We start from the raw sequence: 144,179 nt of genomic DNA, 5'->3' as shown, positions 1-144,179 counted from the left end.
TCAAAATTCATTCAGGTCACATTTTAATACAAACTTCCCTAATTTTTCAGTTTCAAACCACGCTGTGAATCAAAACAGTTATCCTTCAAAATTCTCACTCCTTTGAATTTTGCCATTGAGTTTTCCAAACAAACCAAAATAAAATAAAATAAATGCATACACATTAGGCAAAATAACATCCAAAGGTGCATTATATTAGGAACATTGCTTGCAAAAATGTGTACATCAGGCAGAAATGTATACAAAATCCAATATTAGGAGAAATGTACACTAAAATGTTTGTGAATTTTCATGTGAACTTTAAAAAATAATGAAATCAGATAGTGCAAGATGAACCAAACTTAATATTGGAAACCAAAAACAACAGATTCAACCATATCTAAGTGTGAATGTAACTGCACCAACTTATAAAGAAATAATTTCCTGAGAAGGTTCTCTGGCTACTTCCTAAATGTTTTCTAAACTTTTCCCAGGGGAGATCATTTATTTTCTTATATGTCCTTGTTTTCGAAAGCGGATCATACATATTTGTGTGAGTTGACCATTTCTGTCCAGGTGAGTCTAAGGGCCATTATATTTGTACCCAGTCTTTTAATGTCCAGAAAGGTTGCTTTGGCTGTGTCAGGATTTCTTGAATTATTTCAATGCTACTGCTGTTTTTACAAGTTTCACTCATAGAGAGATCACGAATTAAAATGCAGCTCAGACTGGGTATATCCCCAAATCAAAGGATGAAATCAAAGAAACTAGTGTATGACTAATTCCAATTGCCTAAATGTTTTGTGGTGTGTGTGGGGTGTGTGTGTGTTTAAATCACAAAGACTCATCAACAAATAAAGCCATTAAATTTCACACAGGAATAATCTCGACTTGGCTCCAGTAAGTAAAGACAACTCCATTTTTTTTTCTGGAAGGAAGCCCAGGAAATAACTACGAATTTATTCCAAGAAAAGGCCCTTTATGGGGTTTAAATTATTATTGTCCAACAATTGATAAGGAAAAGTACCAGATCTCCAGAAATAGTCACAAAAAAGCTTTCACCGTCATTTTTACAGATAACAAAATGAGCTTTCTATGGAGTTGCTTGTCATATTGCCAGTAAACTCAGCAATTACTTAGAAAGACATTCTAATGGTTTGATCAACAACCAACCTTCTGATCCACCAATTTATTTATTTATTTATTTATTACATTTATATTCCTCCTTTTTTCCCTCCTTAAAGAACCCAAGGCAGCATACATAATAATCCTCCTCTCCATTTTATCCTCACAGGAAACACCCTGTGAGGTACGTTGGGTTGAGAGTCTGTGACTGGCCCAAAGTCACTTGGTTGACTTCCATGGCAAACTGGGGACTAGAACTCGGATCTCCTGACTCCCAGTCCAACACTCTAGCTACTACACCAGAATTCATTTGTTTGCTTTCTACATTTATATCCCACCTTTCTTCCAAGGATCGCAAGGCAGTCTACATAAACCTTCTCCTCCTCTTTATTTTATCTCCACAACAACCCTGTGAGGTAGGTTAGGCTGAGAGTCAGTGCCCGGCCCAAAGTCACCCAGTGAACTTGATGGCAGAGTCAAGACTAGAAACTGTGGCCACAGCTAGACCTAAGGTTTATCCTGGGATCATCCAGGGTTCGCCCCTGCCTGAGCACTGGATCCCCTGTGTGTCACGTAGATAAACAGGTTTGACCCCTAGACGATCCAGGGATAAACCTCAGGTCTAGCTATGGCCTAAGTTTCTCCACTCCTGGTCCAACACCCTAACCACTACACCACACTGGCTCTGCTGAGCCAGTCAAGCTGCGTGCCGCATCGCACCTCTTTCCCAGAGCCCTGGTGCCCACTTCTCTCCCAGACACAGCGCATAACGCTGAAGCCAGTCAGAATCCCAGGTAGTTCCCTCAAAGCTCCGCATCAATGGAGGCAGCATCAATTGCAAGGCCTTGCGCTTGCCGTTTGTCATGGCGGCATGGGTCACTCGCCTTGACGCGGTGTGATTTGGCAGCGTTCCACGAATTGGTCTCTAGGGTCCAGTTAGCCTGCAATATCCCTTCCATGCAGTTAGTCTCAATTGCTGAGCACTGACATTTGGTAACAAGGACAAAGGGTCTGGTTACTTCACAATTATTATTTGCAAATGGATTCATTTTGCTCCTTAGAGGAAAATGGACTTCAACACATCGTAAAATGCCCACTTGGCACCACGTGCGGCACAAGCTATTTTCTTCCCTCAAAATCTGCTGCAGAAGTTCTTGTATTCATGCCATTTCAATGGACTTGAGGTTCTTCAGAACCATGCAGAAGAAAATTCAGACCTTCTGCATGCAAAGCAGATGCTCTTCCACTGTATTTGCCACCACTACCATGTCCACCACACTTCCCCCCTTGGGGAAGGTGGAGGCAATGGGGAGGCATCCCAGTCCTTGACATGCGTTTTCCAGCTAGGGTCTGGAACACAAGTCCCAGAACCTCGGAAGGAAAGCAAGGCTCAACCAGGGAGCAGCTTGAGAGTTCTGTAGCCAATAAATGCTTGAGGGGTGAGATCATGCCGCCACCACCCAACATCCAGAAATTCATCTGAAACCCTATCAGAGATGGGTAAAACGTTCCTTTCATTTCAGCTTTGATAAGAATTTACCCAAAATTTGTGGAGTTCTCCATATTCTGGACAAAAAGAATTTGAGATTTTTATTTTTATTTTTTTAAAAAAATGAGAGAAATTTTGACCTTAAACATCTGGGTTTAAATACCTGTGTCTTTGACCTTTTTAGGGTTCTTGTTTCTTTTTATCTGACATGTTCCTCATCTTTAACAGCACTATAGCAGCTGTGTCTGGTCCCCTCCACCTTGCTGTGTCATGGTTCAGCTGAGTCATGGACCTCTCCACCTTGCTGTGTCATGGTTCAGCTGTGTCGTGGTCCTCTCTGCCTTGCTGAGTCATGGTTCAGCTGTGTCATGGTCCTCTCCACCTTGCTGTGTCATGGTTCAGCTGTGTCGTGGTCCTCTCTGCCTTGCTATGTCATGGTTCAGCTGAGTCATGGTCCTCTCCCTCTTGTTTCAGCTGTGTCATGGTCCTCACCATATTGCTGTATCATGGACCAGCTGTGCCCATGGTCTCTCCACATTGAGAATAGCTGTACCTGTTGAATTTGGCTGGTACAGCTGGGCAAGAATTTTGTTTCAGTTCATTTTTGAGAAGAATTTCCCAAAATTCAGGAACTTCATATTGGGGAGAGAAAGGACTTGTTATTTTTATTTTAATTTTTAAAAAAGGAATGCGGGAGAAAACAGAATGGATGAATTTGCCCCTCTTAACCCATACATTGTGCCTCCGTTGATTCTTTTTTTCCCTTCTCACTCCTAGCCTTAATATAAATAACTACCAATAACATGGCTATTCTGCTGATGACATTTCGCCCTGCCCAATGATTTGTTACAAATGGGGCTGCTGTAATTGCCAATGTTCTCATTTCTTGGGGAAATGACTAGAGTAGAGCGTAATAATCATTAGCACAATTGCAGTGCTAATAATAATTAGAGGACTTGACCATGAATGCAGTTGTCATATCGGCAGCCTCTTCTAGCAACCATTCCACACAATCGACATTGATCCGGCCGTGCCTTGCACAAAGCACTCTACTCCAGGGCCTGTGTGCATTCTAGAGCAGTGTTTTAATCTGTACCTTCTTCCCTCCCCCCCCCCTTTTCTTTTCAAGGAAGTGTCAGCTAGTTGTCCATTGTTGCTAGACTCAGATTTTATTTAAAGTATCTTTCTTTGTAGGGTTGTTATGAATTAGCTGGGGGGGGGCAGCCTGTCCAGATAATCAGAGAAAAGTGTTTCCCATTAGACCTGTTCATTATGAATTTGAAGAGAACTATCAAACTTGCTCCTAATCACTTAAGTTCCCCCTCCCTGCCACCCCACAATTACCAAAATAGCTATAATATGAAAACTGCTGACTACATAAATGCCAAAAACGACAGACACATCATACAACAACCTCCCTCAACCTGGTGCCCTCCAGATGTGTGGGATCACTACTTCCATCATCCCCAGACAGCACGGCCAATATTCTTAAGAGGTCAGGAGCACACAAGCCCTAAAAGCCTGGTTCAGACCTAACAATGCAAACAAACCCTTAACTCTTCGTGCACAAGAGGAAGAGATGTAAAGCTTCCATTCTAGGTTCCCTTGAAATGGTAGTTTTCCCATTTTATCTTAAACCACGGTTAGCTAACAGGCCAGGTTATCAAACCAGGGTCCTGCTGTTTAAAACAAACCAGGAATTGAAGTTTTAAATCTGCAAAAGAGAGGAGGAACGTGTTTGTGACTGTACCAAAACCCAATAACCTAAAAGTTCAGGGGAGAACAACACATATTCCATGAGAGACATTTCTCCTGTGCAGTCTCCATCACCCTCAGATGCAGCCCCAATGGACCATGCAAAAAACATTTAGTGGCTATAGAGTGGGGGGGGGGTGCAAATCCATCCAGGTTCGGTCTGGAGGGTGTCCACTTCTTTGGCCTCAGCTGATTTGGCCCCAGAGCCCCTGGCCCAGTTTTCAGCTTTTGTCTAAATTTCCCCCTTTAAAAATGGCAAGATACATAAATTGTATAAGCCATTTATTTATTTATTTATTTATTTATTACATTTTTATACCACCCAATAGCCGAAGCGCTCTGGGCGGTTCACAAAAATTAAAACCATGAAGAGCGCAAAAACAACCAAAAATTTAAAAACACAAATACAAAATACAGTATAAAAAGCACAACCACACAGCAAAAATTGATATAGGTTAAAATATGGAATTAAAACAGCAAAGTTTAAATATAAGTTAAATTAAGTGTTAAAATACTGAGAAAATAAAAAGGTCTTCAGCTGGCAACGAAAGGAGTACGGTGTAGGCGCCAAGCAAACCTCTCTGCTTATCTTGGTCCCGAAATACAGTATATGGTCTGTGGCAATATCAGGAAAAACAACAACTCATGATTTGCTTCTAATCCAAGGAAAAACAGAAACGCTAGCCTTTTATGCTATATGGTGGAGATTCATTCAACATACATCACAACCGGACTTACAACAATATATGTCCACTTTCACTCTGAGCATTTGGACATTAGAACAATGTCCTCTCTCATCTCACACTATCACCCTGCTCGTGCTCTCCGCTCCTCTGATGCCATGCTTCTCGCCTGCCCCTCTACTTCCCTTACTCGGCTTCGTCCTTTTTCTTCTGCTGCCCCTTACGCCTGGAACGCTCTTCCAGAACACTTGAGAACTACAAACTCAATCACAGCTTTTAAAACTCAGCTAAAAACTTTTCTGTTCCCTATAGCTTTTAAATATTGAGTTTGTTCTGACTCTATACACCCCACCCGGTGCCTGTTTACACTTCCCTGTGCCTGTCTGCATTCTCTTTCCCTCCTTATTGTTTACTACAACTTTATTAGATTGTAAGCCTATGCGGCAGGGTCTTGCTATTTACTGCGTAATCTGTACAGCACCATGTACATTGATGGTGCTATATAAATAAATAAATAATAATAATAATAATAATAATAATAATAATAATAATAATAACAACAACAACAATAAATGAAGATCACACACATCACACTTATTAAATAGTTTATTTGTTATCTGTTTATTTCTTTTTTCCTTCTTTTGTCTTGTTCCCCCCCCCCAAAAAAATGTATTAACTAAATCTTCTGTAACAGCTGTTTAAACCCCAATTGTTAGGGGACTGTCACATTTTCTGTTATACCTAAAATAAATAACAAAATATATATAAAATAAAACCTTGGGGCAATTACGGCCACAATTAGCGGCAAACTGCAGTTTGGGAAAGGAAAGGAACCTCTCGTGCAAGCACTTGAGTCATTGCTGACTCCTAGAGGGAGTTTAAAAAGAAGCGTAAAAGAAAAGGTGTTACTATACTTGTAGTAACTTTTAAACCATCCTTCCCCAACCAGGGGCCCACTAGATGAGTTGGGCTGGTTGTGGAGGATGATGTGTAATAATCCAGCCTATTTAGAGGGCTCCATGTTGCCCTAGACAGGCTAGCACCAGGTTATCTGAAGGACTTCCTCTGCTTTTCGGAAACTACCTGGGCCCTAAGATGGTCTTCAGAGACTACCTGCTCTCTCTAGCCATCACATTTGTGGTACCAGGGTCAGGGCCTTTTCAGCTGTGGCACCACAGTTGTGGATCTCTTTCCCCAGGGGGTATCTGTCCAGCCCCTCTCTCACCATCTTTACGTGAGTTTTTTCCCCTCAAGGCCTTTTATGACTAAGTCCTTTTGTCTTTACAATTCAATTATTATATATTACGGTCGCAGACCAGCAAAATCAATATGAAACCTACAAGGGATGAATAAAAACTGACATAAAAACAAAATACAGCTTTGTGAAGTTCCTTGTCTCAGGAGGATTGCAACGTTATTTTTTAAAAATTTGCGTTGAGTTCATAAGAAACTTAGAGACCCTTTCAGTAATATGGGGGGAAAGGAAAGGAACCTCTAGTGCAAACGCTTGGGTCATTGCTGACTCCTAGACGGGCGCCTGCTTTCGCTGACGTTTTCTTGGCAGACTTTGTAGCGGGGTGGTTTGACCTTGCCTTCCCCAGTCGCAGTTACCTTTCCCCCAGCTAGCTGGGTCCTCATTTTACCGACCTCGGAAGGATGGAAGGCTCAGTCGACCTGAGCCGGCTGCCTGAGACCAGCTTCCGCTGGGATCGAACTCAGGCCGTGGGGAGAGTTTTGGCTGCAGTAACTGCCGCTTACCACTCTGCGCCACACGAGGCTAGTTGCAGCTTAGTGATGCAGCTTAGTGATGCGTAAATTGCAGATTTAGGAAGCTGGGTTCTTAAGAATCTGACCTCATTTGAATCTATTGAGTAGCATCCGTACCACAGAAGGCTAAGGGAGACAAATGTAGATTGATGGCAAGTTAAATTCAGCCCTTTTCATGCTCCTGAGCACTATGCAACAGTTTGCCCCCGACTTTTGGTGGCAAACTGGTAATTTCATTTTTAACATGTTCCCCCTTCCCAGTACAGCCCACAGAGGGGTGCAAATGGCACCCAGACCACCCACAATTGCTCACCTCTGCTATAGTTTATTGCCACCTTCCCCAAGATAGTACCCTCCAGTTGTTTTGGACTACCACTCTTATCATTCCTGATCATTGACCCTGCTGGCTGGGGCTGATAGAAATTGTAGTCCAAAACATCTGGAGGGCAGCAGGGTTAGGGAAAGCTGGTTTGTTCTTACATCCAAAGTGGGCCAATTTGACAGTAGGGTGACCCTATGGAAAGGAGGACAGGGTTCCTGTATCTTTAACAGTTGCATAGAAAAGGGATTTTCAGCAGGTGTCATTTGCATGCATGTCACACCTGGTGAAATTCCCTCTTCATCACAACAGTTAAAGCTGCAGGAGCTATACTGCAACTATACTGTGACCAGTTTTAAAAGAGGGCAGGGAACCTGCAGCTTTAACTGTTGTGATGAAGAGGGAATTTCACCAGGTGTGACATGCATGCAAATGACACCTGCTGAAATTCCCTTTTCAATACAACTGTTAAAGGTACAGGAGCCCCCTGTCCTCCTTTTCATATGGTCAGCCTAGATTTGACTCATATCAAACCATTTTAGCTCAGTGTTATGTGGTTTCCGTACATTTTTCCCCTGCTGGAAAAGAAAAACCCAATGCAGTGCTATGACTTGGAGATGCATCACGATGACAGAGTGTGAGCGCCACACACTTCACTGATGCCTCTAACTGTCTAAGGTCATGACTTTTTAACCCAGCCGCAGCTGAACGCTTTCCTAATGAATGTTGCACAGACTCACCAGTTAATTAAATTTCCCTTTGGGCTGAAACTTTGTTTTTGCAAATTCCTTACAAGCAAAGGCCTGGGGATTATGAACGGTTACAAGTTAAAAATTTCTCAACTGATGCTAACTTTTCAGAAAGGTCAGTTTTAAATTTGCATGATTCAATCATGTTTCCTCCAGAGGGACATGGATTTTCCACTTTAATGAGAACACAATTAAAAGCAGTTCGGACTCCCCCGATCCTTAACAAAAAAGAAAGAAAGAGAGCAAAAGACACCATGATCTACATCGCTTGGGCATTTTAATAAATTTATTTGCCTTATTTACAGTTGGGCATGTTTACTCAGAAGAAAGGCTCATTAGTTCAATGGCTCTTCCTCTCTAGTGAAGTGGGTTTAGAATTGCTGCTTTACTCAGTTATTTATGTATTCATTTATTTAGTTGAATTTTCATATTGCATTTGTTTACAATCCCGCTTAGCCTTCTAACATTTCAGAGACAACAAATAGGGATACTCGTATTTTTATTACTGTTTGAGTATTTTGTATTTTATCATTTAATTGATACATAAACTGCTTTGCAAACGGGTTAGAGAGGGATATATAGATATAGTTATCGGGCCTGTTCAGAAGACACCTTAAACCCTCCTGGTTTAGGCTTTTGGTTCAGCAGCAGGGTTTAAGGTGTCTTGTGTGATGAGTTTTGCTAAACCCAGCTCACTCACTAACCACAATCAGACTGTTTGCAGCAGGGTTAACGATTCTAACTATGGTTTAAAGTGTTGTGTCTGGCAGCATGGCTTGTAGGTAGCTGGTATTAACATTTAAAGCCCTAAACGGCTTGGGGCCAAGTTATCTGAAGGAACGCCTCCTCCCATATGTACCTGCCTGGACCCTAAGGTCATCCTCAGGGGTCCTTCTCCACGAGCCCCTGCCAAAGGAAGTGAGGCAGGTGGCTACCAGGAGGAGGGCCTTCTCTGCTGTGGCACCCCAGCTGTGGAATGAGCTCCCTAAGGAGGTTCTCTTGGCACCTACATTACATGCTTTTAGACGCCAGGTGAAGACCTTTTTAATTCTCCCAGCATTTTAACAGTCTATAAATAAATTTTAACTTGGTGTTTTAAATTTGTAATTTTGCATTGCTGCTGTTTTTATCTGGTTGAGCTTTTATATTGTATTTTATAGTATGGTTTTATACTGTTGTTTTATACTTTGAATGTTTTTAATTTTTGTGAACCGCCCAGAGAGCTCCGGCTATTGGGCGGTATAGAAATGTAATAAATAAATAAATAAATAGTGCTAACCCCAGAGAACCACAGTTTCGCTAACCGCTGAGCCTGAAGTGTTGTCTGAACAGGCCCATAGATCCCCTGAGAGGGGATTTAATACCAGGCTGCCTGTGCCATGCTGGGGTCTCCAACGCAGTGCCTTGTGGGAACTAATCCACCCACATTCTCTTCACACCCAACACTCACCCTGCCCCTCTTGCGTTTTATTCAATTTCTTCACCATGGGTTCAATTATTGTTGAACTGGAAGGCTGCCCTGCTGCAAACAAAGCACTGCCCTCCCGGACTATCTCCATCTGGGTTCAAAAGAACTGTCTTTGCATTTTGGAGCTCAGGCTGCTGTTTCTGCCTTTTACTTAGGGTCTTGAACAACTTTGATTTTATTCTCCTCACTTTGCCTTTGGGGAATGGGTATTTTGTGTCCTGCCATGGCAACCATTTTATGAACAAGCAACACCTCCATGTCAGCCATTTTGCGAGAGCGCTCGTGATACTCTTTCAAAATTCCTAATGTGCCCATTGATCCCAAAGGGCTGGGACCCCCTCCCCCTGCTTTAGCCACTGCAGCACACTGTCTCTCTGTATCACACTCTGTTCTGCCCTGGCTCCACTTCTGGCACATCAGGTTATCCCATCCCATGGCTTGCCCAAAGGTCTACTCCATCCCAGACCTCCCAGAGGACTAGTATCTTTGACATCAGAAGTTAGTATTAACCTTGCAGAGTGGCAATTTTTTTCATTCGCTGTATTTAGGGCTCCTGTTAAAGAAGAGGAAGATATAAGCGGCTTCTTCAAATGCTCAAGACAGCTGACCATCAGCAATAGAATTTCACTGAGCCGTAGGGGCATGATGATAAAGAACTCTTTCATTTCTTCTGTTAAACTAGAGAAATCTTTAAAGAATGAAGTTGCATGTTAATGAAACCCAGGCATCCTTAACTTCTTAATGATTTAAAAATGGATTCCTGCAGATTTACCTTATCCAGCAGAAAGAGGGGAAAGGAATCCCACTCTGCCTTTGCAAGGAACTTAAATGATGCAGAAGATGAGAAAATTATGTCTATAATGGGGCAGTGTCGACAGAAATGGCCTGTAGAAGCCGAACCAAGGCAGGAATAGTCAATCAAAAGCATGGCACTGTCCATGTGGTCTGATGCATTCTTTTAATATAGCTCCTGTGGTCAGCCGCACAGTCAGTGGGAAAGAAAATTACCAGCCAGCAAGTTTGATGGTTAGCCTTTATTATTATTATTATTATTATTATTATTTATTTATTTATTTATTTATTTATTTATTTATATAGCACCATCAATGTACATTTGGCAAACATGCATGTCCCACCGCAGAAAAAAGTTTGGGAATTGTTTGTTTGATTGATTGATTTTTTAAAAACCTTTTCTTTTCTTTTCCTTTTTTTTAAATGCAGAAAATATATCAGCCAGCTAATTCCTGCCATCCAGCGATTTGATTACAAATAGTTTTATGAATTTCTCTCGTCCTCCTTCCCCATCCCCCATAAGCTATTAAAGTATTGCATTTTCATTCAAGTTAAAAATCAAATTGGGAATGCAAACTCATTAAACATTTTTAAATACCTCGGCGCCAGGCGCCAGGGACTTCTGCTATATCGGTGGCTGGAATGCAAATGCAGCCGCCATGAAACCGAGAAGGGAAGTTGCTCCAGCGATGTTGACGAAGGCCTTGTCGGCATGCAACAACTGCTGCGGCTCTTCATTTCCGCCGACATGAACAGCGATTAATTGCGACGCACTCCCACCTGGATAATCATTGTCAACCCATTGCATAGTACTCTTGCAAATGGGGTGGAGGAAGATAGAGCCGCACTGGTGTTCCAGTCCTCTGCGTTGGCCATAGGATATAAGTGATCTCTCTCTCTCTCTCTCTCTCGATATAGATATAGATATAGATATATGCCATGTAGGTGCAGTGGAGGCTGGTGACTCCAATGTCAATGAGGAGGTGAATTTGCACCGGGTTTCAGTTACAGGCAATCAGAACTCTAAACGAGCTGTCCAAGGTGTGGAAAGTGCAGACAAGGAGGAGTCAAAATGTGAAGGTGCTAGGAAATCTGAAGTCTTCTCACAAGAGGTCCAGTGGAGGGAGGACTAGGCAGGCAGAGATCATAGGATCACAGAATAGTAGAGCTGGAAGGGTCTTATAAGGCCATCTAGTCCAACCCCCTGCTGAATACAGGAATCCACATTAAGGTATGCTGTCCAGCTGCATCTTGAATGCCTCTGGTGTGGGAGAGCCCACGACCTCCCTAAGTCATTGGTTCCATTGCCTTACTGCTCTAACAGTCAGGAGGTTTTTCCTGATGTCCAGCTGGAATCTGGCTTCCTTTATCTTGAGCCCGTTATTCCGTGTCCTGCACTCTGGGAGGATCGAGAAGAGATCCTGGCACAATGGCCAACCAGCCATCAACCAGGGACTAACAAGGCAGGACATGGTGCAACATCACCCTCCCACCCATGTTCCTCAGCAACTGGTGCACACAGGCTTACTGCCTCGAATACTGGAGATAGCAGAGGGAGATCATAGAATCATAGAATCATAGAATAGCAGAGTTGGAAGGGGCCTACAAGGCCATCGAGTCCAACCCCCTGCTCAATGCAGGAATCCACCCTAAAGCATCCCTGACAGATGGTTGTCCAGCTGCCTCTTGAATGCCTCTAGTGTGGGAGAGCCCACAACCTCCCTAGGTAGCTGATTCCACTGTCGCACTGCTCTAACAGTCAGGAAGTTTTTCCTGATGTCCAGCCGGAATCTGGCTTCCTTTAACTTGAGCCCGTTATTCCGTGTCCTGCACTCTGGGAGGATCGAGAAGAGATCCTGGCCCTCCTCTGTGTGACAACCTTTCAAGTCTTTGAAGAGTGCTATCATGTCTCCCCTCAGTCTTCGCCTTTCAAGGCTAAACATGCCCACTTCTTTCAGTCTCTCGTCATACAGCTTTGTTTCCAGACTGCTGATCATCCTGGTTGCCCTCCTCTGAACCCCCTCCAGCTTGTCTGCATCCTATTTTGAAGTGTGGTGCCCAGAACTAGATGCAGTACTCAAAATGAGTGCCAAATAGAAGGGAACCAGTACCCCGCACAATTTGGAAGCTATACGTCTATTAATGCAGCCCAAAATAGCATTTGCTTTTTTTGCAGCCATATCACACTGTTGGCTCATACTCAGCTTGTGATCTACAACAATTCCAAGATCCTTCTCACTTGTAGTATTGCTGAGCCGAGTATCCCCCATCTTGTAATTGCACATTTGGTTTCTTTTTCCTAGACGTAGAACTTGGCATTTATCCCTATTAAATTTCATTGTTCCAGCAGCCTTCCCTGTGGGCACCTGGGGGTTATAACCTGAAGCTTATAACCTGAAGGGTTCAGCTACAATTAAAAATAAATAAATCTCTATATCATACCTACAAAACAGCATGGAAGCCATTCCATTTTTCTTAACCATTATATCGTGATGTCATAAGAATGCACGAAATGGATGTTGGGGAAATGTTACACTAATCCGTTACCTTTCATTCTCCATTATTTTGAAAGGTGGAATTAAAACCAAGTCAGCACATATAGATGGGCTCCATACTCATCCTCTTCTCACCCATGCTGTGCAAATCTAAGCATGCACCTGTCTAAATCATTTATATATTTTTCCAAATCATGCACAGAGCAAACACTGACGCAGCAGGACTCGGTGCATAATTATTTATTCCAGCAGGAGATTTTGCATGCATGAATAGTCTTTACATTAGTTAGCCCCTAATCCCAACCTTTTTTTCCCTCTCCTTATTTTATCCAAAGCTTATTCAGTTGCGTATTCAGTGCTGTATTTTTAAAATTCTAGAATTTGCTAACAAAAGCACATCAGAAACGTACACATTTTTTAAACATTCACATGTCCCCAAATACTTTAAGGGTGTAATCTAATGCTTGTTGAGACAGGAAAAAAAGTCCTACAAGTCCTGTTTTTAAATGGATACTGTTGTTTTTATACTGTTGTTTTTATGTTTTTAAATTTTGTATACTTTTAATGTTTACTGTTTAAAACTTTTGTAAACTGCCCAGAGAGCTTTGGCTATGGGGTGGTATATAAATGTAACAAATAAATAAATAAATAAATAAATATTGTTTCTGTCTAAACCCCCAATAGGATTGCACCTAAAATAGGTGGAATTCTATCTTATGCACACATTTCTCAATTGCCTACTGGAAAGTCATCCTTACCCAGCCGAAGGACTTCTAGAGCATGTGAAGGAAGTTCCGCCTCACTGTGAAGGAAGTTCCGCCTTGCTGTTCTCTCCCATCAATGGGCAACTCATTGGTGTTACAAGCACCCCTGTACTGATTCTGGGTTGCCAGTTGTCTGGCTTGCAGCTAGCTTATTGCTGGCCTGCAACTTGTGTTCAGTCTGCCTGCCTATCTCTGAGGTATCTGCCTGTCCCATTCCAACCTTTCTGAATCAGGCAAGGGAGCTGTCCAGCAGCAGCAGCAGCAATCAGGGAGCCTAGCGCTGAACAGGAGAGGCCCTGCCCAGAAGGCGGAGAACCTTAGACCCAGGGCCTACGGAGATGGTCACATCACCAGCTTCCAGGCAGCGAACAGAGTTTTAAGTTAGGGGTGCACAACCCTTGGTCTGGGACAGGGAAGGTGCATGTCTACTCACCAGGAAGCCTCACTGAGTTCAATGGGATTCCATGGGACTTACTCCCCATTCAGTGTGTATAGACTTGCTATGCAATTGGCTAAAAAGCTCATATGAGTGAGCAAGTAAGCTTGCCTAACTGTTAAAGTGGCAACTCACAGTGTTTTATTTATTTGTTGATATTATCTAAAATGTATGCCCTGGCTTCCAATGCTAATCAGACTTCCCAGGGTGGCTTAGTAAAGAATAAAAATACAATGTAGGGGGGAGGGAACTAAAACAGGAATAAAACTACATCACAACAAAGAACAATATTCAGTCTCCAATATATATATTGAAAAGAAAACACTCACAGCAGTCTCTCACCACCACAACTGCTGGATTTCCTTCCCCAGAGATCCTCATAGATATCACAGGTTCCCTGCTGTCACTCACAGTGAGGAGAGAGCAGACTACGTAGATCAGGATCTCTAGGAAAAGTAGTTTTTATTAACTATGAAGACCCAGACCCAAACTAGTATCTCCTCCAACCCTACAGTCTGTCATGGTTTTGTTCTACCGAAATCCCGAAAAGGACACACCCTAAGGAGGCGCTTGGTGAAGCCAAAAAAATCCCGCGTCTCGCAAAACTCACACAAAACGTTGGCATAGGTTCAGACGTGATGCGAAAATGTGGATTTTGGGCCTACACAAGGCCCCACCGAAGGCTATGTCATTTTCATTAGTGCTGTGCTGAAAATTTTGACCATTCCATTTTTGGCATTTGGTGTGTGTGGGGGGGGGGGATGAAAACCCAGGCAAAACAGGCCAAGAGAGGTGAGAAGCTCTAGATTTTCCCATCCTATAGATATGTCAACTCAGAAGAAGTACATCCCACCCAGTTCAACTTCCTCCTAGATTGCGATTCTTTTATTATTTCTTTTTTATTATCATTTAAGAGTTTTTTAACCTGCCCCCACAAGGTGGCTTACAATATGACAGCACTCCAAAACAAAACGAATGATCACCAGTAACGCATCCAGTTTGTAAATTTAGGGCACGGTCCTATTGGGATGGCTGTAAGGCTCTGAGCTCAGAGGCTGGCAGACATCTTGCATAGAGCAGGAAGAGCGTCAGAGTCAATCTTCACCTCCGTGCTCCTCCTACTCGGCACTCTTAGGGCCTTGCTAGACCTGCTGGGATAAGCCGGCAGGGAGGCGGGGCAACGGTGCACTCACGTTAGCGCGCGCCTCCCGGGCTTCCAGACGCGGGACGCGCAGGGACATCGGGATCCCTGCAGCGTCCACCATTTTTTTTTTAAAAGTTTAAAGGGGCCACGTGCGGCCCGAAGACTCCGGAGAAGGTAAGCCGTTTTTTTTAGTTAACCCCCCCATCTGCTCCTGATCCCTTCCTGATCTTTCTCTCCCTCCGTGTCCCGTGTGTCGTCTCTCCTTCTCCCTCCGTGTGTGTTTGTGTTCTGTGTCGTCTCTCCTCCTTCTCCCTCCGTGTGTGTGTGTGTGTGTCCTGTGTCGTCTCTCCTCCTTCTCCCTCCCGGGATCTCCCCCAGCCGATGGGCACAGCGCTCAGCAATATGGCCAGTCCGTGGCTTTTTGCGGCTACTCGCGAGTAAGCGAGTAGCCGCAAAAAGCCACGGAAGTAGCTAGACATTCTGCAGCTCCGGCCTCAGGCCGGAGCTGCAGAAAAGGCGTGCCATAAGCGACTTCGCTTATGGTGCGTTAGAGGAGGCTTCAGTTCGGCCTGGGGCCGGATTCCCCTGTGTGTCATGTGGAAGCACAGCAGGGAAACCGGCTCTCAAGGCGCGCTAAGGCCTCGTCTAGCAACACCCTTAGTATTATTCTGGTATTTTCTAAATGTATACACTGCTTTACAATGTGAGGCGACATTCCCAGGTTGGCTTACAAAAGAATAAAAATACATCATGCACCAAAAAAATTGAAACAGCACTAAAACTACATTACAACACTGAACGATCTTCAGTCAAAAGTAAACCCCTCCTAGCAGCTTAAAAGAGATAAACAATATTATGAAGATTAAAAAATTTAGAAGTTTAAACATCTCTGCCTGGCCCCAGAATGGGCCTGTTCAGACAACAAGCTAAGCCGTGGTTAGCTCGCTAACCCTTTTGCCACAAATGGGTAGTGAGCGTGTTTAAACTGTGGTTATGTAGCCCCCATGGTTAGGAACGGTTCACATGACACACTAAGCCATAATGTTTCGCTCAAAATGTTTCACCACTGTGGTTTAGCGTGTCGTCTGAACAGGGTCAATGACAGCACAGCGGGTGCCTGGCACATTTTGTTGCGGCTGGCATTCTACTGGCAGTGGGCCACCACTAAAAAGCCCACCACCACTACCAAAAAGAAGGGAAGTTGATGCTGCTGAGGCCATAAAGTCTGCATGGTCAGCCTTAAGATGAGATGGAGGATGGACAGACAGAAATGGATTGGCCTCTACTCAGTGTCATGCTGGTAGGGTTACCTATTGGTTGGATGGAAAGGAACCCTCAAAGAAGTCGGTGTTATAATTTCATCTCAGAGACACTGAAGTGAGAATTGCTTTCCGTGCATCGCTCTTGACGCGCGCTCACCCTCCTGCAACTGTTTCGAAAGGCAGCCTACGTTCAACCCTCCGCTATTTTCTCAGGTGATACTGACTGGCACCGCGCGAGCCCAGCAATCTGCAGTGCAATCTCCACGCTCCCGATTAAAGATCTCGTTGCGGTGTTGTACATTTCCCTCGGAGATGCGATAAATAATATTTGCGGCGTTTAAAGGCATGTGTTGAATAAAAGAGCATCTGGAAGCTTGAGTTCATTCTTGGACAAAAAGAGGGAGGGGGGAAAGAATGAAGAAGCGGAAGAAACGGTGGGAAAGAGAAGAATACCAGTCCTGCACCCAACTCATTTTTTTTTCGTGAATTCTCTTTGGCAATCCAAAAAGAAAGGCGGTGACAACCTGAAGGAAAAGAAAGCCTACCATATCAGGGTTAATGTTACTCAGGCAGAGACAGCATGAACTCTGTGGTCTGTTTGCACAGGCAGGAAGGAGAAGACGAAGGGGTGTTCAGCTTTATACAACGACTTGCCTGTTTTCAGCCTTCTAGCGGACTTCAGAGTTGGAATCTGCTTTGCTTTTCACCTAAACCCTAAGTTCCGCAACTGGAGGCCAGTGGACGCTGGTGGCTCGATGACAGTGGTGTGGTGGATCCGCACCGGGTTTCAGTCAGAACTTTATCGGAGCTATCCAAGGTGCATCCCTGCACAGGGATCAAAGGTTGTGTGCCCCTGCAGTAAAACTAGGGTGACCATCTGAAAAGGAGGACAGGGCTCCTGTATCTTTAACAGTTGCATAGAAAAGGGAATTTCAGCAGGTGTCATTTGTATGCATGTCGCACCTGGTGAAATTCCCTCTTCATCACAATAGTTAATGCTGCAGGAGCTATACTAGAGTGACCAGATTTAAAAGAGGGCAGGGACCCTGCAGCTTTACCTGTTGTGATGAAGAGGGAATTTCCCCATGTTCCCCATATATACAAAGGACACCTGCTGAAATTCCCTTTTCAATACAACTGTTAAAGGTACAGGAGCCCTGTCCTCCTTTTCATATGGTCACCCTAGTAAAACATAGTTCACGGAGATTAAAGGTTGTGCACCCCTTCACAGAGAATTAAAATAAGTGGTGCGGGTAAACCAAATATTGCATGTATGGATTATATAAGAAGCTGCTTTATATTAAGTAGGGTGACCATATGAAAAGGAGGACAGGGTTCCTGTATCTTTAACAGTTGCGTAGAAAAGGGGATTTCAGCAGGCATCATTTGTATATATGGAGAACCTGGGGGAATTCCCTCTTCATCACAACAGTTAAAGGTGCAGGGGCTATACTAGAGTGACCAGATTAAAAAGAGGGCAGGGGACTTGCAGCTTTAACTGTTGTGATAAAGAGGAAATTTCACCAGGTTCCCCATATATACAAATGACACCTGCTGAAATTCCCTTTTCTATGCAACTGTTAAAGATACAGGAGCCCTGTCCTCCTTTTCATATGGTCACCCTATATTAAGTCAGTCCATTGGTTCATCTAGCCCAGTGTTGATGCTGCCTGGCTTTCGAGGGTTTCAGGAAGGAGTCTGATGTCAAAGGTAGGCACAGTCGCACACTGGTGTCAAAGGCAGGCCTAGAGCTGGTGTCAAAGGCTGGCACTATCAGGCGTCCACATACTAGCAGGGGCCCACCGCCAAGAGTCCCCTGGACCTGTTCCTCTTCTTCATCATTGCATCCTGGTTCATCTCCTGCCTCTTGCTCTGGCCACGGGAAGGCAGAATGAGCCATGTTTGAGTTCACTGAGGTTCTCCGTTTCCCACCATCCATGCTCATTTCACTTCATTCTCACTCCCCAATGGAAGCGTCTGTCCCAAATACACCCCCCCCCCAAAAAAAATGGGCTCTCCCCACCCCATAGGCTAAAGCAAGAAAAATGCATTTTGGGGGGTGCATATTTTTGGAAGCATGCAGTTGCGCAGGTGTGCACTTTTGAACCTGAATGCAAGCGCAGGAAATTGATCGGAGCATTATGCGCCTGCTTGCGCTTGCATCCAGCGTTGCAAACGGGATGCAATGCCCATGTGCCCCTGTTTTGTCCTAGAATATTCTGATGGTGGTGAGGAGAAGGAGGAGCAGTAGATGCCCTTGCTGAATTGCTCATGGCTTCTCCTCCTGTCAAGCATGCAAGTGGGGTTATGATGAGAAAGACGCTGAGGAGCAATAGCCCCTGGTCGCAATGGCTGTGAGAAGGTCAACTTGTTGAGGCAAGGGGCCCATTGAAGGTGTCCTGCTCAAGGGTCCTCCAAAACTCAGAGCCAGTACGGTTTCCCAACCCGCTCTAGTGGAGATGTGAGCCACATCACTTGGGACCTTTTGCATGAAAAACATGTGCTTTGCCACAGAGCAACCGTCCTAAAAGAAAATGGTGCACCCCTGAAAGCATTCCAGAGGGATTCCAAAACTCATTTGTTTTCATGGTTAAGGTTGATTCAAGGGCCAAGGCCGCCATTTTATTTGGAAGACTAGCGTGTGTGTTTGCATTTATGTATTTGTTTGTTTATAATGTTCCTATATTCTCTGGGAGGTTCAAGGCGATTAAAACCACACAATACGACACAATAAAAGCCTGTTGTTTTGCTTACTTGGTTGTTTTGTACCGGTTTGTTGAAATGGAATTGTTAGGAAAGGTTGTGTGTTGTGGGGGAGGGTTTAATATATATAGTGTTATTTTAAAATATGTTATTTTTATGTAAACCACTTAGGAAAACCACTTAGAAAAAGTGGCAGAGGAACGTCATATATATATATATATATATGCATAAATACACGAAGTTCATTCGGTTTAAGAAAAGCCGAAACAAATGAATCTGTGTGTGAGAGTGCCATTGTGCCCTCTGCTGGACAGAGCTGATTATGACAACCAACCATAATACACAACTTTCACAGCAATCCTACACACATCTACTCAGAAGTTAGAAATCAATAGTGTTTACTCCCAGGCACGTGTGTCCAGGATTGCAACCCTAAGGAACCTTATCTACACAGGCATCCTTGGGGTCAAAATGTATAGTAGCTGTTGGGGACAAGAGGGTGCTATTGCACTCATGTCATACAGGCAGCTGGTAGGCCACTACAGGACCAGAATGCTTTGGTTAATTCAGCGGGGTCCTTTTCATGTTCTTGGGTTATGTTCTTAAAATTAATAGGGCTCTGTGTGTGTGCGCGCGCATGCACACACACACACACACACACACACACAAACTGCTCCAGAGGCTGATTCAGAGCATCCGAATCAGCTCCGATCCGCCTCGGCCTACTTCAGAACTGGTCTGACCTGCTTCGGATCCAGATCTGAAGTGAGTTCCAGACATCCCAATCAGCGTGGATTTTGCAGTAGACTCCCGCCTGCTCAGCCCTGACAGAGCAAGCATAAATGGTCATTTTGCACAACATTAGATCTGTGTAAATAGAATTAATAACTAATTTGTTGACAGCAGCAAGGTTAATTATAGCTAGGAACTGGAAGGTGCAGGGAAATTATCATATAGAAGAGTGGTATAAGGAAATTTGGGACATAGCTATAAACGACAAATTGACATGTAATATAAGGTTAAGAAAAGGTATAACAAATGTAAATGAATTTGAGGGAATTTGGAAACAGTTCCTAGAATATGTATTCTCTAAGGGGGGTGGAAAATCCCCCTTATATATATGAGATTCTGGAAGAAACTATGAGATTCTGGAAGCAAGAATAGATCCTGGAAGGTGGTGGGGAGCATTTATGTTATGTTATGTGATTAAAATTATAAAAAATAGAGTATTAAAAGTAAAATAAATAAATAAAAAGATCTGTGTAAATTCAGAGCTCCCATCTTCCTTAAAAATGGTGGCTTGCATGGAGGACGGGCTAATGGCAGGCATAAGCGGATGGGTCTAGTAAGTCCTGGCCACACATGCAGCTCAGCGAGCAAGGGGAGCAGCTCCAGATAAGTCCGAAGTGGCCCATAGCATTTTGGACCTGGTCCAACCTGCTCCAGATCACTTTCGACTGATCCAACCCAAATCCACGTTCAGACCGATTCGGTCCGAATCAGCCCACTTCAATTCCAGATTGAGATCCTAAAAATGAACAGGGGACAAGTATGCCCAAATTGACATCTATCATTGTTGAATCAGGCCTAGGTCTCACTGAAACAGAAAGCTGTTTCTGGGCTATATCACACACATACTAATAGGTTTGGGCAAATCAGCAAACCCGAAGCTTGCCAAAACAGTCTAAATTCCATCCCAAAGCCCATTCCAATCTGAGTCCGTAGCAGAGTGTGAGCTTTGTTTGTTTTTCCTTTTTGCGTGAAAATCTGTGCGTGTTTTCATGCATATTTTCATGTATATATTTTTTTCCAAATGTGCACATCAATCATGCTCATCCTTGAAAGTACGCATCCTTCTCCCATTCCTTAAAGCATGTGTGTGTGTACGCATTTTTCAAAAGCATGTATTTGCACATTAAAAAATTAGCATACCATGATATGCAAGGGGTTTTTTCCCCCTGTGTTCAAGGACTTCCCCCCTTTTTTAAAAATGAAGGAGCATTCATTCACGTGAGTTGTCTCCCACGCTCTGAAATAGTGCAGCGTAGACACAGGTCTGTTGATTTTCTTCATCCAAAATATCGATATCTTGCCTTTTAAATGAAAATAAATAAATTAAACAAAGCAGCTTCCCAAATGAACCCTGGCAACACATCATTACACTAGCAGAAAACAGTACCAATTTCAAACTCATGATCAGTAAAACATCAGAGCCCAGGAAAGTGAAACCATAAAACTATGGTCCTGGCCAGAAAATATCAACAGCGGCTAAAAAATCGACACTGCAGAGAGTTAAAAGAACCAGGCAAATAACTTGGCACCTGATCTGTCTTCTGGATTTAATCTGGCATCTAAAGCAATACAGGGTAGGAGCCAAGCGAAGTCCTCTGAGTTTGCACCTTACTGAGGACTTAGCCTAAAATGGCACGTGCTCCAACTGTGCCTATTTAACAAGGAAAGAGCAGCTCCCTGTCCATCTTCCAGCACCTTTCCCTTCTATTTTATTTTATTTTATTTATTAAATTTATATATACCGCCCCATAGCCGAAGCTCCCTGGGCAGTTTACAAAAGTTCACAGTCACTGCCCCCAGAACTAGCATAAGCACCTCTCAGTGCCCTGGAAGAGCCTCCTGATGATGGAGGCGACATGCCTCTGAAGACCAGTTTGCTATCGGACCATGTGCGGGTGTTAATGATAGCTATTGCCTTCATATCGGACACCTGCTCTGGTCCGCTTGCACTGGCTGCCTGTATGTTTCCGAGCCCAATTCAAGTTGCTGGTTTTGACCTATAAAGCCTTACATGGCTTGGGACCACAATACCTGATGGAACGCCTCTCCCGACGTGAATATACCCGGTCACTACGTTCAACGTCTAAGGTCCTCCTCCGGGTGCCTACTCCGAGAGAGGCTCGGAGTGTGGCAACGAGGGACAGGGCCTTTTCGGTGGTGGCCCCCAGACTATGGAACGATCTCCCTGACAAGGCTCGCCTAGCACCAACACTGCTATCTTTCTGGTGCCAGGTTAAGACTTTCCTCTTTGCCCAGGCATATGGCGGCACATCTTAATCACCCACATGTTTAGGGTTTTTTAAACGGTTTTTAATGCTTTATGTGTGTATGCTCTGTGTTTTAGAATTTTAAATTTTGTATACTCGTTTTTATCTCAATTTTAGGATTTCTGTAAACTGCCCAGAGAGCCCTGGCTATGGGAGCAGTATATAAGTGAAATAAATAAATAAATAAATAAATAAATAAATAAATAAAGTGACGTCAGAGAAATCTGTAAAGGATTCAAATGAGTTCAGATTTCTACAAACCTGACCTGCAGATTCTCCCCAGCAGACTGGCTTTTTCTGAGCCACACAGATCCCATGCACTTGTGGACTATTTTTTCACTATGGGGGGATGTTTGCGCAAATATACAAATGTGCATGAGCGCAACTGTGCATCAGCATTAAGGTACATTAGCGCTGCTACGTACTTAGGCAAGTGGAACGAAATGCTCATACATCCCTAAAAGAATCCGATTCCATCAACGACAGGTCCGTGGAACACGGAGGTTACTGATGTAACAAAATCCGTACCATTCTACCTTCATGTCATGCTTCTGGGCTCCCCAGAAACATCTAGTTGGTCCCTGTAGGAGACAGGATACTGGGCTGGAAAGGACTTTTCTTCTGATCCCATTCTGGGCATGATGGTGCTTCACATGAGAAATGCATGAAGACGTCCAATACAGAGGTGAAGAACCTCTCTCAGCCCAAGGGCCGAAAGCCATTTCAGGGAAGCTTCTGCAGGCCACGTCCCAGTGGTGGGTGGGGCCAAATGAAAAGGGGCAGAGACAAAAATGCCAGCATATTTTATGCTTAAAGTCCTTAGTGTCAGTAACTAAGCTTTTAGAGAGGCATTTCAGAATTGAAGGATGGGCAGCAGCATTGCATAAAAGCCATGAAATGCTTGCTGGAAGAAGGGATCTGGTCTATGGGGAAAAGAAAAGCACGAACTGCGGTGATGGCGGAGCCAGGTAAGCCCCCTCCCCCTTTCCCCCTTACCTGGCTCTGCCGCCGTTGTCGCACGGACTGCGGCGGCGGCGGCGGACGGAGGAGCCAGGTAAGCTCCCCTCTCCACTTACCTGGCTCCGAAGCTTCGGAATGGTATGAATTGCTTTGGATTGTTCCAAATCGCTTCGGGCCAATCCGGATCTCCCCTGATCCGCTTCGGAACCAGGCTTCAGAGGTCCGGATCGGCCCGCTCCGCTTCAGATCCGGGGATCTGAAATAGAGCAGAGCACCCCCCCCCAATTCCTGGTCTAATATATATAAGGAACATAAGAGAAACCTAGGGAGCTGCCTCATGCCAGCTTAGACGCCCTCAAACCAAATGTTGTCTCTAGGTGAGCCATAGAACTCTTAACATGTTTCGTGCCTGTATTTGCAAGACAAAGCCCTGCTCCCTTCCTGCCACCACCAGCTCTTGTGCTCTCGATGCTGATTCCTAGGTGGGGGAAAGGATGCAAGGTTGTGTGGAATTTTCTTTCCGCAGAGTTCGGTTGCGGAAGAAAAACGCCAATGCGGCCACTGGATGTCACTGTTCGCCCATGGAAGAAAACACCTTTGAAAGATGATCAGGAATACTCTTGTTTCAAACAGCCACAAGGACTTCTCACTCAGAGCTTTTTAGGACATTCTGTGCACTACAAGCTAACGGGAGGAACAGAGGGAGGTGTCATTTTAGAAGGGTGCAGATAACCCTCTAATGTGACTCTCTCCTGTCCCTTTAGGAAATGGTAGTAATTCCTAGGTTGGGGGGTGGGTTAGAGGGAGGAGAGCACATAAGGGTAAAGAAGTTTTAAACCAGTTTGTGGCACACCTGACAATAACATCACTCATTCCAAAGAATAGGTCGACAACAAAGTGGTCCATCAAAATACGTGTAGAATGAAATTTGGAGATATCACTACTTCAGGTGCTTTTTCATCACATTGTTTGGTCTTGCAAAGTTGCTTTTTGTGCAACTCTACATCAAAGAAAAAAACCACCTCCTTACCAGGCTTATTTTTCTCGGGTCTTTCCGTGTTCACTACGGCTCTTTCAGAGGCAACCACGTGATTTGTAATTGAAACCTTCCCCTCTGGCGATTGTTTCAAAAAGCTCCATGAAACAGCACCATCTAGTGGCAGAATTAATGTGTGATTATTTTAGATACTGGATTATCTCTGGTTTTTCTTTTTGTGAGATATCTGGGGGAAAGTGCGAGACGTCCTGGAGGTTGACAGCATCATGTAATGGACTTGCAATAAATCGCTCATATAGATAAGACCTTTGTTTCACAGAGAGATGGCATGTGGGAGGGAGGGGAGAGAGAGAGAGAGAGAGATCAGGACCACAGAGGGGGGGAAGGTTAAGCCCTCCTCTCCTCATGACTGGCAGTTGCTCCCCCAGCATTCCAGCCAAGAGTTTTCGCCAGCCCTACTTGGAGATGCTGTGGTTAGAACCTGGGACCTTTGCATGCAAAGCATCCACTCTGCCACTGAGCAACCGCCAGCATTGTGTGTTCCCAAAACTGATAAGGTCTGGTGAAGGTTCATCCCCACCTGGTGAATTGCCCATGAGAATCACCTGCCCTATTTCCCTTGTAAGCTGGTACATTTCTGTTGCCGCCTTTTCTGCTTCAGAATCTGATTCCAATTGATCCCCTGAAACTTCCCCCACCCTTAGGGGAACAGGCCTGGTCACGACAGTAATGGAAAATGAGAAGTGCAGGGATTCACCCTAATAGTCTCCCTAGCCATGCCCCTAAGAAGAGTCCAAAAATGCAGGCACTTGTGTCGATCCATCTCTCCAGATGTAGGTCTTTTGTACAGTTCATGGGTCTTCATCACCCATTCCAAGACATTAAGCCTACATACACCATTCACTGGGGAACATGGGTGGGAGAGTGCTGTTGCACTCCTGAAGATTTCCTGTGGGCAGCTGGTTGGGTACTGTGTGATCAGAATGCTGTACTAGATGAACCTTTGATCTGCTCCAGCATGGCTGCTCTTATGTTCTTTGCCTTCTGTATTTGCATCCAGGTTGCCACAGGACTTCAGGGGGGTCACAAAAACATCTGGAATTTGTTCCAGAGCCTTGCGGAAGTCAAGATATAACACGTCCACTGTGTCCTGACCCCCTCCTCTCCCTGCTGTTCAATGTACAGGTTTCATTCGGTGAATATTAATGTGTCCTGGTAAAATGAATTTATTCAGCGCCCAAGCAGTTTTCAACAATGAGCTTCCATTACCCTGGCCGCTCTATTTTCTTGTTCCCTGCCTCATCACAATTCCACGTTTTTGTAATGATTAAAGTGAAAGTAGACAATGAACCCGCCAGCCTCCTTCTCCCGCTCTGCAAAAATAGCTTGATTTTTCTACCGGCTTGCATTTCCCCCTTTTTAAAAAATAAAATAAAATGTTTGCAACACAAGAGTAACAAGAAGAAGAAGAAGAAGAAGAAGAAGAAGAAGAAGAAGAAGAAGAAGAAGAAGAAGAAGAAGAGAATTCACATCATAAAAGGTATCAACATATAGTAATCATTAACATCTCCCATGATAAGGTGGGTGGGGGAGACACAAATCAATAGAAAATAGGTGGATTTGGGCAACATTCACACATTGTCTAGAACCTAGGGATACCAGAGAAACACTCACCGGGTTCAAATGCACTTGAATTTCTATGAACCCAAACCTGCTGATTAACTGGCTATGGAAGTTAAAGAAATATGGCAACAGGAAAAAGTTACAATTATTCCATTAGTCACATCAGTTCACATCAAAGAACTATACGGAAAACCTTCAGAAACTGGGCCTACCAAAATACATCCACAGCAACATCCAGAAATCAGTCACAGAACTATACGGAAAAACTTCAGAAACTGGGCCTACCAAATTCAACCTCATTAAACAGCCTACACCATACTATACATACTCACCCAAAACAATCTTAGAAAATGCAGACCATAAAATAAACTGGTACAGAACTATTCATATGGACAAGACAACACCTTGCAATCAATCAGACGTAACAGTTATAGATAAAAAAGAAAAGAAAAGCATACTTATCTCATCAACATAGCAATACCAAATGACAAAAATGTTGTAGGAAAAGAGAGGAAAATATACACCACTGGCTATGGAAGTTAAAGGACTATAGCAACAGGGAAAGGTCACAATTATTCCATTAGTCATATCAGTCACTGGCATCACATCAAAGAACTATACAGAAAACCTTCAGAAACTGGGCCTACTGAAATACATCCACACCAACATCCAGAAAGCAGTCATACTCAAAGCATATTCAATAGTAAGGCAGTTTCTGAGTCAGTAAAGGGCAGCATGACTTGGCAAAGCCCGTTATGTCTGTCTAGAATCTGCCACGAGTGAGAAAAGAGAGATAGCCAGTGCCGTGTCTCTTGCTGAGATGAAGCAAGCCGAGTAATTCTACTGAATCTCTAGATTTGTCCCAATGGAATGATCCAATGTGGTCTGAGTCAGGCATGCAGCAGAACAGCTGAGTAAAAGATTTGGAATAAATTCTCAGTAGCGGTCGTGTGGGTTGGCTCTCATTTAAAAAAACACGCACAACCTTTTGAGATGGAAACTCTTCCCTGCACGTTTCTGCTGTGAACAATGTGGCATTATATCCACCTTTCTGGGGACCCTTATTAGAGGACAGATGTCTTGGTTGGTTGACTGATTGATTTTAAAATATTTCTCTATCGCCATCTCATCCTACTGGATTTCAAGAAGAAGTCCCGCAGCGATGTCTTTCTAGCCAATGCCCAAAAGGCAGGCCGCTTTTTTTAGTGCCAACGGCACCCTTGGGCACATCACATTACTTATTTTAATTGGCAGGAATGGTTACACTTTGCAGATCGTCGAGGTGGTAGCTTTGAAAACGTTGCTTCCAGATTCAACACGCTGGTCTTTATTGTTGGAAACATCGATCTCATACTAATTACTCGAGGGAATCGCTGCTTTCAATGTAATGATAATGGTATGCGCGTAACATTCATTTGCAGCATATTTGTTGGCTACCAATTTCCTACCATTTCTAAAGCACAGACAGGGATTTTGCTGTTGCCATTGGTACTCCCTAAATTTGGCAGCCCACCAGATTCTCACCCCATTCGGGTGATTGGAAAGTCATTTAGAGAGTAATCCTATGGCCCCTGGACATATAGAATCCTTTGGATTCCTGGATCCGAGGCCAGAGACAGTACTCCAATCTTGGATCCAGGAGTTCGAGGTGCCTCCGCACCCACCTTCTCACAGCTGGCACAGAGAGAACCAGGCCAGCTGCCTCTACGAGCTCACAAGCGCAAGCTCAGTGAGAAAGGAAAGGAGGTGGACAGGGAGGGAAGGGGACCAGGGAAGTGGGGATATGAGCTATGTCCAGCCTTCCCAAGCCTCATCCCTTCCCCTCCATGATGCCTCTGCTAGATGGGCGAAAATGCCCGTCTAGCTAAAATCCAGTGCAGAAGGAGTACAAAGATAAGAACATCAGAAGAGCCGTGCTGGATCAGACTGAGGGTCCATCTAGTCCAGCACTCTGTTCACACAGTGGGCAACCAGCCATCGGTCAGGGAATAACAAAGCAGGACATGGTGCAAGAGCACCCTCCCACCCATGTTCCCCAGCAACTGGCTCACACAGGCTTACAGATTGCCTCTGTGCTGCTGCTGCTCTGTATAGGATTCTTGTCGTTAGGTTTGTTTAGTGTACAAAGTGTACAAAATGTACGAAGTCATTGCCCCAAAACAGTCAGCTGCCAACACACACCAATGAATGCCTCTTTTCAGGGTTACAGACAATGGTCAGTGATTATGGGAGTTGTAATCCAAAACATGCGGAGGGCACCCTGCTTCCTACTGCCCCTTCACTATCTCACCGGCATCTCTTCTGTAACGGCAGGTGCATGCCAACAAGAAGACCTACTGAACATCTCTCCTAATCCCCGTCGATTTAAGAGGATCAGATTTGCGCTGTGCATGTCTGAAAACACAGATAAACCTCTGCTGTCCTTAACTGCATCTTATCTTGCCAGGTAACCTACTGAAACACATTTCACACAACAGCGGCTGGGGGGGGGGACGATTCCCCTTCCGCATTCCCGCCCCATCACGGCTCATAAATAAACCCGCTGTTTCCTTCTGTCTCCTCTGACTTTGCCGTGACCTATTTTCCGCATCCGCTCTTGCGCCGGCACGCCAGACCCCGGCCTCGCTCATGGACATCCACCCCAATGTTCTCCTCGCCACTGCTGCGCTCTCATCAAGCATCACTTGGCACGTATGAGGTCTGGAGCTCAGCAGGAGGCCGCTGATGCAAATGCATGAGCTTAGCAGCATCGCGCTTTGGAACGCTTCAAAGGAGGCGGTGCAAACACAACACCCCTTCCCTCCTTCCCTGGTTGGAGTCTTATCACCAGCGCCACCACAATGCCAGAGGGAAGGCGAAGGTCTGAGGGACGTACTATTATTCCCTTTGTGCTTCTTTACTCTTGGAGTTAATCCTAGTGATGCATCCTGCCTCAGGGACAGAACTGCACAGAGTGGAGTTAAGCAATATCCCCCTATTCACATGCACTCTTCTACTAAGCTGCGGTTTGTGTTAACTGTAGTTTACGGTTGGGGCAGGGCCTGCGGGACATTCATCAGCACAGCAGCAAAAAGGGAGGCCAATTGTTTTCTTCAGAACCAGCCTTTCCCCCCTGCTTTTGAAGTAGCATTTAGATATTATGACTTATCCTCCATACTTTTATCTAAATCCACTTTCAGAGACATCTAACGCTGCAACCCAATGGTCCCTGGGACGGGATCACAGGGGCTATTATCTTCTTCAGATCTCCCCCTCCGAGGATGTCACAAGTCTCCTCCACGAGGCTGCAGAAAGGGCCGTAGCCCATGAGCTTTATCACACCAGCATTATACTGTGCAATCACTGTGAATTGCATGCAAAGGACTCCGAAGTTTTCCAGTTTATAATCTGCTTTTATTGTGAAGTACTCTGAAGTTTTCCGGTTTTTAATCTGCTTTGACTGGGAAGTACTCCCGTGCATCCTGCTTTAATTGTGCTTCAAAGGCAAAAGAACCGCCCTTTTTGGGTACTACTTTTGGAGCGAATCATTTGTTGTTTTCCGAGCGGCCACTGGGGGCGCAGGAGCAGGATTTGATACGTTTAAAGAAAAATTAAACAAATGCTTACATCTGCGTAAGTTGTAAAGACAGAGACATCAAAATTGGCACAATAATAGATATTAAGGAGAGTGTTAAGCATACCAAATTTGAATCAGATTGGGTCATCCGTTGATTTTTAATGATTTTTTACATTTCCCTCCTTAAACCCATTTCCTGGTATGCAAAGGATCTTAGGAGCGCTGCCGCCCAGGGTGTGATTTGGCTAGCAACAACAACAACAACAGCTAAACGCTGTCGGGGATAATTCGAGGGAAACAGGTAAGTGGGATGAAGCTACATGTTTCTCCAAGATCAGAACCTCGCCAGGAGACGGCTCAACAAGGAGATGACCTGAGGGGCGGCCGTGGGTGTGGCGCTTCCTTCCCTTTCTAAACAGTTGAAACGGCCCTGCTAATGCTTCGTTCTTGGCAGGAAAGGCTTTATGCTAAAACAGGCTGGCGTTTTTGGCTCCGCCCACCACTGGAACACAGCGTCCTGAGAGCATCTCCAAAATGGGATGAGCAAATTCACCTTTGCCCGGCTCATGCTCCGCTCCCCAGAGCCGCGCCAGCCTCCCAACCCTGCACACCAAGCGTGGTGAGCTGCTTTAATCCCTGATGAAAGTTGCCTTGGGTATCTTTGTAGGAATGGCATGATGATGATGATGATGATGATGATGATGATGATGATGATGATGGGCAAATAGCCTCCTCTGGTCTAAGAAAAAAGGTGTGCTATATTGAGTTGAGCCCAAAAAGGTTCAACCCAGGCAGGATCTACACTACTGCTTATAATGGTTTATAATGGTTTTGACAACTGTTCAGGCCCAGGACACATTACATAATACCGTTTTCAAACTGTTTTTAAAGTGCTGTATTATGCTTGGTGTAGATCGGCCCCCAGTTTACCACCCTGAACAGGGGCGGGGGGAGCTCTTCTTTTGATAATTTTGGGTGAGCTTTGCAAACAAGGCAAAACAAATGTCCACCCCGCAGGAGCAGAGAGCGTCGTTTTCACTGCCGGAACGAAAAAGAGACATCTTTCTCCCAACCCCCCCCCCTTTCAATTTTAATTGATTACGAACTCCCAGCTCATCCTTAGTGCTGTAGCGGATGGAAAATCACCAGCAGCCCCCATGCCAAAGCACGACGGCATCTTCCACAGGCGTGAAGCCTGGCTCCATTTTTCATATCCTGCCTGAACGTGTCAGATGTGCCTGTTCTGAAATGCATCTCGGCTACAATCTTAAAGCTGTGATCGGGATGAGAAGCGGCTCTGTTAACACCTCCGTTGCAATACTGCAACCTTCTCGCTGTTGCTATATATAAATATCAGAAAAGCAGAGGAAGTTTCCATTCAGGTTGGAAAGGGCAGGCATCAATGCACGCATTGGAAAATGGATAAATCGCTGATGATTAAACAGATCAAAATAAAGGATCATAGAATCATAGAATAGCAGAGTTGGAAGGGGCCTATAAGGCCATCGAGTCCAACCCCCTGCTCAATGCAGGAATCCACCTTAAGGCATCCCTGACAGGTGGTTGTCCAGCTACCTCTTGAATGCCTCTAGTGAGGGAGAGTCCACCACCTCCCTAGGTAACTGGTTCCATTGTCGTACTGCTCTAACAGTCAGGAAGTTTTTCCTGATGTCCAGTCGGAATCTGGCTTCCTATAACTTGAGCCCGTTATTCCGTGTCCTGCACTCTGGGAGGATCGAGAAGAGATCCTGGCCCTCCTCTGTGTGTCAACCTTTCAAGTATTTGAAGCGTGCTATCATGTCTCCCCTCAATCTTCTCTAGGCTAAACAGGCCCAGTTCTTTCAGTCTCTCTTGATAGGGCTTTGTTTCCAGACCCCTGAAAACAAATGCTCCCTTTCATAGCTTAGGACACGCATTTTATTTCTAGTCAGTCCACTGTAACGCAAAATGAGTCAGTTTGTAACTTGAGTCTCATAGCCTCATAATTCTCATACGTCAAACAAGCCCTGACTTCAATCCAACAAACGTATTTTCTTCACAGTCCCCCAGTCTATTGATGAATTGTATCCTGTACCATCATGTAGGGCTCAGGGCTTCCTAATAATGCTTGCCTTTCCAGTGGTCCCAAATCATTGTCTATATCCATCTCCTTGGGACAAAAGAACACAGTGCTTACTGGAGGCTTTGTTACCATTCAGACCAGAGCCCTTTCTATAAATCTAGAATGTGATGGATCCTATCATCAACCAGACCGGGATGATCACTGAACACCCCCATTGTGAACTTGTGACCAGCAGCCAGCTTGCTTTCTAAGCCTTCGGTGAGTTTCTATGTGACCTTGATTGACCAGGAAGTGATGCTCACTGTGTCCCCCTTCCTCTGCAACAAGGACAATATGCCTGCTCTGGCTTTACTTCTTAAGAACATCATAAGACCCGTGCTGGATCAGACCAAAGGTCCATCTAGTCCAGCATTCTGTTCACACAGTGGCCAACCAGCTGTTGACAAGAAACCCACAAGCAATACATGACAGCAACAGCACCCTTCCGCCCATGCTCCTCAGCAACTGGTGTGCATAAGCATTCCACCTCTGAGACTGGAGGTAGGTAGCATCTAGCCATAAGGATGTGGAGCCACTGATAGCCTTCTCCTCCAGGGATTCTCAACCCCCCTTTTCAAGCCATCCACACTGGTGGCCATCGCTACATCTTGCGGTAGCAAACTGCATAGTTTAACTAAGCGCCGTGTGAAGAAGTCCTTCCTTTGATCAGGTTCAGTATAAATCCATCCATTCACCCTCCCCTTCCCCCCTCCGTGCCATTGAACCCCGAAGTCCTCCGAAGACCCCCTTGCCACTTCCCTAATGCCCTCCCCATTCCTTATTTGGAGAACCATTACTGCGCAAGTCCATTTTCTCTTGCTCTATCCAGTGCCAGCACGGCGTTTTGAGGGCCCTCAGGCAAGGCAGCCTCAATGCAGTCCCTGGGCATGTCTATACAGCTTCATTACCGCGGTATAACTGCACATATTCGCGTTTAAGGACACACAACACAGCCGCCAAGTCGCCGCAGCACCGGCGTTATAGCTCGAAAATGCCCATCTTCGTGGTTGCGATTTAGCGCGATTTCTGTATTATCGTTCGGTTCTGCCTCAATGAGTCTACCTTCTTGCCACATTGTCACCAGCTGCATTTGTTCCTTATCCCCCTCCTCATCATTGCTAGGACTTGCTTCCTTGGCAGGCGGAGAGGCCAGTGATCAAGTAGCAGTGACACCTTCTACTTCTTCTTTTCACCACCACCATCATCCGGGCCAGAGCAAGAGGCAGGAGAACAAGCAATGGGGTGGAGGAGGAGCCAGTCCAGGGGGCTCTTGCCAGGGGGCCCTTACTGGGGTGTGGGCCCTCAGCAGGTGCCCAGCTATGCCTATCCTGCATGACTCTATCATCATGAATTAGGAATCCAAGCAGGGCTTATAAACTAATCCATCGTTCTTCCTTTCTATAAACATTTACAGTGAAAGTCACACTTGCAGATTAAACCTCTGTTGTCATTCTTGACCCCTTTCCCTTTCATCCAGGACAGCAACTTCACCTGCTTATATGAACAAAGACCTTTGGGAGCAGTCCCGCTAACACCTCCTCCCCCTCTATTATCCCCACCACCCTGAGAGTTCAGTTCAGCTGAGGGGTAATGCCTGGCCTAGGATCAACCAGTGGAGTTTCACGGCAGACTGGGGATTTGAACCTGGTTCTCCCCAGTCTGTGTCTAAGCGAATGTCAATGGCGGGGCCTTCTCTGTAGTGGCACCCACCCTCCGGAAAATCCTCCTTTGTGTGGTTCAAGAAGCGGAAAATGCAACATCCTTTAAATGCCTCCTGAAAACATACCTTCTTACACAGGCTTTCCCTGGGCTGTAACTGCTGCTGGGTTTATTTTGGTTTTACATGGTATTCTTAAACGTTCAAAGCTTTAATATTGTGTTTTGATTTGCTGTAGTTTATGTTTTTAATTGTGAACTGCCCAGAGAGCCTTGGCTATTGGGTAGTATAAACATATAATAAATCAATCAATTACACCAACTACTACTCAACATGCCATAGCAGGACAGGCACGCTGTGTTCTAGAGGCCCCGACCTGAAAAATATGGGAAATCCATCCTCTCATCTTTTGAGCAACAATAAATCCTTTTTTTCTTCCCAGAAAAACATATTCTTAGGGTGTTTTTTTCTGGTTTTAATCTAACCAATTACACGGGTGAATATAAAACTTCACAGCTGAATAAAGAGGATGGCGTTCTGATCTACTAGAACTTATAATAGGATTATCCTGGCACGCTATGGATATCAATACGACGAGCGTCTTAATCCATAACACATTTCAAGCCTTAAAAGTAAGCTTTTGTGAAGGGCTGTTTGTTGCTGTTCTTTTGTCTTCAGCATTGTTCCAGAAAGAAACAGGGCTGCTTTTCAACTGGGCGAGAAAAAAGTTGGGCCCCAAAACATTGTCTCAAAGTTTTGATCAGGGTAAATTCCTGGGGCTAAAAGTGTGGTTGCGACACAAAAGCTTAAACAAGTTACGCTTCAGATGCAGATGCAAACCAATGTGGCTTTCATAGGAGAATTACTGCTGAAACGATAAACTTCAAAGTTATGTCACCAGAAACTGACAGCAGGGAAGACATCTTTCGGTCTATTTTACTTCCTGGAGGACAGCCCGATCTATAAATACACCTTTGCAACAGATTTCTTGATCTCCTGAAGGACAGAAAAAGGCCTGTCTTTCAGACATGTGCACTGCCAATCCTCACAGCATAATAGTAACAAACATTTAGAATTTACACTTGCCATCCCCACCTTGTACAACTCACACACACACACACACACACACACACACACACACACACACACACTCACACTCACACCGAGAACTGACATAGCCCTGGATGTGTAAAATATATACATTTATTTATTATCAGTATTTTTTAGCCTGCTTTTCAAAAGGAATTCCCAGGGTGGGCTTACAAAACCGAAATGCGAAGATATGTCTGCATCCTAAAACCTAGAGACAGCGGAGGAATTAATTTGGTCTGCATTTTTAAGTGAAAATGCAGGCCATCATTTGCAGATTGGATCCTAGCTCTTCCTTCCGACTGTGAGATGGCATTTGAAGCAGAGACTTATTTGCAAATAATGTCTTCTGCAGGTGCCAAAACCAAAACATCATTGGTGCCCCAGGAATGCTGGGGATTGTAGTTCAAAACTTCTGGGGGCAAGGCTGCACTAAGGCCACCACAAAAAAGGCCCTGCTTCATGTGAGATGGCGTTTGAAGATCCTACAATTGTGGGCATAGTTCTCACTGGGGTAGTCAGTCGACATGTGTCTGGTCTGTGTACCATATCAGACTTCACATGGGAACTCATATCTGAATGCTTCTCTATAGCACCAGCACTGCAAATCCCTCTCTTAGAAAACTAGCAGGCAACCATGTCAGTTTCATAAGTATTCAATCATAAGTCCACATCAGTCTGCAATTTTTAAAACATGCACACACGTGAAACATTACTTCTATTTTTGTAGGTGATTTCCCTAACATATGTCTCTCTGTATGCAATTTCCCTTAATATATGCATTTTTGCACGCAACTTTCAATGATATACATATTTTTGCATGTGCTTCTTGAGCTGAGAAATGCATCACAACATCTCACATGAAGCAGGGCCTTTTTTGTGGTAGCCCTAGTGCAGCCTTGCCCCCAGAAGTTTTGAACTACAATCCCCAGCATTCCTGGGGCACAGATGATATTTTGGTTTTGGCACCTGCAGAAGACATTTTTATTTAAACAAGCCTTCCCAGACTGACCAGCCACAATTTTATTAGCTCAATCAAATATTAAATATTTTAATTCTGTATTTTGAATCCTTTTCTTTTCTTTTTATTGTTCATCACTGGGAATCTTGCCAGATACAGAGCTGAACATAAATCCTGTAAGTAAATAAATAAGCACATTTAGTTGCTATTTGTTTTCTGCATGGATCATTTTTATTCGTTTTACTTGGTCTCATGTCTATTATTATTATTATTATTATTATTATTATTATTATTATTATTATTATTATTTTAAAAATTGTACTCCTGTACCATACCCCCAGAGTTACTCAGAAAGTCCTTATGTGTTTCTTTAATTTGAGACTCCAGGGGGTCACAAGGTAAGCTAAATTATAGGGAGTTTATGGGCACCAGCTATACAACTGGGAATAAACCTACCCTAAAACATCCCTATGATTGAATAGCTGCCAGCACCTACCAAATTAACAGGGCAGCAGGACTCTCAGCTGACTGGGACATGCTGGGAATTGCAGGACTTTTTTTCTGTCCAAACATACATAGAATTTCACGCTTAAGAATTTTGCGGAGAGAGATCAGACTGGGAATACTGAGATCAGACTGGGAATACCATTCTTCAGTCCCCAGTCTCTTTCTGTCTATGAACAAATACCTGTTGACTGAAAATATCAATGCAATAACATGGGATGAGATGAAATGGTGCAGAATCTATCCAGATCTGTACACGTTAGAGTACTTTTATATCAAAGAATCAAGTTTATTAATCAGAACACATGGAAGATAACATTGCAGTCAATTAAAGAAACAAATAAAAATGTTGATTCCAGTTCCTGGGATTTCTAAATTAGTCCTTTTTTTAAAAAAAAAATGAAATGCTTTATTAAGTTTTATAATAAATCCGAACTTTAAGTACAAATTCATGAACAGCAAAAACTGCACCTGCAGGTGCAAGAAGGATGGTCATAATTTTGTGAGCTGTTTGACCTGTTTCAGAATTTGATGGATTGCCCCGATGAAGAATCTCACTGGTCCGGAACACATCAGGCTGAAATAAATGATTCTCGTCCACACCTTTGAGAACAGCTTCCTCTTGTTGCATTCCATGTAACAAAAGTTCAGAACAGACTTTAAAAGGATCTAAAATGGATACCACTTAAACCATCCCAACTCTTCGTGACAAGTTTGCTTTGGAAGATGTTGTGAAAGGCGGAAGGTCTATGAAGGCAATGGCATGCTACTGCCCAAACCTTTTCGCCACCTCCTCAAAAAGTGACCCACTGGAGTTTTAACAATTCAGTGAGCAATGTCAGCAGTAGTTCCATGGCTTCCTGATCTAGCTGGATCCTCTCCACCTGTGTAAGAGCCCTGAATGCTGCTCAGAAGGTTGGCCAAGGCAATAGGAGACCACCTACTTTTTTGGTGCAGCTATCAAGGCCAAGCAGAGCCCTACCTGAAGTACCAGCCTTTCAAGGAGTTTGTCCTTTCACAGAGGTTGTCAACTGCACAAGTTGTGATTATCTTGTGGCTGGCACGTGGATGAGAATTCCTGGCAGGCAGGAGCATCATTTAGTAATAGACGTCTGGGCTTCACACCAGCATCCTTATGGTGCCCACGCATACAAGGAAGATGTGACTAAATCCATTGGGTACTCTCACTAATGGAAAGCTTGCGAGCCAAAAGAAATCAATTCATTAGCAAGAGCGCTTTTGCTAGCTAAGTAGAAAACAATGTTTTCTTTAGGCGAGAGGTTGGCAAATCACCCGCCTCTGCTTGGGACAGATCTGTTGGCTCCAATCTCTAGCCCAGGAACACTGGGCTAGAGATTAGCCGGCAGCATCTCAACCCATCCAAGGTGGTTCCAATGACCCATTGGTTGGATCCTCCTGATCGCTTGGGAAACAGGCCCATTGCTTATACCTGTCCCTCTATCTCTGATATTCAGGCTATGCGTGCCATTGCTGGCGCAGCCAAAACTGTACCACCCACACACATGAAGGAGGTATCAGCAGGATTGCGGGAATCACTGGCCGGCGAGATCACATTCCGCCAGTCCTTTTACAACTTCATTGGCTGCCAGTCCAGGTCTGGGGCCGATTCAAAGTGCTGGTATTGACATTTAAAGCCCTAAACGGTTTGGGGTCAGACTATCTGAAGGAACGCCTCCTCCCATATGTACCTGCCCGGACCCTAAGGTCATCCTCAGGGGTCCTTCTCCGTGAGCCCCTGCCGAAGGAAGTGAGGCAGGTGGCTACTAGGAGGAGGGCCTTCTCTGCTGTGGCACCCCGGCTGTGGAATGAGCTCCCCAGAGAGGTCCACCTGGCACCTACACTGTACTCTTTTTGTTGCCAACTGAAGACCTTTTTATTCACTCAGTATTTTAACATTTAATTTTAACTTAAATTTAAATTTTACTGTTCTAACTCTGTATTTTAATCTTATATCAATTTTGCTGCGTGGTTTTATCCTGGTTGCGCTTTTTATACTGTATTTTGTATTTGTGATTTTAACCTGTTGGTTGTTTTATTATGGTTTTAATTTTTGTGAACCACCCAGAGAGCTTCGGCTATTGGGCAGTATAAAAATGTAATAAATAAATAAATAAATAAATAAACCCCAAGGTCTGGAAAAGTACCCAAAAAATATTTACAGGGGGAAACAAAAAATAGTGGGAGAAACACAAGAGCCCAAAAAGGACAGGGCACACTGTGTCCAACGAATGCAGACTGACTATTAGCAGGGAGGAAGAATGAAAAATGGCAGAAGGGGCTCATTTTGTTGCAGGTCCCACTTATATCACCTAAAGGCTGATTCACACATGCATCTCTTATGTCTTGATGACTCTCAGCTGACCGTCTGAACTGCCTCCGTTCAAAAGTATTGGGGGTTTGCATTGGCATCAGGTTCCATGGAATTTCTATCTGCAGCAATTGAGCTAGGGTGGCTCATAAGTAGAGATGTAAAATTTCCGGAAATTTTGAAGCCATGGAAAGAAAAAAACTGGTTTGAGAGTTGTAGTCTCAATTTGCAACCTAGGACTTGCTTGTCCTTGATGCACAGAAATTGTGATGATCTGATACTGTACATCGTTGTTAGAAATCATTTGGAGAAGTAAACATTTGAACATCTTGTCTTAAATATTTTATTGTTCATGCTAAAATAAAACATTCCATAATCCATTTTTTCTTCACTTTTTTCAATTTTGGGGGGGAAAAAACAGAAAAGGCTTTGGAAAAAAACAGATAAAAATGTTTTTTCCCCAAAATTTTTCCGATTTCCCCCCGGCCCTTCACATCTCTACTCATAAGTCAGCACTACTATAACCAAACAAGCCAACAAAATAAAGGACTAATCCTACCAGAGAATGCATTAAGCAAGAGCATTAGAGAACTTGCGTCACTAACCGTCCCAGTGACCAGCAATTTGCCCTTTGCCCATGGGACAATGGATTTATTTATTTTAAAAAAAGAAAATCAGCAGTTCTGTTGGAGATGCAGCAGCTGAAATTTAGCCCCATACAGGACTGCTCCACAAGGCTGCAATGAAAACAGAACATGGATTACAATTCAAGGCAAAATGCCCCTAGATTTCAGAGACAGACACCCCAAAATGGAAAACTTCTGGAATATCAAAATGACTTCATGATGACGTGTCCGACAACAATGGCATGCTGAAAAGATAGCCCTGGATTCCAGCAACTTGGGTAAAATCAGCACTAGAGAGCAAATTCAGAAAACGGCATTTGAGAACTCAAATCAAAATCCAAACACTTCATTTTTAAGTTGTGAGAAATTGCATTTTCCATGGAAATCAACAATAGTACTTAAAAACTTGTTAGCACATGCTGTACTGAAACGCCATTTACAAGCCAGGAATCCCTTCTTGTTGACCATGTGATTTTTATCTAGATGGATTTTACTATTTTTTGTTGTTGTCAAAGTCTGGAGGTCACCATTCTCCGCATGTTAAAGCCTTTAAGACGTTTGTAAACAAAACAAATGTTGTTTGTTTTTAATCATTAACCCAATTGCTGCTATCCAAAAACCCATTTTCAGATGTTCCACTGACTTCAGGGCTTGCTTCTTTTAAGATCTTGAAAGAAAAACCAACAGGCTTCAATCCTCCCTTAATATAACACAGGGACAAAGGTGAGGAAGAGTCTTCAAATCCAATATGCCCTCTGCAAGCCAAAAGCCTGCAAGCATCACCTACCCTGTCCCCCACCCCCGCCCCAATTAATCCATGCAATTTAGACCAAGGTCAAGATGACTCAAGCATCCATCAGTTCAATGCAACACAAACCACATCTCTAATTGTACTTCTAATTGTTCTCATTGTTCTTCTTATCATTTCTTAGCAAAATCACAGGCTCTGTTCATGGGAACATGTTAGCAGGGTGTGCAACCAGCCCCCTCCCCCCAATTTATGCCAATTCCCTCTACCATTTCAAGATCCGGTTTTGCAAACAAACTCCATGTAGTACAGCGGCTTAACGACAATTTCTGGCCAAATCGTGCACATTGTGATACAAGTGCGAAATTTGGTATGGTGGTATTTATGACCATGTAGATTAAAATGAGATATAGGGGCATCTTGGGAAATCATCATAGCAGCCGTCATCTTGGAAAATGGCAGCCAAAATCCAGTTTTTGCACAATAACTCTGTTATTTGTAATCTCACAGAAAAGATGTCTCAATACAAATTAAGGAGCATAAAAATTGCTACAAAAAAGTCATTAACAATCCTTTCATAGGAGCAACCCTCATCGAGATATAAAGGTTTTATTCCTACCCATTTGTCTGAGAAGTCAACAACATGCACTATCTCACCATCATTCCAATCTTGCACTTTGTGTTGCAAGCCTGAAACTTTCAGAGGTTACACTTTACACATTTTTCAACAAGAATACGTACTGAGGCATCAATTTGGGGCAGTTGGGAAGAGAGTTAATAGAAATAATGCAAAATTTCCATAAGAGGCTCATTTATTTTTTCTGGATCCGGGTTTCAGATAATTATAGAAATCTGTTTACTGTTTACAAATGTATTAAATTAACTTGTAACACACATAAAAAAAATGGTTTCAACCTTACTGCTAACCATCATTGGTCCAATTCAGATGTCACAGCTATAAACGATGGTCAGAAAAATCCAGAAATGAATTAACATAAGCATAGCTGCATTCTTGTCGCATTCATATACATCCGAGGTGGGCAACTCCACGAGATCTTGGGGAGGGGAGGTTGCCCCCTGCCCATCTCCCCAGGGGCTGCAACCCCCACCCCGGCAATGCTGGAAAAACAATTATTACAAAGAAAATTAAAATGGTTTCCAGAGTGGCTACAATGTGCCCAATGTGTAAACACTAGCTTGTTTTTCAAATAATGTTGACTTTTTGGGTGATCTATTATAGCTATGGAACACTCAAAGGCTAAACAAGACTTCATAGTGGCAGCTCCACATGGCATTTTGATTAAAACGTTTTTGTTTTTAAAAAATGTATTCTTTTTCTTTTCAATTTTGGTGGGCAGCTGCATGCATGCATATTCGCAACAGTGCTAAAATTGACCTTTGCTTTTTCTTGTCATGGCAATCAGTTTTCATCCTGAGGCTGAATCCCCATGGTGCCCAATAAAAGATACCCAAGATTCCCCTTCACTCTGCCAATGGGGTGATTCACTTTAGATGAACGCACCCCCTCCACTTGCTGCAATTTCTGGGGACTTGCCTTAAGCAGAGAGACTCAGGGCTCATCTACACCAAGCAGGATATTCCACTATGAAAGCAGTATGAAAGCGGTATATAAAAGGCAGGAGCCACACGACTGCTTTATAGCGGTATTGAAGTGCACTGCAGGATCTAAAACACTGCTTTATAGTGGTACTGAAGTGCACTGACAACTGTTGGGGCCCAGGACACATCTAGACCAAGCAGGATATAACACTATGAAAGCGGTACCTGGTATGTGTCATGGGCCCTGACAATTGTCAATGCACTTCAATCCCGCTATAAAGCAGTAGTGTGGCTCCTGCCTCTTATATACCACTTTCATAATGGAATATCCTGCTTGGTGTAGATGAGCCCATGGTCTCTTTCAGATGAAATTGACCGGGATCTTGAATGAAAGTAGTTTTCAGATCAAGAAGTGGACAGGTTTTGGCATGTAATGGGCAATTTCACTCAAGAACTACAACGCGTATATGAAACCAGAAGAGTTACTAGCTTGAAAATTGATTTAGTAGTTATCACTTTGCAGTCTAGTATCATCATCATCATCATCCAAAAGAAAAATAAAACTCTGACCCTTTTTTGTGCTAGCCAAGGAGTAAGGTGCTTTACTTGCTCCATGGCCAATGCCTCTTTAGAGATCTGACTGGTTCTGACTGAACCCCAGAGCGGATTCCCCACCCCACTGAATTTGGAGCCCCCCACCTCCACTGGTGGAGGAGAAACAGAGCAATCCACCAGCCCACCCATTTGCCTGCAAGGAATTCCTTGTAGAATAGTTAATTACAAGTCTGCCTTACAGTCACATAATTATTTAAAAGCAATAACAAGGCTCTAAAAATAAAACAACCAGAAAAACAACCAGCAATCAAATGATTTTAAAAAGCAAGGATGGGGCTCAAATACAATGTGCCAGAAGGCCACTGAAACAGTGGTCTTCTTCGCCATGCTGGTTTACATTAAAAGGAATTTCTAAGCAATGAACAAAGACCATAGAAGATCATAACAGAGGATTGCGTAACATCACTCCATGCAGAAGACAAGATTGTATTCCTGGCTGGGACTGTATGTTGGGAAAATGTATGTTTTCTGTCAGTGCTGAAAACCCAGAAGGGTAAGCATCTGTCTAATTTGTAGTGGGAAGAAGTTCCAGAGCATGGGCGATGCAATCCTAAAAGCCTTATTTTGAGTTGTAGACCGGACCTCTACTTGGGTCTTGATCTCTGGTCCAAACGCCCTTGGTTTGAAACTTACCCGTGAATTCACTGCATGTTCTTGGGCAATTCTCCGCCATCTACAACATGCAAGATAACTTTACCAACGGACCTGTCCAAAACTGCTGAAGGGATTCTATCCTAAATCAGCAGCATGGAACCTGTGGCTGTCCAGACATTGCTGGACTAGGAGTCCCATTATCCCTGAACATTGGCCATACTGGCTGAGGAATGCTGAGAGTTGTTGGGCTCTTTTTTTCCTGTCTGGGAAATGCTGGGAGATGTTGGGCTTATATCCAGCTAGGGAATTCTGGGACTTGTTGGGTTCCCCCCACCCCCCACCCACCTAGGGAATGCTGGGAGTTGCAGGATTTTTCTTTTCTTTTCTTTTTTACCTGACTGGGGATTGCTGTGAATTGTCAGGCTTTTTTTTTTCCCTGACCAGGCAATGCTGGGTCTTGTGTCAGACTCACACTCACATAGTGCAGTGCCAGGTAATACAACTGGTAACATCTGCCTGGCTGTCACTCTTATCTATCCCACCCTAGAGGCCTTCAAGAGGCAGCTGGACAACCATCTGCCAGGGATGCTTTAAGGTAGATTCCTGCCTTGAGCAGGGGGTTGGACTAGATGGCCTTAGAAGCCCCTTCCGACGCTACTATTCTATGATTCTATGGCGTCCCTTGGAGAGGGCACTCCACCTCCTCCTCGCCTCTCCCTTCTTCGCCTTCTGGCACCGCGCGCGCCTCCCTCCCAGGCGCGCTCCTCGAGAGCCGCGCGCGCGCGCCCCCGACCACCTCGCTCGCCTCCCTCCCTCGCGCATGCCTCTTGCGCCGCGCGCGCGCGCCCTGCCCTCCTGCCGCTGCCGCGGTGGCTACGGAGCGGAGGCGAGGACGCGCGCGCCTGGGAGCCGAGAGCGCCCCGCCGCGGCTTCCTCCCTGCCCCTGTTGGTTTCCTCGGCCCGGCGGGGGAGGGAAGCAAGCAGCCAGCCAGCCAGCCAGCGCCGCAGCCATCCGGGTCTCGCCTCTTCGTAACATCCCTCCTCCCGCTGCTGCTGCTGCTGCTGCCGAGCGGAGAAGCGGAGCTAAAGGGAAGCCCCAGCCGGCCGTGCGGCGGCTGCGGCGGCGGCAGCTGGAGGCCGCGGCGATGCATTTGCACCAGGTGCTCACCGGGGCCGTCAACCCGGGCGACAATTGCTACTCGGTGGGCAGCGTCGAGGACACCCCGTTCACGGTGAGGAGGGGGAAGAGGAGGAGGAGGAGGAGGAGGAGGGCGGGCCCGGGGAGGGGCCAGGGCTGGAAGCCGGCCGGAGGCCGGGGAGAGCAGCAGCAGGAGGAGGAGGAGGAGGAGGAAGGGATGGAGGGATGGAGGGATGGATGGGCAGCATCTTCATCACGATGATGATGATGATGATAAATATTCTTGGATTCCTGCCAAAGAAGCAATGACAACCTAACATTGGAGGGCGGATGGACTGTATTTTATTTTTTAAAAGGTTGGGTGGAAGCAATTTAAACTAAACACAATAATAATAATAATAATGTTATTGTCATTACAATTTTGATTCGGTTAGTGCTACCCTAATAATTAGCAGTCAGCTATGGGAGGTATTTATTATTTAGCGTTGCCACCGGGGGTGTGTGTGTTGTATATATGCACACACACACACACACACACACACACAATATTTATGCTGCGCTCCGTCTCTGTACAGAGATGTTCTTTACAAAGAGTATGTTTTGCAGAACCCTCTCCTGGTTTAGTATATTTACACGTTGTGTATCTTTGCCATCGGGCTGTCTGTCTGTCTGTCTGTCTATCTATCTGCCTGGCTGTCACTCTTTTCTATCAAAGGTGGACCTGTCTATCCAAAATAGTGCGTCTGTGGCGTTTTCCTGGGGAGGTGAAGTGTGACGGGAACTAGCGGAGGGTTGGATGACTCTTCACCGGACGAGGGAATTATGGGAGAGGGTGGTGTAGGGAACGGGCTTCTGACTCAGGGGGTGATGAATTCATGATCAGCCTGCAAGGGAGACTTCAGCAGGTAGAGATATGTGTATGGGGGGGGGGAGGCAGAAGAGTTGCTAAGCCCCCCCCCCGGCAACCAACCAGCGCACAACCACACATGCGCCTGGGCCTCTCAGTGTGGCCTTATAAGAGAACTCTGGTCTGCAGAAACTGGCAGAAACTGATCTCCCACCAGGTGCGGCAGGTCATATATGATCACCCACCAAGTGCTGTTCAAAAATGCCTTGTTGAAAAGTTAGCAGTCCTACCCTGGGCAGGGTGGGTGTCATGGGAGTTGGCGGTCGATGGGAGGAATCATTCTCTCCCAAAGCCCCATCCTGCCTTGCTTTAGGTTGGGAGAAGGTAATGTATTCATCACAATCACCAGAAGGTGCTGGGTAAACCCTTCCTGGTGGGGGTGATCAGTTATCGATGGAAGTGGAGAGGTTTGTAGCTTTCCTAAAGTGTGTAAGTCAAAGAATGTAAGGCTGGTGGTTAGTCATCTCTGGGCAGGGTGTGTGTGTGTGTGTGTGTGTGTGTTTAGACTGGGCTGCGTAGCCCCTAGGATGAAACACCAGCCCTACTTCTTCACTTCTTTTGGGTAATGACTGTAAGTGCATTGGTGGGTGAGAAAGATTTCTGCCAGGTTATCTGGGCAGAATGGAGAGGGGTAATTTAAAGTACTTCTCATTTCTTGCTCGGGCCCACTGAGAGCTGGTGCTATTTTATAATAATAATAATAATAATAATAATAATAATAATGAAATGTTGACAGTATAATTGTAAAACTTGCCTCGGCCTATCTTGTAACGAAAAGGGAGATTTGGTTGCAACAGTCAACTTAAATGCTTCCCGTTCTGGCTGTCGCTGAGCTCAGTTATTGTTCAATGAGTGCCATCAAATGGAATATAAATATCCCTCTGCTAAAAAGAAATAAAAAGGAGGGGGAGGAACACAGGTGCAGTAAAAAGTCCCCCTCCCCCCCCCCCCCGCCCGAGAGTTTATCAGCTTGTACAGTTATACTACTAAGCTAGACGTGGTCACCTTGATGACATTCAAGCCACAAGTAATTTTTGTGCTGAATGTAGTCTCTGTATCTAAAAGAGATTTAGGGCCTGTCGACAAGCCACGTTATGCAGGAATGGCCTTCTCATGGTCCTGCCTTTCAAAGAACAATTCAGGGGAGGGGGGGGAATGCATGGTGTAAGGAAGCCATTCTGGAGTATTTCTCTTTTCTGCTGCTATGCAGTTCTGCTGACGACTAAGGGCATTGCTTGGCCACTGTTACTGGTGACATTCATCATAAGGAAAAACCCTCCCTTGTGCTTCTTTCATCACTATGGGATTCAGATCCTGTTTATAATCTGGGGTTTCCTTTATGTAGGTCTCTTTGCCCGAAGGCTTTCCCAGCTGTTAATAATATCTAATAAAATACTGCAGATACACCAGGTGTTTTGATGCCAGTTTGTTAACAGCACCGAAAACAGGCCGGTAATGGAAGATTTGAGGGGAGATGAGAGACAGATTGTGTTTGATATACATTCTTGCCAGCCCCCAGCCACGTGCTTTGCAATCTACATCGTGGTTAAGGGACCACGCAGCCTAAAAACATGATTAGCAAGTGTAAGAATAATTGCGGTGCGAAAGCAATCTGTTCCAGCCCAAACCGTAAATGACAACAACTCAAGGTCTTTCGATGCTGCAATTCTCCTCTTCCAATAATGTGAACTTTTTAATTGCCATTGTTTGCATGGGCTTTGTTGTTCCTATGCAGTAAGTTATCTCAAGCCATAGAGACCAGGTTTTCTGGCTCTATTCTGAACCCATGGGTTAGACTGATAATACAGAAGTATTTGCCCATAAGGCAGACCTGGCCTTTCAGACGCTGAATGGTCGGAGCAAATAGTGATTCTTACAGTTGTGAAATCACCCCCTTTTTTATTACAACCCCCTGCTTTCTTCAACATTAACTGAGCAGAACACAGGTGTCTGTCCTCGCCTCTTCATAGTATACAGATCTGCTCCTTCTGGCCTCCTCTGCCTTACATGATGCTACTGAAAGCAAACCCTTTGGTTTCATCTCTGCTGACAGAGATTTCCCCCCCCAATTTGAGTCATCTGCACAGGGTGTTTTGCATCAAAATGTGCTCATTCAAGTTGGGTTCCTTGCCCGTGGATCTCTCCCCTAAAAAGTCTGAGGACCTTTGCTCCCTGCGGACCTAGTGGTGCTGACACACAGAGATAAACATGAAGGAAAGGGAGCTGCAGGGTGGCCTAGCTTCATGCAGTTGACTTGGGATTTCCGCTTTCACCACCCTGAGCGAGGAAGGTCAATATCTGCTTCTACTTTGGACCCGAGGGCTTCCAGCCATTTGGAAAGAGGGATGGGTGAGGTTTTGGTGTTGTTTTTGCAAAAGTACCTGGCCTCCCCATCAGTGAAATAGCCCAGAAGGAAGTTCTCCTGTCATTAATTCCTGGGGGAAGCAGTAACATCATACAGCTACCTTTGGAAGGAATGACATCATATGGTGACGTGGCAAGCGACCTTAGAAAGGCTAGAGTTCCCAGCCCTGTCATTCATCAGTTGCTTGGAAATCCTCGTGGTGGCATGGGCTGTGCTAGGTCTTGGTCTTTATCTAGGTCAACTTTTACCTCCTAATGGCCTGTATGCCTTGGAATCCTTAACGGACGCCATCCCACTCCTGTGCTACGTGGCAGCAAGGAGCCATCACTGTGTTTTCCACTGTGTTTTCATCCCTGCCATTGTTTTCAATTCATATTAAAAGACCAGCAATCCTGATGCCAAAATGGCAAGATGCAGTTTTTCCTCATTAAAGGGGCAGGACAGGTGCAGCAAGGAAGTAGACCCCAGGGAGTTCCACAGCTGAGAAAGGTATAAATATTTTGGCTGATGCCTTTTGTACGTATTCTAGCGCCTCGGTCTGCATGTGCATTTGTCTTTTGGAAGATTTTGCCAGATGCTGAAAAGCTGTGATGTTGCAATGGCCAGGCTTACATGTAAGGATCCTAGAATCATAGAATAAGAGAGTTGGAAGGGGCCTATAAGGCCACCGAGTCCAACCCCCTGCTCAATACAGGAATCCACCCTAAAGCATCCCTGACAGATGGTTGTCCAGCTGCCTCTTGAATGCCTCTAGTGTGGGAGAGCCCACAACCTCCCTAGGTCATTGGTTACATTGTCATCCTGCTCTAACATTCAGGAAGTTTTTCCTGATGTCCAGCCGTAATCTGGCTTCCTGTAACTTGAATCCATTATTCTGTGTCCTGCACTCTGAGATGATCGAGAAGAGATCCTGGCCCTCCTCTGTGTGACAACCTTTTAAGTATTTCAAGAGTGCTATCATGTCTTCCTTCAATCTTCTCTTCTCCAGGCTAAACATGCCCAGTTGTTTCAGTCTCTCTTCATAGGGCTTTATTTCCAGACCCCTGATCATCCTCGTTGCCCTGGTCTGGTAAACCATGGTTTGTCGAACCCTGAACAAGTTGTGTGGCCTCGAGCGGCCTCCTTGCTCCTCCTCTTCCTTCATGCACCTGGCTTTCTTAAACCACAGTTTCCTGTGTCATCTAAATTGGGAAACTAGCTTAAGAAACGAAGGGCTCAAACCTATGCATATTGAGGCAGGGGGGAAAAAGTCCTACAACTCCCCACATTCCCCAGCCAGCCATACTAGGAGTTGTTGGGCGTTTTCCTGTCTAAACTTGCATAGGATTGCACCTGAAGATGGCTTCACTGAAGCTGGACATGTAAGGGAGGAGGCGGTGCAAGGAAAGGAGTGTGTGGCTACATGGCTTGTTTCCAGGCTGAGACATGATGGTTTACCAGACTGGGATTGTTGTATCCGCACCAGGCCGATATGGTGAAAATAAGGGGCTTTTATACAGGAATATAGGAAGCCCAGATTCATACCATTGTTCCATCTAACTCAGTATTGTATATACCTTGACTTCCTAACGACTCTCCAGGGCTTCAGGGAGGAGTCTTTTTCAGCCCCAAGCTTCCTGGAGGTGCTCAGAATTGAACTTGGGATCCGTTGCATGGAAAGCATGCGCTCTTCCACTGAGCTATGGCCCTTCCCTGTTTGTGTGGAAATGGCGCAAGCCCAAATAAACAACAAAATATGTAAAATTGATTACAGGGCTCGTTTGAGGTTGGTTATTAAATTACTGGATTTGCACTAACCAGGTTTCTGGTTTCCACTGATTGTTATGGATATACCCCTTAGCTCTTCATATTGTCCTGTACACAGGATATGGGAACCGTTGTACATTGAGATGATTCAGTTTCTTGCCAACTCAAGTTCATCACCTACATAAGCGACAAGTGTCTTCTGTAGCTTTTCATCTGAAGGCTCCCAAGCCATGAACTCGGTCCTTGCCAACAAGGTGTCACTCAAAACCTGAAGTATCCAGGCACAACTGCAGACACAGTTTACTTTTATTGGAAATTGCTCATGGACTTTAGCATTCTATTATATGAAGTCCTTTAGCACTCAGCTGTCTGGCCCAGTGCTTCCCAGACCCTTCTGGGATGTCAGAATAGCTAAATCAATGGCAACTGTAGAAACTATGTCACCTTTGTCTCCAGAAGAGCCAATTAAAAAGAAGTGGACTAGATAGAAATTGAGGAGAAGGTTGCAAGAGTGGGCAGGCCAGAGGAAGTATTTTTTACAGAAAGATGTAACATAAGCTACCAGGAAGAGGCTTAGGCCTTAGCTAGACGTAAGGTTTATCCCAGGATCGTCCCGGGGTAATCCCTGTTCATCTAAGTGACACACAGGGGATCCCGGGAGCAGGCAGGGATGACCCCAGGACGATCCCAGGATAAACCTTAGGTCTAGCTAAGGCCAGAGTCTCCCTGGTGTCAATTCTGAATCAGACTTGGAAGCTGAAGTAGAAGAAGACTAGCTGAAACAGGACATGGGGGAGGAAATTCTCCAGGACTCTCCAGGAATCAGAGAGGAACCTTCCCAAGAGCTTATCAAACAGGCCTAGGCTCCGAGATCGTCTTCTTCCTCCCCTTCCTAGGAACTCAGTCTTTGTCAGAGGGGGACGGAGCATCAGAATTGACAGATCCTAGAGTCCGCTGCTAAGTCAAGTGGGTGGAATTTCCATCACTGGCCTGGAGCTACGGAACTCTCTTCTTCCGGAGGTTCATATACCTCTCCTTCTGTGGTGTTCTGTAGTTGGCCTGTTACATTTTGGAGGTAATCTCTTTTTGCTGTACTGCGCTTCCTTGCCAATGTGACTGGTAAACCAAATACAAATTTTATTCATGGCTACCCTAAATGGGTTTTAGCCGAACGCATATTATCATCACACATTATTACATAAAAAAAATAAATTAGCCGAACTCTGTACAGCAATTACTCCCATCAGCACACATCTTCTACAGTAAACATATCCTAATTTCTCATTGTACTCTGTATATCTATGGTATAGCTATTGTTTACAGCAAATTCTTTGATCACTCAGTATATTATTAAATCTTCCTTCTCTAAAATTCGTCTGCATGGTCTGCATTCTCAGGCTTGTAAGACCTTTACGTAAGACTGGATTCGTAATTTCAATTAGGTATTTTTCTTCTCTATGCTTTAATTTTATGAAAGGATAAATATTGGAGAATTTGGAAGCTTTAATTGCATCAATATCAAGCTTCTGGTAAACCAAGTGGTAAACAAACCCGGAATGGTTGGTTTAGTATGTCATCCAAATTGCGTATCCTGGGTTGTTGTTCCCAGGATTACAAACCAGGGTTTGTTTCGTGGTTACAAATCCTGGCTTGTTTGAGAGCAACAAACCAGGATCCCTTATGTAGACAACAGGAACAAACCATTGCCAGGAATTTTCAGAAATCAGGCTTATCGTTAAGTGCACACATGGGCATTGAGTACAATTAGTTTTTTTCTCTCTCCTTCAACTCACTCACCAAACAAGCTTAAAAAATGATTTTACTTTATGTTCTCAAACCATGTTACTTATGGTTAATCATTTGCGCACCGGTGGCAAAAAAGTAACGTAACTGTTCCCTTCTACAAAAAGTTCCTGCTTGTTCACCTTGAGATGTTCCTTCCTTGCTTCTGGTGAGGAGGCGCCTGGTTATTTCTAAACCTGATTTTGTGACCACAGGTTGGAAGACTTTAACCACAAGGAACTTCTGTTGCTGCCTTTTTACATGGACTCAAATAGAAATTGCTTTGTGCACCTTGGTCAAATGGAAGGATCTGGTTTGTGTTAACGGGTCCAGTTATCTTATCCCATTCAATTTAATACTGCAAGGATGCTGTATCTAAGACCAGAAAGTTAGCTGAAACTGGGGTGGGGGTGCGGGGAAACAACTCTATTACAAAATATTCTTTGTGATGGCGGAGGGCAAAATAACCGTTTTGCTTTCTGTTCCACTTCCTCTATTTATGCATGCTAACTGCAGGGCCGGCAGAAGTGACAGTTGTTGCAAGCTTAGGAACAGTTCCACTCCTGTACCCTAGCAGCAATCACTTGCTGCCGCCACCTCTTTTAGGCTCAGAGGTCAACCGGCAACAGTGGCAAGAGAAGAATAAGGACTGGGCCATAGCTAGACCTAAGGTTTATCCCTGGATCGTCCAGGGGTCAAACCTGTTCATCTAGGTGACACACAGGGGATCCAGTGCTCAGGCAGGGGCGAACCCTGGATGATCCCAGGATAAACCTTAGGTCTAGCTGTGGCCTGGCTCCCTTTGGATCTGAGTATCCAACGGAGGGGATGGCAAAGTTCACCATAATATTCCTATGTAAAAGTTGTGCACACTGTTCTGTTGAAACTGTTTCGGAGGGTCCATAGTCCACAGGGCCAAAGGTCAGCGGAGCCATGAACATAGCTGGCAGTTAGATGACTTGTCCGGGCTCATCTACACCAAGCAGATATTCCACTATGAAAGTGGTATGAAAGCGGTATATAAAATGCAGGAGCCACACTACTGCTTTATAGTGGTATTGAAGGGCACTGACAACTGTTGGGGCCCATTGACATATGCCATATACTGCTGTCATACCACTTTCATAGTGGTATATTCTGCTTAGTGTAGTTGTGTCATGGGCCCCACCAGTTGTCAGTGCACTTCAGTACCACTATAAAGCAGTAGTGAAGATCCTGCAGTGCACTTCAGTCCCGCTATAAAGCAGTAATGTGGCTCCTGCCTTTTACATACCACTTCCATACTGCTTTCATAGTGGAATATCCTGCTTGGTGTGGATGAGCCCTGTGTCTCCCAAGATGGACACGCGCTTGATAACAGCCACCTTGGCGTCTGGAGCACAGACGGATCAGTCACTTGGGGGCATCCCTCAAATCCGTTCTTTCCAAACCCACCCACCCACCCCAGCGAGTGGGATGTTAGATGTCTGCGTGCCATTTAAGATGCAGCACTGCTCTGCCTTTTTATTTATTGAAAGATTCTCTCGCGGCTTGCGCTTATCTGAAGCCGGCCGCTGCGTGCAACTAGATCTCCGTCGTCGACTTGGAGAGGGCCGAAGGGTTGGCTCTTAATGCAGCCTTTGGCAAAATGTCCTCTCTGTCTCGCCTTGGAAGATCTAGCAACTCAGCTTGCAAACTCCATCCAGTTTCCTCTTGCAGGTAGCAGCGTGACGAACAGCAGAGCAGATTCTCTGTGTGGGTGGCACTTATGCCCGTTTCGTGCTTTGTGCCTCTGCCGAGCATTTTAATCTGCAGGGCTCACGCACCGCCATCAGAATTGTTGCAAGAGAGATGTAGCCTCGCTTTCCTTGGTGTTTCCGAGGTCCGGAAACAGTCTCAAGATCATTTCTTTTCTTCCCTTCTGACACTGCTCCGAAATGTGTTTAGTCTTCCCCTGTTATGATAGAGGGCGGTGTGCTTCAGCAAATCTTAAAAGCAAACACCAGTTTTAAAGAATGCTTAGATTTTCCTGCAGCCTTACGAGTAATTCCAGACAAGGACTAGCCCACACATTTTTAATACCTTTTTTGCTCATGCATGCTTATGAAATTTACTTGTGGCCTTAACAAATAATAATAATAATAATAATAATAATAATAATAATAATAATAATAATCTTCTTCTTCTTCTTCTTCTTCTTCTTCTTCTTCTTCTTCTTCTTCTAAGTCTAGTTGCCTGGAGGTAATTTCTGCTCATCATAGGGGACAAGGCGAGTTGCTTTTTTCAAGCCTGGCTTACTGCAATACAGTCTTCAGGGCAATTAGGGAAACATAAAAAAGAACACTGATTTTGTTTCCTAGAGAAGCCAGTGGGTGAATTGGCATAGACTTATACAGTCCGGCAGTTCGCGTGCAGCAGCTTTTCAAATAGGAGGCCCCAGATTTGGTCTCTCTGTGTCAGTGGTCTTCAACTGGTGGGTTGCAACCCAAAAGTGAGTTGTGAGATCAGTCCGGATGGGTTGTGGCAAAGCTGTTGCCGCCATGTTGGGCATGGAGAAAATGGTGAAAGTGGGTCCCAAATTGCAGGTTGAGTGTCCGAGATGGGTCTCAGGTTTGGACTAGTTGAAGATCACTGTTCAAGGTCACATACAGGTAGGCTACATGGAGCCCACCTCCTCAACCGATTCCGCCCACAGATTGGCACAGGAAATAGCTGAGGAGGGCACTGATTGATTGTGGTTCCGTTGCGCGCCTCCCTATGCCCAGCTGGTTGGCGCTGGGAACCAGTGAATGCAAATTTAAAGGCTCCTCAGCTTTTCCCAATTTCAACCACCTGGGAAGACACAGTGGTGTAAAAGCTCTCCAGGAGGAGAGGTTTACATTTCTCCCTCCTCATGCACTGTGATGTGTGTGAATGTGTGTTTGTGTGAGAGAGAGAGAATAGGGGACAGAAGACCGTGAGCAAGTGAGTGTGTTTAGGAGTGAAGAAATTCTGTGTGCATGAATGACCGAGAGAGAGAGATGGGGAAGAAGGGGTGCCATGCCATGCGCCCTTAGAGCCTGTGTCCCCCATCAACCTGCTACCCACTGTTGCATGCAGTTATCAAGGGCAAAAAGGGATGCCCATTTCTATTCTAGGTAAAAGGTCTACACTAGGCCATGCAAAAGACCCCGGTGATATACTGGAGACGGGGTTAACAGCACAAACCTGGATGGGGATTAGTTAATTTGATTCCTTGAATCCATTCTCCTTACTCAGGCTTTATGGAATCCGGTTGAATGTAAAACCTGGTAGATATCCCTCATCCCTGTTTTGGAGAGTCATTGGAAAGGCACTCAGTATTTTAAAATATATTCTTGGAAACATGTTATTTGAGTCTGGCTCTCTTGTCATGTGATTGGTGTCATTGCGTTTTTTGTTGCTGGTTTATTGCTGGTTTTGCTGTTGGGTTTTATTGCTGGTTTTTTATGGCTGTTTTTATGGCTGCCTTTATTGTGTTCTTGCTGTTTTTATGGCAGTTTTATCACTTTTAATATCCTACTGGTTTCATCTGTCTCAGAGCTGCAAGCCGCTTTGGAAGGGCTTTTGCTCTGAAAGGCGGCCTAGAAATATTTAAAATATATAGGCCCCGTTCAGAAGACACCTTGAACCATGGCAAAAAGCCTTATTCACCGTGGTTAAAGCTGAGGTTTAAGGTGTCTTCTGAACACGGCCTGGCTTTCTGACTTAACCACCATGGTTAAAGCCATGGTTTGAAGTGGCTTCTGAATGTGCCCATTAAGTAAATAAATAAAAGTAAAATATGGATTTATGCCATATGTATTGAAGAATGAATTCTAGGTCTGTAAACCAGAGGGTCATTTTGTTTACAAGGCAGAGGGTTGATGCAGCAGACTTGTGCAAGCTGTTACATGCTGCTGTTACAGCCCTTAAGTTTTCCAGGTTGGGAGAAGAGAGTTGTTTGCCACCTGCAAGGAGGCACCTACCTTCCACTTGCCCCAGGCGAGAGGCTAATTTCAAGGTTGGTTCATGTTTATTAAGATGTTTAGGATATGTTGACTATCTAGCATCACAATTGCTAGAATCTCTAAGAGATGAAAGAATGAAAGAAACACTGAACCATTTTTTCGTCTCGTTCGAATATTGGGCATCAAAGAAACATCGTGGCTCAGTTCAGACAACACGTTAGTCAACACTGTGTGAAAACTCCACTCAGTGGTTGAGTTTTTAGGAGGTACTCCCCACACAACGTATTCTAACTCCATCAGCGTGTGATTGGGCTGCTGTGGAGTTGAGGAAAATCCATCGTGATGTTTGCTTGACAGTTCCTTCGCCCTTTCTCCTCCCCCAGTCCTCCCGATGGCATTCCATCATCCATTGCTGCCAAAAAAAAAAAATCCCAGTGGCTCTCCTAGAGCGGCACTCACTGCTTTCGCCACTCTTGCCAGGGAACTTCGTAGCCAGTGGGAAAAGTCAACACAATGCAGCAGAAAACATGGTGCCTACCACACAACACACAACAGTTGTGCAGGACCTCTCTTCTGCACAGTGTGGATATTCTGCATGGAGAGGTTTTTTAAAAAGAAAACCTCCACCTTGGGGTGGAGTTTTCCCGCTAGAAAACACATTTCTCAACAGTGGTGTAAAAGCTCCACCGTGTAGGGTGACCAACTGTCAGGATTTCCCCGGATTTGTCCTGGTTTTTGTTCTTTCCATGGTGTCAGGGGGGATTTTCTATAATTTTCAATAATGTCCTGGAATGACACACCTTCCCCTTTAAGGCTGCCATTAGCATGGCAGGAGGGAATGACATGCTTTCTTGAGGCACATCATTCCCCCACCCTGAGCTCCAGTGGAGGTCTTAAAGGGGAAAGTGGGTCATTCGTGGACATTATAGAAAAGGCCCCCATTGGAGTGGATGGTGGTGGTGCAGAATGAAATCCTTTCCCCTCCTCCACTCCAATCGGGTTCTTTAAGGTGGCGGGGGAATAACGTACTTTCTGCAGGACTCAGAAAGCTGCTTCCCCACACACACACACTAGGTGTCCTCTTTTTTGGTTTCCCAAATATGGTCACCCTACCACCGTGGAGTTCTAAATCCACCGTTGAGAAACGTCTTGTCTGAACTGAGCCAGTATGTTGAAATATGTCATTACTTTTTTTAAAGGGGGGAAAAATGAATTTGTTACACCATCACTCAGCCGTTCTTTTTGTTTGCTTGCTTCTAAACTTCAAGGTCTTTTTGTTGTGGTGATTGTTTATCTTACTACTCTCTGAACTTTCTGAAGAGGGGATATTACAACTGGGATTATTATTGTACTTCTTTCCATATAGCTTTGATGGTGGTTGTAGTAGCAAAGGGTATGTTATTATCGCCTCTTCTTTAGATACAGCTTTTCTGTAATGAGATTCAATCTGAAATATGGTCTCTGCAGATAAGTAGTGTATTAAAGATAATAACCAGAAAAAGGACATGTAGTAAAAGAGTAGGAATAGAAAATTCTCATATACCAAAAATGATGTTGCTGTAGTTTTAATAGGTCTCAAGCCATACAAAAATGTGGTGTTTCTGGTGATAAATCCATCTTTTGGTACATGTTGATAAATTAGACATTCATTTGTTCCATTTGGTCTGTCGAATTCCAGGAAAAATAAGACATAGTGTTTGCTGGCTTGCTTGTTTAAATGCTAGAACTCCATCAACCTAATGGATTGCAGTGCGATCTACAATAATAATAAAAAAGACGATATAAGGAACTAAAGGAACAAAGTCATAAAGCTGTAGATAGAGGCAGTAAAAGTTAATTAAAATGCCTGGGCAAAATAGAATGTGTTGACCTGGTGTGGAACAGGTTGTAATATTGGTAAGGTGTATCTAAGCCGGCCATCTTGATTTCCAGCAGTGTGGGACACTGCCTTGCATTGAAATGAGACCTGAGCTGAAACTGGGGTGGGACCTCAGAGCTATTTGTGGAAGCTTTTATCAGCAGTGTTAATGGCCCTTCCTCCGTGTGGTATTTAGGAGGGTGGAGCTAGGAACAGGAGCGCATATGGTGTGCCCAAATCGGATTGGCTACATGATTGCCCATTCGGAGATTGGGCAGGAAGCTCCACGCCTTTCTGGACTGACAAGTGTTTTGAGAGCAAAGTTTCTGCACAGCTCTGTTTGAAAGCAGTTTTAAATGCTATTGTCCTTCCAAGAAAATTTAAGATTGTAGTCCTGTGAGAGGGCTGTAAACTCGAGATTCTGAGGGTTGGTTGTGGGAGTTGGTGCAAACTAGTATATTTTGGTCATGTTGCAATGTTAAATGGAATTTCCCCTAAAGGTAGTTTCCTGCTTTTGCAACATTAGTTTGGTAGCAGGAGGGAGTTACTGGTCAGACTAGAGCAGTTGTTTTTCATCAGGTGAAAAATGTTAATGCCTATATATGGTTGGTAGAATGTAAATATTCATTTTTGTTATATGATCAAATTGGTTTTTCATTTCACCGAGAATCCGCCTTTAACTCAATGTTTATTTATTTTATTTTAAAATTGTCTATATTGCTTCATCGTTGCCAAAGGCGATGTGTATTTTTCTTATGGTGATTTTTTATATATATACAATTCCGTAGGGCACAATCCTATGCATGTTTAGACAGAAAAAAAGTCCTACAACTCCCAGCTTTCCCCATGGCTGGCTGGGAATGCTGGGAGTTGTAGGACTTTGTTTCTGTCTAAAAATGCGTAGGATTGCACTCTTAATATAACATAGTTTTTATTTAAGATAAACATAGTATTTACATTATCTGATTTAAATTAAAAACAAATCAGATTTTTCTAATCCTTGGTTTTTATCCACTGTGCTGGTGATGATAAAACGATACTGTTTTTAGCATTGCCACTTCCTGTGGGGGAGATATGAGAAGCCAAGTTAAAAATAAAATACACATTTGAGCAGTGTGGTGTGGTGTAGTGTGGAGTAGTGGCTAGAGTGTCGGACTGGGAGTCGGGAGATCCGGGTTCTAGTCCTCACTCGGCCATGGAAACCCACTGGGTGACTTTGGGCCAGTCACAAACTCTCAGCCCAACCTACCTCACAGGGTTGTTGTTGTAAGGATAAAATGGAGAAGAGGAGGATTATGTACGCCGCCTTGGCTTCCTTGGAGGAAAAATGGTAGGATATAAATGTAATAAATAAAATGAAAATAACAAGAAACTCTGTATTTTGTTTTGTTTGACAAATTTCTTTTAGGCATATGGCTCTGGATGTGATATTGTTATACTGGCGAATGACTTTGAATGTGTGCAAATTATTCCTGGTGCTAAACATGGAAACATCCAAGTCAGCTGTGTCGAATGTTCTCAAGAAGGACGGGTAAGGAGCTTTTTTAAATCAGCTGAGAGATGGGCAAGATGATATTTTTAGAAAACCAAAACCAAAACTTTTAATTACTGAAGTCGAAACTCCACGTTAGGGCTACAACCCAATTTTTAAAACCTTTAATCAGCTAATCCCATCTGCTATGGCCGATCAATTGATTAATTTGTGGAACTCCGGTCAGTTTATGGTTACTGAAGAAGCCGAGATCATAAACCATGATTTGATCCTGGCTTGTTCAAATAAAACATAGCTGAAACTAAGCAGAGTTCAGATGTAGCAGGGAAGTCTGCTTAGTTGAAAAGTGGAGGTCATAGAATCATAGAATAGTAGAGTTGGAAGGGTCCTATAAGGCCATCTAGTCCAACCCCCTGCTCACTTCTGATCACTTATGGCTGTGCTACAGGATGAAAGGGGGGGTACACATGAGCCCAAAGTTCGTTGCTGTTTGTGTATTTCGCTCTAATCATGGTAAACCATGATTAGAGTGAAATTTTGAAAGTTCTACTATGAATCAGAGCTCTCTGTGTGTACATGAAATTTCCGTCTACCTAAGGGCTTCCCCGTTGCTGGGGGACAGTCTGTTTCTATTTGTGTCTGTGTGGTGTTACCTTCAATATCCCATTGAATGGGATTTCCACGCTTCCCAGTTCTGTCGTGCATGATTTGGATCACCAGTGGAGCTCTGGAGTAGGTTAATTTAGCTGAAAGATTAGACCTTTTAGTGAATTAAGCACAACGTTATCTTTTATTATACGTTTTCGGTTGCCACCCTGGAACTTACATATATAGGAAATAGTTAACATTTTCTGTTTTGCAAGATCTTCTTTGAATGGGCAAAAGCGTGCAGTTCAGGGTAGTTTATCTCTGGAAATCTAGCCTCTGCTACAACAGTCAAGCGACGTTTGTATAAATTTACTTTCTGTCAGAACCTATCATGGTATAAAACACTCCGCAGGAAATGCATTTTGTATATCTATAAATAGTAAAACATTCCGTGTTGCGTTTTTGTTGTCGCCCTTACCTTTTCCATTCGCTCACTCTGCTTTAGATTGCCGCCTCTTATGGAAACGCCGTGTGTATTTTTGAGCCCCTTGGGGTAAATTCTCATAAGAGAAATTGTGTAAGTATTTCTTTTCTGATATAAATATGTATCTATAGCTGTATTCTCGGAGCAGGTAACCATGCTGCTAGTGGTTCTCTCTGAGTGGTGGTTATTAAAGCTGGAGCGATACATTTTACGACCAGCCCACAGGTCCAGCCCCTCGCCGCTTCGCCGCTGCAGAGTAGTGCTCTGAGGGGGACAAGCAGTGCTGTGTGAAAGGAAGATCTCTTTTTGAGTAGATCTTTTTGTACAAGGAAATAAACCAGTCTTCTCTATGCAGATCTTTAATTTCGCTCTTCCTAATGCAGTAATGGAACATAAGCTAATTTCCCCCTCCTCTTTAATGATGTACAGAGAAATTAGCTATTCATGCAGAACAGCAGGATTTTTGGGTTGTGTTCACGCCAGAGCCACAACTGTGTTCTGTTACTTCAAACGTGCTTAATTGGGGTACGTCCTCAGCATTAATCCTTAGCGTTGAAGAATGCTGTTTGACAGCAACGTAATTGCTTCATCTTCTCAGATGGTCCTGTGGAAAACAGCAAACTCTGCAGTGCAGTTTTCTAGCTTTGTTCAAGAACAAATACAAATGTTGTCCCTTGCGTTGTCTTTGCCCCGTAAGAATGAATCCTTTTGATGTTACCCTGCAGCAACTGAAGTGTCAATGGCTGAAAACGGGGCAGTTTTTCCTCAGTTCGATGACCTTCAACTTGGCGTGGGACCCTCAAGGTAATCTGACATTGACGTGAAGACCGTTCTCAAGATGTGTAACTGTCATGTTTCTCAAAACCTCCTGCCTTCTTGGGAGACAATAACGAGGCCTGCTAAGTAATCCACAAAGCTTTATTCAAGCAATAAACTTCTCTCCCCACCTGAAGAGAGTCTAATCTCTAGGAACTTTCCCCTAGGCAAAACTATGCAAACTAAGCAAGACAATTGTCCTTTCAAGAAGAATGGAAAGCCTTTTCCCCAGACGCGCTAACTTCAGAGAGGCTAGTTCTGAGGCAGCTTATGATGGGATGCGAGCCGGGCTGACTTTCTCTCGCCTTTTTTAGCTCCACCCATTTTAGTCTGCGGCGTACTCTAGGATCGGCTAGCTTCTTCATGCTCTCTCTCTTAGAAGGATGTTGGCTTCCCACTGACTGTGTATTATTTGCCCTTGACGAGATAAGCTCTGGAGAGGGCTCACTCCCAGCTGGTGAAGAGCCCGTGAGAGCTTTCTCCCACCACTGGTACAGGCTGGCCTGTGTGTGACGTGGACTTCTGTACTTCAGAGTCTGATTCTGATTAATCACCTGAAACACCTTCTTCCAACCCAGGGGGAGCAGAGCTAGACATGACACCAACTGCAATATGCCACTGGATGGGTGGGTGGTCTATTCTTCAGCACAGATCTTTGGACTTCCACCAGTCTGGACAAAGTTCAGCTAGAAATCATTTTTGAGCGGAGGTTTGTCTATGCCCCCCAACAAATATGTACCTTAGAGTAGGATCACACACAACTCTAGGACATAGATGGTACATGCAGTGGGTACAGTATTACCTGCCCTGCTTAGGACCTTTAATATGATTGGGAGGGTGTACATATAAATGCCCATATATGTAGGCCACATCCAGAGCCTATTCTAGGTTAGAGGGAAACCCCCAGCAAAGTGGCCTGCTCTTACATTGGTACCTGCCAGCCCAACTCATTCTCCCATCTGCCCAGTCCCCTGGTTGAGGCTTACCTGGTGGCAATGGCTAAATCTGGGAAGCAGCCATTTTAATTTCCCACAGTGCCCCTGAGCGATGCTACGTTGGACATTCTGGGGCCTTGTGGGAAAGTTTAAAGCAGTGGATGACCTCACAGACTCAGGGCTACACTATGAGGACATGAGAATGTTCGCCGTCCCTGAAGGAGTGTTTCAAAAGAAGGAGCGTTCAAAGCTGCCTTTTCCAACCCGGTCCTTCCAGATCAACCCTAACCAATGTAGCCAATGGTCAGGAATGTTGGAGGTTGGGGAAGACTGGTTTAAAGTCAGAAGGTTCATAAGGTATTTGGGAGACAGAGACCCGTCAACGCATCAAATCGGCTGAAACCCAGGATGAAATCGCAGCCCCGCCGAAATCAAAGCCACGAGCTTCCACTGGAGGAATCCCGTGTGTTTCAGGGAGAGGGAAGGAAGCAATGAGGGACTTGATATTCCCCCTACAATTTATGTTAATTGTGAACTAAGCATGCATCCAATGATGCTTCTTCTAGAACAGTCTTGAATATAATTATAGCGCATGCACAAAAAGCTAGGGTGTAATCTGATACATGTTTAGGCAGAAAAAACTCTTTCAACTCTCAACATTTCCCAGACAGCCATAAAGGACTTTGTTGCAATTTTTCCCCCTGTCTAAATATGCATAGGATTGCACCTATACAATACAATCCCAACCCTCAGTGCTATCATTCAAAGCTACATCAGAAGGCTCTGCTAACGAATTATTTCTTGTTCTCTGTTTTACTTAAATGTCCATTGCTTCCAGGTAACCGGCTGCTGACAGCAACAGATTTTTTGCAATTATGGGCCCCTCCGTCTAGTGATATCCTAGAAGAGGAGGAGGAAGAGGAGGAGGAAGAAGATAATCCTGACATTGCGGTCAAAGATGATAAAACCCATCCTGTTCTAAATGACTGGAAATGTGTCTGGCACTGCAAGTAAGTGGGCTGTGTTGATGGAAGGGCAGTAATGCCTTTCAGTCCCATCACAAGTAGCTTTTTAAAAAAAATTAAATTCTATTTGTACATGTAGCTCACTGCAAAGCCTTATGAGTTGCCCTCCGTTCGAAGACCGTGTACTCCTGGGAAGCGCAGTACAGAATAGCAATACACATCTGTGGGTTGGATACGAGGCTCAAAATTCCCAACACTTTCCAAACTACAAAGAGTTCTTCTTCCAGGGGAAGTGCTATTGGACATAAACGTCTGTCTGGTTCAGACAATCAAGGATTAGGAACGGGTCGTGAGTTTGCACGCTCCCTCTTTTAGGCACGCAGCTTCCATCCCGATGTCCTGTTTAGCGCAAACCATAGTTTACTGTAATTTACTGATACGGCAAACTATGGTTTGTGCTTGTTCTCCAAACCAGATTTGGAAACCACAGTTTGACATGGGTTTCCAGTAGGGATGTGCTCCGCTTCTCCTCGAACTGGAGAAGCAGGAGCGGAGCGGGGGGCTTCGCCTACCCTTAAGGCGTAGGTGAAGAGGATTGGGGGGCCGGCGGAGCGTTGCGAAGAGGATCGAGGTGAAGGCGGATCCTTCACCTCGATCCGGAGCTCCGCAAGAAAGGTAAGTGGGGTTTACCGGGCCCTGCTGCTGTCGCTGTCACCCATGCGGTGACAGTGGCAGGGCCCGGTAAACCCCCCTCCCTCCTCTCCCTTATCTGTGTCCGTCCGCGGTCCCTCGGCTTCTTCAATTGAGCCCGCGGCTCAACCAGGAAGTCTAGGCCGCAGAAGCTGAGGGACCGCGGACAGACGCAGGTAAGGCCCCCCTCCCCTTGGTCCCTTACCGGGCTTTGCTGCCGTCACTGCATGGGCGGCGACGGCGGCAGGGCCCGGTAAACCCCCCTCCCTCCTCTCCCTTACCTGCGTCCGTCCGCGGTCCCTCAGCTTCTTCAATTGGGCTCAATTGAAGAAGCTGAGGGACCGCGGACAGATGCAGGTAAGGGAGAGGAGGGAGGGGGGCCTTACCTGGCGCCACTCCCCTCCACTGCGGAGCTCCGATTCGGAGCTGGAGCTCCGCGGCGAAGAGGAGCGGACAATGGGCGGAGCGGGCCGATCCGAAATTTTCGGATCAGCCCGCGGGGTGGATCGGGGGGTCCGTGCACACCCCTAGTTTCCAGTTCTGGTTTAGGAGGGGAGGCGCAAGTCATTTTTCTCCCGTTTGAATATTATAGTGCATTATGGTATATGTTAAACTGGAAATGAAGCTGCTCAAGGGAGGGAGAAGGAGGGGGGGCATGTAATCCCATTTCTATCCTCCGAGCACGTTTCTATCCACCAACCCATGGTTTGGATGATCATCTGAAAAGCCCCCGCTGATTCTGCTCTGGAAAGTTTGTCAAGCCAGAGTTTGGTTGTGTTTAATATTGTCTCCCTGAAGAACTAATCTTTGTGATTTGAAATGTGTGCCTAATAAAATTGATATACATGACAGTCATAGATCTGTCTCCATTTCATCAAATACTAGATATTTCAGTAAGTGTGATGAATCAGTGTGGTGTAGTGGTTAGAGTGTTGGACTTGGAGTTGGAAGATCCGGGTTCTCCTCCCCACTCGGCCATGGAAGCTCACTGGGTGACTATGGGCCAGTCACTGGCTCTCAGCACAACCTACCTCACAGGGCTGTTGTAGTGAGGATCAAATGGAGAGGAGGAGGATTATGTACGCTGCCTTGTAGAAAGAAAGGGGGGAAATAAATGAAATAAATAACTAAAATGAGGTCTCAGAGTTCCTAAGGGGATAGAGTACCATTTCACTAGTTTACCAAAAGCACCACTACGGTGAAGGCTGACCCTGCATCGATAATACAATTAGTTTTTTTAAAATGTGCAGTGCCTTGCACCACTTAAATTATTTTGGTCCGCCTTGCTCTGCATGTGTAACGGGATTTTGATTGTGAAAATAAACGTAGTCTGTAGTCTGCCACACCGGACTTATCTTGACAATCTAAATATCCATTCCATTTGCGGTAGTGATTGCTTCAAGTAGGAATTTCCCCTTAAACTGAAAACTGCACTCTCTTCCTTTGCTTTGTGCTTCAGGACGGCAGTGTCCGTTCATCTGATGGAATGGTCCCCGGATGGTGAATATTTCGCAACAGCTGGGAAGGTAAGGGTAATAAGGAGGGTATGCCTGTTTTGACATGTGGCGGAGCTGTGTTATTAACAGTGTAAATTAGAATCGTTGTGTTTCTAACATGAAATACCCATGTAACATCTAAGAACCTGGGGGCCTCCAACATGCTGTTCGTGGACATTGGTCTAGACACTTACCTGAATTCCTGCCCCTTCTGATCTTACTTTTATGTCTTATGATATATATATATATATTTCTTTTGAACTGGGAAGCTTGTAGTCTGCAAAGTAAAGTCTTGTCCTCCACCACCATCTATATTGGGATTCAAAAGAGTGGTTTTGAGTTTTAGAGCTCAGCCGCCCGCCCCCTTCTTTGGCAAGGTACTTTTCTTTTAATCTCATCAGTTTGCCTTCTGGGAAGTGGGGCTTTTGTGGTCCACTATGGCAGCCATTTTAGCAATGGGAAAGCCCCAGTTGGCAGCCATTTTGTGAGAGTGCTCCCAACTTCCTCCCAACATTCCTAATGTGCCCCCTGACCCAAAAAAAAGGTTGGGGACACCTAATTCTAATTCATTTTGTGTTGGGTTGGGACTCACAACTGGCTTGCGCTTCAGCCGAAGGTAGGTTGCACAATTCACACCCAGAAAAAAAAGCAAACTACAACATTAAAACATTATAAACCTTATAATAAAGCATAGTCTAAGAATTGCTGAATGTACGAAATTTAAAAACACTTTAAATAGCTAACAGGGGGCCAACACTGAGAAGGCCCTCTTCCTTGTTGCCACCTTCCCAGCCTCCCTTGGAGGAGGCACTCGGAGGAGGGCCCCAGATGTTGATCATAGTTGTTGGCTCTGTTCAGACAACATGTTTAAGGGCTCCACATTGGAGTTTTTACACCACCGTTGAGTAATGTGTTGCCTGGAGGGAAAACTCCACCCCCCGGTGGAGTTTTTTTGGTAATCATTCCACGCAGAATATCCATGCTATGCAGAGGAGAGTTCCTGCACATCTATTGCGTTGCGTATTGTGTGGCGAGCTCCATGGAGTTCTCCATTGCGTTGAGTAGACTTTTCCCACTGCCTACAGAGTTCCCTGGCAAGAGTGGCAAAAGGAGCGAGTGCCACTCTAGGAGAGATGCCAGGAATTTTTTTGCAGCAATGGTTGATGGGATACCGTCGGGAGGAGAGAGGGTGGAGGAACTGTCAATCAAATGCCGCGATATATTTTACTCAACTCCACAGTAGCCCACAGTCACACAACGGTTTGTTAGAACTTGTGTGTGGAGCGCCCCCTAAAAACTCAACCGTTGAGTGGAGTTTTCGCACTGCGTCAACGAACGTGTTGTCTGAACTGAGTCATTGTCTTTTTAGCAGAAGAAGACTTAGAAACTGAGGAAACTGCCTTTATTCCCGTGCGAGATGGTTTGCCTACCTAGCCCAGTGTTCTCTGCTCTGGTCTTCAGTGTCTCAGGCACAGGCCCCTCCCATCACCTATTAGAGATTTGCACACATTGCCGGTTTGGATGGCTTTAAATGGGGGTTGGATAAATTCCTGGAGGTGAAGGCTATCCATGGCTACTAGCCCTAATTGTTGTGTGTTATCTCCAGTATTTGAGCCAGTAAGCCTATGTGTACCAGTTGCTGGGGAACATGGCTGGGAGGGTGTTGTTGCACCATGTCCTGCTTGTTCATCCCTGGTCGATGGCTGCTTGGCCACTGTGTGAACAGAGTGCTGGACTAGATGGACCCTTGGTCTGATCCAGCAGGGCACTGCTTATGTTGTTATGTTCTTAAATCATTTGCACAAATTTTGATTGCAGTTTGTGCAGATCTAGCACGAATTTCGGCCGCAACATGCGAACGATGCAACTTGTGGCTGCAATTTGTACAAATTAATAATAATAATGAAAATATGCTAGCTGGCCTGACTTGCTGTTGACTTAGTCAGGACAGCTAGCAGAAAATGAGTCGAAGTCGAGCAGGCCGAGTCAATGAAAGCTTTCTGAGCTCTACCCTGCAACCAGATTCCTCTGACATCTCTACCTAGAACCACCATATAAAGTGACAGCTTGGGAAGCCCTAGCAGTAAAAGAAAGTGTCATTATCTCCTGTACCGACAAAGAATAATGGTGATCTGGGAGAGGCGAGGGGCAAATGAGCTATACATGTGGGCTCGCCAAACGAGGCGATTTGGGGGGTGGGTGCACTCAACGCAACCATATTTTCACGTCCGCATTATGTTCCCTTAATGTTACATTTAACCAGGATTCTTGCTAGTAGTGACTGGCCTAAAGGAAGGTTTCCCACGGCTCTGTTTTCCCCATCGGCCTCCATCTGTTCCACATGTCCCTATGTAGCGCCAGAGTTCTGTGAAACAGATGGTCTCGGAAGCCATTTTCTGCCTTTGCCAGAGAAGGTCCCCATTTTACTTCCCTCTTGTAGCTGGATTAGGGTTATATTGGTGACTGTAATTCTTAGTCTGGCTGAAACTCCCATTTTTTTGTCATTGGCTTTACTTTCAGAAATGATTGCTCTTTCCCCCCCAAAAAAACCGAACGAAAACAAATGCCCTTTCAGGATAAAAGCTTTAGATAATACTTTGAAAGCATTGTAATCTCATTGAATCATGTCATTACCCCAACTTCATGCCCCTGTTGTCATGTTTTCAACACAGGCGGTGCAATTGCTTCTCGACCTTTTGGCTAAGATATGGGACCAATTAAGCTGCCCATACGCGAGGTGTTGAAAGAGAGTAGCCCAATCAGGCAGGCAGGTAGGCTGTGGCAAATTAGAATCGAATGGATGGGAAACCTCAGCCCTTTTGGTCACGGCGTCCAAAAAGTGGTGCCGGGCGATGGTCGGTGAGAAGGATCCCTAGAAAAAATGCCAAGACAAATTTCATGACGTTTATTTTATTACAGCATTTGTATCCCGTTCCATATCTATACGGATTCTGGAGCGGTGAACGTAAATTCATGCCTGCCTGCAGCTGTTGGTGTGCTTTTCATTCAGATTACAATGATGTCTGCACACTGTCCCATTTGCTGTGTGTTGCTTTGTCTAGGACGATTGTCTTCTAAAGGTCTGGTACCCAATGACTGGCTGGAAGTCGTCCCTCCTCCCCCAAGAAGGCGCCGAACCGAGGAAGTCCTCCACGCCGGTGCATTTCGCCTTTGTGTACCTGGCACACCCGCGCGCAGTGACCGGGTTTTCATGGCGAAACACTAGCAAGTTTATGCCCAGGTTAGAATGATCCCGGAAAAGAAGTGTTACCAAACGCCCCACTTTCAAAGACGACCGTGTTGTCCATATGAACAAAAAGCCCAAATCCATATTGGTTTCAATACTTTTATTAGGCCAACTCAAAGATCATCCAATAATAATAATAATAATGTTCAAGCTTTTGACATCTCCAGATCTCTTCATCAAGCAAGATGTTACAAAAGCAGGTGGGGAGGCTGCCTGGAGAAGAAGGCTATCAATGGTTATGAGTCCTGATGGCTATGTGCTGCCTCCAATAGCACAAGCAGTAAGCCTCTGTACACTCATTGCTGGGGAACATGGTTGGGAGGGTGCTGTTGCACTTGTGCCCGGCTTGTGGATTCCTGGTCAGCAGCTGCGTGAACAGAATGCTGGACTAGTTGGACCCTTGGTCTGATCCAGCAGGGCTCTCCTTATGTTCAGGATGTCTTCATAATCCAAATTAGATTACTGCAATGCCCTCTACATGGGGCAGCCTTTGAAGACGGTCTGGAAGCTGCAGCTTGTGAAAAATGCGGCGGCCAGATTGATAGCTGGAACAGGGAGGTTTGAGCATATAACACCAATTCTGGCCCGCTTGCATTGGCTGCCTATATGTTTCCAAGCCCAATTCAAGGTGCTGGTCTTAACTTATAAAGCCCTACATGGCTTGGGACCGCAATACCTGATGGAACGCCTCTCCCGACATGAACCTACCTGTACACTGCGCTCAACATCTAAGGTCCTCCTCCGAGAGCCTACTCTGAGGGAAGCTCGGAGGATGGCAACAAGGGAGAGGGCCTTCTCAGTGGTTGCCCCTCGACTGTGGAATGATCTTCCCGATAAGGCTCGCCTGGCGCCAACATTGATATCTTTTCGGCGCCAGGTCAAGACTTTTCTCTTCTCCCAGGCATTTTAACAGCGTTTAACAACGTTAAGTTTGTTTTTAATGGACCCCAGAATTGTTATTTTTAAATGGATACTGTTGTTGTTTTTATACTGTTTTTATGTTTTTTTAATTTTTGTATACTTTTAATGTTTACTATTTTTAATTGTTGTAAACCGCCCAGAGAGCTTCGGCTGTGGGGTGGTATATAAATGTAATTAAATAAATAAATAAAATAAATAGTCAGAGTCTTGATAGGAACCTAGGAAGCTGCTGTATACTGAGTTGGAGCCTTGGTCCACTTAGCAAAGTATTGTGGACACTGATTGGCAGTGGCTCTCCAGGATTTCTAGCAAGATCTCCTAGCTCTCACCTGGGAATGCCAGGGATCAAACCTACCACCTTCTGCATGCAAAGCACATGCACTACCACTGAACTGCAGCCCTCTCTCAGCCCTGGCCCTCTCGGAGGGTGGGTGTACAGGCCTTCAAACTGGGCTGTGCCAGGTGATGTGATGGTTTTAGGTTTCTGTGCTTTTAGGACCGATACAAACAAGAAACCAGCACACAATTGTAACACAGCTTTGCTGGAGTTCACACTAGACCATCCCACATATTTCAGCCAAAGCGATTTCGTCTTCGTTATCTTACCTCTTCGTTATTTCCAACCGTTTTACAGGCTGCTCATAATATGAAGCCCTTAGCCATGGCTTATTTGGCTTGTTCCTAAATCCGGCAGTGGTTCGGATTTCTATGGATCCAGTCTGTGGATTCCGCAGCGGACCGTTTTTTCCCATGTTGCGTGGATTCCACAGACTTGCAGGCCTTTTTTTTTTTTTTTACTTTCTGAAATCTTGCGCAAATTTAGTTGTAGAAAAATGCGTAAAATAAAATAAAGACACCGGCTGAAATTTTGCGTTTGCCCTGTAAGCATGAAAATGTGTCTTTGGGGAGGGTGGGTGGGTGGGAAATCCCTATTCCACGACCTCTTCAGCAGCGAGTGGTAACCCCTGTGCTTCCTTTGAAGGGGGTCCGTTTGCAACGTGCTGCTGACTTCGTGCCATGACGGCATTTGCCGGCTGTGGGCAGAGACGGTTTTACCCGAAGACACTCTTCTGGGGGAGCAGATCTGTGAGACCAGCACGTCCAGCATCAGTAGCAGCGCAAGCGTTTCTCACTCTGGGAGGCACAAAGACAACATTCAGCACGCTTTAGAGGTAGGGTGAGCTAAATAGCCAGGTGCTAAAAGTGTACCTTCCTTTGGCTTTAGAACTGTCTTTAGCAAAAGGATGGGGGAGCAGGCCTGCCGAAATCAGCAAAAACGTAAAGGTATTGAGACAGAGTGGTGTTTTCCTGTCTTTCCTCCCTTCTCAAACAAACACAGAGCTACTCCAGTCTTCCGTTGGCTTTAGAACTGTCTCTTACCTTACCTTTCGCTTTAGAACTGTCTTTCACAAAAGGATGGAGGAACAGGCCTGTGAAAAGTGTTACCTCTTCTCTCGTATCTTTTGCCCCTCCTCTGCTTCAGACAATCCACCATTTGAAAAATATGAGAAAGGGTCAGCGAAGATCTTCGGTACTTATCACTCACACGGAAGATTTACCCAATCAGCTGGGAACACATGAAGTTCAGCGCCACATTTCGCACCAGGCAAATGCCCTCTGCCATTTCCACATCACAGCAAGCATTAACCCCAACACAGGTGAAAGAAGCTTTTTTTTTCCCCTCATTAACTTCCTCATAGTTTGTCCTGGGGATGCTTGACCAAGTCATACTTTGAATTCTGATCGTTTTATTTGTTGGCATTCTTCCTTCAGCATAGATAGCAACGACAGTCGCAGATCTGTGTCTCTTCCTTCAAGGGTGATGGGTCAGCGTGGCATAGTGGTTAGAGTGTTGGACAGGGAATCGGGGGATCCGGGTTCTAGTCCCCACTTGGCCATGGAAGCTCACTGGGTGACTTTGGACCAGTCACAGACTCTCAGCCCAACCTACCTCACAGGGCTGGTGTTGTGAGGATAAATTGGTGAGGAGGAGGATTATGTCTGCTGCCTTGGGTTCCTTGAGGGGAAAAATGGCTACCAATGGCTACTAGTTCTGATGGCTATGTGATACCTCCAGTATCAGAGGGAAGAAGCCTGTATACACCAGTTGCTGGGGAACATGGGTGGGAGGGTGCTGTTACACCCGTGTCCCGCTTGTTGGTCCCTGGTCGACAGCTGGTTGGTCACTGTGGGAACAGAGTGCTGGACTACATTGCCCTTGGTCTGATCCAGCATTGCTTTTCTTATGTTCTTAGGTTCTTTTCATAGGGTATAAATGTAATAAACAAAAAATAATACTTATATTCCATTGAATAATACAATTTCTAAGTGGGTCACATATAAATAAGGGGGGAAAGGATAAAATTGTTCTTATCCCTGCCTCCTGGTGTAAAGTGTGGATTGGAAAGTAGCAATTCCTCAGGTTTCGTTCTTCTCTCGGTGTTTCAGTGTGGTTCTCTTCCCAAAAGACTAATCAGAGTACATTCAGGTTGTTTCTCCTGGTGTGTTTTGAGAGAAGATACCTTCAAAATACATATTTAAATGCACACTTAAATACACATTTTCATGCCGAGTTGTATTTTTGAAAATAATAATAGATTCACGCAGGAAAAGGATAGAATGGATTTAGGAGTAAACAAATGAGAAAGTGACATGGAAGAGAAATAGACTGAGTCATCCATCCCTAGTTTGCTTTATGTGAAAATGGCTGGCTGGGGCATGCTGGGAGTTGTAGGCTGGCTGGAGGATGCTGGGAGTTGTAGGCTGGCTGGGGGGATGCTGGGAGTTGGAGCTGGCTGGGGGATACTGGGAATTGTAGGCTGGCTGGGGGATACTGGGAGTTGTAGGCATTTTTTCCTGTCTAAACATGAATAGGATTGCCCCCTAATTCAAGCCCAATGTTCTTCTTTTTCTTTTTTCCTGGAAAAAGAATAATTCCTTTTTATTTCCTCAGACATTCCACCTGCTTTGGTTAAGACTGCTTTTAATTTAGATGAAGGAACAGAAGGCTTCGTGGTTCATTGGCTGAATAACAAAGAATTCCATTTTACCTCCTCGACTGAAATATTTATGCGACATCTTCGAGAACTTACTGACCAGCAGATGAGAAAAGCAGAAGAGGATGTTTATGATGAAGAGATGGAGGAGGTGAAAGAGAGAGGCTTGCTCATGAAACTTGATCATGGTGAGTAGTCTTTCTTTCTTTCTTTCTTTCTTTCTTTCTTTCTTTCTTTCTTCTGGTGGCTGCAAATTTGTATTTAGAATGGTCAAAAATAAAGAATAAAAGAGCTGATTTAAATGATCTCTAATATGTATTTTAGGTTGCCTTTTTTTAAAAAAAAATTCATGGGTTTTTTTAAAAAAATGTTTTTTTCAGGACAAGAAAGATTTCCTCATTTTCAATTAGCAAGTCTTCATTTAAGTAACTCCTGGTAAAAAAAAAATGGGAAGGAAAAGTGTTTTACGCCCAGGGTTTTTGGTTTTTTGGGGGGTTTTTTTGTCTTGTTGGGATGGGGAGGAGGAAGGATAAATGTTGTTGGGAAATTGCTGAACCCATTTTAACAGTTCCTTGTGTCTTCTCCTTAATTTCAGAATTGTCTCTAGATAGAGAATCTGAGACGGGGACGGGGACAGGTTCCTCCGACCACGAAGACGGGGAAAGAGAAGGTAGCCCCAAAATCCTTTCGCCGGCCGCCTCGCCCATGCCGCTACCGACTGTCTTGTTAGACCGAAAAATCGAATTGCTGCTGAAGGAGTGGAATAAGAATCCGGACATGCTCTTCACAATTCACCCTATAGATGGCACCTTTTTAGTCTGGCATGTGAAGTATTTGGACGAGTACAATCCGGGGATCTTTCGGCAAGTTCAGGTATGGTGCCTTCAAAAGACCAACCTGTGTCCTGTTTTATTTATTTTTTAACGGATGTATATATCCGGCCACTTGTAGAACCCGGAGGGGTTAGTTTAATCAGGAGAGAAAGGAAGCAGGGCCACTTCCATCAGTGGTGCGGAGAGACCAGCAATGCCTGGCTCCTCCTCTTCCTGAGGCCATTTATAAGACTTTTATACTAAGAAAGCGTGCCTGGGTTTGCTTTTTTCCTTAAACCTCCCAGTCCTTTTTCCTTTTGTGCCGCTTCCTTTAGATTGTAAGCCTCTGGGCAGGGACCATCTTATTGCTGATTTTTTGTAATTTGTTCTGGGAGCCTTTTTCAGCTGCAGAGTGGGGTAAAAATTCTTAATTTAAAGTAAATAAAATGCCATATTCTAGTTTACCTCAAAGCTAATGGCTAGACTAAGGTCCTGACAAAAATCACTCCTCTGAAATAGCAACCAATGCGAAGACCAGCTTCAGAGGAGAAATTTCAGGGCATAGCAGAGGAGGGAAAGAGTTAAATTCCCTCTTCCCTGCATGCTGCAATCCCGATAATGATTATTCCTCTCCCCAATTTGATTTGAAAGCATGCCCACATGATGCATATGAAGACACATCAGCTGCGTTCAAACAATACACTGACCCAGCATGGGTTATCATGTTGTCTAAACTCAGCATGTTTTCTGCAGGGTGGGTTATCGTGTTGTCTGAACACAGTGTTTTTTCCTCGAGGTGGCTTGTTAACCACGCAGTGTGGTTTAATTTTTCCTCAGGCAAGCCATCTTAAGAACCCATGGCTTGTTGTAGGGTGGTTAGCAAACCACACCGCATAGTTAAGGAGCACCACTGCGGAACAGATGCTGTGGAAAATGCACTGCGTTCAGACAACACGATAACCCATCCTGTGGAAAAGGCACTACATTCAGGCACTACATACATAAGGGCACTACAACTGCGCCCTTATCTGGACAGAGATAGCTTAGCTACAGTGATCCATGCTCTGACAACCTCTTGTTTGGATTACTGCAATGCGTTATACGTGGGGCTGCCTTTGAAAACGGTCCGGAAGCTTCAGCTGGTGCAAAACAGGGCAGCAAGGTTATTAACAGGGACTGGCCGGCGAGATCACATTACGCCAGTCCTTTTCCAGCTTCATTGGCTGCCAGTCCAGGTCCGGGCCCAATTCAAAGTGCTGGTATTGACATTTAAAGCCCTAAACAGTTTGGGGCCAGGTTATCTGAAGGAACGCCTCCTCCCATATGTACCTACCCGGACCTTAAGATCATCTACAGGGGCCCTTCTCCGTGAGCCCCTGCCAAAGGAAGTGAGGCAGGTGGCTACTAGGAGGAGGGCTTTCTCCACTGTGGCACCCCGGTTGTGGAACGAGCTCCCCAGAGAGGTCCGCCTGGCGCCTACACTGTACTGCTTTCGTCGCCAGCTGAAGACCTTTTTATTCACTCAGTATTTTAACACTTAATTTTAACTTAAATTTAAATTTTACTGTTTTAACTCTGTATTTTAATCTTATATCAACTTTGCTGTGTGGTTTTATCCTGGTTGCGCTTTTTATACTGTATTTCGTAATTGTGTTTTAAACTGTTGGGTGTTTTACTGTGGTTTTAATTTTTGTGAACTGCCCAGAGAGCTTCGGCTATTGGGCGGTATAAAAATGTAATAAATAAATAAATAAATAAATTCAGGCAACCCATAACCCTGTGGAAAATGCGCTGCGTTCAGACAACACGATAACCCATCCTATGGAAAAGGCAATCCAATAACCCTCCCTGCAGAAAACGTGCTGTGTTCAGTCGCTAACCCACCCTGTGTAAGATGTGCTGTGTTCAGACAACTTGATAACCCCCCTGTGGGTTGTTGTCGTTGGTGAGTTAGTGTGTTGTGTGAACCCAGCCATCTAGTTTAGCCCTACACAGATTCCTAGGATCTGTATATGTTTGGGCAGAGAACCGATTAAAAACAAAAATAGTACAGTTTATTTTCAGACGCTAATGATTTCCTCCCCCGCCCTATTTTTTTCTTCTAGGTTTCATTTTCTTCTCAGATACCAGTTGCATTTCCGTCAGGTGATGCCAGCTCCCTTAGTAAAAACATCATGATGTACGCCTGCACTACCTCTGCGAAAGAAACGGGCACCGTACCACTCCAGAAGAGAGAGAGCATTTCAGAGAGTTTGTCTGGCTGGAGACCCAGCTGTACCCAGGACAGCGCCAACGTGAACATTACGGTGCCCACGGTCATGATGGTCTCCAAACACATAGACGGCTCCCTAAACCAGTGGGCGGTTTCTTTTGCGGACAGGTCCGCGTTTACCACCGTGCACACCGTGACCCACAAGTTCAGGTACTGTGGGCACCGCTTCCATCTCAACGACCTCGCTTGCCACTCGGTGCTGCCGCTGCTGCTGACATCTTCCCACCACAACGCCCTCCGAACCCCCGACTCCGGTCAGCCGTGGGACTCGGAGGGGTTAAGCAAAATGGCGGATCCCATGAGACATCTGAAATGCACTTCCCGGCAGCAGCTTCGGAACGCCGCGACGCGCACCTTCCACGATCCAAACGCCATCTACAGTGAACTGATCCTGTGGCGCGTGGACCCCATTGGGCCGTTGTCCTACACCGGAGGGGTATCGGAGCTGGCTCGCATTAATTCTCTCCATACCTCAGCTTTCTCGAACGTGGCCTGGCTCCCAACCCTTATTCCTAGCTACTGTCTGGGTGAGTGCTGAGGCATAAAATAACCGGTGCTGGGTAATATCCGGTGGTGTCATTCCTCAAACTCAAATAGTGCTAGCAGCGCTCTGGGGACTCTTTCCATTGCGCAAGCTGAGGATCGGGGCCCTTGGACAAGATCTTCTCCAAGGCCCCTAAACCGAAAATGGAGCTGGCCCAGGAGTGGGGGAAGGTATATATTTTAGCCAGCCATATTTGTCTGCAAATACCTGTGACGTGCAATTTGATGGACCTGCCTTTGGTTATCCTCATGAGCTTCGGCTATTGGGCGGTATAAAAATGCAATAAATAATAATAATAATAATAATAATAATAATAATAATAATAATAATAGATTTGTATACTGTCCCTCAGCAGTGCTTTCAGATGTAATAACGTATGATATACAACAGCATAGAGAGAGCGTATGTCGATTTATACCCTTCAAAATGTCCCAGCTTCCCGTATTTACAAACGACAGCCTCTTATTTTATTTATTTTTTACCTGTCCCTGGTAAATCACCGGCGCCATTTTGTCGCTCTCTTTCACCTTTGGGGGACGCTCTGCGACGGTGTTAATCTAAGTCGCGTGAGCTGTCATTCTTCATGGTTGGGCTCACAGCTGCCAACATGTCTAGAAGTTAAATCTCACGAGCGGTGGAATCAATGCAAGTAGATGCACGTGGATGGGACATTGAGGCTCCAATCCAAAGCTCACTTAGTGGGGGAGTGAGGCCCATTCAACTCAGTGGGTCTTACATCCAGGGAAACACACACAGGATTACATGCAGGGCTTAACCTGCCATTTTGCACCCTGCACATGCTTGGGCATATTTTGAACTGTGGAAGCGTATGATCAGACAAGGAGGTCTTCAACCAGATGAGGAAAAAGCATCAATGGCTTTTCAGTCAGTGGACAGCAGACTTTTGTAGGAGGGGCCATAGCGCAGAGTGGTAAAGCAGCAGTTTCTGCAGCTGAAACTCTCCCCACGGCCTGCGTTCGATCCCAGCGGAAGCTGGTCTTCAGGCAGCTGGCTCGGGTCGACTCAGCCTTCCATCCTCCTGAGGTCGGTAAAATGAGTACCCAGTTAGCTGGGGTAAAGGTAATAACGGCCGGGGAAGGCAACGGCAAACCACCCCGCTATAAGGCCTGCCAAGAAAACGTCAGCGAAAGCTGGTGTCCCTCCAAGAGTCAGCAATGACTCAGTGCTTGCACAAGAGGTTCCTTTCCTTTCCTTGCAAGCACCAGGTCCCAGATTCGATCCCCGACTTCTCCAGGTAGGGCTAGGAAAGAATCCTACCTGAAACCCTGGAGAGCAGCTGCCAGTCAGTGTCGGCAATATTGGGTTAAATGAACCAAGGGCCTGACTCAGTATAAGGCCGCTTCCTACGTTCCTGGTAGATTCGTGCAGCGTGGAAGAGACAGAATGCAGACACACTTTACAGCAGTGGAGGCTGGGGGCTCCAATTTCGATGGGGCTGTGAATCCATTCCGGGTTTTACTCAGAACCAGCCAGAACTCTGTCGTAGCTATCCAAGGTACTGAGTCCATTTTGAGGGTATAGTTCATCTTTTTGGATAGCTCCTCTGGAGTTCTGGTGGATTCGGGCTGGAACCCAATCTTCAGCACCTTGAATAGCTCCCCTCCATCGTTTTACAGGTGAGCTGGGCTGGTGATATTTCAGACGCAACCAGTGATCTTTGCTAATAGAATTCCTTTATTTTTTCCTTTTCTCCCTTTCTTTTTACAAGCATGTCCCTATTTCCATCTGTTAAATGCTAGAGAGCGTGGAAATCTATTAAGAGTCAAGGAATACATGCCATGCAATAGCCTTATTTCAAACTCGGCTATAAATTGTGGGAGTGTAGAAACGTTCTTTTAATTTGTCGCATGGGGGAACATAATGAAATAACTTGATACCTTTCCAGCAACACTTACTACAGCGTACCCCTTGAATTAAATGTCAAACTGATGCTTGTTTTTAAATTAGGTACGTACTGCAACTCTGCCAGCGCTTGCTTTGTAGCATCAGATGGCAAAAACCTGAGGCTGTACCAAGCAGTGGTGGACGCACGGAAGCTTTTGGACGAGCTGAGTGACCCTGCATCTTCTGTAAGTGTCATGTGCAGACTTTTCCCCTATTGTTGTTGCGTTTATATTCCCACCTTTTTTCCTCCAAGGAACCCAAGGCGGTATACATAATCCTCCTCCTCCTCTCCATTTTATCCTCACAACAACAACCCTGTGAGGTGGGATGGGCTGAGAGTCTGTGACTGGCCCAAAGTCACCCAGCGGGTTTCCATGGCCGAGTGGGGACTAGAACCCGGATCTCCCGACTCCCAGTCCCACACTTCAGCCACTACACCACACTGTTTGAAGTATGAAAGAATAGCAAATGTATATGCAAACTTTGTCCTCCAAGTCACTTCCATCAAAGTGTCATCTCTAATCATCCCCGAGTTTAGGCGAATTCGGAAAGCGACATATTTATGTGCAACTTCGGGAAAAGATCCACGATTTGAAGTGCTCAGAGGAATTCGATATTTCACTTTTGAGGTGGTTCCGTTGTTTGTGGCTTGCCACATCTTGTTGAATTAATATTCTTCAAGCCCACACAGATTTGCAGATAAAGCTCTCGCACGCAAATGACATACATACATAACCTCCTCTTTTCATCTGCATATGGTAAAATGCAGGAGTGCCATTATTGTTTTGTCAGTTTGCCCAATTAAGGCTGCTGTCCTGTTGCCACTTAACTAGAAGGAAGCCCCATTGAACTTATTGGGCTTTATTTTTAAGTAGACATTTTCACTGTAAATCCCTGTGTTTGCTCTGACTTTCATCCAACTTTCACTGTTAATGTTTCCCAAAGTGGATAAAGGAAGGATCTTTGATAACACCTTGGCTGTTTTTATTTTTTATTATTATTCTATATTATATTTACATGCTGGCTTTCTTCCTCTTGCAAGGAACCCAAGGTGACTTAAAAAGTCCTCCTCCACTCCATTTCATACTCACAACAACCCTGTGAGGTAGGTTAGGCTGAAAGTAAGTGACTGTCCCATAGTCACCCTGTGAGCTTCATGGCGGAATGGGGACTAGAACCCGGATCTCCCAAGTCCCAGTCCAACACTCTAACCACTATGCCGCACTGGCTCTGTTAACCTCATTTTTTGCCCTTTGGGTATTCCAAGTTGCTCTTGGGGATATCAGAGAAACCTGTAATGGAATGAAATGGGTTTGTATTTCTATGATTCCAATGTGCGAATTTCCCAGGCTTTTCCTGTATTGCACAGATTCTGTGAACTTGCAGGCCAGTTTTTAACTTGTCGGAATTTGGTGCAAATTTAGCAGTGCAAAAATACATAAAATAAAACACCAGCCAAAATGGCATTTTCCCATAGGCTGAAATGTGAAAAAGTGCATTTGGGGCAGATTTGCACATTTTCGCAAATGAGAATTTGTGCAAATTTAGAAGCTTGGGAAATAATCTGATTCCGTTAATAACCTCACAACCCCCAAAATGCAGATATAATGGATTTTACACAGTCCATGCGTCCCTGGTTGCATTGCTTATAGTCCACTTTTTATATTGTTTGTGTGTGTGTGCTATTGTGTGAGCAATAAACATGGCCTTTCAGTAAAAATCTGTAGTTTGGTCTGGCTTCTATATATAATATATATTATTGGCCCTGTTCAGAAGACACCTTAAACCATGGCTTTAACTACAGTGGTTAAGCCAGAAAGCCGAGCCATGTTCAGAAGACACCTTAAACCATGGCTTTAACCACTTTTTGCTTTATACACCATGGTTAAAGCTGTGGTTTAAGGTGTCTTCTGAACACAGCCTGGCTTTCTGGCTTAACCACCATGGTTAAAGCCATGGTTTAAGGGGTCTTCTGAATGGGGCCATTGACTCTTCTGTCACAGTATCAAACAATGGACTAATATTTACTAATGTATGCTGCCCAAATCAAATTCACTCATTAGGTGATGAGTGCCATTGAAGGGGAAACCTTAAAGGGAGGGGGATCCATAACATCAAGATTCAACGTGTATGAGAACACATCCCATCTGTTGCATTATTTTCTAAATAGCAAAGTAGTTGAGGAATTATTTTAAAGAATCTTGAGGAACTAGAAGGCCGTGGTGCCGATTTACTACCAACTGAAACAAAATGGTTAAAATGCAGATGTTCTGCTAACCTTTACTCCCTCTTAGAAACTCATTGGGGAAGTGTTTAACATTGTGAGCCAACAATCAACTGCTCGACCTGGATGCATTATTGAACTAGATGCCATAACTGACCAGGTAAGTAACTCCTTGATCATTAGACGGATCATTGAAGTGCGTCTGTCACTTTTGGTTTCACAATCTGAGACTGTTACGGAAAACCAGTAATATGTTGAGTGATTACAAGATTATGGGAATAATCCAACTGCTGGTGGTGATAAGGACCAATGGGAATAAATGGGACTAACGGTGCAGTCCTACACACGTTTATTCAGAAATAAACAATTCAGTGGGATTTATTCCCAGTTAAGGAATAAATAGAAGCTTGCATCCTAATTGCCCTAAATCCATTGATTTCAGTGGGATTTAGTCACGCTTAGCTGCCTGGTTTCTTGTAGAGTGTGTGTGTATGTGATTTTATAAGACGATATTGCCGTGGGAATCTCTCTTCAGGGTTCATAATTGCTCTGTAACCTTTTCCAGAATCAAATATTAACGTCTTATTCTGTGCTTTATTGAACGCAACTTTCCACAGCTTTAGTGCCCTTACAGATATTTGGACTACAAACAGATGTTTGAATTGAAGTCCAAAATCTGGAGGACGCCAGACAGGGAAAGCTTGTCTAGGACCTCCATGGATGAAATCCAATGTAAGTCCTACTTAGAGTAGATTCATTGAAATGAATGGGGCCATATTAGCCTTGACTAACTGAAGTCCCATTCATGGCAATGAGTCTACTCTACGTAGGACTTAGGTTGAATTTTACCCCATCGGTTGTATCCCTTGTTAATATAACTTATGTCCCATTCATTTCAGTGGGTCTACTCTTAGTAGGATTAATATTGCATATAACCCTACCCTTAGAATAAATACGCAGAGGAGTATCAGGGTTATTCTGGAAATCTTCCAGGATTTTCCTAGCAATATAGCAAACCTACCAGTTTTAGGCCTTTTAATGTGGAGAAACAAGTCGTATTTTCTTTTATGAATCCTCAACCCAACCCCGCAAAAGTATGTCCCCGGTGCATTATGTAATTTACCTAGTACCTAAGGGAATTAGCATAATTTTGTTCCCTGCTGTGCCAAATTAATCAAATGAACATTTCCTGTGTAATTAATTAAAGACAACTTTGATCTCGGTTTGCTTTTGTAGCAAGCCTGTTGCAGGGTTTTGAGCAACTGATTTTAGGCTGGCACATGTTGGGCTGACTGTTGAAATAACAAGACATTCAGTTACGAAGCTTTCACTAATGTTGAATGGGAGCCCGCTGCCCTTTCCACTCTGGAGCTCGTTCTGGCTGGGAATGATGGGAGTTGTAGTCCAGCACATCTGGAGGGCACCAGGTTGGAGAAGAGTGGACGATAGACTTGCTGTTGCGTGTGCTTGTTGTTTCCAAATAAAAGCCATGGAAAGTGCCTGTAATATCATAGAGGAAAGTGAGCCTATGACAATAGCTCAGAACATCACCGGCTGCCTGTTAGCTACCGAGCCATATACAAGGTTAGGTTATTCTCCTATAAAGCCCTAAACAACTTGGGGTCAGGATACCTAGCAGGCCGCCTTCCGTTATATACACCCTGATGACATTTAAGATCTTCAGAGGAGGTCTTGCTGGTCGTTCTGAAATGAACGGAATGTCTCCATGGACAACCTTGACGGCGGGGCCTTCTCTGTAGCAGCACCCCCCATCTGGAAAACCCTCCCTTGTGCAGTTCAGGAGGCAGGAAATGTAACATCCTTGAAACACCTCCTGAAAACATACCTTCTTACACTGGCTTTCCCTGGGCTGGAACTGCCGCTGGGTTTATTTTATAATAAATAAATAAAAAATGATAAAGTGAACACAAAAGAATATTGCTATCTTGAATGTTATTGGGCACAGCTATTTGGAAAGGTGGTTAAATGTCTTCCTGATGTCGTTTCTAGTGTGGGTCAAACACCCAGCTGCTCCACGTCTTCCAAGAGGACTTCATTTTGGGATACAAACCACATAAGGAAGAGGTAGAGCTGAAGGATTCGGAGATATTTTTCCAGCCATCGAAAGGTACAGTGAAGCACCTGGAAGCCAGTCTTAATAAGCCACGATATGAATAAGCCACAAGTGGTAGCACAGAGTCCCCTCTGCACCTCTTTTCATGAAAGAGAGAGAGAGAGCAAATGCAGTTACATCCAAACTGGAAACTTAAGTTTAATGGCTTCTTAGCAAGCCAGGATTCAGAAGCCAACTTTAAACCATGGCTTCTTTAACCTGACATGTTTCCAGGAACAGATGTAGCAGGCAGCTCTGGTTAACTTCCTGGCTTGTTTCCCTGCACATGCAATATAGGAACAGAAATGCAAGGGGGGAAATGTGTTTTGTGTTATTTTTCTTGTGTAGTCCAGGTTTTGTAAAGCGTCATTCTTGAAATGTCAGGTTCATGCTATATTCGATTTTTAAACAGGTTATCGGCCACCACCCTTCTCTGAAAAGTTTTATCTAATTGTAATTGAAAAAGACTCCAATGGCTGCTCTATACTTCACATGTGGCACCTGCATCTTAAATCTGTGCAAGCGTGTGTAGGTAAGTGAACATTTTTCATATGACCTTATATATGCATGTATGTATGTATGTATGTATGTATGCATGTATGTATTACCAAAAGCATAAGTATGCAATGTGTTCATTTGTTTAAGGTATTTTTATCCTACCTTTTAACTAAAAAGGCCCTGGGGAACAAATAGTGTAAGTAAGAAATAAATAAAAACCTGGCAACAATTCAGTTCGTTAACTAAATTTCCAAACATCAGTAAAAGCATCAGGCAAGCAAGGCAGCAGAATAAAACAGACAAATCTTAAATACAGGATTGATTTTTTCTTGCCCGTTTGTCTGGAAGCCAGGGTGGGTTGTTAACCCTGCAGTATGGCATATTTTTCTCAAACAAGCCACCTTGAGAACCCATGGTTTGTGGATGGGTTGTTCAGAGTGGTGAACAAGCCACCCTGGCTGCGTTCAGACAACATGATAATCCAACCTGCGGAGAACGTGCTGCGTTCCGGCAACGCGCTAACCCACAGTTCAACAAACAACCCTCACTCAAACACTGAGTGTGAGTTAGGGTCTTGTGTGAACAGACCCATTGACTAGTGGCACTGGGATTTTCTTCCAAGAAAACATGGATAGAAGTGCACTGCCCGTCAAAGAAGCCTGCAGTCACGTGGATGGAGTCAAATTGGTTCTGGCCAAAATACTCTTTTAAAAGCATGTTATTATATCTCAACAAATCCTGGCCTGTGTTTAATAAAAGGTGTCTGTCCTTATTTACATACTGAAGCTGTTTGTTCCTTTCTGTTCCTTCAAAGCAAAATCCGCTGAAATTCAATCGTCAGGAAACCAGCTAAGCATACCTGGGCAACAGACTGTGGAGTCCTCTCCAGATACCTCACCTGGTGCAACTCCGATGCCACGTTCTTCATCCGTTGCTAATCTTCAGACAGCTAGTAAACTTATTTTGAGTTCAAACCTGGTCTATAGTTACCCACTGGATCTTCCGGTTGGTGTAGAAGTTGTACGAGCTACTCCTTCTGCAGGTAAAACACATGACTTCTTTATTTGGTAGCTGGTTACACTGTTCTCGCTAAACCTACAGCGTTCCACTTTGCCCCTATATAGAAGGTGGTCAACGTTTGGCCCTGCAGATGCTTTAGCCAACAGGTGCCTTCAACCCTAGCCAGCATAGCAATGGTAGGTAGGGTGACCATATGGAAAAGAGGATCGGGCTCCTGTATCTTTATAGAATTTCAGCAGGTGTCCTTGTTATACACGCAGCACCTGATGAAATTCCCTCTTTATCACAACAGTTGAAGCTGCAGGAGCCCTGCCCTGTTTTGTATCTGATCAAGAAGGCAGGGCTCCTGCAGCTTTAACTAGATGAAGAGGAAATTTCACTGGGTGCTGCATGCATACAAAGGACACCCGCTGAAATTCCCTTTTCTATACAACTGTTGAAGATAGAGATACTGCCTGTTCCTGGCTGTCTCGTGCCAAATATATTACTCTGCTTGGAATTAAGAAGGATCTCCTATATTCATGCAGGCTTGTAAATAGCTCTGGCAAGTAAAGGTCATCTCCACGTGGCCAGACGGGGAATTTTTAATTTTATTTTTGTAAACTGGAAGGGATGTGCCGGCATAGGGTATGACCTGGTTCACATGTAATGCCAATTCATGGGTGAAACAACCCATGAATTGGCAGAGGCACAGGGGAGTGAGTGAACATGCTACCTCCCTTCCACTCACTCTTTTGCATCCAGTTTGCTAAACAATTCCTGGGTAGGTTGTTGTGATGCCTGACTTGGCACTCCTGGTTGTTGAGAATTAAACAAGCCAGAGTTTTAACCCAACAACAAATGAATGGATGCCTGGGTTGTTTAGGAAAGCAGATGCAAAGTAGAAATTAGTGGGAAGGAAGCAGCAGGCCTCCTCACTCGTGCTGTGCCCCTACAGCCTATGGGTCATACAACCCATGGGTTGTCATTACATGCGAACTGGGCCTATGTCTGGGTGAGTAGACTATTGGAGTTGTTCACACAACACGCTAATCCATACTCAGTAATCGAACCATGTCTTGAACTGTGGGTTTGTCTGTTGAACTGTGGGTTAGTGTATTATCTGAACGCAGCCAGGGGGGCTTGTTAACCATGCAGTGTGTTTTATTTTTCTTCAACAAGCCATCTTGAGAAACCACAGTCTCTTCAGGGTGGCTAACAAGCCACCCTGCAAGGTTAACAAGCTGCCCTGGCTGCATTCAGATGACATGCTAACCCACCCTGCAGAAAACACACTGTGTTTGGGCAACACACTAATACACGGTTCAACAAACAACCCACGGCTCAACAAACAACCCACACTCAAGCACTGGGTGTGGGTTAGCGTGTTGTGTGAACAGCCCCGTTGTCATTTAATCTGAAACAGAATAGCGTCAGAAAGGGGTATATAGGTTTGCTTAAAGGCTGCTTTCCTGTAGACGTTGTTGTTTCATGTTGCATCATACTGAACGGCGATTGGGTTAATTTAGGTCACCTGAGCTCTTCATCGATTTATCCCGTCTGCCTCGCCCCTTACCTGCTGGTGACGTCCTGTTCGGACAACAGAGTGCGGTTCTGGAGATGTTCCGTAGAGACATTGGTGAACAGCAGAAGTGAATCGAAGGAGACCTATCACTGGAAGAAGTGGCCTTTGATGAATGACGAGAGAGACGACGATAGCAGCACAGTGTCCATTGTTGGCAGGCCGGTGGCCGTCAGCTGTTCCTACACAGGGCGCTTAGCCGTGGCGTACAAGCAGCCGGTCCAACCCAACGGCTTTGTTTCCAAAGAGTTTTCTATGCACGTGTGTATATTTGAATGTGAGTCGACCGGAGGATCGGAATGGGCTTTGGAACAGACAATCCACCTGGATGACCTGGTCAAAGTCGGGAGCGTCCTTGATTCAAGGGTTAGTGTGGACAGTAATTTATTTGTGTACAGTAAGTCGGATATATTTTTGAACAAAGACCGGTGCCATATGCCAAACATCAAGCATTTGGTGCACTTGGACTGGGTCTCGAAAGAAGACGGCTCACATATCCTCACAGTCGGCGTTGGCGCAAATATTTTCATGTATGGCCGGCTCTCGGGCATCGTGACGGAGCAAACCAGCAGCAAAGATGGCGTCGCTGTCATTACTTTACCACTAGGTGGTAGCATAAAACAAGGTATAAAGTCCAAATGGGTGCTACTGAGGTCGATAGACTTGGTTTCTTCTGTAGATGGCACCCCTTCGTTGCCCGTTTCTCTCTCTTGGGTGAGAGATGGGATCCTGGTGGTGGGAATGGATTGCGAAATGCACGTCTACGCGCAGTGGAAGCACGTCATGAAGTCGGGAGACAGCGAAAACGACGGCTTTCTCTACGAAGACTCCCCCATGCAAGATCCACTGAAGACTAGTTTGACGGGCAAGAAGACCAGCATCATTGACGGAGCAGGCGTGGTGGATGACGTTTTTGGAACTCCCACTGTGATTCAAGATGGCGGCCTTTTCGAAGCCGCTCACGTCCTTTCTCCCACCCTACCGCAGTACCATCCGACCCAGTTGTTGGAACTAATGGACCTGGGTAAAGTTCGCCGGGCCAAAGCCATTCTTTCGCATCTCGTGAAATGCATTGCAGGGGAAGTCGCCATTGTGAAAGATCTTGAATCCGCCGACGGCGGCTCTAAACGCCATCTTTCCCGTACCATCAGCGTGAGTGGCAGCACCGCAAAGGACGCAGTCAGTAGCGGGAAGGACGGCACGCGGGACTATACGGAGATAGATTCTATTCCTCCGCTGCCATTGTATGCCCTGCTTTCGGCGGATCAGGATTCCACGTACAAAATTGAAGAAGCTACGAAAAGGCCGCCAGGCCTGGAAGATCGTACCAAAAGGAAAACGGAAGATCAGTACTCGGACCTTTTCCAGATCCAGCAGGTCACAACGGATGACTTCATTGATTTTGAGCCAGAACGGAGAGAGCATAAATCCAAAGTTATCAATCTGTCTCAGTACGGGCCGACTTATTTTGGCCAAGAACACGCTAGTGTTCTTTCAAGCCATCTAATGCACTCAAGTTTACCGGGACTCACTCGCCTGGAGCAGATGTTCTTGGTTGCCTTGGCAGACACTGTGGCCACAACAAGCACTGAACTTGATGAAAACAGAGACAAGCATTACTCAGGTAGCTAAACTGGTTGGATTTTTCATTGATAACCGCGTTCATTTGAACTGATGAAACTAGAATGGCACGGATAATAATTATGCACAAATGTTCAGTGTTTGTGAAAAGGCAAAGGACATATTTATATTTATTAAATGTGTATACCGCCCCATAGCTGAAGCTCTCTGGGCGGTTTACAGAAGTTAAAAACAGTGAACATTAAAAAAGTATACAACATTTAAACCATCTAAATTATAAAAACAACAGTATAAAAACAACAGTATCCATTTAAACAAACAGTTCTGGGGTCCATTAAAAAGCAAACAACTTAGCATATGTTGTTAAATGCCATTCAATGCCTGGGAGAAGAGAAAAGTCTTGACCTGGTGCCAAAAAGATAACAGTGTTGGCTCCAGGCGAGCCTCATCAGGGAGATCATTCCACCTTCAGCTATTGGGTGGTATAGAAATGCAATAAATAAATAAATTGGGGGGCCACCACTGAAAAGGCCCTCTCCCTTGTTGCCATCCTCCACGCGTCCGTCAGAATAGGCACTCAGAGGAGGACCTTAGATGCTGAGCGCAGTGTATGGGTAGGTTCATGTCAGGAGAAGCGTTCCATCAGGTATTGTGGTCCCAATCTGTGTAAGGCTTTATAGGTTACAACCAGCACCTTGAATTGGGCTCGGAAACGTATCGGCAGCCAATGCAAGCAGGGCAGAATCGGTGTTATATGTTCAAACCTTCTGGTTCCAGTTATCAATCTGGCTGTTGCATTTTGCACAATTTGCAGCTTCCGAACCGTCTTCAAAGGCTGCCCCACGTAGAGGGGATTGACCCTTCCCGCATTACCACATATTTTTAATAATTTAATTTTTTCATCCTGGCACTTGACGTCTGCCATCAAACTTTCCTTGCTGCAACAAGTGAAGATGCAAACTTTGGGAATTGGTCTGGATGCCTTTAGAATTCTGTTGTGTGTGTTTTTGACCTGTCTGATTAATTTGCATAAGACTTAAAGTAACACATTCTGAGTGTGTGTATGTGCGGGTGTGCCCTTGTCGAGAAGATCATATCTCCGCTTAATAAGCAAGATAAGGCAAAACCAGGAAGTCTTCCATTAATTATAATGTCCTGATTCAAATGAAACCGGGAAACTATAGTAAACAGCTTCAAAACAAGCCAGGATATTAAACTGTGGTTTGAAGTTGGCTTAATATCCTGATTTGTTCCAAAGTTGTTAACCATAGTTTTCCATTTTGGAAGAACCCGTAGCTAATGGAAGACTTCCTGGTTTGTTTGCTTTCAGTGTGCCTGCGTGCCTGCGCATGTAAACTGAATTTCATTTAGAAACAGTGCACCAATATTCTAAATACGTAAATGGAATGTACGTCTGTGGATTGCATTATGACGTTTTTCTTCATTTTTGCAGGGAGAGACACCTTAGATGAGTGTGGCTTGCGTTACTTATTAGCTATGCGTTTACATACATGCCTCTTGACGTCCCTGCCCCCTTTATATCGTGTTCAGCTACTCCATCAAGGTAATATATCGTTCTGTGTTTGTCCTGTTTTAAGCATGTGAGTCAGCCCGGACGGACAGCTGGTAGTGGAGGAAATTGGGTTTCTAGTGACAGCGCCCCCTCTGGTTTGACTGTAAGGTCTGCAGAAATCATTTTGTATATCAGAGATTGGAGATGGTTGTGCTGTTTTTATTACATTCATAATCCCCATGCTTTGTGTACACATTTGTTTCAGTGTTCATACACATGAAAGCTGTTACATAATTCTTAACCATTTATGAACTTCTCTACCTAGCAAATTATCCAGCAAGTGTTTAAGACCGTATGCGATGCTCTGCTCTTCTCCCTGCACCAACAGCCCGTATATTATTTCTTATGCTATTGGCCAGGTTTTAAATCGCTTAGTTGACGGGGTTTTCTTCTTTTGTTTAGGTGTTTCTACATGCCACTTTGCCTGGGCTTTTCATTCCGAGGCGGAGGAAGAGTTAATCAACATGATTCCTGCAATTCAAAGGGGAGACCCCCAGTGGTCTGAGCTAAGAGCGATGGGTATAGGCTGGTGGGTCAGAAATATTAACACGCTCCGAAGGTGCATGGAAAAGGTAATTTGAGCCCGTCTTTGTCTGTCTCCATTTTAAATATAATGTCACGAACCTATGAAGCTGCCTTATACCAAGTAAGACCATTGGCCCATCTACTTCAGTATTGTTGACACTGACCGGCAGCAGCTCTCTGGGATTTAAGATGGGATTCTTCCCCTGCCCTACCTGGAGATGCCAGGGATTGAACTTGAGACCTTCTGCATGCAAAGCATGTGATCTACCTTTCCCCTACATGTCAGGCAACATGTTTCTGGGCATATAACATGTCATTATTGCTCCCAGTATATAAGAAATGAATCTGAGCGCTTCTTAAAAAAGCCTAAAACCAACTGCATTTTGCACAAGCTTCAGCTTCTGAACAGTCTTCAAGGGCAGCCCCACGTTCATTGCCAGAATCTCCAAGGTAGAGTACTGCAATGCAGTCTACGTGGGGCTGCCCTTGAAGACTGCTTAGAAGCTGCAGCTTGTGATAAATGCAGCAACCAGATTAATAACTGAGACCAAGGGGTCTGAGCATATAAGACCAATTCTGGCCCGCTTGCTTTGTCTTTAAAGATAAGATTCCCACCCTGCACCCCCCGGATGTTGCTGAATATCATGCAAACACACACACACACACTATTTCAAAGTGGCTAAAGGGTCCCGCGGAAGGAGGGAATGTTCAACCCAGCTTTAGGCTGGCTGGGTGATACAAAGGGTGATAGAGACTTGCAGAGCTCATGTCACGTCTGCCGTTTAATCTGTTGCAGCCTTAACTCTCTATGCCACTGCAATTTCGTGGGGCGTGTTTGGTTTTTCTCCTCTAAATATTACAGGTTGCAAAAGCCGCCTTTCAGAGAAACAATGATGCCTTGGACGCTGCGCTTTTTTACCTTGCAATGAAGAAAAAAGCAGTGGTGTGGGGTCTGTTTCGGTAAGTTTTGTTAACGTTTCCTTTTTGAAATTAAAAAAAAAAAACCTGATTGAAATATAGAGGAAAGCTTATAGAAATTTATAGGGGAAAGCTTATAGCAAGGTATGGAATCGTGTGCCAGGTTTCTTGCTAACGTTCTGCTTGCATTGCAAATCTAGGCATGTCTACTGTGAAGTTATTCCATTCAGCAGAACTTATTCCCCAGTACGTGTGCATGCAACTGCAGCCCAATGCAGCTAAATCTATTTCCCCCTTTCTTTCTTTCTGCACAGTTCTCAGCACGACGAGAAAATGACACAGTTTTTTAGCCATAATTTCAGCGAAAGCAAATGGCGAACGGCAGCTTTGAAGAATGCCTTCGCTTTGCTGGGGAAGCAACGCTTTGAACAATCAGCTGCCTTCTTTTTATTAGCCGGCTCATTAAAGGATGCTATAGAGGTATTGCCTGAAAAGCGTAATGTACTGGATTTAAGTAGACATACCCAGTGTGATTTTTATGTTGGGGTGGGTGGATTTCATACCACACCAGCTACAGAAAACAAGGGCATTGCTCCTGGTGGTGCCACGTGGACCTACAGCCCAACTGGAGTCCACCAGGAGAAGAGCCTTTAGTGTGGTGGCTGTGCCACGACACAGGCTCTTTACAACAGGTCTGTCCGCGGACACTCCCTGCTCAAGCTAAGCGCCACCACTTTATGAGCCTGAGGTGAGGGACAAACACCACCTTTCTACAAACTATGTGGAGAAAGGGGTTAAACAGGAATAATTTCAGGAATAAAATAATGCGCTGTGAATTTTATGCGCTGATGGTGAATTAATGTCAGAACGGGTGTTATATGTATATAGCTGCAGATAATAAATGCCAAGGAGACACGTGGGATTTTTGTGGTAGTAAAACAAACTGAATAAAAATTTATTTCCATGTTCACAAACTGTGTTTCATAATAAAACTTTTCAGACCCTTGTTAAAACCTCTCATCCAGTCCTTTCTCTCTTCTCACACCTTCACTCTTGAACTTTCTTTATTAACAGGATTGTTTAATATACAGCAATTGACTATCTGCACACTACACTCCAAAGACAACCCTCTTTAACCTGATCCTCTAATTCTCCCTCGAACCCAAGTACCTTAAAAACACCCCCCCTTATCACTTCAGTCATTCCCTTATATATCCTCCTCCTCCCTCCTAAGATATTCAATCTCCACCCACTCAGGTCAACATTCTAAACACAATAGATTTACAAATCTCTAGACATTCGTTAGGGAACTGACTTGTGGGGTGTAACGCCACAGTGGCCCCTTCTCTTTGGAATTCCCTGCCCCTAGAGGTCAGGCAGGCACCCATACTAAGGTGCATTTGGCGACGCCTGATAACAGCTCTATTCCAGGAAACCTTCCTCAACTGACCAGCCACTGTTTTTTGTGGCTGAGCGGTTTAGGAGCCAGTACAGTAACTTGCTCTCACTGGTTCAAAACAATGGGCCAGTGAACTGATGGTATCGCTATTACCTTCTTTTTAATTATATTGTAGTATCAGTAGGCTAGATTGAGTATCGGATTGACCCTGCTGATTAACTAATCACTACCTTTTGTCTGAGTCTTAATGTGCCACTGCGTGAACAGAGTGCCGGACTAGATGGAACCTTGCTCTGATCCAGCAGGGCAATTCTTATGTTCTTATGTTCTTATATTAAGCTGGAGGGATTTACTTTTTAATCCTGAACTGTGGATTTTTCTATTTATTTATTTAAAGTATTTATATCCCGCCCTATATCACTAAGATCTCAGGGAAGCATACAGATAAAAATATACAGTACAAAACAATAAATATACACAGTTAAAAACAAATTAAACCATAATCCAAGTTAAAACAATATATAATTTAAAAGCAGTTAAAACAGTTAAAACAATGTGCCAGTGAGTTTAACCATCAAAGGCTTTGTTAAAAAGCCATGTTTTTACTTGGCGTCGAAATGCAATCAGTGTTGGTGCCAGTCGGGCCCCCAAGGGGAGGGCATTCCACAGTGGGGGTGCCACCACAGAGAAGGCCCTCTCCCTTGTCCCATCATAGCGAATGTGTTGCATTGGTGGGATGCGGAGAAGGGCTCCTCCAACGAATCTGAGGTCTCGGGCAGGCAGATATAAGGAGAGGCGCTCTCTCAAGTATCGAGGTCCTAAGCCGTTTAGGGTTTTAAACGTCATTACCAGCACCTTGAATTCCGACCGGAAGCATATAGGCAGCCAGTGCAGTTCCTTTAAAACCGGTGTCTGTAAAGATGTACCTGCCAGCAGTCTAGCTGCTGCATTTTGCACTAGCTACAACTTCTGAGTTATCTTCAAGGGCAGCCCTATGTAGAGTGCATTGCAGTAGTCTAATCGGGAAGTTACCAGTGCATGCACTACTGTGGCTAGGTTGTCCCTGTCCAGGAAAGGCCGTAGCTGGTGGATCAGCCGAAGCTGACCCCAAGTACTCCGTGCCACAGAGTCCACCTGGGCCTCCAGTGACAAGGATGGATCAAGGAGTTTTCTATGCGGTTTGTAAATCAGTTTAAAGGTGTACTCATGGGACCTTGATCGTACTTCCTTTCCTAGGTGTGCCTTGAGAAAATGGAAGACATCCAGTTAGCGACGATCATCGCTCGTTTATACGAGTCAGAGTTTGAGATATCCTCCACCTATACAGCCATCCTTTACGAAAAGATTTTGGGCTGTGAGAAAGACGGAAATGGATTCAGCTGTACAAAACTGCACCCCGACCCTTTCCTGCGAAGCCTGTCCTACTGGGTGATGAAAGAGTACACCAGAGCACTCGACACTTTACTGGAGCAAACACCGAAGGAAGACGACGAAAAGCCAGGTGACGAAGTGTTAAATGGTTCTAGAAAACTCGGTTGTGGGAGGAAAACGATTCTTGTTTATTTACTTATTCCAGGCATTTACTTCCTGCTTACGGATTTAAAAGATCCCAAGGTGATTTACAAAATAAATAATATTAAACTTGGTAACATCTAATATAAAAAATAAAAGCATTAATGCAAAGGCTTATGAATAAAAACAGCACGTAGAACAGCAGGTAAAATCAAAATCAAAAGATCTTAATTACACTTAAAAACAGAAGGAACAGGATGGGCTTTGCCTGGTACTTTGGAAATAACAGTGGTAGTATTTTTATTACTATTATTGTGAAGAAGGGCCAACATGGCGGCAGTCCTGCCCAGTAGTTAGCTTTAGTCAGTCGGGCTTCGGCCGCTGGACTGGGAGGAGGGAGTTTCAAGGAACATTCCTTAGAGTTAGTCTCACAGTATAGATAAGTAGTTATGCGTGTCAAGCCCTCCCTGTCCTGTGGGAGTAACACCTGTGAGAGTTATCACTTTTAGCTAGAGGAGTCAAGGCCACGCTAATTCTGATCGGTGTCAGCTGGGAAATAGCTTGACGCGGGAGGGAGGGCCAGAGACCTGTAAGTCAAGGAAGGGCTAAAAGAGTGGGCAATCAGTGGCCCACCATCTTCCCTGGGCCTGTAAGTGCGTGATGCGGAAGATCCCCATTGAGCTGGGTGAAAGCTTCATCTCTAGCTAGGGTTTCTTAGGTTTAAGTGTCTGGAGGTTCCAGGGGAATTTATTTGCCTTAGGGCATGGTTTTTATTTATTTATTTATTTATTTATTTATTTATTACATTTCTATACCACCCAATAGCCGGAGCTCTCTGGGCAGTTCACAAAAATTAAAAACATTCAAAGTATAAAACAACAGTATAAAACCATAATATAAAATACAATATAAAAGCTCCACCAGATAAAAACAGCAGCAATGCAAAATTACAAATTTAAAACACCAAGTTATTTTTTTTTTTATAGACTGTTAAAATTCTGGGAGAATAAAAAGGGTTCTGGGTTAGGTTAGAGAGTTAGTGGATTGTTGTGGGGAACTGTTTGTGGGAAGTGTGTTTTTAACCTGTTAATCCGTTCTTGTGTGGGGTTTGTTTTTAGAGCATTGTTCCAACTTTCCCCTACCCCTCTCCTTTCCCCCTTTTTAATTTTTTATTGTCTGTGTCGTTTTGTGTTTGACTTAAACGTGTGTGAGTGTCTTATTTCCCCAGAGGGCTGGCTTGCACAGGAGTGGGGTGAGGATTATCTGGGGAATTGAGTATCTGGCCCAGGAGCCTACCCTGCAGGGTGGTTAGGTTGTCACTAATCATCTTCACAATTATTACATTGACACTATATCCCACCGTTTTGTCTATTTATTATTTATTTATTTACTGCATTTCTATACCGCCCAATAGCTGAAGCTCTCTGGCCGGTTCACAACAATTAAAACCATTCGAAGTATAAAACAACAGTATAAAACCATGATATAAAATACAATACGAAAGCACAACCAGGATAAAATCAGCAGCAGTGCAGAAATACAAATTTAAAATACAAAATGTCTTCCTTAAGGAACTCAAAGCAGCAGCGTACATAATCTTCCTCCTCTCTGTTTTATCCTCACAACAACAACCCTCTGAGGTAGGATGGGCTGAGAGTCTGCGACTGGCCCAAAGTCACCCAGTGAGCTTCCATGGCCGAGTGGGGACTCGAACCCGGACTTCCCAACTCCCAGTCCAACACGCCACAACACTAGGGGGAGAGTTCTATCATTTTGGTGCCACCAAAGAAAAGACCCTTTTCTTCAGGAGCTTCCTACCAAACCTCACAGGTTTGGGTACACTAAGAAGGGCCTCAGTTCTTTGGTAGACAGGTTTGTGTGGGGGAAACTGTGTCGATCAGGGGCGGGGCGATTTCAGGCTTGCAGAATCTACCTGCCCCTGCTGTAGTTTACGTAAAACCACCCAGCTCAAATTTTGTGAAGCAGCTATTTCTTGATTGATGTTTATGCATGCTTTTAATAAACCCCTCTTCAGCGTCGAAGGGCACCCTCGCAGCTTAAAACAGCCGCCATGACTATTTTTCAAATGTGTCTCAGTGAACATTCCTCTGATTTCCCTCTAGTCATCGTCAAATCCTGCAACCCTGTGGTGTTCAGCTTCTACAACTACCTTCGTACCCATCCCTTGCTCATCCGAAGAAACTTTTGCTCGCCCGACGGGACTTTAGCCACGCTAGGCCTGCAAGCGGAGAAAAGCTTTGTGGACAAAATCAACCTGATTGAGAGGAAGCTGTTTTTCACGACTGCGAACGCTCATTTTAAAGTGGGGTGTCCCGTTTTAGCGCTGGAGGTCCTTTCCAAGCTGCCCAGCGTGAGCAACAAATCCATTCTTCATATGAAGAGGGAGGAAGCCAGCCCAAGTCCGACCGTGCAGAACGGCATGAAACTGGAGGCGAAGATGTTGGGCGACAGCACTGCGCCGGATTTTCCGTGTCCAACCGAATCCTCGGCCCTCGTTGACTGGAGTCAGCCAGCGATCACATTTGAGGATGAACCTCTGCAGCTTGACTGGGGGGAAGACCAGAACGGTTCTCAGGAGGAGGAGGAGGATGGCTTGACCATGAAGGATTCGAAATCAGGACCGGAGAGCACAAAGCGAGATGAAAAGATCGCCGACGCCACTCCAGGCAAGGACGCGGGTGGCGACGAAATGGAAGTGGACGTGATCGCCGAGCAGCTCAAGTTCAGGGCCTGCCTCAAGATCCTCATGACGGAACTCCGCACGTTGGCGACGGGTTACGAGGTGGACGGCGGGAAGCTGCGATTCCAGCTCTACAACTGGCTGGAGAAAGAAATCGCCGCCCTGCACGAGATCTGCAACCACGAAGCCCGCGAGAAAGACGACGCCCAAGCCGACGGCAAGATTAACGGGGACCTCCTGGGTCACGAACAAGCGGCGGAGAAGCCGGAGGTGGGCCCGTACGAGCGGCATCAGATGGAACGGCGGCGGTTGCAGGCGAAGCGCCAGCACGCCGAGCGGAGGAAGTGGTGGCTGCAGAGGAACCAGGCCCTCCTCCGCGTTTTCCTCAGCTACTGCAGCCTTCACGGGGCGCAGGGCGGCGGCCTCGCGTCCGTGAGGATGGAGCTCAAGTTTCTGTTGCAAGAATCGCAGCAGGTAAGGTCCCCTCGTTCGTTACGGAGTCTTTCCCTACGGTTCTGCCTTTGGAGTGGGTTTCGTACTGCTGGCATTTCGTTCGAACGGGCCCTGCTTTAGCCCGTGGAGGAAAGTTGTGCAAATTTGGACGTTCGTGCAAATTTGGGGGAATTTGTGCAAATTTCATGTTGGAGCACTGCTCAATTTGGGCAGTTTTCCCCTTCTGCGCAGAACGAGCAGCGATTGCAAACACAAACAGGAACTGGGCACGATCCGAGCGGTGAGGCACTAGTCGGAGAATCCTAGTGCTATTGAACGTCACTCGTTCACCCATCCTTACGGTCCCATCAGTCCTAACCAGCACAGCTAATGGTGAGGAGGAATGATGGGAGTTGGAGCCAAAACATCTAGAAGGCCATAAGTCCCGTCTCGCCACCACCACCACCCCCAGATTTACCGAGATCGGTACAAGCGATTAGAACAAAGCAAAAAGTCTTCCCAGTCCCTTTTCCCAGCTTCATAAAATTTGCGCAAAATCAAACTAGGAAAGCTGCGCAAATCGAACGTGAGCACATGTCCGGCAATTGGCAAACTTTTTGGGTGGCCATGTGCTCACGATCATGTTCGGGGCTTCGAATGGGGCGCGCTCGCACATTTTACGAGCAGAAACGAAATTCTCAAACATCCCTAGATGGAAGTTGTAAGCCGAACATACAGATTGCCCAGCCCTGCAGTTAATGGATCTGATCCGCCCTTGGGCGCACTGGGATTGGCTCCGAGTTACCCTTCCTCTATTTTCTTTCAGCACGTGGATTTAGAAAGTGGGCATGTCAAGGGTCTCTTAGTGCTGCAGTCTCGGAGGCAAGGGCCCCAATATGGAAAAGGAGGTCACAAACTGTACTTACGCATCTCACTAACCTACTATTTCAGATGTGCATTTTGTGAACCGAGGATGTTCGTCATTCTGCGGTTTTGTTCTCTGTTTTGTTGTTCCCCCAGGAAACTACCGTCAAGCAGCTTCAGTCGCCGCTTCCATTACCCACAACGTTGCCGTTACTCTCAGCCAGCATTGCTTCAACAAAGACGGTTATAGCCAATCCCGTGCTCTACTTAAACAACCACATCCATGATATCCTTCACACGATCGTGCAGATGAAAACACCGCCACATCCTAATGTGGAAGATGTGAAGGTACAGGTCGGAAAAGACAAGGTTCCCGGAAATACTCCCAAGTGTAAGAAACCGGACAATACTGCACTGGTCCAGTTAATGCTTTTTAATTAACTGGTCCAGTGAGTGACTAAATTCTTTCATAATTGCTGTGGCTGTGACTGTTTGTGGGAGTATCTGGTCATTGAGAAGGGTGAGTTGGAAAAATCAGAAGGGTTATCTCTCTCTTAAACCACGAATTTAGCAGGATGTTTCACCTTTACTGACCAGTTGATCACTGAAAGAATTCAGTCGCTGAGGAATGTGGAGCATCTTCTCAGCGTTATTATGCATTGTGTCTACAGGAGCACCTGGGGTAGATTTTTCACAGTGAAAACGGAATTGCACTGGGTGTCCATAGACTGCCAGATACAACCGATATTGTTGTGTTTGAAAAAAATGATGTGGCTGTTTTAGCATAATTGTACCAAGTATTGTACATAATCATCAAGTATTATGAACTTTGCAAAAATAATAATAATTAACTGGTCCATTGCAGTGTTGTCAGGTTTCTTGCACTCGGAGTGTTTGCTTTGAAGATGTGAAGGTAACATAAAGAAAACATGACCTCTTGGGATGCTAAATGTGTGATGTGGTGCGTGTTGGTACCTCAAGAAGTCTGTGCATATAAGGGCCTAACTGTATAGAGCAGCCTTCTCCAACGTGGTGCACTCCAGATGTGTTGGACTACAACTCTCATCATCTAATAGCCACACAGGCTGGGGGACAATGGGTTGTAGTCCAACACATGTGGGGGTTGGGGAACGCAGATGCAAAGCATCTGTTCGAATGGTGTAAGACTGTGATCTCTGCGTGTTACATGAGCTGCCCTTTCACTTTCATCTTCAGCACAACCTTGTGAGGTAGACTGAGAAAGCATGAGTGGTCCAAGGTCAACCAGGTTTGTTGCTGAACAGGGATTATTAGTACCAATGTCTTCCAGTCCCAGTGGTCTAACACTACACCATGCTGTTTCCTAAGCTGGATGGCCAGTCCCAGCACAGATCGATACGCATGTATGTCTGATCTTGCAGACACAGAAGACTGAATCAAACAGGGCTTAATGGTTTGGAGTCAGGTAATTTGAAGGACTATCTGCACCCATATGTACTGGCCCATGCTTTAAGTTTGATGTCAGAAACCCTAGTCGTGGTTTAAGATAGCCTTTAAGATAAGTTAGTTTCGCAGGCGTTAGGGACAGGGCTTTCTCAGTAGTGGCCCTCATTTTACGAAACTCTCTCCTGATGGATGTGTGGTTGGCTCCCTTCTGTTGCAATATTCCAAAAGGCTTTGAAAACCCACTTGTTTCACATGGCTGTTATTCGGTGTGTTCTATTGCTCATGCTGTTGTGTTGCTGCTGTGGTATCGCTGTAGCCCTGGAAATGGCTGAATTATATCATAATGAATGGTGGTGGTGGTTTGTAATGTTAGTTTCTATATAATATAATGTTACTGTATTCTTATGCTTGTATTTTGTTCACTGCCTCGGCTGGGCTCGGTCTAGAAAGACCGCTGATCAGAATATTTGAATGAATCATTTCAACCCCCTGGATTCTAATAGGTATCAATTGTGCAGCTTAAGCCCATGCATGTCAGGCTCAGTGTGTGTACGCCCTATTAGAAAGTATCGCCCATTGCATGGATTTAAGGCAGAGCATTCCTCCAGAGCTCAGACGCCATGCACAGACTCAGCATGATTGAAGCCATAACAGCCCGGGGCTCAGTGCAGGTATGAACAGCGAGAATATTTGCAATTGTGAGTTTTCGATACTATGGGATGTGCAGCAGCGAACTTCCCTGCGACAAAGGATGCACAGGGAAGTTAAAGTGGTGCATTTATTATATACAGCATAGCTAGTCCTATGGGGCCTCTGTGACTCGAATCACAACAAAGGAATCAGAATCTTTACAGAGAAGGATGCGTTTTTCATCAGAGGGTGGATATCTCTAAGTGTCTGTTTGTGTGAGAGAGTCTGATTGGCACAGGAAAAATATCACGGTCCCTTTCTGTCTTATGCGTACACACACACACACACACCCTTCCTTCTAAACAGCAACTTTGCATTGAAAATGAGCTCTTATTCTTCAGCACGGTTTGTACTGGCATTTATTTATAGTCCCATGAAATAAATTTTGATTTTTCACCCCTTTTAGGTGCACACCCTCTACTCATTAGCGGCTTCCCTTTCTGCATCTATTTACCAAGCTTTGTGCGACAGCCACAGCTATAGGTAATCTCCTTATTTCAAATGTATTTTGTTCTTTTTTTTATGATAAGGACATGATCCTACCAACACATTTAAGCCTGCAGTCCTAAACACGCTTACTGGGGAGTAAGTCCTATTGAACAGCATGGCCCTGTTCGAACATTCAGTTCCTAGCTTACTAAAAACCATAGTTTATCAGCCAGAAATGAACAACAATCACTTCATTGTGACCTAATAATAATAATAATAATAATAATAATAATAATAATAATAATTTATTTCTTACCCACCTCTCCACTTGGATCGAGGCGGGGAACAGCAGTGAATATAAAACACATTAAAAACTGATTAAAAACATAGCATACATGATTAAAATATCCTTAAAACATCCTAAAAACATTCTAGAATTTCACTGGATAGGCCTGCCGGAATAGATCAGCCCTTATTGCTTTTCTAAATTCTGAAAGACTGTCAAGTTGACAAATCTCCTCGGCAGGCTGGGAGCAGCAGACTAACTAAACCACCCAGAGAGCTTCGGCTGTTGGGCAGTATAGAAATATAATCAGTGAATAAATAAATAAATAAAAATAACTGGAGAAGGAAAAGGGAGGGGGGAGTGTACAAACCTAAGTGGTGGAGGCGAGGCTCACTTTCATAAAGTAAACCATGGTTTGCCGTTGCTTCCATATGCAGCCCTAGTGTGTAGTCTCTTGTTTTATGTACTCCAATCTTTTCTTGTTATGTCTGAAATGATGCAGTTGATTTTGAAATATAAAGCTCATTCTATGAGCCCATCATCAGTATTATGGCTGATTCCGCCATGCATCATATTAAAGGGCCCCAGTATTAGTTTCATCTGTAGCCTAACGTTGAAATAATTTGGCATATGGCTGAGATAAAGAAAAGGGAATGAAGATGTTTTCTGTCTAATCATAGTTTGTGCTCAACGTCTTGAGGTGTGCCCTAAAACTCATTTGCTGTTTATTCTTCGGTATGCAATTCTTTCATCCCACACAAAGGAAAATAAATAAATATACTTATATTTTTCAGCAGTCAAACAGAAACGAATCAGTTTACAGGAATGGTTTACCAGGGACTGCTACTAAGCGACCGTCGCAGGCTGAGGACAGAAAGCATTGAAGAACACGCCACGCCAAATTCGTTGCCTGCTCAGTGGCCAGGTAAGAGAACGCTATGAGAAAAAAAGGCGGCTAGCTCTGGTGCTATGACATGTCAAAAGAGGTTTCTTTCTTTTTCTTATCCGAAATATAAAAAATGTTCAAAAAAACTGCTGTCTCCGTCAGCAGTCAAACTGTTCTGTCTGGCAATTGGCAAACTTTTTGGGTGCTGACGGAGACAGAACGAACACAACTGCGGTCTTGTGAAAAATATCTATAAGGTTTCAAATTTATAATTGCTTTAAAAAGTAATTCATTTCGTTGCACAGCTCCTGATGAAGGATCCCCAGATCCAAAATGTTGAGTGTTGTACAAGTTTGGTTTAAAGTTTTTTGAACATTTTTTTTATATTTTGGATTTAAAAAATAAAGAAACCTCTTTTGACATTTCATAGCACCAGAGCTAGGCGCCTCTTTTTCTCATAGCCTTTTCGTGGTGCTTTTTCCCTCTTTTTCCACAACAGGTAAGAGAACAACCAGTATAACTCAAGTGCTTCTGTAGTTGAGTAGCATCATTTCAGGGATCAAGCCAGATCATGACATTGTAGAAAGCTAAGAACGTAAGAGCATCCCTTAGGTGTAGGAAGTGCAGATGCCCTGTTACTCTATGTGTTGCTATTTGTGTGTGTGTGTACATAGCCTTCCTTTCCCCAAAGGTTAATACTAAGGTTACAATCCTATTGAAGTGAAGGACATCTATTTAATTCCCATTCTTTTCAATACAGAGCTAAGAGCGTAGGAGCTCTGCTGTGTCAGGCTAAAGGTCCATTGAGTCCACCATCTTGCTTTCCACTGTAGCCAATGAAATGCTTCCTAAAAACCCACAAACAGGGCATGAAGGCCATCGGTCCTGTTTCCCACCAGCATCTCGTATCCAATAGCTGAGCCGGACGTTCCGTATAGCCATTATAGTTAGTGGTCATTAACAGAATTAATGCAAATTACTCCATGAATTTCTTTAACCCCATTTTAAGCCAATGAGCTTGCAATGCCAGAAACAGTTTGCTTGTTACATTTATATCCTGCCTTTTCCTTTAACAATCCAAATTGATACCAGAAAAAAAGAAAGACAAAAAAATCCCACCTTTTCCTTCATAGAATCATAGAACAGTAGAGTTGGAAGGGGTCTATAAGGCCATCAAGTCCAACCCCCTGCTTAATGCAGGAATACACCTTAAAGCATCCATGACCGATGGCGGTCCAGATGCCTCTTGAAGGCCTCTAGTGTGGGAGAGCCCACAACCTCCCTAGATCATTGGTTCCATTGTTGTACTGCTCTAACAGTCAGGAAGTTTTTCCTGATGTCCAGCCTGAATCTGGCTTCCTGTAACTTGAGCCCATTATCCCGTGTCCTGCACTCTGGAATGATCGAGAACAGATCTTGGCCCTCCTCTGTGGGACAACCTTTCAAGTATTTGAAGGCAGCTTACGTGACCCTCTTCGTCTTCGTTTTATCCTCACAACAACCCTGTGAGGAAGGTTAGGCTGAGAGTCAGCTTCATGGCTGAGTGGGGACCAGAATGTGGATCTCTTAAGTCCCAATCCAACCCTCTAACCACTACACCACACTGGCTCTCAATGCATTCCCTGGGGATATTTAGAATCAAAATTCAAATTTTATTCATGGCTACCCTAAATGGGTTTTAGCCAAACACATGTTATCACACATTATTACGTTAAAAAATACTGTTTGGGGTGCGCTATTTAGAATCATAGAATTGTAGTATAGTAGAGTTGGAAGGAGCCAATAAAGCCATCGAGTCCAACCCCCTGCTCAATGCAGGAATCCACCCTAAAGCATACTTGACAGATGGCTGTCCAGCTGCCTCTTGAAGGCCTCTAGAGTGGGAGAGCCCACAACCTCCCTAGGTCACTGGTTCCATTGTGGTACTGCTCTAACAGTATGGAGGTTTTTCCTGGTGTTCAGCCAGAATCATAGAATAGCAGAGTTGGAAGGGGCCTACAAGGCCATCGAGTCCAACCCCCTGCTCAGTGCAGGAATCCACCCTAAAGCATACTTGACAGATGGTTGTCCAGCTGCCTCTTGAGTGGCAGTAAGTCCCATTGGACCCAGTGGAATTTACCTAGGAGTAAACATGAACAATGATCCAACTACGAGAGCCAGTATTTCTTACCTGAGATATCAAAGCGACATCTTGCATTTCTGGGACTGAACTTTGCGGTGGGCGGGGGTGGAGACACACTCACACACACACCCAAAGCCTCTTCACCAGGTCTTCCCCCATTACTGTTTTACAGGTGTGAGCTCTCTTATAAACCTCCTAAGTACAGCTCAGGATGAGGACCAACCCAAGCTCAACGTCTTGTTATGTGAAGCTGTCATAGCGGTCTACCTAAGCCTTCTGATCCACGCTCTCGCCACTAACGCGGGCAATGAACTGTTTCGGCTAGCGGCCCATCCTCTGAACAACCGAATGTGGGCCGCCGTGTTTGGAGGCGGGGTGAAGCTTGTGATCAAACCGAGGCGGCAGTCGGAAAACATTCCAGGTAACGCATCTCTTAAGAGACTGTAGGCACACAAAAAAAAGAGAGATTCAAGCTAGGAATGGGTGCCATCAACCCTTTCGTTGGAGGCGGGCCGCCATTTTTGCTGATGAGAGACGCATTGCCTTGTGGGTAATCCGTTTGGGGAGGGGAAGACCCAGCGGATATTGTTGTTGTTTTTATGTTTTTGAAGGTTTTAAATTTTTGTATATTTGTATTTATTTATTTATTTGTTACATTTATATACTGCCCATAGCCGAAGCTCCCTGGATGGTTTACAAAAGTTAAAAACAGTAAACATTAAAAAAAAAGTATTCAAAATTTAAAAACATAAAAACAACAGTATAAAAACAACAGTATCCATTTAAAAACAACTGTTCTGGGATCCCTTAAAAAGCAAACTTAGCGTTGTTAAATGCTGTTAAATGCCTGGGAGAAGAGAAAAGTCTTGACCTGGCGCCTGAAAGATAACAGTGTTGGCGCTGGGCGAGCCTCATCAAGGAGATCGTTCCACAGTCCGGGGGCCACCACCAAAAAGGCCCTCTCCCTTGTTTGTTTTTAATGTTCGCTGTTTTTAATTTCTGTAAACCGCCCAGAGAGCTTCGGCTATGGGGCGGTATATAAATGGAATAAATAAATAAAGCGGCAGGCAGTGCCAAAAGTGGGTCACATCACTCCCGCGAACAGCTCCGGTGTCAGTGGGGTGATGAATCTGTGCCAGGTTTTACTCAGAGCTCTAAGGGAGCTATCCAAGGTGCTGCGCTTTGCCCCTTAACAGCTCCTTCAGAGCTCTGACTGAAACCTGGCACGGATTCACTGCCCCACTGACATCGGAGCCGCCTGCCTCCACTGCTCATCGGAAGTCTGAACTGACCCCAGGCAGAAGGCTTTTGAAATTTAGTCGAAGGCTAAAGGTTGCCCTTAAATCCTGCAGATAGGAACCTCTCCAGAACTCTTCCCACTGTGCAGGAGGATGCTTCAAGAGCATCTGTATTCGCTTCTATATTCAAGCGAATTAGCAATGTTTTGTCTTAATAATCCCAGGCTTTAAAGGATCGTAAATAAAATACGTTGGCTTCCGGAATTGTGTTGTAACTCACAAAACTGTCATTGCTGCTAAAAGGCAATGTTCTAGTGGCATTTGATCTGCTGCCTCTTGCTAAATCATACCTTAGCAAGCCATGAACCAGCGTCTAGCCTGCGCGCTAGTGGAGGCTGGTGGCTCCAGTTCTGATGGGGCTGTGAATCCATTCCGGGTTTCAGTCAAAACCAGCCAGAACTGAAGGAGCTGTCCAAGATGCCGAACCCTTTCCCCAAAATAGGATCAGCACCTTGGATAGCCTCCACTGCTGCTCACCCCTCCCTTTCTCCCGTTGCCTGCTGGTTTTAGCGTAGTTTAAACTACAGTTCCATATTACATCCAAAAGGCGAATTGTGGGTTGAGGTCAGTTCATAAACCAGGATCTTAACTCAGAATCAAACTTTTGCTTGAGATTCTGATTAGCAAAATTGACATGAACCGTAGTTCCCTGTTTCAGATGTAACTGCAGTTTAAGCTAACCGGGATCAACGCATCAAGGAATGGAGGAGGTAAAGGGATGGGGCGGTGGACTGACTCTTGTTCCCAGCTTGCTAACTTGTCATTTAGCAAGCCAGGAATGTACATCCAAGCCAGGCCATTAGCTATCACATGGACTAGAGACGCTCTAGATCTTACGATGTTTAGCCAATATAGCTTTTTTGCAAAACATGAGGATTTAATGCTGGCAAGCTGCCATTTTCCATATCTTTCATCATCTTATTAACTTAATTTAATTAAGTAGCCTAGCTGTTAATTAAGTTAATAAACACTGGGGAATATCAACCTTTTTTAAAAAAAAAACCCCATGTTTTAGTCCTTATGACTACAAGGTAAGGCTAGAATGACTGTAGACAATGACTGGTAAAATCTTAGGAGAACCTGAATAAGAACTCCAGCAGGTTGGGTTTTCAGTATGAACCGGTTTGCACATAATGACAACCCAGAATATGGGTTTCTGCCTTACCCAGAGTTTACCCATGATTTGTCTGCCAGACGATAGTGCAAAGTGCAGGTTTATTTATTTATTTATTACATTTCTATACCGCCCAATAGCCGGAGCTCTCTGGGCGGTTCAGAAAAATTAAAACCATTCAAAGTATAAAACAACAGTATAAAACCATAATATAAAATACAATATAAAAGCTCAACCAGATAAAAACAGCAGCAATGCAAAATTACAAATTTAAAACACCAAGTTAAAATTTATTTATAGACTGTTAAAATGCTGAGAGAATAAAAAGGTATTCACCTGGCATCTAAAAGCATATAATGTAGGTGCCAAGAGAACCTCCTTAGGGAGCTCATTCCACAGCCGGGGTGCCACAGCAGAGAAGGCCCTAACCTGGTAGCCACCTGCCTCACTTCCTTTGGCGGGGGCTCGCGGAGAAGGACCCCTGAAGATGACCTTAGGGTCTCGGCAGGTACATACAGGAAGAGGCGTTCCTTCAGACAGCCTGGCCCCAAGCCGTTTAGGGCTTTAAATGTCAATACCAGCACTTTGAATCGGGCCCGGACCTGGACTGGCAGCCAATGAAGCTGGAAAAGGACTGGCATAATGTGGTCTCGTTGGCCAGTCCCTGTTAGTAAACGGGCTGCCCTGTTTTGTACCAGTTGAAGTTTCCGGACCATTTTCAAAGGCAGCCCCACGTATAACGCATTGCAGTAATCCAAACGAGAGGTTATCAGAGCATGGATCACTGTAGCTAGGCTATCTCCGTCCAGATAAGGGCGCAGTTGGTATATCAGCCTGAGCTTTTTTTCAATTCCTGCATTGTTTGATTCCTTCCTATGCTTCCTCCCTGTATCTCAGATGACTTTGTAACACTGTAGTTCTGATATGTGGAGTGTGCCGGGGTTGGGTTTTTTTTCCGTAGCCTGCCGAAACAACCCATACACAACCCATAGTTCTAGATTCACATGTAATGACAACCCATAATTAAAACAACTCAAGGGTTCACAACCCAACAACAAACCATGAGTTCTCTTCTGGATTGCTTGTGGTTAACAACCCATAGTTAACCCATAGTTCCAGGTTTGCACATAACGACAACCCAGGTTTCAACTACCCATGCCCAACTCATTCTCTGGGTTGTTATTACATGCAAATCAGGTCCTTGCTCTTCCTTACAACTGACAGAAGCAGAGCAAATTATGCAAAATACTAAGAGATAACTGACTTTGCTTTGCTTACATTTTAAGATGCATTCTTATTTTCCTTGGTGCAGAGTTTTTTAGTGTTTGATACAAGCATTCCTGTTTTATATGGTATTTAAAAAACCCCAAGCATATAACAATTCCAACATATTTACTGCTTATGAACCCTGACTGTCGCAGACAGTAAAGTAATCATTCTCCTAATCTGTTCAATTCAGATAAAACACAGTGCTTAGCCACCGGCACAGAAAACATAGAGCCCTTAAAAAATCCGCAGTCATCACACCATATTACTTTATCAAATAGCAATGAAATTGCTGCTGGCTGTGACATAAAGCATCCATGCCAAAGGGACGGTGAGAAACCTGCATGCTGATTGCTGTGTCCATTAGAAATATGTTCAAAACTGGATATCCATGGCATGGATTTTTTTGGTTTTTTGGACGATGCTGTTCTCCTTTATCTGTTGCTTTGTCTTTTCTTTATAATTGGGGATTTGAATGTGAATTAATCATAATAGAGGCAATCTTCAAATTGAGGAGATGTGGAATTTGTTCTAATCAAGATGTTAATGTGTTATAATTAGGGATGTGCGCCGCTTCTAATCGGACCGGCGAATTAGAAGCGGAGCGGGGGGCTTCGCCTGCCCTTAAGGCGGAGGCGAAGAGGATTGGGGGGCTGGCGGAACGTGGCGAAGAGGATCGAGGTGAAGGCGGATCCTTCGCCTCGATCCGGAGCTCTGCCGGAAAGGTAAGTGGGGTTTACCGGGCCCTGCCGCTGTCGCTGACGCCCGTGCGGCGACAGTGGCAGGGCCCGGTACCCCCCCCCTCCTCTCCCTTACCTGCCTCCGTCCGTGGTCCGTCGGCGTCTTCAATTGAGCCCGCGGTTCAACCAGGAAGTCTGGGCCACTCATTCCACAGCCGGGGTGCCACAGCAGAGAAGGCCCTCCTCCTAGTAGCCACCTGCCTCACTTCCTTTGGCAGGGGCTCGTGGAGAAGGACCCCTGAGGATGACCTTAGGGTCCAGGCAGGTACATACGGGAGGAGGCGTTATTTCAGATGGCCTGGCCCCAAGCCATTTAGGGCTTTAAATGTTAATACCAGCACTTTGAATCGGGCCCGGACCTGGACTGGCAGCCAATGAAGCTGGAAAAGGATTGGTGTGATGTGGTCTCATCAGCCAGTCCCTGTTAGTAACCGTGCTGCCCTGTTTTGTACCAGCTGAAGTTTCCGGACCGTAGATGGACCCTTGGTCTGATCCAGCGTAGCACTTCTTCTGTTCTTAATAATATTGGTCCTACTCAAACCAAAGATAGTACCGAACATTTTTCAAGCACCACAGTTCTGTTCAAGTTCTAAATACATTCTCAGCAATCCTCTGAACATTGCAAAGCTTTAAGTAAAGCAGGGGCACAGGCCTTTGTTCAACCTGAGGGCCAAATTCCATTTCAGATAAACTTTCGGTGGCCGCGGTTCAGTGGTGGGCGGGACTGAAGGCAAAGGGGGCAGGACCCAAATGCTGGCATATGCTTAGCTTAGTGTTCCTGCTGCCAGTAATTGAGCCTTAGGAGAGGACTGCAGCTTAGTGTGAGAGAGCACCTGCTTTGCATGCAGAAGGCCCCAGGTTCTATCCTGGGCTCTCCAGGTGTCTCAAACTCTGCTGCCAGTCAGTGTCAACAATGGTGGACTAGATGGACCAATGGGCTGAGTCTGTGTAAAGAGTTCTTATGAGACATTTCCACTTTGAGAATGGGGTGGGTGGGGACAGAAACAGTGCAAAATCTGGGAAGCCACCAGCGGATCAGTAGTTGTGGAAAGGGGGAGGGGCCTTCTGGAGGCCCCTGAAGGGCTGGGTTTGATCCCCAGGCTGGAGGTGCTGCACCCCTGAAATAATGCGATAATATCATGACTCTCTGACACCCGTTCCATCTGAGCTGCTTGTTTTTCGACTCTTCCCCTGGCTATGAACCTGCCTGAACTTGGATGGATTAAATAATAGGCCCGGTGAAGATCTAACGCTACCAATTGTTTGGCTGCGGTTGAGAAATTAGAGCCAGGGCACAGGATTGTGAGCTTTAAGGGTGATGTGCTGTTAAGTCTGCGGGGACCACGAACCAGGATTAACTTTTAACCAGCGTTTAAAAATGGAGTTTGATGCTGGTTTGCGAAGCCTAATGGAAGTTAACCCTGGTTGCACTCAGGGCTGACACCGTTGTTCATGCTGACAAAGAAGGGAAAGGGGGGGTGTTCATTTCCCTAAAATTACATGCTAAAAAAAGAGCCGGTTGCAGATTTCATTCCCACGTGCCTCCTTCCCTTCTGATGTCCACAATGCCGCCTTCCCTTCTAATGTAGACGAATTTCTTTAAATCTAGTAGGCGATCCAGGTTCTGATGATACAAAGGACGTTAATGAAGGTCTGTAAAGATGTGCACGGTAGCCAGAAGTGACTTGTGTTTAGGGATGAGACGTCAGTCAGTTGGACCAGACTAGGAGTAGTCCGTTATTTCACCGTGGGCAAATATTGTCAGATATTCCATGAAGCGAAGAATGGCCTCGCGGAGACCAGCTTGATAAGCCTCAGTTATTTATTTATTTCTTTATTCATTACATCTTTACACCGCCCAATAGCCGAAGCTCTCTGGGCGGTTCACAAAAATTAAAACCATAAAAAGCATCATAAAACAACCAATAGTCTAAAAACACAAACACAAAATACGATATAAAAAGCACAACCAGGATAAAACCACACAGCAGAAATTGATCTAGGTTAAAATACGGCATTAAAACAGCAACATTTAAATTTAAGTTGAGTTAGGTGTTAAAATACTGAGAAAATAAAAAGTCTTCAGCTGGCGATGGAAGGAGTACAGTGTAGGCGCCTGGCGAACCTCTCTAGGGAGCTCGTTCCACAGCCGGGGTGCCACAGCAGAGAAAGCCCTCCTATTATTATTATTTATTTATATAGCACCATCAATGTACACAATGTACATCCTCCTAGTAGCCACCTGCCTCACTTCCTTTGGCAGGGGCTCACAGAGAAGGGCCCCTGTGGATGGTCTTAAGGTCCAGGCAGGTACATATGGGAGGAGGCGTTCCTTCAAATAACCTGGCCCCAAGCCGTTTAGGGCTTTGAATGTCAATACCAGCACTTTGAATCGGGCCCGGACCTGGACTGGCAGCCAATGAAGCTGTAGAAGGACTGGCGTGATGTGGTCTCGCTGGTCAGTCAATATTTACCTTGTCCTCTAACCCCTGGCTTCTCTGAACAGGGATAAAGGATTTAGTGACCTCAAGCAAACATTACAACCACAGAGGTCATAATTACCTGGGTTTGCTTCCAAAAGAATAGGCAGTCCGATTGATAAAACTCTTTAAAGTGCAGGACTAGAGTCCTAAGCCATTCGTTTTGCTACCTGCCAAATTGTATTTAGAAACTGACTTTTATCTTCTGTATTCGCTGTAGTAATTTCTTTCTCACCATCTTTTAACTATTTTATATCCGTCAGTTCCAGGATTTTAAAAGCCCAGGAGAAAAAACCTATGTGCACGTATGCTTTAGGGTGGATTCCTGCATTGAGCAGGGGGTTGGACTCGATGGCCTTATAGGCCCCTTCCAACTCTACTGTTCTATGATTCTATGAAGTTGTTAACTCTCGTTGATGCCTGTACACTTACCCGGCACCGCTACCGTGTATAATTAAGAATTTTAGAAAGAAAGAAAAAAGATCCATATTGTTTCACAGGAACAAACATCATTTGTTTATTCACAATAAGAGTATATGCAAAATCTGTTGAGGATGAAAGGCTCTTTGCTACTTTTGAAAAATAAAATAAAAAAACAGATACCTTTGAAAATGCTTTACCACTATTTGACAATATTTGACCAGTATTAGACCAGCCTTTCTGTTGACTATATTTTTACTGTTTAAACTCCTAGCCTCACTTCTGTTTCAGAGAAGATCTATACTTTTAGATTTGAGTACATGTGTTACAAAGTAAATGTACTCTTCAGTTGCTCCTGAGCCAAACATATTTTTGCAACGGAAAAAAAAATCACTTTTTTGTACATGTTAATCGCATTTAAGAAGTTCAGAAGTGGTATTGTATTATTCTAAGCACTCTCAAAAAGCTACATTGTATCAGTCTGACCACTGTCACTCAGTATCCTCAGATATGGAGTTGTTTTTCTACTTGTGTGGAGTCTATCTGAAGATTACAGTTACTTTTTAAAAACTTTTTTTAAAGGATGGATTTAGGTCTAGCACCAAATAGTTTTAGAACTGTTCTTTTTTAATGTCTTCAAACTAACTTTATTATTCTTGCACTGTGTGTGTGTGTGTGTGTGCACGCGCACGTGGGTAAGATTGAAATTTACCCCAAAGCCTGTATAGCTATTAAAGTTCCAATTCATAGCATTAGCTTCAGCTGTTTAAACTCTCTCTGCATCCAGCACCCCCAATTCCTTCAGAAGAAATGGATAAGCATCGCCGTAGATTCAACATGAGGATGTTGGTCCCGGGGCGACCAGTGAAAGACAACGTTGTCCCTCCACCTGTGCCTGCAGAAAGACCATCCTACAAGGAAAAATTCATCCCTCCGGAACTCAGCATGCTGGATTATTTTGTCGCAAAGGTAGATTACGTTGCGTATCCTAAATATCTCTGACTTAGTTCTGTAATGCATGGACGGGGGAGGTGTGCCCTCCCAGATGTTGCTGAGCTACGCCCTGCCCATGGGATGTACTGGCTGGGGCTAATGGGAGTTGGAGTCCAACAACATCTGGAGGGACACGCTTTCTCCATCCCTGCTTTTAGAATGAACCAGCATTTCAGATACAATGTCTTTTAAAAGCTTCGAACCGAAATATAATGGGGATTATATTGTTCCTCATTTGGTAATATATGGACTGCTTAAATTTCTAATTATGGGCAGAACCCCAGAAGCTGCATTAGGCTTCCTCAGTGGGATTTCTGACTTTGGAAGAAGGAAAAAATAGCAGGCCTGGATTCTCTTATCATGGACTACATATGTGTGTGTGTGTATTCTAAAGTCCTTGGATATATTATTTTTTAAAAATTGGCTTGCTCTACAGCTTGAAGGAAAACACAATTACCACCACTCTTTTAGGTGTGCATGGCTGGCTGGGGGATGCTGGGATTGCAGTTGTTGTTGTTTTTCCTGTGTAAACATGCATGGGATTGTGCCGTAAACCATGCTTTCCTTCCACACTCCCCCTTCCTGGAGAGCATGGTCCTGTTGCCAGTTAGATGGCTGGCACAACCAGAATACTACCATTGATGATATTAAAAACAAACTAAAATCCTTCCAACCACACAATCAGTAAAAAGCATTGCAGCAGCAAAATGATAACAGCCGGCTGCCATTCTCCATCGTTGCAGCTTTTAAGAAGGCCTTGAAAACATTTATTTTACCTTGGTCTTCTCTTAATACAACTGCTGTTGCTGCTGCTGCTATTGTTGGCTTTTACTGATGTTTTTATTGCCATTTTACTGTGTTTATGTTTTCATCGCTTAACTGCTTTTATTGCTGTCATCCGCCTCGGGAGGGCTTCTGCCCTGAGAAGCGGCCAAAAAAAGTTTTAAATAAAGGAATATAAATAAACAGCAATAGCCATCATCCACTGGATGCTCTGCCTAGAATAAACAAGGCACAGTTTTGATGCTATGCCTAAAAGTTAGAATGGTCAGTGTCAGGCAACTATTTCTGGGAAGGATATTCCGCAGTTCAGGGGCCAACACTGAAAAGGCCCCATCTCCAGCTGCCATATAGCTGGAGCAGGGTCTTGGAGGATGCTCTTCAGGATTAAGCCTTAAGCAGGGAACAGAATGCAAAGTGGCTATGACTGAGTGATAGAGCACCTCTTCTACATGTCAAAGGTCCCAAATTCAATCCCCAGCATCTCCAGATGTCTGAAACGAGCCCTGCCTGACATCCTGGTGAGCTGCTGCCAGTCAGTGTTGACAATACTGGGCTAGATGGACCAATGGTCTCACTCAGTACAAGGCAGTTTCCTATGCTCCCAAGTTGGAAGGAGAAGGAGAACAGGCAGCAGCATGTGGCTTTATGCTAGAATCTGCCAGCAACTGGATTCATGGATGGTTATCTAGAAGCAGCCCATGTCTCTTGCTGCATTTCTCTCCTGGGCTTTTCTAGAGCAGCCTTCAGAGAACCGGTGCAGATATAACTGCTGGTGGCTCAACTGCAGTTCTGGGATCATAGAATAGTTGAGTTAGAAGGTGCCTCTAAAGCCATTGAGTCCAACCCCCTGCTCAGTGCAGGAATCCACCTTAAAGCAATCCTGACAGATGTTTGTCCAGCTGCCTCTTGAATGCCTCTCATGTGGGAGAGCCCACGACCTCCCTAGGTCATTGGTTCCATTGTCATACTGCTCTAACACTCAGGAAGTTTTTCCTGATGTCTAGCCGGAATCATGGGCAGGTTGTTGCTACCATGGATTCCCCTTCCCCTTTCTGGAGTCATTGTTCTGCTTCCAATTAGAGTTAGCAGGTTTCCTGCTTAACCCAGGACCTTGAAACTGGAGAAGCAGCCGTTGGTGGGGGAGATGGTCCTAACAGGAACCTTCCAAATGCGGGATCGCAGCCAGAGACCCCTGCATTGAGATGCCAGTTTTCTGCCTCTGTGAAACTCATTCACCTTGGTTAAAGAAATGACATGGCACTTGGTGGAAAAGCCTATTTTGATACCTGATTTTGTCCTCTCTTTACAGCCCTTCCTTCCTTTTTCAGACAGTGGTGTGATATATGATTCTGATGAAAGCATCCATAGCGAAGATGAGGATGAGGATGCTTTCCTGTCTGATTTGCAGATCCTGGAGCACAAGGATGCCAACTCTTACAGGTAGCGGACGACAGCTCCAGAGCTAAAATTCCAGAGCTGCATGCGAGACTCTCGACTACTCTTCTGATGGGAGCAACGATTCTTTGGGTCTTCTCTTAATCTGGATTTTAAATTAATCAAGTTTTATCTGAATACTTTAATTACCCACCTTTCTTCTGTCATGGAACTCAAGATGGTGTTGCTTGAGGTTCCCTGGAGGTCTCCCGTCCAGACACTGTCCTGACCCAAACCTGCTTAGCTTCAGCAATGCCGCTACATGCCGTGCCTTCAGGCCATGTTGTGCTGTAGTCTTAGTCATGGAGCTGCAATTCATTCTGTCACTCGGTTCTTGTGGATGTTTACACAGCAGTAAGTTCCGCTGAGTCTAGCAGGGCATACTTACTTCCTAGTAAATGTACTTAATATACCTTGTTGCAATTAACTTGGAAATAAGCCCATTGAACACAGTGGAGCTTCTGAGTAAGCATCCAGAGGATCAAACGGCAAATGTTCCTTGAAACATATAGGAGATGGCTGGAGGGTTATTGGCTGAACAATCATCTATTTTTACTTCTCAGTGCCAAAAGAGGGAACAATGTATTTTTAATTAAAAATTAAATAAAAAATGCTTTCTTTTGATTTAATTACTGAGATGTTCCTTCAGTATTTTTAAAAAGATTTTAAAAACACACATGCAACACATTTTGCTAATTTAGAGAGCAATCCTACGGTATGCCCCCTAGACTGCGTCTGGGAGACATAGGCTTGTTCAGTTTCTGGGCTCCGAGGTTGGAACCAGAGTTCCGACCTCAGAGCTCAGAAACCACACACACACACACACACACACACACACACACACAGAGCTGACATGGTTCTTTCCCATCTGTGCTCAGAAAGAGAGTGCAGAAACAGAGAAAAGGAGGTGGTCCAAGGGGAGGGGAGGAAACGACAGAAGACACTTTATGTAGTTTCCTATGGATTGTGTGTCCTCGCCCCCCCTCACTCCGAATCTCCCCATAGAGCATGTGCTTTGGCCAGCCTGCATTAGATAGTCGTCACTCTCTGAGTTTGGAGGCTGATGACAAACTCTATAAGATTGCACTACAATCCTTGTAAATCCCATTAAAATCAAGGAACCTACTTCCAAGTAAATATGTATAGGGTTGAGCTAATAGTTACATTAAGTGCTAGCACTTAATATTTATTTATTTATTTATTTATTTATTACATTTCTATACTGCCCAATAGCCGAAGCTCTCACAATATAAATGTGCTAGCAACTGAGCATGTAGTTTTCACATACCTCTGAATTCAACTTGTTCATATTATTATTATTATTGATCAACACTTCTTCCCTTTAAAAATAGGGCTGGGGTGAAGACTTCTAAACGGGAGCCATTGGATATGTCTACTTGAGGTTTTTCCTGCACTGCATAAAACTTAAATTCTTCTTTTCCTGCAGCTGGGCGCTTATCCATTTGGCCATGGTGAAACTTGCTCTGAACAACATTAAGACCTTTTTCCCCATTACTGGCTTAGAAATATCTGGTGAGTTGAACTGCACATGTTCACACTAGGCAGTGTGAACATTTAAGTCCAGTCTTGGCTTGCCTGCACTGGTTGCCAATTTGTTTCTAGACCAAATCCCAAGTTCTGGATTCAGCCTATAAAGGCCTGCATTGCTTGGGAACTCAGTACCTCAAAAATGTTCTGTCCCTTGATGAGCCTGCCTTATCAGTGGCCTTTCTCCGTGTGCCCCCTCCAAGAGAAGCTTGAGCTAGAGGACAGGTAGTTCTGGAACACACCTTTTCTGTGATCACCCCATGTTTATGGAATGAACCAAATGCACAGTTACAAGATGGGGGATACTTGGCTCAGCAATACTACAGACGAGAAGGATCTTGGAATTGTTGTAGATCACAAGCTGAATATGAGCCAACAGTGTGATATGGCTGCAAGAAAGGCAAATGCTATTTTGGGCTGCATTAATAGAAGTTTAGGTTCCAAATTGTGTGAGGTACTGGTTCCTCTCTATTCAGCCCTGAGTTAGGCCTCATCTAGAGTCTTGTGTCCAGTTCTGGGCTCTACAATTCAAGAAGGATGCAGATAAGCTGGAGCGTGTTCAGAAGAGGGCAACCAGGATGATTAGGGGTCTGGAAACAAAGCCCTATGAGGAGAGACTGAAAGAACTGGACGTTTAGCCTGGAGAAAAGAAGATTGAGGGGAGACATGATAGCACTCTTCAAGTACTTGAAAGGTTGTCACACAGAGGAGGGCCAGGATCTCTTCTCGATCATCCCAGAGTGCAGGACACGGAATAACAGGCTCAAGTTACAGGAAGCCAGATTCCAGCTGGACATCAGGAAAAACTTCCTGACTGTTAGAGCAGTATGACAATGGAATCAGTTACCTAGGGAGGTTGTGGGCTCTCCCACGCTAGAAGTATTCAAGAGGCAGCTGTCAGGGATGCTTTAGGGTGGATTCCTGCATTGAGCAGGGGGTTTATTTATTTATTTATTACATTTCTATACCATTCAATAGCCAAAGCTCTCTGGGCGGTTCACAAAAATTAAAACCATAATAAAACAACCAACAGGTTAAAAGCACAATTACAAAATACAGTATAAAAAGCACAACCAAGATAAAACCACGCAACAAAATTGATATAAGATTAAAATACAGAGTTAGAACAGTAAAATTTAAATTTAAGTTAAAATTAAATGTTAAAATACTGAGAGAATAAAAAGGTATTCAGCTGGCAACGAAAGCAGTACAGTGTAGGCGCCAGGCGGACCTCTCTGGGGAGCTCATTCCACAACCGGGGTGCCACAGCGGAGAAAGCCCTCCTTCTAGTAGCCACCTGCCTCACTTCCTTTGGCAGGGGCTCACGGAGAAGGGCCCCTGTAGATGATCTTAAGGTACATATGGGAGGAGGGGTTCCTTCAAATAACCTGGCCCCAAACCGTTTAGGGCTTTAAATGTCAATACCAGCACTTTGAATCGGGCCCAGACCTGGACTGGCAGCCAATGAAGCTGGAAAAGGACTGGCGTAATATGGTCTCGTCGGCCAGTCCCTGTTAGTAAACGGGCTGCCCTGTTTTGTACCAGCTGAAGCTTCCGGACAGTTTTCAAAGGCAGCCCCAGGTATAACGCATTGCAGTAATCCAAGCGAGAGGTTATCAGAGCATGGATAACTGTAGCTAGGCTATCTCTGTCCAGATAAGGGCATAGTTGGTATATCAGCCTGAGCTGATAAAAGGTGCTCTTTGCCACTGAGTTCACCTGTGCCTCAAGTGACAGTTCTGGATCCAAGAGCACCCCCAACTACGGTTGGACTCGATGGCCTTATAGGCCCCTTCCAACTCTACTGTTCTATGATTCTATGAATCCTCTGCCCAAGAAAGCTCACCTGATGCTGGCACTGTCATATTTGCAGCATGGGGCGTACTTAGTTCCCAAGTATTTGGACTTTAACTATCACCAGTTGTTATGGGGTTGCTTTTCTAGTATTCCTTCTAGACTGTAAGGGGGCGGGGGAAATTCTAGGTTTTGTGGATGAACACTTTCCGTATTGCATTGTTTCTTAGATTATCTTTTGATGGTGTTTCTTTTTATTGTTTTATTGTGCTGATCATGGTATATGTTCATCTTAGTTTTGTCATTAATTATGGGTTTCTGGATTCACGTGTGTAAGTTGCTCCGAGATGGCTTTTTGTGGTGGGAAGCGACACCTAAATTTCAAATAATAATATAATAATGCTTTTTGGCATAAAGGAGCAGACCCTAAGGATGAGCTATGAAACAGATTCCAAAGCAAGTTGTTATGTATTATAATCCCTCTGATTTCAGTGGGTTTACTTACTTTTGCATGCCGCCTTCCTGCCATGCATGGCGCTCAAGGAACCTAACGACTAGTCATTAAGACTGAATGAAACGAATGGCAAAGTAAAAACATCAAGCAGAAGGAAAGAAAGACAAAGACATCAGCACAGTTCTAAGCTGCAGATTATAAAACAATGCCACATATTAAAATAGTTCCAAAAGCCTACCTGCCAAACCAAGTTGCTTTAAAAAAAATGTGGAACCAAGTAGAAAACCCAAGAAACAACAAACGTGATTAAACACCAAAAGGCCAAGTAAACAAGGTAGTTTTGCCAGGCACCTAAAAGAAAATAGAGATGAAAATAGGAAGGTCTCTAGTGGGAGGGAGTCCTACGATCGGGGCAGAATCACAGAGAAGGCTCTTCCCTTCCACAGGCGAGGGCACCCTTAGGTGGGCATCTGATGATGATTTCAGTTGCTGGTCAACTTTGTATGGCCCTTTGGCTTACTCTAGGAGAGTGCATCTCTGCCCTTGAACCCCTGCATGCTGCAAAGAATTCAGGGGCCTATTGGTCCATTTGGGACGCTGGCCAGGTTTGTTGGTCTTCACCATTGCCTTGCATCAGTTCAGGAAGCACGGGGTGGAATAGACCCAACCTGCCACTGCAGCTTTGGGCCTTAGCTAGACGGGGCGATCCCCGGGATTGTCCCTGTGCATCCACATGACACACAGGGGATCCCGGGAGCAGGGAGAGATGATCCCTCCCTTTGCCCGGGATCTCGCCCTTCCCTTTGAGCCCACTTTTTCCACGGTCTCAAGCTGATCCTGAGACTGCGGAACATGTGTGCGGGCGTTGCAGTTTGTCCCAGCTTCTCGTGGTTACTCGCGAGGAGCCGGGACCCGCACACGGGGTGCAGAGCTCCTCAGGAGCCCTGTGCCCATTGGGGGTGGGGTGGGAGGAATGGGAAAAATTATTTAAAATAAAAAAACTTACCTTTGAGTGCACAAGCGTTCGTGCGCTCTTCTCCTTTAATAATAATAATAATAAAAAGGCGGGTGCGACGTCCTCTCCCTCCGAGGTCGTCACGCGCCACATGTAAACAGAGGGAGAGATCTCGCAATAAAAATATCATGAGATCCTCACCCCTCCGTCATGCTAGACCAGGTAGGTCTAGCTGAGGTCTTGGAGCACAGCAGAAAGCTAGACGTGATAATACATGGACTTATATTTGTAACTTGCCATTCTTCAATAGAAGTACCGTAAGCTCAGTGCAGTACAGATTTCCATAAAGGTTACATTGTTGTGAGGACTACGTTGTTGTTGTTGACAATATAATGCTCACCATTCGGGCTGAATTCTTGCTGACCTTGGTATCGTTGTCTTAGATCTTCCAGTCACGTCGCCACTGGGTATTGCTGTGATAAAAAATTTGGAGAATTGGGAACAGATCCTGCAAGAAAGAATGGATCAGTTTGAAGGTCCACCACCAAATTACATCAACACCTGTCTCCTTGAACCTGGAATGGGGGCTGCAGCAGCTGGCGCCCGATTAAAAGCGATGGTCGACCCTGAAAACACGCCGTTCAAGTATGAAAGGGTTATTTTGTTTTTTCAAAGGGAAATCATATTTTTAAAGGGAAATCATATTCTAAACTTTGATGAAAAGTTTTACCAAGTCACAATAATCTGGGGCCAGTGATTTGGACTACAACTCCCATCAGCCCTAGCTAGCCCCATCAAATGGTCAGGGATGAGAATTGTAGTCCAAAACATCTGGGGCGGGGGGATCCCTGGCCTTAATTAGTATTTGCTAAGGCCATTTTTGTGTTTTTAAGCAATGTGACGAATTTAAAAATCCGATTCCTATTTGAAAATGTGCTATTTGTCGCTGCTTCAAGTCACAGCAATTCATAAAGCTACTAGTTAATAAAACATTAACAAGCGAAATGCTGGTGGTCTTCATTTACTTTATGGCACATGCTCTCGTGGGGTCAATTTTTGCTTCTTTCAGCAGTTTTCTTCCATTTCATTTTATGTGGGCTTGAATGGAATAAGAGTCCATTATTAAAGACATGATTTGTTCATGGAGAATCTTTGTAGTCCCCAATGGGGAGGCCGCTTGTGTTCTGCAAAACTTTAAAACTCGCTGTGTAAACTTTGATCATTTGTGAATGCTCAGCCTTTCTACATGACCTACGGGCCTGCGTGACCCTGATTGATGGGCTTCTTTATTTTATTTATTCTCGTGGTCAAAAGCGGTTGACTGGTACTTGGCTTAGAAAGGCACGCATGCAATTTCTTTCATACTCTATTGACGCTTTGTTTACGCTCCTATTCTATTCTGTTCTTTCATTTCCTTCCAGTTTTACCCTTTCTTATATTCTTAAAAGAGAGAGAGAGAGAGAGAGAATACTGCAATAATTCCCTTTCCCCCTCCTCCTCATAGATCCAAAGATTATTCAGCGCTGCCAGCGAAGAGACTGTGGCATTTTCTGGTGAAACAAGATTTATTGCAAGATACTTTCATCCGCTATACATTCACCAAGAAGAGGAAGCAAAGTGAGGTATACAAAAGAAGATGCCAATGGCATTGATTGAAGTTAGGGGTTCTGTTCTCTCCTGAAGTGACGTTTTAAAAGAAGAAAAAAGGGCTTTTGATATTGATTGCTGATTGTTTCATCTTTAGTTTAAGGCCCTCTTCCCTTCACAACAACAACAACAACAACATATGCATTTGTCATCATTAGCTGACATAAGGAGGGTGTCCATTGAAGCACTCGCTCGGAATGTTTTCATTCTTTTCTTTTATATTTGTTTGTGCATGTGTTTTGTGTCTGTGATGGTGTGGTGTTGTGTAGTCGGTAGAAGACCGTGAGGAGCAGGTCACAAAAAACAGCAAAGCAGACGATGGCAAAAGCAAGGTAGTGTCCCCGCCTCCGAAACCTTTCGCCGCACTTTGGAAACGACAGCGGGTCTAGCTTTCCTTTCTCTCCTTTGCTAAAGAGAAGTTAACGCCCTCCGTGTAATCGCTCTGCTGACTCTTTCGTCTGTGTACTAACAACGGATATAGGATGACGTGGTTCGCACAATCGCAGGGGGGTGGGGCTCATAAGCCATGTCAGCTTCTTCATTTTCCTGCACATGCTTGTTGTGTACCACCCAGTTTACATAATTACCCTCCACCGGACGTGGCTTGTTGTGATATTGGAACCCGGCAAGGATGGGTGGGTGGAGTGGGTTAACAAGCCCCGTCCAGCAAGGATACTTACAGCATGGAAATCGGCCGAGTGCACACAGGGTGCTGAACAAGCCACTGACCCTGTTCAGACAATACGCTAAGCCACGGTGGTTAAGCATTTTGAGCTAAATATTATGGCTTAGCATGTCAGGTGAACCCTTCCTAACCATGGTGCTGGTATTCAAAGTGCTGGTATTGACATTTAAAGCCCTAAACGGTTTGGGGCCAGGTTATTTGAAGGAACGCCTCCTCCCATATGTACCTACCCGGACCTTAAGATCATCTACAGGGGCCCTTCTCTGTGAGCCCCTGCCAAAGGAAGTGAGGCAGGTGGCTACTAGAAAGAGGGCTTTCTCCGCTGTGGCACCCCGGTTGTGGAATGAGCTCCCCAGAGAGGTCCGCCTGGCGCCTACACTGGACTCCTTTCGTCGCCAGCTGAAGACCTTTTTATTCACTCAGTATTTTAACACTTAATTTTAACTTAAATTTAAATTTTACTGTTTTAACTCTGTATTTTAATCTTATATCAATTTTGCTGCGTGGTTTTTATCCTGGTTGTGCTTTTTATATTGTATTTTGTATTTGTATTTTTAACTTGTTGGTTGTTTTATGATGGTTTTAATTTTTGTGAACCGCCCAGAGAGCTTCGGCTATTGGGCGGCATAAAAATGTAATAAATAAAATAAATAAATAAAATAAAATAAAAATGGTGGCTACATAACCGTGGTTAAAACACGCTCACTAAACCATTTGCTGCAAAAGTGTTAGCTGCCTAACCGTGGCTCAGCGTGTTGTCTGAACAGGCCCACTCTGGCTTATTAACTCCCCTACGTTCGTGCAAATTGCGGCCATGCGAACACCTCGGATCACTCATCCGCACACCAGTTTGCTGGCTAGGTCTCGAAGCGCACACATTTTCGCGACAGGAAGAGTTCACGAAGCCCAAAGACTACTTTATGAAAGAACGCCATAGATGCCAAAACTTCTCTTGCATGCTTCTCTGTACATCTTCCGGTCTGTTCGTGGCGCTGTAAACATTTGAATGCATCCATTAAAAATGTTTTTTTTTAATGTTTTGTAGGTTGAGGCAGAACTTGGCTACCCTGGGGGGAGAGCAAAAATTATACACAAAGAGTCTGATATGATCATGGCGTTTGCAGTGAATAAGGTAAAGCCCAGCCTCTCGCTTTCAATAACCACTTGTCAGGGCCATTAACGTTTTGCCTGATGGGGGGCCTTTACCCTTCAGCTGATGGCCTTGTTTTTGTGCTGTGCAGGCCAACGTCAACGAGATAGTTCTAGCTTCTACGCATGACGTTCAGGAACTTGATGTTTCTGCCCTCTTAGCTGCTCAGCCCTATATATGGATTGGAGAAGAGTATGATCGAGAATCTAAAAGGTTGGATAGTCTTGCATTATTATTATTATTATTATTATTATTATTATTATTATTATTGTTGTTAGTTCTGTACTGCCCTATAGATTAAAAAGTTTAAACCAAATCAGAAATGTAAATCCATAAAAGCATGCAACAGGCAATACGCACAAAGACAACATCTAAAAACAATGTTGAGCTATCAGCCAAACGTAGAAAAACAGATCTGGGATTGATCAAACTCATCACAAGCTGCTAAATGCTTGGGAAAAGAGAAAAGTCTTGATGTGATGCCAAAAAGATATCAATGTTGGCACCAGGCGGGCCTCATTGGGGAGATCATTCCATAATTGCAACTATATTTTAGTCTAATTGGAGAGTTATGTACATAATAGCTCAAGTACAAATATTTTTTATTATTTTACATCTTTCTCCACTCCCTTACTTACTACGTCTAAATTTCTTCTTGGTCAGTTCTTTTTTTCATCACCACTGGGCTGAACTGAATGATTTTCTATTCTGTTCTCAATAAACCTTATTTTAAGCTTGATTATTTTGGGGACAAAAGAACATTCCTTCCTATTATTGCGTTATTCTAATTAATCGTGATCTTTCCAACTATGGAACTACTTCTCTCTGGCAATTTGCCCAGATTTAAACTTTGAGCTTCTTTCAGTAGTAATTTAAAATCCATCTCTTAGGACAGAAGATTTTGGAGATCAGAGTTAAGCCGCAGAAAGGCGGGGAATTCCAGTGATGTTTTCATGCTGTGAAAGGTTCTTCTGTATAATTAGATTTCATGCTTTTAAACTGCTAGATGCCCCAAGCCTTCAAATCATATTGTGCCAGGGGTAGGGTGACCATCTGAAAAGGAGGACAGGGCTCTTGTATCTTTAACAGTTGTATTGAAAAGGGAATTTCAGCAGGTGTTATTTGTATATATGGAGAAGCTGGTGAAATTCTTCACAACAGTTAAAGCTGCAGGTGCCCTGCCCTCTTTTAAATCTGGTCACTCTAGTATAGCTCCTGCAGCTTTAACTGTTGTGATGAAAAGGGAATTTCACCAGGTTCTCCATATATACAAATGACACCTGCTGAAATTCCCTTTTCAACACACCTGTTAAAGATACAGGAGCCCTGTCCTCCTTTCCATATGGTCACCCTAGCCAGGGGTAGACGTCCTAGTGCCCTCCAGATGTTTTGGACTACAACTCCCATAACCCCAGACCATTGGCCATGTTAGCTAGGACTGATAGGAGCGAAAGTCCAAAACACCTGAAAGGCACCAGGTTGCTTTTCCCTGTATTCAGCAAAAATTGTTAAATAAATAAAATACTATTCTAAGGAAGACTGGGATCACACCTTCCTTGGTTTTGAGGACAGCACACGAGAGGGATGAGTGATCGACCAAGAGTGTCTCTCAAACATTATCCTAAAGCTGTTTTGTAGACCCAGAACTTGAAAGAGCATTGCTGCCCTACACCCATAGCTGTGTCCGATTTGACTGTTTTTTTAAGGCAAGGGCAGCAGAGAAAGGACACCTCTGCCCCCCACCCACCCCGATCGCCAGGGTTAAGATGCTATTTGTAGTTGCCACAGTTAAAGGTAGTATCAGGTTGTTTAATGCACTTATCTTCAACCTGTCTTTAATGCCAGCCTTCCACATGGAAGCCATTTTTTATTTTTACTCTCTGTATAAAATTCCTTGTTTCTTCTCTCACCATTCTCTTTTGCCTTGGACTTTGTCCTTATTCCCTCTGCATGGCCTCCTCTTCTTTCTGCTTTACATTCTTTTTGGAGAAAAAAGCAACCCTAAACGAAAGGCAACAGAAAATAGTGATTGCGATGCCTTAGTTAGGCCCATAACCCTGTTTTGGGCACCATTGCTTCAGTGGAAGACCAGTGCTTTAATGTACTAGATTACCCATTTTCATTGCCCCCAATGTCACACCAACTCCTGGATGGTTGATGGGGATACTTACTAATTTTTAAAGTAATGACACACACACCCCAAATAGGGATATAAACAGTGCATAGTTAAATTATGGAACTCACTACCACAAGATGCAGTGATGGCCACCAATTTGGATGGCTTTCAAAGGGGGTTAGACAAATTCCTGGAGGAGAAGGCTACCCATGGCTACTAGCCCTGACGGTTGTGTGCTATCTCCAGTATTCGAGGCAATAAGCCTGTGAGCACCAGTTGCTGGGGAACATGGGTGGGAGGGTGCTGTTGCACCATGTCCTGCTTGTTCATCCCTGGCCAACGGCTGGTTGGCCACTGTGTGAACAGAGTGCTGGACTAGATGGACCCTTGGTCTGATCCAGCATCAGGGCTCTTCTGAAGTTCTGATGTTCTTAATTCTCTGTTCTCACCTGTACAGTTCGGATGACGTTGACTTCCGGGGTTCCACCACGACGCTCACGCAGTCCAGCACGGCATCTTTTGCAGTAGCGCAGATGCAGCCTGCTTCCTCTTTGTCGACTTCGTCTATGCCGTGGCTAGGCAGTGGGCAAACAAGTACCGGCGCCGGCGTGGTATGTAGCTTTGTCTTGGTTTACTGTTGCTCATCCGCCCTTCCCAACCAGGTCCCCTTGAGATGTGTTGGCCAACAGTTTCCCTTATCCCCAGCCAGCGTGGCCAATGACTGTCCTAATCCATTGCAACACTGATGAAAATTTCATTTCCCATTTTATTTCTGTTAAAAATATGAGAAGGCGCGATGGCCGTTAGGCAGCAGCGCCTGCCGAAATACTTGCAGGCTTTGCATTCTGCAGAAAGAGATTCTTTCCTGATCACATAACGATCATACGCGGTTTACGTTTAGCAGTACCATCCAGAACCTGGTTATGCGTGTCTCTCTCTCTCCCTCCTTCCACATCTCTTCGTTGATAACCTTCATTCATCCAGTCTGGATCATATGAGGCAGAATGAATTTATACAGGCTGAACATAGTAGAGGGCTGTGCCACTTCTGAGTGCATGTGGGGGAATCTCATTGTGAATGTTTCCCAATGTGTAAACAAAAGACAAAAAAAATACGCAACTCCCTGCAAGTAGAAATGAACAGTCCTTTCCCTTGTGTGCTAGTTTTCCACTTGCAAGGAAGGCTGTCTTTTCTTATTTAACGCAGGGGAGCATTCAAAAAATGTGCCTTCTATACCTGTAGTCTCACGTGTTAGAGACTGCTCTACCACCTCATTCCGGTGCATGTGTGTCAAAACAGCTGAGCCGGTGAAGTCCTCAGATGGTGACTCTTTATTGATGGATTTGCTCTGTTGACCTGCTAACCGGCACATGACAAGGTTTGGGCTCTTGCAATACTGGTGTAAAGCCCATGTTGCCACGGCTACTCGTCGTCCTGTTCCTTTCCTGCTTTTTTTGCTCCTTAGCCACCTCACCACAGAGGGGCTCATGAATAATGCAAATGTGGCTCCTGCATAGTGAATCCCCCCCTCCAAAATTTGCATGCAACGTAGCCCCGCCTTCTCTCTCCCTCCCTCATATGCCCTGATTGGCCGCCTCTGTCTCCTTCACACTCCCCGCTAGGAGTAACACCATAACTGCAGGGCTGCGTCCACGGCATACCTTGGTGCCACACTCATTGGCTGAGCAGGGCTGTCCGTCATCCCGCTGGCTGAGGGGTGCCCTGCCTGTTTGATCCGGAGGATATTAATTGCTATTAAAGCGCGAGCTTTGAACTTTTTTGAACTTTCAAAATTTTCTGCACATCTACACTGATCAAGCTTCAGTTTAAAACAAAAATGCGGAAAATCAGCCTGGTAGATCTCAAGTAATAAGACTTACACTACTGTATTCTTATTATAGATTTGCTTTGATTGATGTGTTCTTCAGGAAGAATTTCCCACAACCAAATAGCTACCATTCTTTAACAAAAATAAAATAATAGCTACTTCAGACTGTCCTCTGAATCCATCCTCCGTAGCAGCTTATTTCGGTACAAAGATTGGTTAGTCTGAATACATGAAGGCACATAAGGTGATCTGAGGTTTTGGTCATAACATGTGCACACTGCCCTTAACTGGAGAAAGAACAGTGACACAAGATGTCACTTGGATGTTTCAGATGAGAAATACTGGCTCGTGTAGCCTGCCCTTGTTCGTGTTTACTCCAAGGCTCCAATAGGACTTACTTCCAAGTAAATCTCCATAGGGATTGCATTGAGAGCCAGTGTGGTGTGGTGGTTAAAGGGTTGGATTGGGGCTTGTGAGATCCGAGTTCTAGTCCCCACTCAGCCATGAAGCTCACTGGGTGACTTTGGGCCAATCGCTGACTCTCAGCCCAAACTTCCTCACAGGGTTGTTGTGAAGATAAAACAAAGAGGAAGAGGGTCACGTAAGCTGCCTTGGATTGAGGGGAGACATGATAGCACTCTTCAAGTACTTGAAAGGTTGTCACACAGAGGAGGGCCAGGATCTCTTCTCAATCATCTCAGAGTGCAGGACACGGAAGAACAGGCTCAAGTTACAGGAAGCCAGATTCCAGCTGGACATCAGGAAAAACTTCCTAACTGTTAGAGCAGTACGACAATGGAACCAGTTACCTAGGGAGGTTGTGGCCTCTCCCACACTAAAGGCCTTCAAGAGGCAGCTGGACAACCATCTGTCAGGGATGCTTTAGGGTGGATTCCTCCATTGAGCAGGGGGTTGGACTTGATGGCCTTATAGGCCCCTTCCAACTCTACGATTCTATGGAGGAAAAGGTAGCTCTCAGCCTAACCTTCCTCACAGGGATGTTGTGAAGATAAAACAACGAGGAGGAAGAGCCCCATGTATGCCGCCTTGGGTTCCTTGCAAGAAGTAAAAAGGCAGGATATAAATGTAATATTCAATATTATAATATATGTGGAAAGGACATCAGAACCCAAATAATCCCTTCTTGGCCCTGTATTCCACTATTTTGCTAGAGAGAGTTTATGATAAATTTAATTTCTTTTTGCCTAAAGCTCATCAAACGGAATTTGAATAACGTGAAAAGGATGACTTCCCATCCCGTCCATCAGTATTGTGAGTAATTTGTGTTTAGAACGTAAGAAGTGTCATGCTGGATAAGACTGAGGGTCCATCTAGTCTAGCACTCTGTTCACACAGTGGCCAACCAGCTGTCGACCAGGGACCCACAACAGCACCCTCCCACCCATGTTCCCCAGCTACTGGTGCATCCAGGCTTACTGCCTCGGATCCTGGAGGTAGCACACAACCATCAGGGCTAGTAGCCATGGACAGCCTTCTCCTCCAGGAATTTATCCAACCCCCTTCTAAAGCCATCCAAATTGGTGGCCATCACTACATCTTGTGGTAGTGAATTCCACAATTTCATTATGCGCTGTGTGAAAAAGTACTTCCTTTTATTTGTCCTGAATCAGCTTCATGGGATGACCCCGGGTTCTAGTATTGTGATAGAGGGAGAAAAATGTCTCCTTGTCCATATTCCCCGTACCATGCATAATTTTGTACATCTCTATCATGTCTCCCCTTAGCCTCCTTCTTTCCATGCTAAACAATCCCAGCTGTTATAACCTTCCCTTATAGGGCAGATGCTCCAGCCACGTAATCATTTTAGTTGCCCCTTTCTGCACTTTTTCCAGCTCTATACTATATTAGGTGTGGTGACCAGAACTGTACACAGTATTCTAAGTGTGGTCGCACCATAGATACGTATAAAAGTGGTTCTAACAGTGAGGAATTAATCAAGGGTAACCCCCCCCCAAAAAAATATTATGCTTTCTTCTTCCATAAATTGTATGTTAATACCTCGGTCTTTTGTCTCTTTGTGTGTGTGTATGCACATGGGTGTTTTCCAGACCTTACAGGAGCCCAGGATGGTAGCGTCCGGATGTTTGAATGGACAAGGCCACAGCAGTTGGTGTGTTTCCGACAAGCAGGGAACGCCAGGGTCACTAGAATGTATTTTAATTCTCAGGGCAATAAGGTGAGTGTTCCTAGTTGGACTACTTCTATATCAGCACAAAAGCTGCAATCATGCATCCGCTTACCTGGGAGACATCCCCATTGACGCGGTGCAAAGTACTTCCAAGTAAACGTACATAGCCTTGCTTGATTTACCGTTCTGCAAATAGTTCCCTGCCTACATTCATTTAAAAGCTTTTGCAGTCATTGGAATGGTCCCCCTGACCCTTGTAGGGGATAGAGCTAAAAGATGCAGTATGGCAGAAACTTTAATATGGCCAAGAGGGCGTCTTAAGAAACGTTGCAAAGATACGTATTACAAAATGGCAGTCGTTTTCGAGAACTGTAGATGAACACAGAACTGTACAAGCTACAGAACTATAAGCAAAATAACATAGGAAGCTGCCTTTGATGGAGTCAGAATATTTGTGCATCTAGGCCAGGATGGGCTGTACCACAGAGGTATGGTCCCTTTCCAAGTCATATGAAAGGAGGGACCTGGGCGTGTCTTTCTCTCACTGGATCCTCTGTGTCTTGACTTGGCCCAACCTGTGCAATGCATCATGACGGTCTCCACGGACGTGCCCCCAAGGAGAGTCCCAAAATGCAGATAGCTGCGTTGATCCATATATTTTCTAAAGCTAATGGATCTTAATTACCCCTTCAAGACAGAGCCAGGCTTCAAGACTTTGCGTTATAAGAGAAATACTTACAACCATCCAGTGTTGCTGGGAAAATCCATTCTCCTGCCCCCACCCCTCCCAGCTGCTGACTTGGTTCGCACAAGAACCACAGTGCACTGTGGCTTAAGCCACGGTGGGTTGTGGCCCCCACAGGCACCAGGTTATCAATGTAGGCCCCCCATGGGTCCTGGATGGTTTGTTAACCATCCCAATAAGCCACCTTCACTGGGTTCAGACGACACAAGAAGCCACGTCCGGTGAGGTTAATTCGGGAAATCAGCCAGCACACAACCAGTGGGTGTGGGTGTGGTTAACAAGCCACCTTGACTTGTTAACCATCCTCGTATCATTCAAACCGGGCCCCTGTAAGGATTGCAGTGAAGCTCAGGTGGATCAGGGAAGGCTGAGGGAGGTGGCCGATGATGTCCTTGTCCCTGCTAGCCAAAAAGTCTCAGTGCTTTGACTCTGCGATCCCTGGTTCAGCTACAACGCTTCATGTGCTGGTTGTTTGTTTGTGTTGAGCAAACACTGGGGAAAGCGGATGTCTGCAAACCTTTTGCTTATTTCAAGCCACTGATCCAAAGTCTGCTGGGGACCCATAGGGCCTCATTCCTCACCTCCAGTCTTATATCTTTGAACTGCTTGCATCTGAGCCCTAGATAAGAATGTGAATGCCACTAACTAAGCCGTATAAACGTACATAGGATTGCATTGAGGGCCAGTGTGGCGTAGTGGCTAGAGTGTTGGACTGAGACTTGGGAGATCCGGGTTCTAGTCTCTACTCAGCCATGAAGCTCACTGGCTGACGTTGGGCCAGTCACTGGGCCTGTTCAGACGACACTTCAGGCTCTGTGGTTAGCGAAACTGTGGTTCTCTGGGGTTAGCACTAACCACGAGCCATGCTGTCGCACACAACACTTTATGCCATGGTTAGAGCCACTAACCCTGCTACAGACGGTCTGACCCATGGTTAGTGAGTGAGCCGGGCTTAGCAGAACGCATCGCACAAGTCACCTTAAACCTTGCTGCTGCATCAAAAGCTTTAACCAGTAGGATTTAAGGTGTCTTCTGAACAGGCCCACTGTCTCTCAGCCTAACCTTCCACACAGGATTGCTGTGAAGATAAAATCATAGAATCATAGAATAGCAGAGTTGGAAGGGGCCTACAAGGCCATCGAGTCCAACCCCCTGCTGGAGAGGAGGAAGAGGGAGAGGAGATGGAGAGGAGGAAGAGGGCCTTGGATTCCTTGCAAGAAAGAATTCCTCTTGAATTACTTCTTGATCATGGTTTAGAGACTCTTATTAAAAAGGGAGAGGGGAAAATGGAGATCTCCTCTATTAGAGATGCTGCTGGCATCATGGGGGATGAAGCATCCTGGCCAACAGAGATTAGCCAGAATACCGAACCAGAAATGACAGGTTTGGGGGGCAATGCCTGTTGCTAGGTAACAAGAGCGGAGGAGGGCTGTTGCATTGGTCCCCTGCTTGTGGTCTTCCCAGAAGCACCTCTAGGAAGCCACTGGGGGAAGCAGGATGCTCTATGAGAAAGACCTTCGGCCTGACCCAGCAGGGATCTTCTTCTGTTCCCGTGATTAGCAGAACTCTCGGACCTCCTGTCTGTATGTAACGCTATAAATACTTCTCCCCGTCTACTATTATTTGTCTTAAATGAAAGGGTTGGCTGGTGACCAACTCCATATGGACCCAGTTGGGAAGTTTTGAGCTTTTTCTGTGCGCAGTGAGGAAGGAGAAGGAGAAGGTGTGAAGGGGGAGGAAAGTTGTTGTTGCCGATTGGGAAAGGGGTTGGCAGAGCTGCAGGGATGTGGGTGGCTCAGCAGGACACCAGTGCTTTCTGGCTCAGACGCTAATCCAAGGAGGAGGTGCCTAGCCTAAAGCACATTCCAGTCGTAGAAAAATACATAAAATAAAGAAATGCCGGCCAAAAATGTGCATTGCCCCCATAGGCTAAGGCGTTGTGGGAGATTTATGTGGCATTGCACCCTGCAAGTCAGTTCCCTATTGTATGTCTAGGATTTTTAAGTCTATTGTGTTTAGAATGTTGACCTGAGTGGGTGGAGATTTATGTATTTTATTTATTTATGTATTACTTTTTTATACCGCCCAATAGCCGAAGCTCTCTGGGCGGTTCGCAAAAATTAAAACCATCATAAAACAACCAACCGTCTAAAACCACAAATACAAAATACAGTATAAAAAGCACAACCAGGATAAAACCATGCAACAGAAATTGATTTAAGATTAAAATACAGAATTAGAACAGTAAAATTTAAATTTAAGTTAAAATTAAGTGTTAAAATACTGAGAGAATAAAAAGGTCTTCAGCTGGCGACGAAAGGAGTACAGTGTAGGTGCCAGGCAGACCTCTCTGGGGAGCTCATTCCACAGCCGGGGTGCCACAGCAGAGAAGGCCCTCCTCCTAGTAGCCACCTAAGATTGAATATCTTAGGAGTGGGGAGGAGGATATATAATGGACTGACTTAGGAGTGGGGAGGAGGATATATAAGGGACTATGACTGAGGTGATAAGGGGGGGTGTTGTTTTTAAAGTACTTTGGTTCAAGGGAGAATTAGAGGATCAGGGTAAAGAGGGGTGTCTTTTGAGTGTAGTGTGCAGATAGTCAGTTGGTGTGTATTAAACAATCCTGATAATAAAGTTCAAGAGTGAAGGTGTGAGAGAAAGGAAAGCATGTATGAGAAGAGAGAAAGGATTGGATGAGAGGTTTGAACAAGGGTCTGAAAAGTTTTATTATGAAACAAAGTTTGTGAACATGGAAATAAATTTTTATTCAGTTTGGGGGAGAATTAGAGGATCAGGTTAAAGAGGGTTGTCTTTGGAGTGTAGTGTGCAGATAGTCAATTGCTGTATATTAAACAATCCTGTTAATAAAGAAAGTTCAAGAGTGAAGGTGTGAGAAGAGAGAAAGGACTGGATGAGAGGTTTGAACAAGGGTTTGAAAAGTTTTATTATGAAACAAAGTTTGTGAACTTTGAAATACGTTTTTATTCAGTTTGTTTTACTACCACAAAAATCCCATGTGTCTCCTTGGCATTTATCATTTGCAGTGATATACATATAACACCTGTTCTGACATTAATTCACCATCAGCGCATATAATTCACAGCACATTATTTTATTCCTGAAATTATTCCTGTTTAACCCCTTTCTCCACATAATTTGTAGAAAGGTGGTGTTTGTCCCTCACCTCAGGCTCATAAAGTGGTGGCGCTTAGCGTGAGCAGGGAGTGTCCGCGGACAGGCCTGTTGTAAAGAGCCTGTGTCGTAGTAATTTGCTCCTTTTCGTAAGCGCGAATTTGCGCAAATGTGAATTTGCACAAATTCGGGAAATCGGGGGAAAATCCGATTCTGTCAACGAGGGGGACAATGGAACAAAAGGCACCTGACAACCTGTGAAATGCAGATGGAATGGATTTTACAAAATCCATAAATCCCTAATCTTCAACAATATCGCCCCGGTTATTAAAAATGGCTGAATAGCTGCTCTTGGAACACATGCATCATCCTAAACATTGTTAACGGAACAGGTGAAATCTGTCTTTGTAGTGCGGTGTAGCTGATGGAGAGGGATTCTTGAGTATTTGGCAAGTGAACCAAACAGCAACGAACCCTAAGCCCTATCTGGTGAGTAATCAGGACCATTCTTCTTTGCATTTTTATTTTAAATGTCCTCTAATTCTCCGCAATTCAAGAGGAACTTAGAACTACGTGATTGATTCCACTGTTTGGGTTTGCTCTGCAGTGATACAGTAGAGCAGGGGCGTGCAACTTCTGGGAGGTCCAGGTGGGGAAACAACTTTGCTCCCCCCACCGGATCCCATTGGAGCTACAACCCTGCCCCACTGAAATATGGGAGTGCACTTCCCAGTAGGACCAAATTACAGGGCTAAATGACTCCATAAGTTGTGTCCATGGATATTTCCCTTTCTGTTGTGTCATCCACCAAAAATTCAAACCACCACGTTCTCTGTGGCTCACACTGAGTCAAAGGCTTAGACCAGAGCTTTCCAAACTGTGTGTCGCGACACGTTAGTGTGTCAGCTGCAGTGTGTAGGTGTGTCATGCGAACGTAACAAGAAACCTCTGAGTCTATGTGAAATAAGCAATACCAACTTGCATGCATTTTTACGCAGAAAAGGTGCCGATCAGTATGGTGCACCAGTATATTCCCCTTCCGTCGTATCCGTGTATGCACACCACGGTCGAGGGATCATACAGGTACTGCGCATATGCAGTATGCATAATTGGGTCAAAACAGCTGATTCTGCATCACTTCCGGTGACGCGGCTGCACCTGAAGTGACGCATTCGAGAAATTCCATGGGTCCAGTTTTTTGATAGAACACCGCGCTCGATCGCAGCTCGACAAAATTGGTTCAATGTGAAAAGTCTTGGAAATGTATATTATTATCTTGCAAATCATATATTTCTAAAAATATAAATGAAAGGTTTTCATGAGATATGTTGTATCTCCACACATTTCATTATTACAATTTATGTATGTGTCCGTATCTCTTATAAGGGGTTAGTTTAACCTCCGGTTTGCTAGTAAAACTGAACTATTGTATCACGAAATGATGCATGTCTAAAAAGTGTGTCACCAACATGAAAAGTTTGGAAAGCTCTGGCTTAGACAGCTGACTCCCTCTCCCCACCCATTGAGAAAAAGGATCGGCACGACGCCCAGACTGCAGCATGCGCGACACGTGCGTCTTCACAAAGACCGACAGGGCAATTTCCGGGCCAGAAAAGCTTGGGGCCTTCTTCTGGTCACCCACTCCTTGTCGGTTTTGATCGGTATGTCGCTGGAAGGGGAAAACCACCTGCACTTCACAGGGTAGAATCCACCTCCCCTGGATTCTAATTTTGCTGAGGTTGTTTGTTGGTGGGCAGAAGGGTGGTTGGGAACCTGTGGGTTGGTTCCTGGATGATTTGCAGCAAATTGCAAAGGTTTCTGACTCTCAATAGTTTTACAACAACACCCACCCGTCCCCAAATTAAGCTGTTGGAATCCCTGATCTACAGTAACTCCCAATATAAGTGTGTAATCGTATGTTCAGGAAACCAGTATATTTGGCTCATTGGGTGCAAATCCTCAGTCTCAGAGGTCAAGTACGGATTTCCTGGAGTCCCAACCCGGCCCTCCGGTGTTCCCCAAATGGCCATGCCCCTTTACAGATACTTTGGTGGTTTTCTGGCCTTTCTGCAGTTTTCCGCCTCTGTTCTAAACAGTTCCTTTCTGGCAGCAAGAGCTTTAAGCTAAAATATGCTGCCGTTTTTGGCCACACCTTTTTGTTTCTGGCTCCGCCCACCACTGGTTTGCAAAGAGCTTCTCCAAAGTGGAATTTGGCCCTTGGGCTGAAAGAGGGTCAACCCTGCGGTAGGTAACAGCTTTGCCCCCCGAGCCAGGATGTTGCATCTGGCTGTTCCCACCTTTATTGCTTTGTACCCAGCTCTGAATATGAGCCAACAGTGTGATGTGGCTGCAAAAAAAGCAAATGCTATTTCGGGCTGCATTAATGGAAGTATAGCTTCCAAATCGCATGAGCTACAGGTTCCTCTCTATTCGGCCCTAGTTAGGCCTCATCTTGAGTATTGCGTCCAGTTCTGGGCACCACACTTCAAGAAGGATGCAGACAAGCTGGAGCGTGTTCAGAGGAGGGCAACGAGGATGATCAGGGGTCAGGAAACAAAGCCCTATGAAGAAAGACTGAAAGAACTGGGCATGTTTAGCCTGGAGAAGAGAAGATTGAGGGGAGACATGATAGCACTCTTCAAATACTTAAAAGGTTGTCACACAGAGGAGGGCCAGGATCTCTTCTCGATCCTCCCAGAGTGCTGGACACAGAATTATGGGCTCAAGTAACAGGAAGCCAGATTCTGGGGGGACATCAGAAAAAACTTCCTCATTATTAGAGCAGTACAACAATGGAACCATTTACCTAGGGGGGTTGTGGGCTCTCCCACCTTAGAAGCCTTCAAGAGGCAGCTGGACAACCATCTGTCAGGGATGCTTTAGGGTGGATTCCTGCATTGAGCAGGGGGTTGAACTCGATGGCCTTATAGGCCCCTTCCAACTCTACTATTCTATGATTCTATTGGTGACCCTTGGAGCCCATAGCTGTCTTTGGTGGACCTTCGAAACCTACGTGGTGGGGACAAAGTGCTACCTTGGGAGTTGTACGGCTTCAACCCATGCTTAAGTCTCCCACCTCCACTGTATAACGTCCTGACGGTGAATCATGGCTTAGTTTCTGTTTTTTGTGATGCTAGTTATGCAATACACCGCAGCAATCCGTCCGTGAATCCAGATTGGTAAAACACCTTGTCCTTTTGGACCGCCATGTTTTAATTATCTTGCACCTCTTGGCAATCGCAAAATAATAATGCAGTTATAAATGAGAGGGTTAATTACTCTCCCTTTCATTCCCTGTACTATGGAGCTGACATTATCCTAGGTGTTGGTTTTCAATTCTGCTTTCTGTTCCAACTCTTTTGCTTGCAATTATGCCGTTCCTAGGCCCGTTGAAGTTGTCGTTGGCGGTTTCGTACCCTGTGGCTGATCACCTTGTGTCTCTTGGTTTTTACAGAGCTGGCAGTGCCACAGCAAAACCACAAGTGACTTCGCATTTATTACCTCTTCGAGTCTAGTAGCCACTTCTGGGCAGTCCAGTGACAATAGGTGCGTTTCAAAGGGCAAACTAGGGAGATCAATGGAGCACAACGTCAACTTGGTGGCTTAGCTCGTACTGATTCTGTTTTTGTGTTTCTTCTGCAGAAATGTGTGTCTGTGGGACACCTTGGTGTCACCATCTAATAGCCTCATACATGGTAGGTTTTACCGCAATATATCTTTGTGTAAATAAGGTGGCTTGTCTCATGTGTGTGTTCTGGACAGGTATTATCTGATGCTTCCCCAGCTGCAGAGGTTGGCCACTTTATGAACATAACGCTGGACTAGCCAGGCCTTTGGTTTGATCCAGCATGGCTGTTCTGATATCCATGCCTCAGAGAAAGAGGCTGCTCACACAACACCCTAACGCACACTCAGTGGATGAGTGTGGTTGTTTTGAACCATGGATTGTTTGTTGAACCGTGGATTAGCATGATGTCTGAACGCAGCCAGGATGGTTTGTTGACCATGCAGTGTGTTTCATTTTCTCAAATAAGCAACCTTGAGAACCCCTGGTTTGTTGTTGAGTTGTTCAGGGTGGATCACAAGACACCCTGGCTGCATTCAGACAACATGATAACACACCCTGTGGAAAACGTGCAACGTTCAGACATAGTTCAACGAACATCCCACACTCAAAACAATCCATACTTAACCATGAAGTGTGGGTTAGCGTATTGTGTGAACATACCCACTTCTGCATGAGACTCCCTGTGCAGTTAACATCTTACTTCTGAGTAGATGGGCATAGGAATAAAAAAAAGGGGGGGGAGGGGAGGGAATAGATTTTTAATTAAAAACAATCCTTATTGCACTGTTAGTCACATAAGATTTTTTGAAGACGTTTGATCACTAAAGAATCTGTGACATTATGCTGGCTTCAAGAACCTGGAGATGATCCAACCTTCCTGATCCATTACAGGGGATTTAAACACATCCTAAGGCCCTGCAGCTACCCTAAATTCAACATAGGATTGTGCTCTGAAATGCCTTATAATGGTGTGATAGCGGGTTGATTGATCTTCCATTTTAGTGGCCCCATTCAGAAGGTGGCTTTAACCATGGTGGTTAAGCCAGAGAGCTGGGCTGTGTTCAGAAGACACCTTAAACCATGGCTTTAACCACCATGGTGAATAAGGCGTTTTGCTTTATTCACCATGGTTAAAGCCATGGTTTAAGGTGTCTTCTGAACACAGCCCAGCTCTCTGGCTTAACCACCATGGTTAAAGCCATGGTTTAAGGTGTCTTCTGAACAGGGCCACTGTGTTCCACTTTGCCCCAGCAGTTTTTCAGATGCATGACGGACCGAATCCTTTCTTTTCTTTTAAAATTGAAAACTTCCTTATACAATCTGGCACTTCTCTGCACGCCTCCCCCTCCCTTCCTCCTAGAGCAGGTTGGAGTTTGTAACGAGATATGCCTCCTGCCCTCGGGTCGCTGTCTGGAGAATTGAGCGGCCTCAAGAATTTTACAGGCTTTGGCCATCCCTGTGCTAGACTAAACATCAGCTAATCAGTGCGATAACAACGCAAGCCTTGCCAAGCATGTACCGATGAAGCGGCCTCCACCGTCATAGGCTGTGCTTGGCCAGAGAGCGTAGAAAGGTTACGAGGCAGGCCGAGTAGTGCAGGGGAGGCCGGACACAGGATCTCCTCGCAAAGGTGCAGAGAAACAGTGAAACTGGTGGACGGGATCCCAACGCTGAAATTCCGCTCCGTCGTCTTTGATGGCAAATCCTTTAGTTGACACGCTTTTATTTTTATTTTTAATTTTTCTTCAAATTAGATAGATTCCCAGGCCAGGCAGGTGCTTCCACTGCTCAAATTTATTTATTTATTTATTTACAATATGTATATACCGCTCCCCATTCAAAATTTCGGAGCAGTGTGCAAGATAAAATGAGAATAAAATCAGAGTAAAACCCTTTAAATTAGATTTTAAACGAAGCAAAATGTACAGTAAACCGTGGCTGGTCATTCTGGATCAGACCAAGATGAACCCTTGGTCTGATCCAGCAGGGCTCTTTTCCATTCTTCACACAGCGCATAGTTAAATTATGGAACTCACTGCCTCAAGATGTAGTGATGGCCACCAATTTGGATGACTTGGATAAATTCCTGGAGGCAAAGGCTATCAATGGCTACTAGCCCTGATGGTTGTGTGCTATCTCCAGTATTCGAGGCAGTAAACCTGTGAGCACCAGTTGCTGGGGAACATGGGTGGGAGGGTGCTGTTGCACCATGCCCTGCTTTGGTGTTCCCTGGCCGACGGCTGGTTGGCCACTGTGTGAACAGAGTGCTGGACTAGATGGACCCTCGGTCTGATCCAGCAGCGCTCTTCTTTCGTTCTTTCTATTTAAATGATGGTCAACTTCTTATGGCTACTGAGCTTGCTCAATCCTTGTTGAGTCGTTTGGGGAAAGTCCCCCCCCCCACTTGGATAGATGTAGATATCAACAACAGTACGCTCTTTGGTTCCATTTCTGTCAGGATTCAGCATTTATTTACAATATTTATATACTGCTCCACATCCAAAAGATTTCAGAATGGTGAAATCTTACATTTTATAGAATAAAAGAATAAAACCACCATATTAAACAATTGCTCTTTTTAAAAGAAACAGAGTTCTGATAAAAGCCTGAGTTCTGGTAAAACTGCGGAGAGTCACTCAAGGAAACAACAATGTCTGCCTGACCTCCAAAGGCAGGGAATTCCATAGGAAGGGGGCCACCACACTGAAGGCTCTTCTTCTGGCGGACTCCAGAGGGACCATAGGTCCATGTGAAACCACCAGGAACATGCCTTCTGATGACTCAGTGCCCGGGCAGGTTGTCAAGGGAGAAGGCGCTCTCTCACGTATCCCGGTTGACGCTTAGAGGGAGTGATAACCCTGCTGTGTAAGGCTTGTGGTTTATACAAACTGCGCCGTTGTGTGTTTTCCCTTTAGCCTTCACTTGTCACGATCATGGTGCTACCGTGCTTCAGTATGCACCAAAGCACCAGTTGCTCATTTCTGGAGGCCGGAAAGGGCACATTTCCATCTTCGACATCCGACAGAGGCAGGCCCTTCACACCTTCCAAGCGCACGACTCCTCCATCAAGGCCCTTGCCCTAGACTCCTCCGAAGAATGTTTTTGCACAGGCTCCGCGGAAGGCAACGTGAAGGTAAGGTCGCCCGATTGTGAGCTGCAGGTCCAAACAGAAGCAATGGCGAATCGGGTCCCTGGCTTGTGCGGAGCGTCTCCACGGATGCGGGGGGCTCTGCTGTTCAGACCGTCAGCCTTCCCCATGGACAGACTGCCGACAGTGCTCAAGGGACAGGCGGAGCGGGGCTAGAGTGCTCCTTCTTCTCACAGGCTTCCTTCCTGCACAGACTGAACTCCCGATTAGGGCTTGGGAGCTGGCTAAATGCAGTCTCACGTCATAGCGCCAATGGCTTTCCAAGACGTTTGCTCTTTTCTTTGCTTAACAAATCCCAGCAGTTTGGAACACAGGAAGGTGCTTTATACCCAGACTATTTGCCCATCTAGTCCTGTGTTGCCTGTTCTGACTAGCAGCAGCTTGCCAGCATCTCAAGCAGAAAACTTTCCCAGGGTCTGTTACCACAGGGGTGGGGAACCTCAGTGCCGGGGGTCCAAGTCCGGCCCTCCCAGGGTCCGAATCTGGCCCTGCAAATTCCTGAAATGACCAAAGTCCTTTCCTTCAACCACCGGTCATTGGGTGGTTCCTTTGCTTTTGTGCAGTTTTTCACCCCATCCTAGAAGGTTGAAATGACTTCACACAACATCTTTCTCTACACAGTGGGAAAACTCCATTCAACGGTTGCTTTTGTGTGACTGTGGGCTGCCGTGGAGTTGAGTAAAAGGCAACACGACGGTTGATTGACAGTTCCTCCACCCTCTCTCCTCCCCCATTCTTCCTGATGGTACCCCATCAGCCATTGCTACCCCAAAAAAAAATCCCAGGGGCTATCCTAGAGTGGCACTCGTTCCTTTCGGCAATCTTGCCAGGGAACTCTGTAGCCAGTGGGAAAAGTCCACTCAATGCAACGGGAAACTCCACGGAGCCCTCCACACAACTCGCAACAAAACGGTTGTGCAGGAACTCGCCTCTACACAGCGTGGGGTGGAGTTTTCCCACCAGATAACACATTTCTCAACAGTGGTGTAAAAACTCCACCGTGGAGTTCTAAAACCACCATTGAGAAATGTCTTGTCTGATCTGAGCCACTTATTGCCCGTAAGAGCTTCAAAGCGATAATTGGCTGGTATTTTTGTATCTTTGGCCCCACCCCTTCCCTTCAACTCCACCCACTGCTGGACCACAGCCCTCAAGAGGTTCTCCACAATTGAATTCAAGGGTTGGAAGGGGTTCCCCATCCCTGTGCTACCCGAGATTTTGTGAACTGGAGATGGTGGGGATTGATTCCGAGACCTCCTGCCCACACAACGTGTCCTCTGCCCCTTCGTTCAGGGGATACAATAAGATAACCCTGGACCCAATATCTACTGACTGGGTGCTTGTTTGCCATCCTCTCGTTGTAGGTGTGGAGACTGGCAGGCTACGGTTTAATCCACTCCTTTAAACACGAACACGCCAAGCAGTCCATCTTCCGCAACCTGAGCACGGGGGTCATGCAGATTGAAATGGCCCACGGCAATCGCATCTTCTCCTGTGGGGCGGATGGCACCCTGAAGATGCGGGTCTTGCCCAACGCGTTCGAAATCCCTTCAAGCCTTTGTGACATCCTGTAGACGTTGCTGCTCGAACCCCTTTCTCCGAAGGTTCAACCTTCCAGGGGGAAACGGAGAGTGATGCCATGAGCGATTGAGAAGAGAGGCTACCATACTTTGCTTTCAGAGTTATCATTGCAATGCTATAGTTGAATCCATGGGAAGGGCAATGTTTTGACTTCAAAAAAAAAGAACACCCACACATTTGTATTGTTTTGAGCACTGCATCTATGGATTGATGGGATAGAAATGCATGCACTGTTGTCAGAGTTGATGTCCCAGCGGAGTGATGCTCTCTGACCCGTGAGCCTTGTTTACTTAAGTCAGCACAGCGATGCTTGTTCTCCTGCAGTTGCAGCAAATACCTAAAGTAAGCTCTTTTTTTCTTTTGCCACTCATTGGAAGCATGTCTGCCTCTTTTCCCCCGCCATTTTGAAAATAATTTGTCATGACAAAGGGTATCCCAAGTGAGTGTGATTTTATGTTGTTGTTTATTCATTATTATTGTTGTTATTATTATTTTGGGTCATACCACTACAAAAATGTGATGACCACACAATCCATGGACTAGTGTGCAACAAGGAATGTACTGTGGGCTACCACGTATATTATTTGATGCTGAGATCCTTTTCTCTTCCTCCTCCCCCCCTTCCCCAAGTTAGTATTAATGCACAGTTGGTACTGTAAATTGCACAGAAGCACATTTCTCAGAACCGGTGGAGTTTTCCTTAAATTGCACACTTATTTTTGCTTTTCTATCTCTTTGGGCAGTAGATCTTTTGAAACGCACAGGGCTGCCATTGAAAATGGAAGCCCTGCGTTGCATTCATCTCCCCCCCTCGATGACTTTTAAGGACAACTTACCTCTATCCTGTTATTATAATTTTGTGTATTTCTCCACCTCCCTCTCCACACCACTGTCTGGTGAGGGAAAGGAATCTACTAATGTAATGACGTCAGGATAAAGTACGTTGTACTACACATTACGGAGGGCAGGAGCAAATTCAACACGGTGCTTCCATTTTCATTGGTAGCTCCAAGTCTTTCGGAACATGGAATTCCTCCCTTTTACTCCTTTACCCCCATTTTATTTTCCATCCTACCTTTTCCATTAGGAATGTATTGTGAGCACTAAGTGTTTGTAGTGAAGAGAAGCCTATTCCTAGTCATCCTTTTGGGTTTTGTTTTGTCCAGAATAAAACAAAACCAAACTTCATTAAATAAAGCTGTAGAAGAAACTACTGCTAGACCCCATCTAATGCCGCATTTCAGGTGAATGTCAGGCGTACATGTGGCCAGCTAGTAAATAGTTGACAAGATTGGTAATCTCAACTGTTTCCGCAGCATATTGTATAAACTATGCAGAGGTCAATATTGTTTGCTTGTAATATACCAGCTATCGTTTGTCATATTTAGATGTATTTTTCTCTGTTGTAAACAGGAAAACACATTCTTACTAAGATAGCAAAGCTGATGTCTGTGTATTTAAATGTTAACAAATTGTAATTCCCCCCCCCCATGAGAATTTTGGTGTCTGTGCTGTATCGTATAAGAGGGGGGGAAACAGATGGGATAAAATGCACCTTTTGTTTAAAGGCAATTTTAATTGCAAGCTGTGAAGTATGTATAGGAGAAGAAAGCAAATGTCATTTGTTAGTTTTACCTTTGTAAGTTAAATAAATTACTTTTATTTCACGGAACACCCTGGTGCCTCTGTCTTTTGCACTTCACTGCAGTAAGCAAGAGGCTTTAGGACGTTTAATTGAAACCAGTGCCCCCAAGTGATCCTTCCTCCCTGGAGATTCCTGGAGGAGAAGGCTATCAATGTCTACTAGTCGTGATGGCTATGTGCTACTTCCAGTATCAGAAGCGGTGAGCCTACGTACACCATTTGCAGGGTGGGGGGGAGAGAATGTGCAGCAGGGTGCTGTTGCTCTCGTGTCCTGCTTGTGGGTTCCTGGTCAACAGCTGGTTGGCCACTGTGTGAGTAGAGTGCTGGACTAGATGGATTCTTGGTCTCATCCAGCAGTTTCATCTTATGTTCTTACGAAAGGATGGTTAAATGCATGTTGGCAGGCCATCCGTTTCTAATGAAAGGACGTGTTGATAAGCCTCATGAAGGAAAGGACAAGGAATAGTATGACGTGTTCAGAGGAGGGCAACCAGGATGATCAGGGGTCTGGAAACAAAGCCCTATGAAGAGAGGCTGAAAGAACTGGGCATGTTTAGCCTGGAGAAGAGAAGACTGAGGGGAGACATGATAGCACTCTTCAAATACTTGAAAGGTTGTCACACAGAGGAGGGCCAGGATCTCTTCTCGATCCTCCCAGAGTGCAGGACACGGAGTAACGGGCTCAAGTTAAAGGAAGCCAGATTCCAGCTGGACATCAGGAAAAACTTCCTGACTGTTAGAGCAGTACGACAATGGAATCAGTTACCTAGGGAGGTTGTGGGCTCCCCCACACTAGAGGCCTTCAAGAGGTAGCTGGACAACCATCTGTCATTGATGCTTTAGGGTGGATTCCTGCATTCAGCAGGGGGTTGGACTCGATGGCCTTGTAGGCCCCTTCCAACTCTGCTATTCTATGATTCTATGCACACATTTTTCTAAGGAGGAAAATGAGCCAAAATATCGTACCTTGTAGCACCTTAAAGACAAATCGCTGTATTCTGTCATAGGCTTTTTCCCAATAGAGTCCACTTCATTTGATGCACGGCATCTGACAGAGCTCTGCACATGTACCCCATGGAACTTGGTTAACCTCCATTAGAGGAGCCGTACCCAACTTCGTGCCCTCGTCATACATTGGACTAGAACATCCATCATCCCCAATTGGCATGGCCAGCCAGTTTGGAAAAGGCTGGTGCAGAGGCATCTTCCCCAACCTGATGCCCTCCAGATGTTTTTTGGGACTACAACTCCCAGCATTCCTCACCGTTGGCCATGGTGGCTGGGGCTGATGGGAGTTGGAGTTCAAAGGTTCTGGAGGCACCAGCTTGGGGAAGGCTAATGAACAGCATAGACCCCTGTAAAATCCTGGGTATCATCTTCAGAAGAAGACCAGGCCACTATCCCGCAAAGTTTATTAAACCTTTAAAATGGCAGGGGATTGGAGAGGTGGGAATTCCAGTGCCGTGTTCGTTCCTGCCATAGCTGTGCCTTCTTCCTCATGGTTCCTAGACCCTGTCCAATTAGTTTGACGGCTGGCCAAAATGCTCTTCCTCGGTGGTGTCCCCTTTACTTGTGGAACTCTCTTGAAGGATATACGGTTGGCCAACTTCTTCCCCTGTTATCTTTCATTTTGGTCTGCCTTGGTGAAGGCTTTTTTTTTTTAGTCTACTGTGCCAAGTTTTGTGCCTTGTAATAGTCTATTAACTGGCTTGAATGTGAACTCTTCGCGTTTTGAATGTTGATCTTCAATTGCTGGCCCTTTTTGATTCACAGCATCAAGGTCCTTGGCCTAATTTGGAACTAATGAGAATAAATTGAAGAAGAAGATTTACTGGTTTTGAGAGGCCTCAGAGAGGGTGCGGAAAAGTCACTCCTTAATTGCTAGCACTGCTTTTTGAACGTTGCATTGTGTTTTAATATCTTTGTAAGCCACTTTGGGCTTCCAAAATTTAATTTCATTTAATTTGCAAAGTAGCCTTGGAGTATGATAGATTTATTTGAGAAGTTATCTAGTGTAGCCCTTACAGTTGTAATACTTTGTCATGAACCCCTGTATTTTCCCCAGATGGCTCCCAGAACGTTCCCTTCATTGTTGACTTTTGCAGCCTTTTCCTTTGGGGGAGCTCCCCACCCCACCCCACCCCACCCGCCAAATAACAACCTGCTTCCGTTCCACACCATCCAGTTTTTTATCACCATATTTGAATGCCTCGTGTGGTGTAGAGTGGTAAGTGGCAGTTACTGCAGCCGAAACTTTCCCCACAGCCTGAGTTCGATCCCAGTGGAAGCTGGTTTCAGGCAGCTGGCTCAGGTGGACTCAGCCTTCCATCCTCCCGAGGTCGGTAAAATGAGTGCCCAGTTAGCTGGGGGAAAGGTAATAACAGCCAGGGAAGGCAACGGCAAACCATGCCGCTATAAGGCCTGCCAAGAAAACGTCAGCGAAAGCTGGCGTCCCTCCAAGAGTCAGTAATGACTCAGTGCTTGCACGAGAGGTTCCTTTCCCTTTCCTTGAATGCCAAAGGAATCGCCAACATCATTTCAATCATTGCTTTGATCAACCCGCCCTTTATTCACCAACATTTTTCTTGCTGTCTTTCTGTGCCGATAGGAAGATAGATAGATAGATGGATTAGATTAATAGATAGATAGATAGATAGATAGATAGATAGATAGATAGATAGACCCAACCTACCTGTGACCAAGATTATTGCTAAAATGTCCTTTTTAAAAAAAAAAAATTAAAATGGCAGCACATTAGAGAACTGAGACAAAGGGCCCGTTCAAAAGACACCTTAAAGCCTGCTGGTTAAGACTTTTGGTTAAGCAGCAGGGTTTAAGGTGTCTCGTGTGATGCATTTTGTTAAACCCTGCTCACTCACTAACCACAGTCAGGCCACAGCTAGACCTAAGGTTTACCCTGGGATCATCCAGGGTTAACCCCTGCCTGAGCACTGGATCCCCTGTGTCTCACCTAGATGAACAGGTTTGACCCCCTGGATGATCCAGGGATAAACCCTAGGCCTAGCTATGGCCTCAGACTGTCTGCAGCAGGGTTAGCAACCCTAACCATGGCTTAAAGTGTTGTGTGCGACAGCACGGCTTGTGGTTAGTGCTAACCCCAGAGAACCACAGTTTTGCTAACCACAAAGCCTGAAGTGTCCTCTGTACAGGCCCAATACCACCTTGGATGAAATTACATGTTTCAGTGGGTAGAAGCCTTTTGCAGCAAATGGTTAGTGTGTTTAAACTATGGTTATGGAGCCACCATAGTTAGGAATGGTTCACACAACACACTAAGCCATGCTTGACCACCATGGTTTAGCGTGTCGTCTGTACAAGGTCATTATGTTCAACTCCAACCTTTTCCATCGTGGTGGCTTCTGGATGTATCGGACTACAATTCCCATCGTCCCCAACCTGAACAGCTAATGGCCATACTACATAGGGAGGTTTGGTCCAAGACAGCCGGAGGTCAAACCGTTGGAGGAGACTTTCCTACAAACTTGTGTCTTTCATCTCTAGCTTTACGACATAGAGTTTTCTTTACTTCTGCTTTCTGCCTAACAAGGAGCCAGTGTGTTCCCATCACCATCAGAAGCAGGTTTGAATTACTGCTGGCATTAATATATATTTTTTTCAAAGGGAGGATTGTGATTCCTTCTCCATTCTTGTAAATAAACTCACAGCACTTAATAGTCTGCAAATCAAAAAAACAACCACACCCTATTCTACTATGAGGTTAGTAGCCTGGATTTTTATGCTGGCTACAAGAAGTGAAGGTAGGGTGACCCTATGAAAAGGAGGACCGGGCTCCTGTATCTTTAACAGTTGCATAGATAAGGGAATTTCAGCAGGTGTCATTTGTATATATGGAGAACCTGATGAAATTCCCTCTTCATCACCACAGTTAAAGCTGCAGGAGCTATACTAGAGTGACCAGATTTAAAAGAGGGCAGGGCACCTGCAGCTTTAACTGGTGTGATCAAGAGGGAATTTCACCAGGTTCCCCATAGATACAAATGACACCTGCTGAAATTCCCTTTTCATATAGTCACCCTAGTGAAAGTGCCACCTCTACTGCCAGCATGGAAATGCAGACCATGTCCTATTATGCTAGTGAAAAAGACACACCAAAAAACTTACTTCCACCAAGAGGACCAACTAGCCCCTTGCATTGCCATGATGCACATGGAGGAGGAATCAAGCAGACTTGCCAGCAGAGGAATGGAGCAATCCATTCTTTCTCCACCAGCCTTCTTGCTTGCCTACATGGAATTCCTAGTTTGCTATGGCCATCAGGGAGGTTGTTCTCTACAAGGCTGTTCTTCTCTGTCCCAGTAACCCTTGGTGCAAGTTGAAATCTGTTTTGCACCAAGCAGGAGGAGCTAACCTGATAGGACAGGGCAATCCTACTCACATGTAAGCCCCACTGAGTTCAAGGAGACTTACTCCCAGGTAGGACTGGGGGGATAATTAGATGGGCTCTACCCAATTTACATTTTCAAAAGCAATCCGCGAACCGAAACGCAGCTATTCTTTAGTAGTCACACTTTTTGAATGTTGCAATGCAGTTCTCCAATAAAGAAATGCAAACATATGCACAGAAATGTCTGTATACTGGTGATAATAACGTACAAACATCCTGCATATTAGGGAAAAACGGCTTGCAAAAGAAGTGTCTGCTGGGCAAAATTCTGTACCAAAATGTATATATTAGGAGAAAAGTGCATGAGAATGCATGCCAATTTTTGGGTGGATTTTAACAACAACAACAATCCTGGTGCGACCGAGGGCCTTGATAGACCAGGGGTTAGCGCGGTGCGAGGCCCGTGCTCGTCCTTGTGCGTCCAAATGATGCACAAGGGATCCCAGCCTCAGCCAGGCCTCGAGCCGTCCTGGCACCGCGCTAACTGGAATCGCTTGTAGTGAG

At 44.8% G+C, this 144,179-nt stretch overlaps 1 protein-coding gene across 2 annotated transcripts; it reads left to right on the top strand.

Moving 5' to 3' along the window:
* Window positions 1–43,054: 43,054 nt before the first annotated feature.
* Window positions 43,055–139,271, top strand: DMXL2 (Dmx like 2). Of its 2 annotated transcripts, XM_063142502.1 has the most exons (44): window positions 43,055–43,141; window positions 57,061–57,183; window positions 58,238–58,309; window positions 58,942–59,020; window positions 60,806–60,977; window positions 63,082–63,148; window positions 66,181–66,359; window positions 68,269–68,458; window positions 68,770–68,944; window positions 70,240–70,470; window positions 70,878–71,155; window positions 73,200–73,893; window positions 75,879–76,000; window positions 78,110–78,199; window positions 80,050–80,167; window positions 80,565–80,684; window positions 81,465–81,692; window positions 83,179–84,855; window positions 86,266–86,376; window positions 86,788–86,957; window positions 87,773–87,870; window positions 88,143–88,308; window positions 90,464–90,728; window positions 92,863–93,914; window positions 94,893–95,084; window positions 97,258–97,334; window positions 98,361–98,491; window positions 100,747–100,995; window positions 108,680–108,861; window positions 110,978–111,108; window positions 112,550–112,635; window positions 116,297–116,498; window positions 117,358–117,475; window positions 117,770–117,832; window positions 119,231–119,317; window positions 119,427–119,548; window positions 121,909–122,062; window positions 124,491–124,551; window positions 125,349–125,476; window positions 129,720–129,797; window positions 132,763–132,854; window positions 132,951–133,003; window positions 135,792–136,009; window positions 137,389–139,271. In XM_063142502.1, exons 1-44 carry the CDS (start codon window positions 43,055–43,057, stop codon window positions 137,596–137,598), a joined length of 9,198 nt encoding a protein of 3,065 aa, XP_062998572.1. In that variant the 3' UTR covers window positions 137,599–139,271. The 2 variants fall into 2 exon arrangements, with proteins under 2 accessions (XP_062998572.1, XP_062998573.1); XM_063142503.1 differs by lacking the exon at window positions 117,770–117,832.
* Window positions 139,272–144,179: the final 4,908 nt, after the last annotated feature.

The sequence above is a fragment of the Elgaria multicarinata genome, chromosome 16 (genome assembly GCF_023053635.1).
Source record: "Elgaria multicarinata webbii isolate HBS135686 ecotype San Diego chromosome 16, rElgMul1.1.pri, whole genome shotgun sequence".
Lineage (NCBI taxonomy): Eukaryota > Metazoa > Chordata > Lepidosauria > Squamata > Anguidae > Elgaria > Elgaria multicarinata.
The sequence above is the reverse complement of the archived record's forward strand: the minus strand, read 5'-3'. Positions and strand labels throughout refer to the sequence as shown.

Coding starts and splice junctions, on each gene's coding strand:
- DMXL2 (XM_063142502.1), top strand. CDS start 43,055: ATGCATTTGCACCAGGTGCTCACCGGGGCCGTCAACCCGGGCGACAAT. Junction 66,360..68,268: donor ACTAGCAAGTTTATGCCCAG/GTTAGAATGATC, acceptor CTTCCTTTGAAG/GGGGTCCGTTTGCAACGTGC. Junction 124,552..125,348: donor CCATCCCGTCCATCAGTATT/GTGAGTAATTTG, acceptor GGTGTTTTCCAG/ACCTTACAGGAGCCCAGGAT.